The following is a 144,179-nucleotide window of genomic DNA, read 5'->3' on the forward strand; positions in this document are numbered from 1 at the left end:
GTCACCATCCATCTAGGAACCTCTGCAGTCCAACTAGGGACCGTGAAGGCTAGTGAAGATTGTATTTATTTGATTATATTGTATTTATTTCCATTTTTAGACCATGATAGCACTGCTGGTGAATGTTTACACGCACGTTCGCACACTACAGTCAATTCGGAAAGGCCAATTAGCCTGTCCTAATCTGCATGTCTTTAACATGAGGGAGGAAACCGGCCAAGGACGGGGAGAACATGCAAACTCCATGCATGGCCTGAATCGAACCAGGACCCTTGAGGTGCAAGCCCCTAACCCCTATTCACTATTCAGGTTTTGTGATCTTAAGGTGAGGGAGGAAAATTCTGCATGTCTTTAACGTGAGGGAGGAAACCCACCAAGCACGGGGAGAACATGCAAACTCCATGCATGGCGGGAATCGTTTTGTGATCTTAAGGAGCGTGGTGGATTGTAATGTGTCGGAAGTCTAAGCCACCTTGCAAACAGTTAATAGTCACAGATTGTTTATTTTATGAACTTCTGAGGGGCTTCACACTGGACGTACGTGCTGACTTGAGCGTATGGGCGTTTTAACATGAGACCAACCGCAGTGGTGGCTTGGGCTATGTGGGTCGTATAAATCGAATCTCAATTGCGCATTTCCACTTACTGCCTACTTATGGGTTGCTATTTGGACATTGGAAAGCGGCAGTCGTGTCTCTTTAAGGACCATGTGATCGGACATCGACATCAAGATGATGCGGTTATTTAAAAAAAAAAAAAAAACATTGTAGCTTTACAGTGAACCAGGCGTTGAGTTCCAGCGTCGGGAAAGGCATTTAAAACTAATTGTGCTGTAACATCCGGGTTCTTCCTCCTGCGGGGAAGGACAGCGTGGACTCTGCTGCGCTTCTACAGTCTTCAGCCCCGGCTCCGAGGTAAGACAAGAGCTACTGCTGGTGTTTAAAGGTACAACGGGTTGCATTTAACTCCTACAGATTAAGATTTATACTTATTTTAGCCAGGATGATAAAAGAGATGATGTGTACATATGTATCTGTTTTGCCTTTGATGTTGTTCTGAGCACGTAGACTTGTTTTCCTCGTTTGCTGAATTATTTTGAGGTTTCACGCGGGGTAGAGCGGAAGACGCCTGAAAACATTGCACACACATTTATACACACACACACACACACACACACCAACGCAGTAATGGCTCAGTATGTAGGATCCTGGATGCAAACTTTAATGGCGCGTTTGTCTTGCTTTCAAACAAAAGTGTGTTCATATTTATTTTTCTCTATAATTTAAAATAAGTCGCAATGATATTTGAAGCATAACCAGTTGCAACCAGTTGTGACATATTTACCATGTGTCATGGTGTGTATGAGAACGTGTGAATGTGACAGCTGACGCAGCGCTGGAAAAGCCTCGGCAGTCCACTCCGTATCACTCCCAGACAAATTTCAGCATGATTGTGGTTTCCCTGTTTGTAATGGCCTTGTAAATGTTTCCATTCGCGCTTAAACACATGCCACATGGTACAGGTTTACACCCTCACATAAGGCTTGTGTGTGTGTGTGTGTGTGTGCACACGGCGCGTACAGGGTGGGAGGGGGGCTTGTGGTTAAATAAAAAAAACAACAACAACATCCACACACAATCGAAGCTTCACAGGGATGGAACAGGTTTTGTTCAGTGTTTGTCTTTGACCCTGAGCGCCTGGTAAACTTGTACTGATGCGTAAGTGTATTTCCCTTGCGTCACAGCTCCACCGTGACGTCATAACTGGTCAGACGTCACGTCGTAGCTGGACGCCTGAGTGTTGATCTACATACGGGTAGGTATGGCCCTTCAATTCCATTCTGTTTATTCTGTGAGATTAGCCCAGTAGAGATGTCCGAGTTTAAAGTTTAATATCTTGCAACACTGGGATAGCTTTCAACCAGTGGTGGCAGGTCAATAAGGGGCGCTGGGGCGCCGCCCCCTTACAGTTAGGCAGAGAGGAATGCTACTTTAACATGTAATTATTAAACATAAGAAATATGTCTTTTAATAATGAAATAAAGTAATACATAGACAAACGAGTGTTTATGTAGGCGCGTAATTTTTTTAAAAGCATGTGATTTGAGGCTGAGCTCTAATTGGAATTTATCAAATCATCCTTGGGGCGTAGCACTGTGTGCCCCCAACCCTCACATTTTTGTTCCTAGCGAATTAATATTGTTTTTAAATATTTGGGCTCATGTGATTGGACCATTCCCAACGACTCTCTTCAAAACGAATGTATTGAATAGTGATTGACTGGAGTGGAAGCCAGCTAAATATGAGAGAAAATTCTGTAATTTCTTTGCTAAAATACTCCTTCACAAGGCGATCGGATGAAGAAAGAAAAAAAGTTAAAGAGCTTGGACCAGATCGACCTGATCTTCTAATTAAGCAGCAGTCAAGTGATTGCGACCGAGCTTACACTCAGTGCTTTTCTTTTGATGCCATTATCACCAGGTTGCCTTGCTTCCATTTGTACCGCCACCTGTTGCGGAAGGTTGTTGACTCTAATTGAAAATGAGTCATATCCTGTGCAGGACTAGTGGCTTGTTACCCTGGATTTGGGTTGGTAAATAGTGGCTTTTTAGAGTAATGATATGATATGCAGTTGAGAGGGAGAGAGAGAGACAATCAACTTAAATTATGCACAATTGTCTTGAATGTCCTTGTGTGCTTGGGGTTTAAGGTTTCCCTTCACTAAATATAAGGGTTCTAGCCCAAAACCTGCTCCAGCATGGTAATGGCCTTTGTGTATTAAGTGAGATTCATAAAGACATGCACTGTAAATCCATATTTGCTCACTCTAATTATTTTTTTTTAATATACAGCTTGCACATAAAACTTTGAATACATCAACATGAAAGTATTAGTACACCTGACAGTTATTTTATCCTGTTATCCTTAAAAGTTTTGTTAGGCTTATGAATATTTTTTATTTACACTGATAAATAGATTGTGTTTTTTAAGTATATATATTTTTTTTCTACATGACATAAAATTGTCAAATGAAAATAAGAGAACAACGCTTTTGTTTTCCATGCACCTTATCTTGTTGGGTCTGGGGGTATCATCTCACTGCAGGGAACAAGCACACACTTATACAAGTTACAGGACACACATACAAACTCCGCCCACACAGACCAGAGCAAGGCTGAAACTTTGAACCCTCAAGGTGGAAGGCAACAGCACTAACCACTAAGCCATACTATTTCCAGGTGGCCTCCCATCCAAGTGTTACCCTAGCTCAACACTCTGTACAAATGTTTTTGTACTTTTTTAATGTAGTCATATATATATATATATATATATATATATATATATATATATATATATATATATAATATTAGAATAGCTGAAAATATGCACAAGCCTGGTTAGCACATGAATGGCATGGTGGCTCAGTGATTAGTACTGTTGCCTTCCAGCTTTAGGGTTGGAGGTGTGAATCTTGCTCTGGTCTGTGTGGGTGGAGATTCTGTAACTTTCATAAGTGTGTACTTGTGCCTTGCAATAAGTTGCATGAACCAACATAGGATAAGATGTATGGAAGATAAAAGTGTGGATGAGTGTTAAATTTCATTTAACATTTTTATATCATTTAGACATGCATTTTCTGCTTAAAAACACACAATCTGACTTTGTGATTGTGTGAATTAAAAAAGTTTTAACCTAACATAAATTGTGAGGGTAATACCACATAATAACTCAGTGTCAGATGTAGTAATACATTTCATGTTAATGCATGAAAAAAGTTTTGTGTGCAAGCTGTTTCCTGTGTGACTTGTACAGGATTCTGACCTTAACCCTGCTGAACACCTTGGAAGTGAATTGTAGTTCAGACTATGCACTAGGCCTTGTTGCCCAACATCATTGCCTGACATCATAATGTTCTTGTGACTGATTAAGCAAATCCCCACAATCATGCTCCAATCACATTACACTAGTCAAAAAAACTCCATATTAATCCTCATAGTTTTGAAAAGGGATGTTCAGCACACACATAGGGGTGTGATTGTCAGGTGGTCACATACAGTACATAGCTTACATTACTACATCACATTTTATTGGGATTAAGGCAGTCTTGTCCATCATAGGTCATAGGTTTCTTTCTTGCTTGCCACTTTGCGAAGTTATTCAGGAAATTATCACAGCCCAGCTCTCTAACAGGCTCTGACTCAATAGTCAGCAGCCTCTTTGGGATTTTAGAACAGAGTTGTTAATTTTTTTATTTGAACAATGGGAAATTAACTTTGGCTTCTCTTTACACTTTTGATTGCTTACTTACTGTTGGGATTTAGTTATATTTGGTAAATTCCCTTGCTTTGTGCCAGGATTCACTGTGATTTCTTTTGCCAAATGAATTTGTATTTCTTATTATTTAATCATATATGGTGCAAAGAATATTGTTAGTTAAGTGATTAAATCCTCTTCTGCCAAGTGGGAGCCCCGGGTTTGGTTCCTGGTCAGTGCACTAAACTCAGCCACTGATGTTGTGGCATATATTTGTCATTTACCATTATTTACTGAATATAAGCACGCATAACAAGGCATTGCTGGTTTTCCATTAATTTAAATATTTATTTTAATGCTAAGCACAGTGCAGTATATACTGTATGTGTTACTGTATGAGTGATATTTATTAACACTTTAATTAACATGATTCTAAACAAATGCCTTGAAGTTTAATAGATTGCAGCCGAGCTGTTTGCATTAACTTTTAATTGTTGAATTAATGCTTAGAGTGTTGCATTAACACCCAGCAGTGTTTATACCAGTCCAATTAGACTCAGAAAAACTCTAAAAGTGTTAAATAAACACAATAAATTTTTTATTACTTTTTGCAGTTTTACATCTTATTCCGTCCCATTTCTGGTGTTTGTGCATGTTCTTCACATGCTTGGTGGATTTCCTCAGGTTTCCTTCCACAATCAGATGACATGCAGATAAGGCTGATTGGCTTCTCAATTTGCCTGTAGTGTGTATATTTGTGTGTGCTCTGCAGTGGATTGGCACCTTGTCCAGGATATAACCCACCTCATGCAAGTCTTCTGGGATTTTGACTTCCCATAATCCTTTACAGCCTTAGCAGTATAGAAAATAAATAAATTAATAAAATTGTTTATTTTTATTTATGTAATTGAAAATGAGTGGCTTGTGACCATGGATTTGGGTGGTGCAGGAAGATATTAATAATGACATAGACTGAGACAAAATTGCTAGATAAAGGCTATGGGCTACTAAATAGTATCACCAAGTTGCCACAGTTGGACCCTAACCTTAACCCTTACCCACAAAGTTGCCTTACCCTAACCCTCAACTGCTGGATAAGGGCGTGTGCCAAATGCCATAAATGTAATGTATAAGCTCTTGTGGTAGGTGGGGCCTGTCAAAGTGAAAACAAATCAATGAGGTTGAGAGAATTACGAGACAGGATTCTGGGGAAGGATACAAAACGATTTCTGCAGCACGCAATGTGCCCAGGAAAACAGTATCCTCCATCATTCTCAAATGGAAGAGATTTGGAACAAACAACAGTCTTCCCCGATCTGTCCACCCAGCTGAGCTGAGTAATTTGAAATAAGGGGACAATCCCACTGGGAGTTTGCCAAAAGCCCCTAAAGGATTTTTAGACCATGAGGAACAAAATCTTGTCTGATGACACAAAGATTGAACAAATCGAATCAAGAAATCAGGCCCTGCACATCACCTGATTAAAACCATCTCTACAGACAGCATGGTGACAGCATCATGCTGTGGGGATGTTTTTATGCAACTGGGACTAGGAGTCTAGTCAGAGTAGGATCTTAATCTGAGGTGATGGTTTAGATTTCAACAAGATGATGATAGAACAAGCATAGCGATTCAAAAAAACAAAAAACAACAACAACTCAAGAGTGGCTTCAGAACAAATCAGAACTCAGCCAGAATCTGGACCTGAACCCAATAATCTTTCAGGTCTGGAAAGACCTGAAAATAGCTGTGGACTGATGGTGCCCTATCAACTCGGTTAAGCTTGAATGAATCTGCCAAGAAGAGTGGGAGTAATGTTTAAAAGAAAGGTGCGCCCTACCTATAGCATCATTCCCATTGCTGCCGAAGGTGCTCTAATGGAAGATTTTAATCTTTTCTTTTCTTTATAAATTAACAAAATACTCCAAACAAAATGTGGAAAACTTGAAAGGGTCTAAAAACTTCCCCCTCGTACTGTATGTACGTCCTCGTTAATCCATTGAGCTTGTGCACCTTCTCCCATTTATTAATTTGTTCTCTCTCAACCTCTCTCTTACTCATTTAACTGCTCAATCACTTTTAATCACTGAAACACTCATTCATTCATTTAGTCATAGTCCTGGAGCCCTTCCCAGGAGACTTTAGGCATGAGACTGGGTGTCCATCTCAGGGCGCACACACACACACACACACACACACACACACACACACTGGATGTGCCAGTATTGTACAGTATTGCCCCATAGTTTGCACACAGACTCAAGGCAGAAAATTAAACCGTCGAGGAACTTGATCCTGGAGGAAATTAAATTCATTTTTCAGCTCAGTTTTATTTATTAATTAATTATTAATTAATTATTATTATTTATTTTTTTTACAGTTTTAACAATTACAATAGTTACAAGGTAACATTGGCATAGAAAAGCTCCCCAAAATAATATCAGAAAGACATCTTGTGAAAAACCAAATTTAAAATACTGTGGTTATGTTCACAAGAGTTTTAATACAAAATAGGCTTCTGTGATATAATGCTATTATTAATGCCTACAGAATACTACACTGACACAATATCAGCAGTCTCTTCTGACTCATCATGAGTCACCCACAAATATGAAACCCAGAGTGGCAGAAAGTTTAGCATGCTCTGGTATTTGAGCACTCAGAGAATAGATGCAATGTTATAAATTATTAGTCAAAAATAAGGCTAAAGAGCATAATTTTTCTTCCCCCCTTGGCAGATAAGCCAAGTGACATGTGAATCTGGAATGACTTTCCATTTAATAATTTGTTACAAAGTCCCTCCATTTTGAGAGGCTCAGAATTAATAGAACAAATTAATATTATCATAAATATTGGTGTTATTTTCACTGGGTTTAATTTTAAACTTAACCGCCTGAAGTCTGGAAACCATGGACATCACCAAATGCTGAGTTCCCTATCTTAAGATGCTTTGCCACACCTTTACTGCAGCCATCATTTGCTCAATGTTTCTGGGTTTTCTTACAGTTCAGTAATTGAAAATAATTCTGAGCTAGGTTAAGGGCCAGTTGACTAACTCATCTATTTAAATTTTTTTATTTCTTTGTCTTGGGTTGCTTTCATGGTGCATTGAGATTAGACTTATTGTGATATATATATATATCTGCCTCTGAGAAGTTGTGCACACATCTTTGCCCAAACATAAATTTATTTAGCTCTGGATGTTTTCTTCCTGTACTCCTAACAAGCACATTTGCAGTTCTCAGTTCTCACTCTCCGAAAGAGGGTGTATGATGTTGAATGTTTATTTCTTCTAGAAAATTATGTTTTATTATATTGGTTTGCACTTTTTACATTTTGCTCAAATATCCACACTTTTATTTAAAGCTACTTTACAAAATTATATAAATTCCACAATTTCTTTAAAAATAAAATCATTTTAATTATTTATGATTTATGTAGGAAACAGTGTGTCACAAAACATGACTTTAGCTGGAATTCACAGACTGGGTCACATTTAGAAATGTATGTCTAATCAGCAGGCCAGAGGGGATAGTGGCAAGGAAAAAACTCCCTAAGATTATATAAGGAAGAAACATTTTTTGGAACTAGGCCCAAAAGAGAACCAATCCTTATCTTGAACCTATAAACCAGGAAATTAATTATATTTTTAAGATAAAGTGTGTTTTGGTGAAATCATCAGCTGTTCAGTAGTGGAGACTTGAGGGCAAACCTGTTGATGACAATTGCAGTGATTATGCTGGTGTGGCAGTTTAAACCAATTGCAGTTCAAAGCCATCTCCATGGTTTCCAAGTGTATCTTTAGGCTGTCTATACGAGGCCATCCTTGGTAGCTGCAACTGGTTTCCAAGTGATGAAAACACAAACCAGATGAAGAGCATCAGGATGAATCAGAAGTGGGTCAGGATTACTGCTGCTTAATGAGTAGCCTGTGTAGCTAAACAGAGAGAAAAGCAAAGAGACAGAGAGAACGAGAGAGAAAAAGAGAGATTAAGTATTTTATTGACATGCAACCGCAGACAACATCTAAACCTTTACCAAAACTGTTCAAGCTCACGAACCCTCCAGATTTGCCTAAGAAAAACAATTCACAAAATTCATGACTAAACAAGTGTTTACAACCTGTGCCATTTACTGTAGGCAGTTCAGGGTACCAAGAAATAGCCTGCACCTTTAATCAAAACTAGTGTAGCGGATCATTAAAAAAACAAAACAAAAAAAAAAAACAGGCTCACTTGGGCATTGTGGTGTGAAACTTTTTCAGTGCTTTATAATGATTTATACATATTTCCACACTTTTTTTTACAATCAATTCCTAATTTTTATTTTTTATTTTGTACTGCTGCTCTACGACAATTGCCATTGTGAAAAACCTTATACTCAACAGAGCAAATCAATGCAATAGTTTGCAGAGAGCACAGTATTCATAGTCATTTATAGTCCAGTAGTATGCAAATGAAGATTCAAGAAGGATTCGTGAAAAATTGTTGTTTGTATTCCATGCAAAAATGGGGTGGTTTAAAAAGTTTAAAAAGTAGTTTTGTTACACGTCCACAAATGGCAGCACATGACTGCACACACAATCACAGGAAGCGCCAAACTTCATAAGTCAGTGTGCCAAAAGACATTGTCCTGTGCACACGATAGCTGTGCAACTGAATAAAAAATGAAATTCTGTGTAAAACTAGGCAAATCTGCCACAGAGGCTTATGACGATTGGGGAAATTTACGGCAATGCTGCAACGAGTCGTCCAAGGTGTTTTGAGTGGCACACATGCTTTAAGAGTAGCACTGGAAGATGGTGAGAAATTAGGAAAACTTTCAATGAGCCCAACCCCTAAAAATGCTAAAACGATTTGGCAATTATGATCGTCATTCCATAACCACCCTACTTGCCAGATAATAATAAAATATTAATAAGTAAGTAAAAAGTAATAAAGCACTTTCTTGTAAACAGAGCTAATCTCAAAACTTTTTCATACCACGTTGTAAAAAAAAAGGGTACCAGGCCAAAGTTCAAATTGTCCACATGTTTAATGTAGTTACTAAATATTGTAATGTAATATTGTTGTTGGTCTTTTGGCTGCTCCTGGTTAGGGGTTACCACAGCAGACCATCCGATCCGCACGTACAAGCTTGGCACAAGTTTTACGCCAAATACCCTCCCATTTTAGCTGGGCTGCTCCCAGTGACTGGGGTTTGGGCACTGGCTTGGAATTAAACCCAGGCCTTCAGTATTTGCAGGCGAAACACCTACCACTGAGCTACCAGTGCCCTCATTATATATAATATTACAATATATATATATATATATATATACAGTATATATAAAATACTATAGCAATTTATATACACTACCGTTCAAAAGTATGGGGTCACTTGCAAATTTCTTTGTTTTTGTTTAGTAATTCATTTTCTACATTCTACAATTAAAACTATAAAATAACACATATGGAATTAGGCAATTACATAACAACAACAAAAACAGCAGTTAGTTGTTATTTTAAGACACAGGGGTCAGCCTTTCTGTAATAGTTCTTGCAAGAACAGTATTGTCAAGTGCATTTTCAAAATCCGTCAAGCACCATAATGAAACTGGCTCTCATAAAGACCATCCCAGGAGGGCGAGACCAAAACCTACCTCTGCCGACGAGAAGTTCATTTAGAGTTATCAGCCTGAAAAATGACCAATTAACAGCACCTCAGATTAGAGGCGTTATGAAGTCTTTACAGAGCATAAGTAGCAGAAACATCTCACCATTAACTGTTCAAAGGAGATTAATGCATTTTTGGACACCTTTAATTCCTAACATAAAAATAAAATTCAGACCTCAGGTCAAATAAAATTTTATTGATGGGAACTAATTCAGTACCCTTGGTCTATATAGTTAAGGTATCTGGCGGCATAATATTTTTGTACTATTTCATCCATCCATTTAAGAACCTCTGTACACATTCACACACTACAGGCAGTTTGGAATTGCCAATTAGCCTAATCTGCTATCTGTCCTTGGACTGTGGGAGGAAACCGGAGACCCCGGAGGAAACCCACCAAGCACCGGGAGAAAATGCACACAGACCTAACGCAGGAATCAAACCAAGAATCTGGAGGTGCAAGGCGACAGTGCTAACCACTAAGCCACTGTGCCACCTTTTGTACTATTATGTGTAAAAAAAATAAATCTGAAGTTGTTTTCAGAAAATCTATTATTTTATGATATGTATAAAAGATAATTTAAAAAATATGGACATTTTTAGGATCTGTATTCATGCCATGAAGGTTTTTTTTAATTATTTTATTAGGCGTATTTAGAACCTGGTGTAGTAGTGGATGTTTCCACGTATTGATCCACCCCTTCTCCAGAATAACTAGCTAAACTTAGCTGATATGTTGTGCATTATTTACAAATAGTTATAGCTTGGAAACAACAGCTGGCGCAGCTCCTGATTGGATGCTGAGAGTGTCAGGCTGCGCGTGCCTCCGCTGTCATTGGTGCGGCTGAAGTTGAGAGCAGCTTGCTCGTGCCGAAGCAGGAAGAGGACAGCGGGCAGCCAGCTAGCGTCCATATCACACACACACGCACACACACACACATCAGCACTCTGCCTAAACACAAACCACAACACAAAAAACACATCTCCTTCGACATTCCGCTGGATTGTGTCTTTAACTGTGAGTATGGCGCTTTTATGTCTAAGAACTCGACTTGAAACGATAGACATTTTTTTATTTCGTGAACTGCACGCGACCCTGCTCGGGACGAATCGGTTTTCTGTTCGGTGAGCAGGGCGGATTGGGGCTGCGTGCTGGGGTTATTGTGCGATTTCCGAAAGCTGCGTTCGGTTTTTAAGGCGTGTTTCTATGCTTATGCTCGTTTTTGCACCGAGGTGTTATTTTGTTTCTCCTCCTGATGGAGGCTGACGTCAAGCGAGCTGTGTCCGCGCGCGACGCAGCAAAAAAAAAAAAAAGAAAAAGAAACGAAACGTCGTCCTCCTTCGGTTTGGCAGTTAACTTTAGTTTTTAAAGATTTCATCACACGGTGTTTAGGAGGCTCATGCAGGCGTCGGTCGCGTCTATAGCAAAGACAACCCCGCGTTAATATGCGCGTTTGTTATTTAACATTTTTGTCGCTCCGAAGTTCACGAGCGTGCAGTTTAGTCGGAAGCTCGCGCGGGCGGTGCGCGTGCGGTCGGCCTCATTAACGGAAAGCACGAGCTTGCACGGGTCAGGTGCAATAGCGCTGCTCTTACTCAGCTAACGATGTCTGGGTTAACTACGTACTGCACTGTGATTTTGTTTCAACTAAATGAAAAGAAAAGGCTTTTTTAGTCAGTGCGCGAGGAAGTCAGACACTTGAGAATTTACACTTCATTTGACTCTTTTTGCCGACATTTTTTTAACAGCCCACAATCTGGAGGAGTTTAAATGCAGTGTCAAATCTCATTTACATTTATTCTGTATGCGCATTTCTTTCACCCTGAATTGCAGCAAGCCTTTTTTATAATGCATTCTTCTTCTTTTTCTTGGCACAACACAACAGTCCATATTTGCCCGATGGGGCAGTTAGGGTTAATGTATTTGGTTGTCAAGTTGTTTAAAAATTAACTGTAGCTTTTTGCTAGATTTTTATCTATATTTATATAAATAAAAGAAAGTTTTTTTCTGTTTGTTGGTCAGAACTCGCTCTTTAAATAATATCTTTACGATTCATACATTGGAGGACCAGAAACCAGCCTCAGAAAATTTCTTCTGTATGTCTGTTCATTCAGATTTTGTCTACCGTAATGCAAAACTGGCTGGGCAGAATTTAATGAAACTTCCTTCGGTATCTACCTAAAGTTAAACCTGCACCATAAATTTAATCAGAATGTTGAGTAGAAGTGAAGTTATGAGCAGTTATGTGTAAGAATACGTTACAGCATCTAGTCCTTTTTTTGGACGAATACACACTAACTCAACAGAGCCAATCAATGCGTTTACCATGTATACACAGACTATGTATACCGTGTATACAAGCCAGCAAAATCCATAATATACACACACGACAGCGTGACTCATCATTACTCATCATTACTTCGAAAACACTATGAAAATTGAACCTTGCACCAAAATTTCAATCGTAATGTTGAGTAGAAGGGAAGTTAAGAATTGCACCAGGAAGAAACCAGTGCCATCATCCAGCATAAAACCAGTGCCAAGTTGTGTGCGGATCGAACAGTCTGTTGTGGCGATCCCTTAATAGGAGCAGCCAACAACAAGATCAAATGATTCAATTTTTGGTTTATTCAATAGAACAATTTGAGCCCTATACTGTTTTGGCAAGGCAAAACACATTTTTAAAAAACATATAAAAATCATCTTTATTCTTTAAGCCTGTGCTAACATCCAAAAGGCAGTTAAATGGGGATACAATGGAAGAAAGAGAATTCTTGCTGAAGGGACAGAAGCGCTGAAATGTAAATGTACAAACTTCAGATTAACAGCTCAGAACTGTAACCACTGAGCACCCCTGCCAAAGCAACGTCATATTCCCCCAACTGGCATTTAACTTCTAACTGATAGTTGGTAATAATAGTAGGTTACGTCGGTTTCTCAAAGTACATTTAGAAGACATAGTGTTATGCGGCACCATCATAACTCGTTTAGAAACTGATATAACTTGTCTAGTATTGATTTGTGATGCATCATGGAGTGTTCAAAAAATACTTCAGTCTAATGCATCCGAAACAGTTTTCTCTGTCAGCCATGTTAGTAACAGTGAAAGGATAAGCAGAAGAGTGGGAAAGGAGAAGAGTGGGAGCAAAGCAAATTTTATGGCATGAAAGAGACTAGCAAGATTGAGTGTACTTTTAAGAAAAGGTAATAAACTGTTTGTTTTCTTGCCTGTCATATTGCTTGTGACCAGGGTCGTACATTTAAGCGTAAAAGTTTTTAATATCATTACACCGAAAGGGTATTACAGTTTAATTACAGTGTCAGTCAAAAGTCTGGACACAGTGTTTTTTGTTTTGTGATTTACTCTAGAACATTATGAACTATGAAATAACTGTATTGCATTATGTAATTATGTAATAATTTTTCCAAAAAATTCAGGAACCAGGTAAAAAAATATAAGTAATGTCTATAATTTAGTAATATTTGAAATAGAGCTGCATGATTTGATAAAAGAAATCACATTGTGATTTAAACAGCAACGTTTAACTATTAAATATACAATTTTGCATTCATATGTATTTGGACATAGCAAAAAGTTGAACAATCAATCTCATGTTTGCCAATATTTATTTATTAAATTAACTCAATTATTTTTAAACGTAAGCTAATTCATAAATTATTGACAAACTCTTGCACTTGTGATTATTTGTGCAGCACTAAGCTAGAACCACATTTAATGTCATCATGTTCTATGTTGTTTCAGCAGATGTTTATCAGTCTTTCACATTGTTTTGGATATTTTTTGGCATGCTCTTTTGTACAACCTTGCTTTAATTTATTGATATTTGATCATTCATTTAAAATCCAATCATCATTGCCTTGAGGACGGTATTTTGCCTTGATCATTCAAATATTGTAGATATGTATGGACTCTACAGTATGTACCCTAAAAAAGTACACTATGTCTAAGTTTCCAGGTAAAAGATTCAGATTAAAGGTACAATGGAGAAAGGTACCACCATATTGACAAGAAAAGGTAGCAGGTAACAGTTTTATCATCCTCCAAAATATTGTTTGTCTGTTTTAGACTGTGCCTTTGAAATTATATTATTATGATTATTATTATTGAAGATCTAGAGACAATAAATTATAACCATAACATCCAGATGTTGTATAAAATGTCTGTAAAGAATGTAAAAAACAGAAACTGATGTTCATTTAATGTTTTCCTACTGAATTTTTTCACCTGTTATTTGACATGACTCAAACGTTAAAGCAAGTGCATTCTGAGTCTGCAGTTATCTTTATTAGCAAGCTCAAAGGGTTGCCTCGCCGTAGACATGTTCTAGTTAATTTATTTTAATGGACCGCATCAAGGTGTCTAATGACCTACAACAGCCACCACATGTTTATTTGGAGCTCGTTATGCTGCAGATTAATGGCGGCGCTGGTTCTAAGAGTCAGTGAGATCAGAAAACAGTCCTTGCAAAGCCCGAAACAGAAGTTCTCGCTTTCACTGTGTTGTTGGTCTTATAATTTCTAAATAAGGCATTGAAACGTTTGTTCTGAAATGTATGTAAGTGAAAGAACAGATTTCAGTAACACTGTAGGAGTGTGATTTTGCTAAGCTTGGTGTCATTAATTTTCCTCTTAATCATGGTCTAATGATTAGCAGTCAAAAGGCTTACAACATCATAGAATGTGGTACAATAGTTTATGTCTATTTTTGGTTTGATACATCATTTTTGATTTTATTAAATGTGATATTGTAGTATTAAATTGTGATAAATTGCAGACTTTGACTACTACTGGTAGATAAGATGTTTTGGGGAAGTAAATCAATAGCAGTCCTGAGCAGAATTATCTGAAAACCCCCAAAATGTGTTCAATAAGCTTTTTTGTTCATGTCATACAAAGTGACAATCTGTCTGCTGCATTCATATCGTTGCTAAGTGAATCGATCTGGCTTTTTTGTTTAATGCAGTGCTCCTTTGAGTCTGAATGAATACAGTGTGCCCTGTGCAGGAATTGTGCTGCTGTCAGAAATGTGTGTAGAAAACATGCACATTAAAGCATCTATTATTTATTATTATGAAAAATTTAGGTACAATTATCAACATTTAGATACAGTACGATCAGATTGGATTAGAAGCTTTCCAGGGGTAATATGTGTTAACACCACTGGAACGTTTAACTAATGATACTTCCGTGTTCCAGGTATTATAATTACCGCTAATTACACTATGTCCACACGTAGCCAGGTATTTTTAAAAACTGAGATTTTTCTACTTCGTTTTTTAAAAATAATTCTCTCCACACGGCCTACGTTTTAAAAATATCTTTGTCCACATGAAAACGGCAAATGCCCTGTTATGTGCTGTTAGGATCAGATGCAGAAGCCTAGACAAAATGCCATCACCGGTTGCTCTTAGTAGAAGTCCGACCGGGTCTCGTCCAATACCGCAGTCGTTGTCTGCGTGTTCTGTGTCGTCAGAATTTGGTATGTCGCAGCAGTGAGCTTTGTAGTACATTCAGACACCTCTGTTTGTTAACATAATGTGTGGGAAACTGCCCGTGTATGTACACGCAAGTCCAGTAAGCAACGTTAACACAGTCACTGGTTTACTGTACTTAAGTCCACCATTGCACAAATCTCCTCATAAACAAAGCTGACGTCAAATCAAGGAGACTAGCACACAGACAATTGCATCATCGGCACACATGGTGAGCTTACAACAAGCCGAAATCTGTTTCCCCTGTCCTCACAACACCACTGAAATCAAAGTTTTTAAAAATCTTTATTTCGGATGGAGTCTTCCAAAAGCTTCGCTTTCAATGACCAAAACCAATAGTGTTATGTGATATAACACCCAACATAGAGCACTAGCTTTTCATTTAACTCTATTTGGAAGTTAACCCCGGAACCCAGAAGTTAACAGAGATGATATTTTAAAGCGGAATAGTGGAAATATAAAGAGAAACTTGGAATATTTACAGGACTGTCCACCACCTTCATGGTTTACATTTCCTCACATTTAAAACCACTTTCACCCCTGTTTATTACACTAAACGTCAGTCCCCAGCTCCACCGGTAGCAGTTAATAAGTTCCACCAGTTGAGGATGTATATGTGTTGGCGGAGCAAAAATAACTGGCTAAATAAAGAAACAAACCATAGTCTGTTGATAATAAATAGTGTTTGCAGAGCTGTTGTATAAAAGCAAAATCACACTCGAGGTCATGCCTTACTGCTGGATATAACATGGCTGAGATACGGTCATAGGCACAATGGCGCACTATAGCACTCTCTCTCTCTCTAATTATACAGGTATTATACAGTTAGCTTGAGAAATCGCCAGTAGTCCAAGGGTGCCACCATTATTCTTTTGAATAGGGAACCCCATATGAAATGCTTTGAATACAGTGTAGCCTTGGGTTGTATAAAAAGCACGGTTACGCCTGAATAGTTACAAAACATACAAATGTATAGCGGGGTAAGCGAATTAAATGTCTAAATCTAGTATTCAACAGTTCTCTTTAGCAGTAGTGTTTAGCAGTTTTGTGCAAATAATGTTATGAAAGGTTAAAATGCTGGATTATTTCTGTAAGTTAATGATAGACTGTATAATGGCTCGTGAATCATTCGCAGGATAGTATATTCAGTATCAGCCTTTCCGAAGTAGAAAAAAGCTGTGATTCAGAAGCAGATGACTGAAAACCTATGCTTACAAAATAAAAACAAGATGCGAAGGAAAAAAAAAAACTAGTTTTTAAACACAGTTTAATATTTGATTTTTAAGTAGCTTTCAATCAGAAGTTATTGCTATTTCATAATAGTTATTGTTTTATTATTGATTTCGTTTTATGATTTAATTTTAAACACATTATTTCTATTGCGTACATTTACATACATACATTTATTTCTGTATTACATTTTCAGATATTTTACATGATGTAAGTCTTATACTTGGTAAACAAACTGTGTAAACGAGATGAGACTGTCCGTTCCCAGCATAGTCAAATGAGAACATTATGATATTCACTGTGGCACAATAGTTCCTGTTATCTTGTTCAGAACTAGAGGTGTGTGCACTACTGTTGTTTTTTTCCACTCGCGCCCACTTTCACAAACAGCAAACATTCTTGACCATTTACAAGCTCACGGTTTTCTTGCTTTTACCTGCCTACAGTTTATAATAAATTTAGTTGGAGTTGTTTCTCAAAATCAATACATATCTGTCGTTTAAAGAACAGTGACCCTGCTGAGGTAAAAGCAGTTACTGAGAATTGGGAAACACAATACATATATTATACAGAGGCACTTAAGGAACCCACCAACAACCACGTTACATTTCATTTTTCCATTGCCTGCTTGTGTGACTGTTTGTCACACCTCTAGTGTAAACACATATCTGGTGTTAAATAAAGCCAAGAAATAGCTACAGAACCCTTAATTCGATAATCTATTTCTAAAGCAATTTTATTTCTTTGACCCTTTTAGATTTTCTTGGAAAGCATGTGATGAGCCCAGCTCAGAAACAGGTCTTCCTCAGCCAGAACGGTGGCAAGTGCTGTAACCATGTAGATGGTTGTCCCCATGGTAAAACCATGGGTAGAGCTCGGCCTGAGCATTGTTTGAAGAAGGCCAAGGAATTAAAGCATACAGCTAAGAGAGACAAGCAAAAGAGACAACAACAACACATGGAAGACTGGCTCCATGATGAATGTAAGACAGGAGCCAAGTTAAAAAAAGGCAGGACTATGAAGGTTGTGTCTAAAAAGGGCAATGCAACAGTGTCCAAGAAATTGACTGAGGAGAGGAATAGGAAGCTATACCCACTACGACGAAGACGTAACAAATCAAAAGATGAGGCCTTAAGTTGCCAAGTCCTGCTTACCCGTCTTGAGGGGAATGATTTTGAACCGGACATCGAATTGCATGAGGAAGAACCAAATGCAATTTCCAAAAGGCGTCGGCGAAAAAAGAGAAACAAACTCAACCAAAAGCTAGTGAACACCAATGAATCAATACAAATACCACCTAAAACTAAATATGAAGCAAGTACAAATACAGTTCTAGCTCAGGAGCCTCGTAAACGCCGGCTTGCCTCTCTTAATGCCGAGGCTGTCAACAGCCTGCTGCTGGAGAAAACAGATGTACCACTAAGCAGCAAGCTCCCTAAGAAACAGCACCATGAGACCACACCTGTTTTTAATGAAACAGATGATGCAAAGATCTGCTCCCTGTCACAAACTGCTGCTCAAGCCCGCAAGACTGAAATGTGCCAAAACCACAAGAAGGCAAGGAAGAGAAAGTCAGAAGAAAAAGACAGCAATGATCTGAATCTGTACACTCCTACTCCTAAACGGCTCGCCGGACTCAACGCTGCAGCTCTGATGAAGCTCACAAGCTCCACTACAGGAAGTAAGCAGCGAGTAAAAACAGACAGTAAAAGTATTGGTTCTGCAGGGAAGCAAACTGCATGCTGTAAATCCCACGTGCAACAGCCGAAAAAGCAAGGACTCAAAAAGGCGTTACCTCAGGGTGGTGGTGCAGCTCGTAAGATCAAGGGCAGTGAGTCTAAACTGAAGTGGGACGGACCTGCTGACTGTCACTGCTTAGCCAAATCAGGGTATCATTCTCATGGCGTGATGGGATATCCTATTAAAGTGGTAAAAGAAGAGCAGGTGGAAACTGAGCTTGGGCCTTGCTACTGCTGTTCCGCAGAAGGATCAGTAGAATACTGTCACAGGTTGGCGCTTTATCTGAGCCAGAAGGCCTGCAGTGAGACAGACAAGCATCCTGTGACTTCAGTAAAGCATGAATGCCTGGTAGCCTCGTCTTCACTGGCCCACCCAGCCCTTACCCTTAGTGCCCACCCGTGCCCGTGTGCTGACACCTGCTACCCTAGTTACTTTGTTCACTTTGCAAATCATGGGCCTCGTTCAGTTTGCCTAAGTTCGCAGCCACTACCATGTGCACACAGCTCCATGTGTCCCAGCAGGGTCCCTGCGTCAAAGCTGCTGTCCAACTCTGTCTCCCACGCCTCAGGAATCTCACACCCTGCCTTCTGTAGTTCAGTCCGCTCTCCTTGCTGCAGTGAAGGCTGCAGGGTTGGCGGTTACACTTTCAGCACTATGCAGCCTGTCACCAGCAGGGCGTGCTCTTATGCCACAGGCTGCACCAACTGTAACCATCAAATTAAAACAGGTAATACATAATAAGGGAACTGTTTAAAATCATGTCTATATCATTATTTTGGCATGGTCCCTTTGGGGCATGCAAATAGAAAGTAAAGTCCTCAGTAACAATGAGGTTTTTCAACTTTTTTGTCATCTGTTGCTTTTGATTTCGAAGAGAGTAATGTTTGATTGGCATGCTCCATTGCATGTAAAAATGCTCCACCATTCATTAAAATTCTCTACCGAAGGTGAAGTTGAATACAGAATGTGTTTTAGCCATTCGTTCCAATGTTGTGTTGAAATTTTTTTAAAGTTATTCACTGTTGTCATTTCACATAAAAAAAACAGACAATCTAGTGCTAAAAATGCAAAAGCAAAGTTTACAGAAAAGCCTTTTACTGCATTGCATATTAATACATTTTCTGCTGGATGCCAGAAATTTCTATTGAAAGTAGTCATAGTCTTTTTAAGTTATTGTAGATAATTTGTCACTCATACCAAACACTATGCTATATTTTTGCTTGTGCAGAGGGCTACTCTTCACCTCAAGTGGATCAAAGTTCCTCTCTGCCTGTTTCACCAGCCCTGCCCCTTTCTAGCTGCCCATTGCCTAGGCTAAGCCGATCCCCTACGGTTCTCCCACGTCTTCTGAACACACTTGCAGACAACAGACAGACAGAGGTCAAGCTCAGAGGACCAAAAGAATGCCCTCAAAAAACTAAACCACCCAATGGCTCTATTGGAGCAGGACCCACAAAACTGTCCCAGAAACAGCCAGTTCCCAGTGCCAAACACCAGAAAAAACTACACCGCCACCGGACAACGAACGGCTGGCGCCCTTTTGGAGAACCCATAGAGAAAGAAGTCTTTATTGCGGTGAGTTTTTTTCCCCTAGTTGTTAATGTGGTTTGCCCTAAAGAGCATTCCTAAAGAAAATGCGTTGTTCTGCAGGGGGAGGACATGACAGCACTGCGTCAGTGTTATGAAGGAGTAATGCGAGACGGAGAGGTGATTCGGATCAGAGATACAGTGCTGTTGCGCTCCGGACCACGCAAAAAATCCTTACCATACGTGGCTAAGATATCAGCTTTGTGGGACGACCCTAAGACAGGTGAGGAACTGTTTACAGTGATTATCAACGCACTTTAAACTTTAATATTTGTATTGAGTTTGTGGGAATAGGTGGAGAAAAGTGTCAGGTGTGTTGTGGGATAAAAGAGTATCAGCGAGAATGAAAGGAAAGGTGTAGAGGACAGGTGAGACCAGTGATGCTCTATGGCTTAGAGACAGTGGCACTGAAGAAAAGAGCTAGAGGTAGCAGAGTTGAAAATGTTGAGGTTCTCTTTGGGTGGATCGATCAAGAATGAGTTTATCAGAGGGACAACCCACGTTAGATGTTTTGGAGATAAAGTCAGAGAGGCCAGATTGAGGTAGTTTGGACATTTTTAGAGGAGGGATTGTGAATTTATTGGTAGAAGGATGCTGAGGTTGGAACTGCCAGGCAGGAGGTCTAGAGGAAGACCAAAGAGGAGATTTATGGATGCAGTGAGAGAGGACATGAAGTTAGTTGGTGTGAGAGAAGAGGATGCAGAGGATAGAGTTAGATGGAGGCAGATGATTCGCTGTGACGCCCCCTGAAAGGGAACAGCCGAAAAATAAAGAGGATTTGTATTGAGTTTGTAGGGTAATTCTGCTGCTATTGGCTTAAAGTAGGCTTGCTTATTTTAAAGGACATAAAAACGTACACCTAATTCCTGATGAAATGTTTCTTGCATACATGTAGTTTTGTGCTTATAGAGGATTACTTAAAAAGGGGACCGTACTGAAAGAATTGCTAGTTATTAGCAATTTTCAGCTTAAGTGAAAAAAAGAGTGCTCTGCTTGACTCATGTACACTCTCATACAATGGTAGAAGGCTATTTATTTAAGATTTATTTAATGCACATGGATTACTTTTTATGTTTCTACGTTTACATGTGTGTGTTTACTTGTGTGCTTATGTTTAAACTGACTGTTAATGCCACTAAATATTAGTTTTGTAAATGGCATGTCAATATATGAAACGGTATTCATAATGTTTAAAGGTGAGTTCCACAATATGAGACATACCAGAATCAAATTTGTTCATTAAAGAATCTCTGTCTTAGAATTTTTTTCTTTTTTTTTTTTAGTTTTGCTTGGCTTTTAATGTTAAGACTGTGACACTCCAAATGTATTTAAGGTCTTTAAGTTGTTAAAGAATGTGCTGCGATTGACCTTTGCTTGTTTGCCTTATCTTTCAGGAGAGCTGATGATGAGCCTGTTCTGGTACTATCGACCAGAACACACACAGGGAGGCAGAGATCCCAGCATGCACTGTGAGGTGAGACATTAACTCATCCCAGACAGCTCTGATGGGCAGTTTACTAATGTTTCCTTTTTTACTTCAGCGTAGACACATACTTCAGCCAGGCTTATTCAACAGTCAGTGTTGTACTGCAGAAAGCTTCTATTTAGTTGTTTTAAAAAGAAAAAATATTTAAAAAATGTGAAATTGTGAAACGTTAACAAGGTTTATTAAAAGCTATTATGACTTACCTCTCATCTTTTGACAGTTTATAAGAAACAAATGTTAAAATAAAAGCAAAAAAAAAAAAAAAAGATAAATACAAAATAAAAATATACTATATAATATTATAATATTACTTGGATAAAGGAATTCTTTATGGCTTTACACATTAAATTTCAGTTTTCAACAGTCCCAGTCATGATTAAAAAGACGTCTTCACAAGAGTATTTTATAATATCGTAATACGAGGGGGTAGTCAAGTCAAGCCGAACTTGTGATGAAGTTGAATGAAGGTGTAATATCTGATTGACATTTACAGGAGAATTCAAGCACAATATGGTGATGAGACTATAAATGTTTTAAAGAAGCCCGTATGTCTGTGAATGATGATCCCGGCTGAGGTGGCTCGGAGCTCGCTGCAGTCATTCTCACGAACAATCCGCGAACGCTTCATCCATGAAACTCAACCGATACCTTGTCGCCAGCTCGTGGAAGAGATTGCACATCTGTCTGTGGGAACTGTACAGACACTCATTCACGAACAACACTTGCATATTACAGGAACTCGGCTGGGAGTTACTGTCACATCCCTTGTACAGTCCTGTCCTCAGTCCAAGCCATCTCCAAATGTTTGGGACATTAAAAGCAGTTCCTGCAAGGCCATTCTTTCAAATGTGAAGCATCCAGGCAGTCTGATCGTGGCTGCTCTATACCATACTGACAGAACCTTTTAACTTGATGGTATCCAAGCACTATTAAATCGCTGAGAGTGTGCATTAGTGTAGCAGGGGATTATATAGTGAAATAAAGGTTTTTTTTACTCTCATAACTTTGTTCTGTTGCACAATCAAAAGGCCTTGACTTGACTTGACACCCCCCCCCCCTTTATATAATTTAATATTATACTGCAGTGAATCCTTATGCTTCATTTCATCTAATACTTTATTGAAAATTTAAGGAAAAGGTTCAAGGTAAGCACGTAAAATCATCTGCAAAAAGGTTTTTAACAGCGTTCCATGCCTTCACCACAGTTTAACATTTGGCCCGGCTGTTTTTTTGGATCATTTCCAGAATGAAATTTTCGCCTCTCGGCACCAAGATGAAAACAGCGTGGCCTGTATCGAGGACAGATGCTATGTTTTACCTTTAGCACAGTACTGTAGGTAAGATATTTCACTATTTTAATGGTAAGATCTTAAATAAATGTACTCAATAAGGACATTATTAACGGCTCTCCTCCTCCTAAAAATATATGAGTGTTAAACTCTTAATCAACTGTCTTTCGTGTAGATTTTGTGCCTTGGTAAAGCGCCGCTCAGAGGGTGTGCCCAACAGCGTCTCCGTGGTGCCTCAGCCCTCTGACAGTGCTGTCCCCACTCACCGAATTGTGCCCGAAGACGTTGATCCCGAGCTGGTTTACCTATGCCGCCATGTCTACGACTTCCGCTACGGCCGCATACTGAAGAACCTGCAGTAAGGGTGCGAGGCTGCGTGCATCGCACACACACTCCTGCACCTCACTAATGATGGAAAGCCTTCATACTAAAAAGATCCCTGTGCAACCTACTGCTCTCTTTGTTTTGAAAATCCTGATTTATTGTTTAAAAAAAAAAAAAAAGATCTGTTTTTTATGTTATTTGCTCAGGAGGGTCGACCGCACAGAGGTCTGGGGTTGTTGAACAAGATGCTTTTTTTAAACTGTCTTCACATTCCCAGAGTGGCAGCATTCGAAGCGAGTGCTACAGAAGAATAGAAATGATGGCTTTACTGAGTTCTTAATCAGATTTTTAAATTCTCAGTAGAAATTAGGTTTTATTTACCCTTCCATTTAAAGTTGGAAGGGAATTTATATTTCTCTTTGGTGATTTGTCTTCTACACTGGACTGTATTACTGGCAGAGGGAAATCAGATAAAGCTGCCGTTTCAGATTCAGAGTGTAATCAGATAGAGTTGCTTCAATAGGCATGTCTGTCCACCAGTAATTGCTGCAGGAGTAGATGCTTGTCTTTTTCGTTTCTCTCATGTTTTGCTTTATCGTGTAGAGGTCAGTTTGTAATAGTGTTCTTCTTGTTTCTTGCTTTACATTACTCAGTTGGCAGCTAGTTTTGACCGAAACCTCTAAGACTTTAACTCCTATAGTAAAACCAAAGGTCAGCTCAGTGCTAATCTCTGTTCTCACTCACTAAGCTCTGAGGAACTGTGCCATATTATTCCACAGATAGGAGAAGCTAACACATGTTTTTCCAAGCAAAGACATCTTATCATGTATTAACCTGCATGTGTCCATTTTATCATGCTTCTAGTCACAATAGTTGAATTGCACTAATCTCTTCCTTATTTTGTTTTTTTGTTGTTGTTTCTTTGCTGTAATTCAAATTTACATTGAGATTGCTGATTTTATCAACATGCCAGCGTTTTGGTCAGCAAGGAAGTGCACAGGAAGGATGTCTGAGAGCTAAATCTATCAACAAGAAAGTCATAATATTTTGCCACTTGTCTCTTAAGATGGACATCTATAATTTTTAAGTGCATTCGTGATCTACAGGTCTAAGTCTAAGAGCGCTTTTACACCCGTGAATAATTTGCCATGTCACAATTAAAGTGAAACTGATACTGTTGGTTTCATTTGCACTTAGTTTTGGTTTGTTTTCACACTACACCTAATTAAACAAACCAATTAGCATGGGCTTGCGCAATATTGCTGTATCTATGATCATGAATTTCCCTTTTAAAATTTAACCCATGGTCTAAAAAAAGATAAGAAATATGCATTTTCTTCATTTTTAGAAAATGGCGGGGGGCATAATAATATTACTTGGAAATTACAGCAAAAAAAAAAAAAGCTCAGGTGGACAGCAGATTTTTAAAAGTAATTCTGCAGTAATGCACAGTTATTATTATTATTATTATTATTATTAATAATAATAATAATAATAATCATCATAATAATAACAATAGTCATATTTTTTACAGTGTTAATGGAGCAACACATTTTTACAGTTCAATGTGTAGAGCAGGAAAGAATACAAACCAGTGTATTTAATAACTCTCTATTAAACACTTTGTTGTGGGCCTTTTTAGGTAAAAAAAAAAAAAAAAAAAGATATATTTCCTATTCTTTCCTAAAAAAGCTTTTTATGAGTTTTAAATCAAAACATTTTAGTGGTATCCCTAATAAATGTAGTAAACTGATGTCAAATTTATACTTGTATAATATAAATGATGGAAAAAGGACAAATCATTCCAGATTCACTTGTTGGCTGATTCATCTTCCATTTTATTGGGCAAAAAAGTCATTCTAGTGTTATGTTTTCTGCTCATGCCCAGGGCTAGAGCACACTAACCTTTTGCCACTCTGGGGTAATTACCATCTTGTTTGACATTTTATGCTTTACATTAACGAGTCAGGAGTGAGTGTGGCAATAATCCAGTTTTATGTCCACAGACAGGAACAAAAGAAAAATATGTGGACTGAAACATACTGTCTTGCTGCACCTCACACTCACTCTCTCACTCACTGACTGACTGACTGATTGCCCTAACCCCAACCTGAAACTACATTACCCACAATGCAGTGCGTCTATATATTAACCTTTTACTATCTAACACTAGCGTGTGTCTGTGTTTATGTAGATCTCCTATGCAAAATGCGTAACAGCTGGCAGGTCTGGTAATATAACATAATAAATCACTGGATATCAAGTCACTGTAATATCGTGTAATGATGGGAATTTCGTTATATTCCGCTTTGAAATGCAGAGGAAACATTCACACACCGAGTGAGTAGTTAGCGCTAAATACATTTTCAAACTTGTTGTGCAAGCCTTTATTTTTTCTTTTTATTTGTCAGTGCAAACACCTAGAACATATTTTTGTAGTGCTACAGCTCTGTCCTTTGGCTCAGTTTGCACTTTAGACTAAATGCTATCCGTGTAGCCTTTATCGTCATCTAAACCTGATGACTGTGTGAAACATCTTAATTGTGTTGGTTGAATCAGGGCCTATGTGCTTAGAGATAAAATTTAATATTCTATAAAATCAGTAGTGACCTCTAAGCTTTTGAACAAAATAAGTAATAATTAGCACTTTTTATATTAGCTGGCGCTAGTAGATTTCAGTGTTTGAGATGCTTAAGATTAGGAATGCTTTTTATTTTGCATTTTTAATGCTTAACTCATAAACCATGGCCATGCTCGTATATATGAATTGTTGACATGTTGAACTGTTGTACCGTGGGATCAGAATTTATCTTTTTTAGTAAGGTAGTTTAGATGGCTTTCCAGCATTATATATATATATATATATATATATATAAATGTATGTTTAATGTGTGAAGAACCCAGAAGCTGTTTTATTCCATTGTATAATTGGCACGGATTTTGCTGCAGTTAAGCCTTGATCAGCAAGTCTACTTTAAAACTAAAATAGATATAATAATAATAATGGTGTTTAAAATGAAATGACATCCTTTTTAAACTCCATATTCATTAAAGAAAAAAAAATCTGTATTTAAATTTGTCCTGCAAACATGAGACATTTTATTTAGGCTATTTCTAAAAGTAGAATATGCAATATATTTTGGGAACTATTTTCGAGGAATCAATTTAAACATGATTAAAAAATGTGGATTATAAATTGAAAATAATAACAACCAAATAAGCATAAGCTATGGACAGTGTTTCTTTTTTTTCTTTTTTTTTCCTTTTTTTTTTTTTTGGTTAGATTGGAATCCAAAGGTATGGATTACTCGAGAGCCATTCGTGTAGAAGAAATTAATTGTACATATCCTTAATTATTGAAGAATGACCCGATCATGTTTTGAATAAGAGATAAAACATTGCACAATACATTTTTATTACTTATAAGTAATTCTATTTAAAGAAGTTATTTAATATTGAGTATAGAAATGATATAGATCTCTATATTTCAAGTAATCAAGTCATTTTAGTTTTAAAGTGTTTTGAATTGCTGTTGCAATACGTCTAAGTGAATGCCATACTTTTTCTTTTTTCTTTTTGTTTGTCTTTTATAAATTATGAAGTAGTTCGGTGAAATGATTAAAAACTAAAACTGTTTTATTTATGGTGTACTGGCATCAAGGTTAAAGACCAAAGCACACTCTTAAACTGGTGCCCCTTTATGTGTATATTGCATCTATGTGGGGTTACCCTGTACAATACTGCAGAAGGACTTTCTGTCAGAAAACCAATCAGTCAGGTACTTGAATGATCAGTTTTGTAGTTTCTTATAATATTAGTTTTACATGTGGCCTTTGCCCATTTACTATGAGTTGTCTTGGTTTTATTCACAGGATAGGGCCAAATATCACTTAATAACGGTTGTATACATGGCAGGAAAAGTAAATAAACTTGAGAATGCTGTACTCTGAATATATTTCTGAACATAAACAGCAGGTGACAACAGTGTCACTTCATTGTTCGTTTGGTCATTGTGAGATAGAGGCTGCTGTTTTTTGTGTTTCTCTATTTGTTTTTATTTGTCTTTTTTTTTATTTCACTTTGAGGTCTCCTGATCTTTAGATAACCAACATGTGCCAGGATGACCTCGTGAGCTCAAAGGCTCCTCATGGAAGGCTCTACAGCAAGTTTTTCATCACAGTGGTCAGCTTACCTGATTATTAAAGAAACCTGGACTTCTTAAAATTATAAATAGATTTAAAGCCTAATTAAAAGCCAATTTTCATAAGGAAACTAGAAGAGAGAGGCAGGGTTTTGTCTCTAAAATGGCTGTTTCTGTTTTCTACAAGGTATTTTGGTTGACCACTTTGTTGCAATAAAATTTGCTAATATGCTTTTCATGGATTAATAATTCTTCTTTAATCACAGTGACCAAAAAAACAAGATTTTTTTTTTCTTCCCAATCTCTGACCAATATTAAACTCAATGTTTGTTTCTGTGATGCTAGTTTAATGCTTACTTGCTAACATATATTTTGATAGAATAGAACAGTGCTTAAACAGAGGTTATTTTTGAATGGGGCTGGGGGGATGTGTTTTTATCAGTGTCGCTAGGTCATGCACTTTTTTAATGACAACAAGAATCCCTGCTGATTATTGTCAAATGAAAGAGTATTTATAAAAATCTTTTGTTAAAACCTGTTTAAAGTGTTTTATTGCTTCTTTTAACAGCACACAAGACACATTGTATAGTCAAACTCAGGGGTCTTTATATCTTGCCTGTTAGAATAAAAGTAGCAGAATCTAAGGGCTTATTATGACCGTATTCATTTTTAGTAAATTTTGGAGAGGAGCTAAAAACAATACAAAGATAAGACTTTAGAGGACATTGTATAGTGTTTCTGCAGCATACCATACATAAAAGACAAGACACAAATAGACATAAAAAGTAAGACAAAGATAATAACAAGTAAGAATTAAATAAAGATTGAATGAGTTGCAGTCAAATGAATGCTAAAAATACTGAAAATATTAAAATTTTATGTATACATGTTAAGCATCCTCTAAAATTTTATAGTATTAAAAGTATATTGCATTGTCCGTAGATGTAGTTACAGTTGCATTATTGTGTCCAGGGCAGATAATACATAAATATACTATAATACATAGATCAAAAGATGGATCAAAGTGCAGAATTGCACAGTTTGGTGGCTGCTTGGGGAAAAAGACCTGCAAGAACCTTCTTTCCTGAAGAGAAGCGGAGTCAATCTCCCTTTCAGTGTACTCATTTATCCCTGTTGTGTTTTATGGACTAACTGGAAGCGGTTCTTAATGATTACTGACACCTTTGCCAGCATGACAATGTCTGTCACTATCTCCACAGTGTCCACTGTGCCCTCAGGACTGAATCAGCCTTTTAAATGATCTTGTTCAGTCTCTTAATGTCCTACACTGAAATGCTGCCGAAGCACACGACAGCATAAAAGATGGCATTGGACACCTCAGGCTCATAGAAAGTTCTTACCAGTCGGGCCTTTACACCAAACGACGTCAGCCTTTTTTTTTGAGGAGGTTGAGTTGGCTCCGGGTCTTTTTGTACAACTTGTCCATTTTTGCTTACCATCCAAACTAAAGACACCTAAAGACACCCAGGTACTTGTAAATGTTAACTACCTTAATGTTCTCATCCGGGATGGTGACACAATGTAAAATAAAATTTCATTATGTTTAACTGAACTGAAATAGACGAGACAGTCACTTTGTCACTTTGCACCTCCAGGGTCCGGGTTCGATTCCCACCTCTGTGTGCATGGAGTTTGCATGTTCTCCCCGTGCTTGGTGGGTTTCCTCCAGGTACTCCGCTTTCCTCACACAGTCCAAAGACATGCAGCTAATTGTGTGTGTGTCCTGTGATGTTTTGCCACCCTGTCCAGTAACACATCTGGTATATACAGTACACTGTCGGTCCGAAGGTTGGTGGACACCTGATCATAACACTTGTGTGCTTGTGAACATTCCACTCAAGCTTTAGTCCCTATTATTACAGTATGTAATTCCACCAGGTGTTGGAGCATGGCTGTGGGGATTTTCTCATTCAGCCACGGGAGATCATGTTGGATGAGGAGATCTGTAGAGCGGGTGGCTTTACAAATCATCCAGCACAAAGGTGTTCAGTGGGATTTAAGTCAGGGCTCTGTGCAGGCCACTCAATCACATTCACAAACCATGTGTTCATGGAGCTCGCTTTTTGCTAAAGGTTGTTGTCATGCTGGAACAGGTTAATCCATCTTAGTTCCAGTAAAGGGAAATTCCAACTCTGTGGCAACAGTTTAGAGAAGAAGCACATATGAGTGTAATAATCGGGGGTGGAGAAAATTGTTTTGGAAAAAAATTGACCTGAATGTTCACAACATATTTATTTTTTTCATTTAAATAAAAAAAACAACAACATACTATTCCAACATTAACTAGTGTTTTTCTACCATCTATATGCAATGTAATTCAACAAGTGTTTAGTTTTAACCAGTAGGGGTCACCAGTAGTCTTGAAATATTTCAAAGTAAGTACTGTATTGGTTCAGTCCTTGGCCTATCTTTATTTCTTTATTTAATCCATCGCAGGGCTCACACACTCTCTAACGCCAGTTACCCTAACCTGCATGTCTTTGGATTGTGGGAGGAAACTAGAGCATCTGAAAGGGAACCCACCAAGCACAAGGAGAACATGCAAGCTCCATGCACACAGACCCAAGCGGGAATCGAACCTGAAACCTGCAAGCCGGCAGTGCTAACTACTAAGCCACCGTGACACCTGGTGCAAATAATGATGTGATAATATTGTGGTGAGCTTATTGGCGTATGTGCTCGCTGTTGTTTAATGTCCTTGGCATGGTTTCTCACAAGGCGCTCTTTTGCACTTCTGCTGGTTTTATGACTGTGAACTGTGTAACTTGTGTGTCTGAAAGAACACTCCGAACCATGTCACAACAAATGTCCTTGTGTGTTGCCCTGTAGTGAGATTCAGCTTTGAGCTCTGATCCTCTTAAAGATATTAATGGTGTGGAGCTTTAAAGAGAGGCCAGTGTTGACTGTCTTAAAGTAGGAGGAGGTCCTGAGACAGGACATGTGAGATATGTGTGTGTAAAGATATATATATATATATATATATATATATATGTATATATGTATATGTATATGTATATATATAACACACACACACACACACACATGTGTATATATATATATATATAATTTATTTATGTGTGTGTGTGTGTGTTTTCTAATTGTTGTAATCTTTACTTTGTGTGAAACTTGTTTACGCTATAATAGCCGTGTCTGAGATCTTGTGGATCTTTGGCTGTCCAGTGCATAAAGTTGGACAAGCATAAGAGCTGCCTTTCTCCAGTCTTTCAGTCTACAGTTATTATGCCATTGTGAATATGGTAATGTCCTGTTGGGTTGAGAGTGGATGGGAAAAAATTACCTAAAATTATGCTTATGCGAATGGACAGTAGCAGTCAAAAATTTTCTACATTCTGGAACGATACTGTTTTTTTTTTTTTCAAACAGGTCAGCTGATTTGGAATAGTTCTTGCAAGAACAGTATTGGCAAGTGCATTTGCAAAACCCATCAAGACCCATAATGTAACTGGCTCCGATAAAGACCATCCTAGGAAAGCGAGACCAAAACCTACCTCTGCTGCAGAGGAGAAGTTCATTTAGAGTCACCAGCCTCAAAAATTACAAATTAACAGCACCTCAGATTAGGGACATTATGAAAGCTTTATAAAGCATAAATAGCAGACACATCTCACCATTAACTGCTCAAAGAAGATTAGTACAGATTTCGGACGCCTTCAGCATTGTTTTACAATGTAGAAAGAAATAAAAATCAGGAAAGACCACTAAATTATAAGGTGTGTCCAAACTTTTGACTTTTGACGTAGTGTAATATTTCAAAACCTTAATCAGTCAAAGTGGAGGTAACTGATCAAAATGATATTCGAGTGAAATTTAAGTAAAAATCTGTTATTTTACAGAAAAATATGTTCTTTTACATGTAATTTGGTTTCTATTTGAATGACTATTTTAAGTTTTTAAGATTAAGGTAAGAGGAGGGGGTTAGTCATCTCCATTAATGGCTTTACAGTACCATGGTCAGGTTTACAGTAGGTTTGGAGCCTATCCTGTTAATACTGGATGTGAAGTGAAAGCATTGCATACACAAACATTCCCTTGTAGGAGTAATTTCAGTGTACCAATGTTTTAGTTTATTAGGAGGAACCAGAGTTCATGGATTTTATATCATTTGAAGTGTTAACTAATAAATGGGCTCTTCTTAAGCACCATACATATTTTTTTTCCTCAGTGTCTTTGTAACATCAATATCATTATTTTAACACATCATTTGTGTAATGAGTTTGTTTTGTTATAATTGATGAGATTGCTAACATACGGGTGTCTTTTTCATCACCAAGCCCTCAAAGTCCACCACACGCACATGCACGTAGACCACTCGTGTTTGCTCTTGAGGTGACTTACCAGAGCCAGTAATCTGGGCATAGTGACATCACTCATCTCAAATTGTGTGTGTCCGAGGATTAAGTAAGTCACATGGAGGAGGAGTGTGCAATTGTGTGTACTGTTATGCAGTTTTACTGCAGGGCTGTTTACAAAATCCTTATGCCCACATGTACACACACTGAGTTCTTGAACTCACTCGCTCACTGAGTAGACACTCACATGATGGAAGGCACAGCTGCAGCAATGGCAGACGCAGATATGGATGAACTGCTGGAGCGATCTGGAGCAGCTGAGGATGCAGAAGCTCAGCTGAGAGAACTGTACCATAATAGTCCTCTCTTAGTACCTGAAGCAGACTTCATAGTAGGTCAGTACCAAGTTCTGTCAATCCATTACATTTGGTTTAATTGTATGAAAGCACAATACTTTTTACTGCGAGTAATATGTTTCAGATTTCGTGCGCTTTCATTTAATGTTAAATTACTGCGTTTTTATGCAGAACACTCTTTATTTTAAAAATGTTTTTTTCCCATAGATATAAAGGGTATAATCGGTCAAGGCTGTGGGTTACAGGTTGGGGGTTCGAACCCCAGCACCACCAAGTTGCCACTGTTGAGCCCCTGAGCAAAACCCTTAACCCTATCTGCTCCAGAAGCGCAGGGATATGTGAAAAATTATTTCACTGAGCTGTGTGACAAATAATTTAATATTATATTATTATTATTATTATAATGACATGCAATGCAGCTGATAGCTGTGTATATTCATGCTCCATACAGGAATGCAGTCGCACTAATTCCCTTTTGATGCTATGGGATTAAGCACTATTTCAGTCCCGGTCTCCATATGGGTGTTCTCAAAATAACAAGCGCCTACCGTTGGATTAATGCTAAGATAAAGAAAGCAGAAGATGCAAATAATGATCTCTATGGTTCTAATACCGTATTATGGTAGACATCTGTGAAGACACATTCAGAGCAAATACAAATATAAAGTATTATATTCTCCTGAATAAAAAAGAAAGAGAAACTAAAGTAATTTGTAATTGATGTCCCTCTAAGGCTGTTAAATTTTGTGAATAATTTAAAAAATATGCAGCCATCATCCATAAATAACATTATGCAAACACAGCAGTAACCTGGTGACAGGTTCATGAGCACCTAAGACTTCCTCCATGCCCACAGAAAAGGCAGCAGAACACCAGACTCCCCAGAACGAGTTCTCCAACCCCCCCAGATCCCAATCTGATCAAGCACCCATGGGATGCGCCAGACAAACAAGTTTGAACCATGTCAAGTTTGAATCCCACCTTGCAACCCACAGCATCCAACGGATTAGTCCAGGTTTTAATGTTATGATAAAAACAGTCACCTGCACTTTCAAGTATTTGCTATATCCATGCACTGCCAGAGAGACTATATTCCTAACACTAACTACAATTTTATTTTCACTTTCAATCTTGTAAAATCTCTAGTGCTGTACAAAATTGGTTAAGTGCTATACAACGGCCTTAGTCGTGTTTGAAAAAATTTTTAGAGGAACAAAATATTATAAAACAATGATACTGGCAGGAAACTGTCTGGTAAGTAATTCGGAGCATCCTGGAGAACCTGCCACAGTATTTCCGGACACGTTTGTCGTCACACTTTCTCCGATTACTGCATGTAAATATAGACAGCCTGCTTCATTTAAATAGTACCCTTGTACCTTTTAAAGAAAAGACACACAGCAGAATTCAGGAGATCCACAGCTTATTCAGGGTCCAGGGAATGCTTTAAATCCTGTATGGTCTTTGTTTTGGTAACTATTGGGAATTCTCGAGTCATTTTATGTCAGAATGACTATATTTACAATTAAATCCAATCAGCTTTTTTTTGTTCCTCCAATTTTCCTCCATAACTTAGATGTGTTTCATAATCTGACCTTTACACTGCTTACATAAGAACAGAAATGTCCTGTTCTGTGTGTGGTGACAGATGAGCACAACTCAGCACACAGTAACATGGATGTGACAGACAGGCTCATGTACCTGGAGCAGCGCCTCCAGATGCAGGAGGATGAGGTGCAGCTGCTGAAGATAGCTCTGGCTGATGTCCTCAAGAGACTCAACATTTCAGAGGCACAAACTGTTGCTCTCACCAAAAGAGGATCTGTTAACGGTATCAGACTACACATGCACATGCTGTTTAAACTCATCAGCACGCTGTACAGCAACTCATCTTTAAACAATCTGGAAGCAAATCATTAAACAAAAAAGATTTATCATGACCTAAAATAAATAAATATAAAAAGAATAATAGTTTAAACCATTTTGAAGAAGGAATCAATACAAACGTTGCTTTCTTTTCTTTTACCAGAGATGCAACCCAGTGGAGAAAATAAACCATTATAGGGTGTTTTTCTCATGTTTTTTTAAAATCCTACAATAAACAGTATCACTTTGTCCTGAAGACGTCAGAAAACCTAAAGTTACTACTGATAGCTACAAAGCATTTTGAAAAATGCATCACAGAAAACTTCTAACACTATAAACAATTACATAAAAATCATGCAAAGTCTTTTTATATATTTATATAATATATTTAATATATTAAAGTGAGCACATTAATATAAACTTGTAATTGTCTTGTCAGAAGAACTTCATCAACATATTATGAGATTGTGAGATATTATAAGATTTAAGAATTCAATATTATATTATATTATATTATATTATATTATATTATATTATATTATATTATATTAAATGTTTCAAACAAATCCTTTTAACCTCCTAAATCTTAGAGTTCAGCTCTACAAAACAGACTTCTGTTTGTTTTAAGGAGGGGTCTTAAAAACAATAAATTCTGTATTGCACTAAAGGAAGGCGCAGCACATGGTTCCTGATTGAATTTACAGATATTGCACTTATATCTTATAGGATCTTATAACTTATAGGATCATACTGAACACCTAATACAAATGTTTACAGGAATAAATAATACACTTCACTGTTTTGTCTAGCATCAAGGCCTGCATCCTTGCCCCTGCCACTGAGAACAACCAGCAGTGCAGCCAACCCCCTGAAAAAGATCACCAGCTCCACACTGCCCTCTTCTACATCTTCAAAGAATTACAGCCCTTTGCCAGTCAGCAAAAAGTACATGCCATTGCATTGAAGTCACTGTACATACAGTATATCTGAGTGTTTAAATTTTATTCCCTCTTTTTAATTGATTAAAATATGTAATTATTTTCTCTCTGTCCGGTTTAGAAGTCCAGCAAGCAGTACAAAAAGCAGTTTAGGTCTTCCTGCAAGCCGACGTGCTATTCTGTCAACAGGCACCACCACAACCCCCTGTAAGAAACTTCAAGAGAGGTCAGGCAGTTAATTATCAAATTCTGCATTGACTTGATATTCTGTATACTGAACATTTTAATTAAGAACTTTTTGTTCCTCAAGCAGCAAATCAAAAGAAACCGTCACAAGTGTTTTAGGTGAGAAAGAAATTTGATCCATATTAGTATTATGTTTACTTTACTACCAGTATGCTCTGTTCTTCATATAAAATGTGGCTATATATTAAAGGATTTTATTTAAATATTCATGGTATTACTGATTAACTTCGGATTAGGCAGCACGGTGGCTAAGTGGTTAGCACTGTTGCCTTGTATATCCAGGTTTGATTCCCACATTGGCTCTGTGTGCTTGGAGTCTGCATGTTGTCCCTGTGCTTGGTGGGTTTCCTTCGGATTTTCCGGTTTCCTCCCACAGTCCAAAAAATTTTATTAAGCTTTTGACTAGATGTCCTGCCACAGTCATACAAATGGGAGTATATACAATCCACGGTCCCTAGTTGTACTACAAAGGTACAATAGATGGAAGAAACTTTAGATTACCTGGGAAAATAAAATCATTTATAAATTGTGAGTTTATATTGTAAAAAACTTTTTTTTTTTCACAGAAAAAATTGTTTAAATTAATTTACATTTTGGCACTTCCATATTTTCTGCAAAGGTCTTCAGCAAAGAGCAAAATAAATTCACATCGGTTGTTAGAAATACGTCTACTTTCTCAAGGAACTGTATTGTATGTGGTGGTACATTCAAAATATTTCTGTGGAGGTTTGATCTTTATCCTTCTTCTTCAGGAACACGGCGTGTGACTCACTGCAAAGGTAGACCTCATGCCACCCTTACCCCTATCATATTTATAAATCCCATTTTCAGTGAGAGTGACATACAGTATATCATAAAATTAACATATTGTGAACATATTGGGATAACTATTTTTATGAATCTTGTTGTCTCTTTATTTTATACCCCTTTTCCCCCACTTTTTCTCTTCCTCCACCACATTTCTACTCCTTTCTGTTTTCTGATCCCCCCTGGTATGCACCCTTCACTTAGTGACTATGCAGATCTATCTGAGCCACCCAGCAAAAAGGACTGGGCAAACTGAGAATGCAGTTGTTACAGCTGTGCAACCGAGTGTGTGCCCATCTGAGAATGGACTACATCCAGATAAAGCGGCCTCGAACAAAAGGAAAATAGGAGCTGGGAGGAAGCCTCCCTGCACACTTCCCCTGCACAGGAGCAGATGTCAGAGCCCCTTTTCCCCTGCTGACACCCCTATCTATAAGAGTCCCATCAAGTCCCCTAGCCAGTATTTTCAGATATGTTACTAAACACACAGTGGTAGTAGAACCTTGACAAGTTAGAGTGTAAAAGCTGTTCATTTGTAACAGCTGTAAGTGACATGTTAATTCTTAAAAATTATTGCTATTTCTCAAATGGGTGACATTTTGCTGTTAATTTATTTGGCTTTGTAATGTGTATATTGTGACTTTATGTGACCTGATTTGTCAGTGACATAAGTAAAGTTATAAGTATTTATTTAAAAACAAATTCATGTTCTTGTCATGTTCTTGTGTAGCACCAACGTGTTCTTTACACGTATCTGCAAATAAAAGGAATAATAATATTTAAAATTTTTATGAACGGGAGTTTGCATGCTTAAAGTGTTATTCAGATATATTGTGTTTGAACTGGGCCGTTGATAACTCAAGTTAGCATGCCAAGCATGTAAGTAAAAGGCAGGAAGGACGTAATGATAAAGGACGTAATGATAAAGGACTAATTTTTACATATTACGAGAATATATACCTATATACCTTACCTATAATGCCATAACATCTGAGTTTTATAGTTTATGTTTAAATAATGGGCTGTGGTTTAATAATCAGTAAAGGAATTTGTTGCACATGGAATTGTTCAGGCTTTATGGGTAGTTTGGGTCCATAGTAATATTGTCCTGGACAGTGCACTGTTTAATTTGACAGGAAGTAAGTACACCGGGCAATTAATGGTTACCACTTGGGCCTCACACCATCCAGGTCAAGAGTTTCATTCCCAGCTTTGAGTGTGTGTATGGAGTCTCCCCGTGCTTGGTGGGTTTCCTCCAGCTACTCCATTTTTTTCCCCACAGTCCATAATTATGCAAATTAAGTTAACTGGCATTTACAAATTGCCTGTAGTGTTTGAGTAAGTGTTTGTGTATGCTTGTGTCCTGCAATGGACCAGCATCTCATTCAGGTTATGCCCTGTCTTGCGCCCTAAGTCCCCAGGGATAGGCTCCAGACTTCCTGTGACACTGTACGTGATAAGAGGTATAAAGAATGGGTGAGAATGGGTGAGAGAGTGTGCCACTAGAGAGTATTATTTTTATGTTCTTTAATGCCTAAAAATATAACCTGATTGAATGATGAATCCTAGCTTATTTAGGATATGACCAAACCAGTCATCCATGTCTCTTCCCAGTGGGCATGCACATTACCCCTTAGGTCATCCAAAGGTCTAGGTTATCTTCAAGAAAATAGGTTCTTCCTTAATAAAGATGTGCAAAGTTGCTCTCTAATTCTATGGTCCTTGAGACATCCTGCAGTCCTATTTTGGCCCACTGGTATAGCTAGCAGATGTCTACTAGCTACTTTCAGAGCTAGTCTACTAGCTACTCTCAGAAAATCTACTTTCAGATTTTTTTGCATTGCTGTAGACCAGTTTAAAGCTGTCTGACCATTCTGTCTTATAAGCAATGTGTTTTAGCTCAAAGAACTGTTTGTCACTGTTTTTCACACTATTCTGTGTGACTGTTGCCTGTGAAAATCCCTGAAGAGCAGCAGTTTCTGAAGTAATCATTCCAGGCCGTCTGGTAGCAGCAACCTCACCATTTTACCCATTTGAATAATTCTATTACTCTCTCATTTATCGTCTATACTGCCTTATCCTGTTTACAGGGTTGCAGAGGGCCTGAAGCCTATCCCAGGAGTGTTAGGGCATAAGGCCGGGCACATCCTTGACAGGATGCCAATCCATCGTTCACATACTCACACTCTCTTTCACATACTACAGGCAATTTGGGAATGGCAATTAGCCTAATCTGCAAATCTTTGGGCTGAACACTGACCTGACATGGGAATCAAACCTGAACCCTGGAGATGCAAGGCGCACCGGCATTGTTAACCACTAAGCCACTATGCCTCCTTACTGCCATAACTGCTGATTAAAAATAAGTGCAAGATTATCATGCCTGTTACATTAATGTGTTTCTAAAGATTCTGTTCACCTCATTGCCCGGAGCTAGTCAACCTAAACCAAGCAGACAGCCATGACTAAACTTTTTGAGAATGACACAAATATTCATAATTATATTTGTATTATATTTATATTCCAATTTTATAAGTGACAAAGGCTTTTATTGACAATTACCTTAAGTTTATGCAAAGAGTCAATATTATAAGTACTGACCCTTTATTTTCAAGACCTCTGCAATTCGCCACATCCCGACTTATGGCAGCCCATACTTGCATAATCAGTGCTTGGAGTTTATGGGTTTTTGTTCGTTCATTTTGGCCATGGATACAAAATTTTGATGTTTTGTTCTTCAAGAAACTTAATTATAGCTTTTGCCTCATGGCAAGGTGCTCCATTATGCTGGGAAAGCATTATTTGTCTCTAAATTGTTCTTGGGTGGTTGGTTAAAGTTTGCTCTTGGGGGATGTTTTTGTACCATTTTTTCTGTGGCTGGATGTGTATTTAGGCAAATTTGTTAGTGAGCCTATTTTCCTTGGCTGGGAAGCTCCCAAACACACAAATAGTCTCAAGATGCTTTACTTTTGGCATGACACAGGACTGATGGTAGCGTACACCTTCATACATTTCAAGAAGGGCTGTGAAGAATCCACTTCTCTCCTGGAAAAGTCTCCTGGGGTAAAGATGAATCCCCTGTTTGGGACATCTAGGGAAAAAAGCTTGTCCGGAGAAGAAAAGGTGAGCGCTATAATCAGGCTTGTGTGTACATTATTCAAACATAAACTATAATTTTAATAAAACATTGGTAAATTAATAGTATTTTAACAAAGTCTGTGAAGGGTTTAAAGTCTTATTAGTCGAATAAATTAACACTGTAAAGATGATGGTACTCAGTTGTGCATTCCATGACTAAAAAAAAAAGAGAATAATTTTCAGATAAATTACAAATTGATTTGAACTAATATTCCTGCTGATTAATTGATTCGACTGAATGATTCAGTATTCACTTGTTTGTTCCAAAGGAATCGATTCCTCAGCGAATGCCCCATCACTGGGAAACTGCACAAGAGCAAAGTGATCTCTCTCTCTCTCTCTCTTGGTTCTGGAGAATGGAAAGATGGCATCTCCGAGCCCGGTGTCTCTCCACACACTGACTCGCTCCACGGAGACAGCAGAGGCGATCGATGTGAAATGGAAGTGAGGGAGAGCTCGGAGCCGCGCAGACGTCCAGAAGCAACCGGGAGTGCGTCTCGCGCTGTGGACGCGACACCAAGCGAATCGTTGTTCGCGTTTTTCAACTCGTCGCGACGGCTTCCAGCATCCGCACGTCTCCGGCGTTCTGCCACACAGCCGGCGTGCTAGAAGGATAATAGACTTCAAACAGGGGCGTGTGGGGCGACTCCAGGAAGATAAGAGAGGCCGGGGACGATTTTGCGCAGTCCTCCACACGGAGGGGAGAGGAGAACGATGAGGTAAGCGATAATCACGCGCTCGTCCTAACACGGCGCCGGTATGTTACAGCACACAATGAAGGGCACGAGCGCTGCTGCATCAAATCCCTTAAAAAAAAAAATCGGATTTACACTTGAGTATTACACGTGTTATAGACATCTGTTTCCCAGGTCTGACTTTCAGGTCATATGGTCACTTCGACTAGTTAAAACATCATTGAAAAATCACGTAGGTGTGTGTGTGTGTGTGTGTGTGTACCTGATTTAAGGCCTTTAAGGTGGGGCATCACACATCCCTGACTACACATTCTTTTAAAGCCCAGGTTTGATTACTCTTGTTACATACAGTGTACTAGAATTCAGTTTTAAAGGTTATGCGAAGCATCAAAGCGCGTTTTGTGTAACAAAAACCACCACTGTGTGTACATGGAACCAAATGGGCTGCACAGAAAGGAGCCGTTGTCATAGAAACCCGAGCGCACGTGCGGCTCTCATTGATGAAAAGACGGTGGCCGAACAGGAACCGAGCGCGAGCTGCATCAGGACCATCGCTCCATGCGTGTCAGGGCATCACGTGACCATTGTGCCTAATGGCTAATTCTCAGCTCTCTCATGAACTGACTTTTCAAGGATCCAAGGAGACTGTCCTTAGAGCAAGGACTTTTTTTAATGGAAGTTTTTATTTTCAAAAGACAGGAGGCACACGCACCACCCAAAAACTAGGAAATTTTTATATACAGTTAGTAATTGCTTTGACAGTGTTTATATCATTAAACCTCAGACTGACATATGCATCCTGTCTGTTTTGACCTATAATAAAATTTCCATAAGACTACTACATAAAAAAATATTACTAGCAGGATATACAAATCTGGCCTATAATAAAATTTATAAAAGAAGTTGCTTGTAAATGTTTATGCAGTTGTCATATTACATGCATGTAAATATCTGCATTATCTTGTTTTGTACAACATCCTTTAAGTGTATTTGTCAGTGAAACTCTAAATCTGTGCAGCTCTTATTTCCAATGATGCATCCTGTGAAACCTGAAGTTTTTAATTAGGATCTGATTACACATCAGATATCACAAAAGTTTAATAAAAGATAGCAGAATACATCAATGACTCTATGTGCTCCAGATTACAGTGATTGTAAGGAACCAAGTATATAATTTACTTCTAATATCACCATTTCCATTTCAGTTAGATTTGTTGTGTTTTGTTATTAAAGGTCCACTGGAAGTCACCAATTAAACATATACATGAGCTAAGAAGCTCAAACCATCAAGATCAGGGGCTAAACACTAAACATCTCCATCTTTTTTGATTTCTTAAATATCACATCTCGCATCACATCCAAAGACATGGCTGAGCTGATTAATAAAAATCCCTTCAAGTATAAATGTTTTAAGGCTTGTTATTAAAAGACAGAGGATTAAAGATATGTCTGTATTTAGACTGTAAGTTCCTCCACCATGAAGCAGGCCATGTGATAGACATATATGCTCTTTGCATGCCTTATAGCACTCTACCTCACAGTGAAGGGTTATAGTACCAAAACAGACCACACAATTTGTATGAAGCAAGATGAATTTAAAAGGAATCCCCTCGTGTGGCAGACACTGTAATGCTGCCCAATCAAATTCAAGCAGTCACTTACAGTACATGGTACCAGTCCTCTTGTATCTCTTGAAAATTTTGAGACTAAACCCCAAATACCCCAAACAGCTCTAATGTGCTAGAGATGCAAGACCTTTCTCACGTAAAACCAAAAAAAAGCCTGTCTGGATGGATTAACTTCTTAGACATGTATAAACACTATTTATCTCCTTTACTGCATGACAGGCTGTACCAATGAGGAATCTTGTGGAATCATACCCCAAAGGATCAGAGCTGCCCCAGGGGCACAAGGGAAACTTACACAGTGTTGGGCTTATGGCTCTTGTTAAAAGGTTTACAATTTAAACATGAGTATGGTGGTCATCTACAAATACCTTTCTAGTTGGTCCAAAAGTGGGTGCATGGCATTCTGGCCTTCGTTACCCTGGCAGTGAAGAGAGATGAAATAAAAGAGTAGTTCCTTATGTAACTCTTGGATTCCCAATCATTTTGAACCAATTTTTTTAAAAATCAAATTATATGGTCACTTTGTGACTCTTAAAGGTTTCTGCATGCATGCATGCATGCACAAGAAGGTATTCTGGTGATTCTCACTTTCCCTGGTGTTCATAATTAACTAGCATTTTGATTCACTGTATTCTACTTTAAAATTTATTTATTAAAAAAAAAATAATAATTCTTGTGCTACTAAACTCATTTTTGGTCTCATGAGAACAGTGGAGTTATTTGCTTATTCAAAACATATACATAAACTTCATATATATATATAAATATGTGTAATTACAGTACATTCATTCAGTAATCTTTCAAACATTATGTTTAGTCTGTGCATTTTGAATAACTCACCTTATTTATAAAGCTAAGAAGGCAATGTATCTGTGGATGACCTAGTTAAAACACTTATTTAAATGAATGTCTCTCTCTTTATATGGTTATAAATACAGCATACAAGCAGGAGAGATACAAATTGCTTAGTCAGATTTCATTTTTTTTAATGTGTATTGTGACATAGGTGAGCCTGGAGGTGTAGAGTGAGCACTGAGCATGCTGCCCCAATGATTCTACCACCGTTCTTCACCTTTACATGTAGTCTTTTTGAGGCTTGCACAAGGATCTCATTTGTTAATGTCATCCCATCATCCCTTATTTTAGTGGATGATCGCTTCACTCTAAATGCCATGAAAGCATGAATGGGCATACTGTAAAAGGTTACTTTAAAAAATGCTTAAACTTAAAGCTTTCCAAATAGGTTACATAAAAACATAATATAGTGATTATATTTACAAGGTACTAAACACTTACCTTATGATTCTAGTGTACTGGTACATTTAACAAAATCTTACAGCACAGGCATCATGTGCATTTTATTGACCTCATTGTAACCCAGTGGGGCTCACTTTCTGTTTTAACTTTGCTGTAGAGCAGACAGACTAAGCAGTTACAGACCTATTTTAATTCCTCTTAGAGTCGCTATCCACCAATTCAGGTACTGTAAAATCTGTCAGATATTTTATGGGTCAAACGTGTAAATCTAACACAGGTGTGAAGGACTGTTAGAAATCACAGACTTGTGCTTTTAATGTTGGTTTCTAAACAGAAGATATTATTTTTAGATCTGAAAACACGGAGTAGTGCCAAGTAGTAAACAAAACTGATTATTATTAAGGGGAGAAAATTAGAAATGGGCAAGGTTTATTTTATGAAGGGACAAAAATATCATTATGGTAGGGTTTCAGTTAATACAGATACTATACTGGGAACACTGGGCATGCGGCAGGAACACACTCTGGATAGGATAAATTTTTATTGCAGACCACAAAGCATTTTATCATCTCATATCTATCTATCTATCTATCTATCTATCTATCTATCTATCTATCTATCTATCTGTCTATCTATCTATCTATCTATCTGTCTGTCTGTCTGTCTGTCTGTCTGTCTGTCTGTCTATGTTTGTTTGTCTATCTTATCTTCAGTGAGATAGATATAAATGCTTTCATTACTCTTAGGGGAACATTGTGAAGTCAAAGTATTACCTGTTGTCACATGTTAATGACATAGCACAAAATTACACATGGTTTGCTTTTATAGTACACATAAACACACCAAGTACAGTACATTTCAGAGCTAAAATATAATTGAAAACAAATATCCACATGTACTATAGATCCAGTCCAGACGATATTGATCCTGGGCAGTGTATGGAGCTTCCTGATGGTGCATGCTCTGATGGGCCACATATGTGTTTGAAATATATTAGCATGGCTGTGCATCTGTTTAAATGCCTTTACAAGTGAAGGAACCCACTCACTGATGTCTTCTGAGTAAATACAGAGTGTGGTATTAGCTTCACAGTGCAATTATTCTCTCAAGTGTAAAACATCCATCTGTTTCTGAAGGAAGTAATTGGCAGTCTGTTAGTTTTGTTAGATGGATAGTGAAGGACTACAGACCATTTGGTACCTCAGGTTTGTCACAGATATACACAAGCAGATGCATTAAGTGGAATTTAGTCCAAGGAGAAATCTGCTTTAGGGTAAACTTAAATAGAGCAGATTTGGCCTTTGAGAGAATTAAATCAAATCATTTATTTGTATTTATGGTAACATTTGGGGCATGCTTTTAAACTCAATTACTCCTTTGCACTGGAGAGATTCATTTATTAATCTTTAATACCTGCTTGATTGTCCATGATGGATCTGGAACGAGTCTCACAAACATTGGGCAAGAAGTCAACCTGGAGTAAAAGAAAGCTTAAATTATTATTTCTTCGATTTTTATTTATATTTATTTTGCCTTTGGTATAAAGTACTGTAGTATAATTACCCAATAATTTCCTAATTTTCCATAATGTTCATTATGTTTGTAAGTTTTCCTTTATGTCTTTGTAGGCGCTAAGTGTCCCTATAATGATGAATCATTGAAGTTAATTTTAGGGCGGATCTACACAGAGAGAGACAAAAAAAGAGGGAGAGAAGAATGAACAGAAGCTCTTTAACCCTCTCTAATCTGGTTAATTACCTCTTTATCCATGTTTTACTTCTGTCGCCTGTTGGTCATCTATATGGTAGTGTGTAGGAGAAAGGGAGTGGTAGTGCTCAAGAGAGAAGGAAAGTCATCATTCCGCATAGCAACCATAGTACTACTATGGTAAGCGAGTGAGAGAGAAAGGGTGAAATGTTGTCACACACTCATTCATTTTAAAGGAATGAAAAGAGCTGATTTAAATGAACGTCATAACACATACTGTAATAGCACCTTCTGATTAATTTTATTCGCAGCCTCTTTTTTTAACAAACACACTTCACTTCACACAGTTCACGCAGATTATATAGATATTAAAATGATATAATGCTGCAGTATCTTATTTAGCACCTGGTACACACAGACCTATTACCAACTAATGATAAAATGTAGTTATTATTTAAGCAATTTATACCACTCCATGACCACATTGCATGCTTTCTTAAAGTGGCTTCATAAAATGCATGCCTCTTTTATATATTCTGCTTACAGTGCAGGTTTTTAACATTCGCGTGCAATTATAGGTGTGATCTGCATAGCACTGTTTTAATTAGATGCTCATTATACCATTGTGTTAGTTGAAATTGGCCAAATTAGAACTATGCTATGCAGCAGTTTGATCACAGTGTGTATTTGGCATGTGCATGTTCAAGCATAGTGTATTCATACTGCTTTTTGAACATAGTCTCTGACGGCATTGGTAATCCACTTCCCCTAATGGAAGACCACGCCCACAAATGGCTGTAAAAAGGCTAAGAAAACTGATCCGCCTTGAAGCCAGCTGTAAATCTCCATCCGTCCAACCTCTCTCTCTTGTCTCTCTGCTTAAATCAGACTTTCACTCTCAGCCAATTCTCCTTCTTGCTCTGTGTCTATGAAATTAATCCTTTTATGCATAAATTGTGTTTGTTCAACCCACCTTCATTCACATAAGTATTTTTTTCCATTGTTTTTTTAAACTACGTTAGCCTGTATACCCCCCCTCCCCCCACCCTTTCTCTGTGGTCATGCTCTTCAGCATGGGTGGTTTTGCCCATGTGTCTAACAGAAAGTCATGGCCCCTGCGGTGTACTAATGGGTGTGCAGTTTACAGTTGACTTTTGGCTGAGCTCCACTTAAAGGGACGTGTTTCCCTTTAAGGATTAAAATGCAGTCTGCAGCCATGCAGGAACCTGCCGAAGGGGATGATGATGATGGGGGAAGGGCTGCATGCTACAGTATCTCTGCATAGGCAACCTCTGTGCATTCTTTATATACAGTATATATATATATATTCAAACATTTTTGTTATCTATTATATCTCTTATATAGATGCAACCAAGTAAGAGTGATGTGTTTTGACACCAATAAACATTATATAGATTCTGTATGAATTTTAACCACATCCCAACTTACCGCTTGCTAATAATTGTGCTAATTATTAGATTTTTACAACATTTTCCGTGTGGACTTCATTAACAGTTCAGTTAAGAATTATCAAAAGAGATAAACAAATATAATCTGCATTATAAGCAAAGGTTATTTCTGTATTCTTACAATCTTACATTAGAGACGTTGGTATTTAAGAAGGCTTACGTTATGCGAGTGTTGCTTTAAAGGTTTTTTATTTAGATGCTGGAAATAATAGCAGATTTAACAAAGACACCTGAAATCGTTTAGTTTTTCTGATTTATTGGACCATGCTGAATAATTCATGCACCACTGAGAGAAGGAAACATTTAAGACAGCAAAGGTACAGGATTTGAAACACTGGGACTCTAGTCTGTGCTGAACACTGCAATCATGGAAAACAAAATGACTTATTTTCATAAAATGTAGATGTTTGTAACTTTTAAAGAACGTATAAAAATGCCTTGCATGCATTTTCCCTTGTGGAAAATTTTAGTAGTTGAGAATGCATGGTGATTTTAATAAACATAACATCATTATAAATCTTAAAGTCATGTGCTAGTTGCACCCAAGCATCACTGTACTGTACTGTATATTTGACCAAATCAGAATAATGACTGGGGGTCATGTCTCTGAGACAGCGATGGTGGTTTACAGAAGTCTTGTCTGATGTGATGTGATGTGATGTCAAATCACAACCTCTGATTAGGGACCTAAAAACAAGTATTTTCTACAAGAATGTATGATATAATTAAATGCATTATTGTTAGCATTGTGTGAATTTTCCTGTGGCATAGAGGATAGACGTTTAGCAAGTCCGAAAAAAATGGGACAAAAATATTCCAAGGAAAAAAAAATTGAGGCACAAAGGAAGATAGGAAAAAATAAAGAAGCTAGCTGTAATCTTACATCGGGGGTTTTAAGCTTCTTTTTTTATCACACTTGTAAGGAGGGAGGGATGGAGAGATGGAGGGTTGTGGGAGGGAACTAATCCAGTGGTGAAGCGAGAAGCAGTCTGAGGGTGATGCCTCATAAGGTATATCACTGTCCTTGTACAAGAAGGAAAGAGCTCTTATTTCTGTCTTTCTTTCTATCTGTTTTTAATATACTACTATCTTGGACTAATGTGCTTCTCTGGTGTGATATTCCATCATGAGTGATGCACCGTAAATGAGATTACTCATCGTGTCTTTCTTACTAAGAGCATCTTAGCATTTCATTATTTCATTAAATTTTTTCAAAGCAAATCCCCTCCAGGATCATTGTTCAGCTGAGTGTCTGCGATGTGAATGTGTGTGATGGAAGGTGAGGCGCGAGCCAGCAGCTTGCTCTGCCCTTTGTGTAACTCCAGCTCGGATAAGATGCTCTTGCTTTTTCTGTCTTCGAACCGTTACCAAATGCTTCATTAAGTGGAGGAGAAGCCTAGCTCATAGTAACCGAGAGCACCCCGTTTGTCTCTGCTATGACCCAAAACAATGGATATTAACCTGCAGTCACATCGCCTCTACTTCTCCAAGATCTACTGTGACTCCAGCGCTCAGGTTATTGAGTATACGCTCAGGTATGTTTGTCCTCTCTCCAGCTGTCCGTTGCGGCTGCTCTGGGTTATTGAGAGGAATTCTAATTGAGTAGTTGTGATTGTGGAAGTGCTGTTCGTGAGTTAACAACTGTGATTCTTTTGTACTTTTTTGCTGCTTTGTTGGTGTTTTCTCAGGATGCATTGTGGGGTTATATTGTTACAATGGATGTGACTAAAGAAGTGTGATTAAATATCTTCAGCTCTTTCACTGGCCTCAAAAAATGGAAGATTTAGGCTGACAGTTGAATGAAAACTACATGTACAGAGCCAGTAAAATGTAGTTACAGTAGGTGGAAATATAGTCAAAACAGAGTTTGTGCAGATATTATTGATATCTAAAAGTGACTCTCTCATAGAGAATATGGCAAATCTTTTGCTTATTTTTTCATTTGAAGCTATTTTTTAAGCAAATAGCCTGTAGAGAGCAAGAAAGGCAAATATTTTAATATTCCTGCAAAATTATCAAAGCAATTCCACACTAATCCATATATCTTTGCTAATCTATACTTCTTTGCATCACTCAGCCTTCACAATTAACTTAAAATTGTCTCATAACCAGCCAACCTAAATCCACATCCATTCGTCATTCCAAATTCATCTAAACCTCTAATCTTCTTCTTATCCCACATCTTTTGCATAGCTGATTTAAAGATGTTCAATACACTAATCAGAGTTTATTGCTCCTATGATTGTGACCTTCCTCCTGAGCTGTAGAAGAACCAACAGCTGCCACTGGATTTTGAGTTTGACACTGTTAGTGTTGCTTGAAGGCTCAAACATATTGTGTTTGGCCGGTGTATGTATTTGTGTGTGTGGTGTGGGTTTGAGGGGGAAAAAAGTATGCACACAGTGTCTGTTTGCCTTGGACGTAGAGTTAGTGATTGTTCATACAGCATGAGGATTGTATTTCTGGCTCGGATTCTGAATCCGTGTCCCTGGCCGGGAGCAGAGATATTGTTTTAGCACATTCTTTCAATCTAATCCACTGAATATGTGATGAAAGTCATGCAGTTAATTTTGGTAGTTGATGAAGGCTGTGGCATTTTGTGGTGCATAAAGAAAAGCATGATGTTTCATGCTGGTTTAGGAGTGGCCAAAAGTCATAAAGGTATTGAGTTGTGACTACATTCGTGGTCTTGTACACCATTGAATGTTTTTGACATAAATAAATAAAGATCAGCTTGACGTGAGTTAGAAGAGGACAGCTTTATTATCAGGCTGCAGAAATGTCTGTGTACTGTATGATCAACAAAAAAAAAGGTTATTAATTCAGCTGGGAAAGGACAAAGGGGAAAAAAAGCAGAACGGGTAAAGTGAGAGGTGAAGGTCAGATGGGAAGAGGTGAAACATTAATGAAGGCAAAAACAATGAATAAAAAAGGGAGATCAGTACATAAAAAATAAAATCCATAATTAAAAATAAAGAAGATGAATGTGTGTGTGTGGTCTATAAGAGAGAGCAAGGGATGCTACAGAAACCTTTGTACTGCAGGATTCTAAAAACCATGGAGACGTGGTGCTTCCCAGCATCCCATAATACAATTACCCAAGGCTCCATGGCAACCACGCCACATGAGAACAAGCAATGTATCTTGTCTCCCCAAACAGCGAACGGTAAAGGGACCAACCGTGATCATTTCTGACATGTGTTCATTTACGTGCGCTTTCATGGATTTTTGCACGGGCGTAGGAGACTGTAGGCTTTATAATTCCATCCTGAGGCACATATACAAAAAATAAATCAAATAAACTATGACAAGCTTAACTATTCCTTATGCCGCAGGTGCGCAAGAAGGAATAAAACCGGAAAATAAATACATAAAACATAATTGAGTAAAAGCTTACACGCTTTAGGGTGTTTATGCCATATGGTACTTGATTAGCTGTTGCTTTGGGCCTCACATGGAACACGGAAAACTGTGGTCTAAAAGAAAAAGGCTCTCATTCCATCTTTTTATAGTTTCATTTAATCATGTTGATTTGCAAAAGCGTTTATCTAAAATAGATTCGTGTCTGTCAAAACGAATACATTATTCAGATGAGATTTTTTTAAAACAGTCTGTCTCTAAGGTTTTGCACTGGATTGTCTTCGCTCTTGAATCGCTTTTAAATGGCCAACATAGTTATTTTATTATCATAGCAACCATTCACAAATATTATAAATCAATGATTTTGTGTATTAATTGATTGCTGCTAATGACAAAGGCGGCGTGGTGAGTTAGTGGTCAGCAATGTCGCCTTGCACCTCCAGGGTCCAGGTTCGATGCCTGCCCCAGGTCAGTGTGCATGGAGTTTACATGTTCTCCCCATGCTTGGTGGGTTTTCTCCCACAGTTTAAAGACATGCAGTTTAGGATAACTGGTGTTCCCAAATCGCCAGTAGTGTGTAAATGACAATCGGGACAAGCTGGTTCCTTAAATAACTGCCACAGAAACGATGGATATATCTCTAGGGTGTATTCGTCTCCAGCTGGCACATGGACGGACCAAAATAAAAATATTTTAAATACTGATGACCAAATAGGTTTAAAGATCAAATTTGTCTTGGCGTTAAGTGTTGAAGAAGGCTTAGTATAATGTCATCTCTATGATTTGCACTTGTTATAACCCAGCAAGCAAGGCTCTCAGATTTTCTGCTTTCCATTTAAAGCCTCTTTTTAAAGGATGACTGTTAATCCAAGGAAAAGAGGCTTAATGCAGTTTATACATGGGAATTAGGTTACAATGTTGTTATACTGTACATCCATGAATGTTGAAAATATGCATCCTGTTTGTCTATTCAGGGGAGCAAACGCCATCATTCCAGTCTTTCTTTGTGTACCCTGGCCTTGTATAGTAACACAAAGGAGCATGCATGGCTATTCATTCTTATTTCCCATACTGTATAATCCGTGGGATAATTACTGAGCCTTTGAAGATGTTTTGCAGTGGGAAAGTCAAATCTTCTTATTGAAGTCAGCGATTGTAACACGTCCAGCTAGTGTAGGCTGTGAGCAGAATTTAGACACCAGCAGTGATGCCTTTAGTGGACCTAGTGTAAGTGATGCAAATCGTACATTATTTTAGTGACTGGCTGTGTTTATTTTGTGATACAGTGTGTGATGAAATACCTACACTGTCTAAGCTTACATATGCACATATGCATGGTCATTTCAGTGAAGGGAAGTACTGTACTATCTTTGAATGACTTTGTTAAACTTAACTGGACTTTAAAATACTGCCAGTATCCCAAATGATTATTACAGTCACTCATTAGGAATTAAACAATTAATTTTTGTTTTTGAATTAACAATTAAGAATTCGCAGTAATAGATGGGTTTATTCAGCGTCCATCTCAATACATTGCAACCCAATACACAATGTAATAGACATTTAGATTTAAAGCACTTAACAAGATTACATATCACTGCACTGCTAAATTCTTCTGTTTAATTTGTTAAATCAGCACAGCTATACAGTTAATTGTCACATTTAGAGTTTAGAATATTTATGATATTTGCAGACGACCTTATCCAGTGCGACTTACATTTTATCTCATTATACATCTGAGCAGTTCTGAGCGGGTCTTGCTCAAGGGCCCAACACTAACAACCTGACGGCCGGTGGGGTTTGAACCTGGGACTTTCCGATCAGTGGTCCAATGACTTAAAGGGGTCATACAGGCCTACATGCACTTTTTTAAGCTGTTTGGACTGAACTGTGTGTTAGGAGAGTGCGTACACAACCACTCTACGATGATAAAGAGCCGACCAGTGGTTTTCTTTTCATTTATTACAATAACATGCCCTTTCTGAAATCAGGCCAATCGCAAATGCCTGTCGATGTGACGTCACACCGCAAGAGGCCGCTCCTACACTAGTTGATTGACACTAGAAGAAGAAGCTGTCGGCCATTGTTTTTTGCCGCTGGAGCAAAATGGCGCCTAAGCGAGTGTTGTGTACAGTTGTTGGGTGTAATAGCGAACACAGCAGTCGTCATTCACTACCTAGGGTTAGTGACCTAGGGTACCTACCTAGGGTTAGGTATCTGAGCCACTGAGGACGCAGTGGCTGAATTTAGTTTTTAAAGCTAACGTCCCCGCCGATTTACCTAAATGCACTCATGTTTGCGATTATCATTTTTCACCAGACTGCTTTATAAACGCGGGTCAATATAAAGCAGGTTTTACTACGAAGCTGCTCCTAAAATCGGATCTGTACTAACGCTTCGTGTTCCTGCTTCATCTTCACCAGGCTCGGTGAGTGTGATTTATTTTACTATGAATCTTTGCAGATCGCCTTTTCTAATAATCACGATAAATGCGGAGTGTAAGTTAACTTACACTCTCATAGAACATGGTTATGGCTTCTTCTCTATGTACATCCGTCTCTATATAATCCCTAATCGCCCGTTTATAATAAACAATGCATTGAGGTGATTGTCTAGTTGCAAACTGTGTACGTAGTCGGAAAACTATATTATGCTTACCTTTGTAACGTTAGATGGTTTATAACGATGTCTGTCGAAGATTAAGAAGTCATGTAAACACATCAGTAAACACATCGCACTGCGTTGTGGGCAATGCTTTGTGGGTAATGCAGTCCAAAGCATTGCCCGCACTGGACGACACTCCCGTGGCTATACCCCACGTGTGTTGTGAAGACACGCCCCACAGAACTGGGGGGGCGGGCTCAGGAGAGATCATAAGCATTTAAAGGAACATGCACTGAAATAGGTTGCTGAGAACAGAGCTAGTTTTTACTTTTTAAATGTAGTGTTTTTTTTTACACAACCATTGAGAATTTTTAATTAAATATATTACAAACTTTTCATTAGGACCCTAAAGATCATATTAACATTTAATGAAAAATGTGTCTGGATGACCCCTTTAACCACCCCTTTAGGACACGAGCCCAATCCATCGCACGGCACACACACTACGGGCAATTTGGGAACGCCAATTAGCCTAATCTGCATATCTTTGGACTGTGGGAGGAAACTTTGTACCCGGAGGAAACCCACCAAGCACAGGGAGAACATGCAAACTCCATGCACACAGAGACGTGAATCGAACCTGGCCGGGAATCGAACGTGTACCCTGGAGGTGCAAGGCGACAATGCTAATCACTACACACATTTAATTCAGTAAGCTTTCACAGCTTTCACAGCAAGCTCAAGCACACCACCCTGTTGTGGACGATCGCCCTAAGACAGCACTCTCTATCAACATCTGCACCTTTTCCCCATTGGTTCATGCATTAAATTAGATTTAGTTTTTATGCCTAAATGATTCATAAGTCACTGTGTGGTTTAACAAACAAACAAACAAACATAAAGTACTATGCAAGTCAATTTCAATCTAGCACCTGTGTCTGACCAGTTTTAGAGGAATGTTTTTTTGTTTATTATCCAGACAGTGATCTATGAATTATTCAAGCATAAAACCATCTTACATGAAGACATGAACCAGTGAAACACAGGAGCAGATGACAGATGATCAGGCTGGTGATTAGTATACTGGTGGTGCTGAATGCTGAGTGGTTGGAACAGACGAGAGGGGAAATGTGGTTGCTGCTAAGGTTGTTACATAAACAAGCAATTTTTAAATTGTATCTTTAGGGACTTCGCAGCATGTCTTAGTAAAACATTTGTTCCAGGTCCTTTAATTTAATCGACATCATTCAAATTAATGTGAAAAAATTAGGAGTGGCTCAAGGGGTGGCACTTATGCACAGTACTGTTCATGAAATAAGAGTCATGTGAAATAAGTCTAATGTTTTAATTTTATGTATGGAGGCAGTTATAAACAATTTTAGAAGATAAAAGATTTTATTTATCATTTCAATTGAGTCCATCCCATTCCATTTTAGCCTCGAAATAATATCACAGAAATTTGAAATATAATTGCTATTGTATTTCTGCTGTTGAGACTTTCAAGCACAGAAAGCTTTTTCTGCCACTAAACCTCAAATGAGCAGGCCAAAAAACGCCTGTCTCAGGATTCTATAATTCCGACTGTGGTTCCTCATACTATAAGACTGTTTTCTTTAATAAGATCTATTGCCACCTTTGTCATAGAAACTCACACATATTAACTGCGTTCTTTATACAACATCTAATAATTAGTGTCTAGATATGATAATAAATTAGCAAAGTTATACAACTATATCTTATCTCTATATGGAAATACAACTAATATCTTGCATTTAGACATGCTGGATTTTTCACTCCTCTTCCAAACACAGTGTTTTTGCATCTGTAGCTGAATAGACCCTTTCTGGAAGTGATATTTCTAGCAAATCAGAAGGCAGGGACCAGAAAACAGGGACCTTTTCAGATATTTCCCATTTGTTTTTATGGTTTCTTATCTGCATTTCTGATGGAAAAATGATGTATGAGGTCTCATTACAGAAAAAATCTTATTGGCTTGTTTAAGCCCCAGGGATTAGAGAGAGAAAAAAAACTGCAAGGGAGTTGCACAAACCACAAGGGTACCTGGACACTGGAGACCTGTCTGATTAAAAAAGAAAAAAAACGAAAAAGTGAATTTTTCATAATAGGTCCCTTTTAAGCTAACTGATGTCTGATCTAATAAAAAAAAGACGTTATTATATAATGATATGAAAACATTTATACCAAATCTCTAGCTGTGATAGCATTGTGAAGATGATAGCATCAAGTCATCATAATAATGATAACTTTGTAGTGCCGGCTTCATTATATCTTTGAAGAAACTTGCGGTATTAGATTTAAGTAGCTGGTTTCAGGCGCCCTTGGACACATTTTCCTTGTCATCATCTCAGAGCATCGTGTCTTGATAAAAATAGCCAGTGGGTTACATGGATGCTCTATCACAACTGCATGAGTCATTATTCGGTAAAGTAGTGAATTGAATAATGCCTGCCTGTCTTATTATAAATCATGGCATAGCATGATGATAAGAGGGAAGATGTGACACACTGGCACACCAGTCTGATCACGTTAAATACATTTTTCCTAAGCACTATTAAGATGAAACCATAAAAGAATTAGTCAAATTCTGTAAAATCTAGTGTTACAGTAAGTGTTGCCCAGTTGGGGGGGCTTATAACAAAGCTTCTTCTGCTAAACCCAGATCAGTGGGTTAATGATGCTAAAGCCTGTGCGTCAGACAATGCGAGCGACCATGTAGTGCTCAGTGAGCTGTAATGTTGACTGAGAAAGATACACAGATGCTTCCAAAGCATTTCATTCAACACAGGCATAAATTCTGAATACACACACAAAGCCAGCCTCTATTACCAATGTCACAATGTATAGTTATTGTAATAGTGTATTATACTCTTGGGAATAACATGTGGGTATGTGGCAGTGGTAGCTCAGAGGACTAAGGCACTGAGTTAAGGATCGAAAGGTCGGTGGTTTGATCCCCAGCTCCACCAGGTTGCCATTGTGGGCCCTTGAGCAAGGCCCTTAACCCTGCCTTCTCCAGGGATGAAAGAATTTCACTGGGCAATAATGTATATGTGACAAATAAAGGCTTAAATTAACATTAGATCAAGGCCTTACTTGATTTGTGATTTTATTAGTCTTGTTATATTTAGTTCAGAAAGATTCAAAATATATGCCCCAATAAAATTTGTCTATAAGAGATAGTCACTGAAAACACCATAGGGGGACAAAGAGAAAGACATGAGAGACAGTAAAGATTTCAAATGATGTTGCCAGGTCCTCCTTTTTCAGGAAATTTGTGGCGTCTTATGAATTAAATCTATAAATTTGCCTCTTTAACTTACAGGACCCACTGACAGATTCACAGACTCCTATTCTCTCTTGCGAATCTACTAGTTTCCGTGTAGTCATGGATTAATTCAGTACCATGCATTAAGGATAAACATGCAAACCAATACCATGATCATCATAAAAACATAATCACATGGAAACTAAAAATAAAAATGACAGGTAGACAATCAATAAAATTCTTAATGTCCTCTTTGGCCATGCACTACTTTCATCCCTGTTTTTAGAGAGTCGGTGACGTGTTAAAACTTTTATCAATTGTTTTATTCAGATATCCATGATTTATGACAATATTTGTGATGGCCTGGGGAAGTCCTTCATGTGGTAAACTGTTTTCTGCTATGCAAAGTTTTAGAAACTACAGACTTTCCCTTTATATTAAATTTGCTTCTGTTTTCTCAACCAGAGATAAGGCTGTAGCATTGATAATACTATCAAAAGGAACAAAATTTTAAATTATATTACACAATTTAGGAACAGCGACATGTAACGGGTAATACAAACCAATACAGGACTTTGGAGAAAGATACTTAGGGAAACTTGTCGTTGTTGTTCTCGGTGCTAAAATGTATTGTATGATGTTCCCATCTGGTCCTGGTTTGCCTTTTTGTTGTTGAAATTATAAGTCTGGAATTGCCCTTTGGGTTGTTTGTGTTTTCTTGAATCAAATTTAGCATATATATATATATATATATATAGATAGATAGATAGATAGATAGATAGATAGATAGATAGATAGATAGATAGATCTATCTATCTATCTATCTATCTATCTATCTATCTATCCGTCCATCCATCCATCCATCCATCCGTCCATCCCTCTAGGAACCTCTGTAGTCCAACTACAGACCATAAAGGCCAATGGAAATCATTGTATTTATTCCCATTTTTACAACTGTGGTAGGACCTCCAGTCAGCATTCACACACTACGGCTAAATAGCCGCCAATTAACCTAATCTGCTCTGGACTGCGTGAGAAAACCAGAGTACATGGAGTGGAACCCACCAAGTACGAGGAGAACATGCAAACTCCATGCACACAGACCTCGAGTCGGTAATCAAAACCAGACCCTAGTGGTGCAAGGCGACAGTGCTAACCACTAATCCACTTGTGCGGCCAAAATCTTGCATTTGTATCCAACTAATCATCTTCATCTTTGTAGATTGACGTCTTTATATCCAGCATGCAGGGCACAAGGCGTAGACAGTGGTTCAAACTATTCAACATGCAGTCCGGGGAAAGGGGGAGGTCTAGAGGGAAGAGGTGATAATGGGAAGATGAGATGTGTGCACTGACACTAAATTATCTATGAGAGGTACGGGGATGTGGCTGTGCCAGCGTGAGATCTTTAGGGGGGACGAACCATCTGCCCTACACAGCCTAAGGCCACACATACAAACTGTACAAACTTAAAAAACACTCATCACTCAGCACAGACAGCCTGCCTGCTGGCACACACGCACACACACACACACACACTGCAAAACTGGGACATCCTGTGCAATTTTGTAGTAAGGGTATTGCAGACTTCTTTAAGAAAGTATTTTTACATGGCCTCATGTGAAATTCATATAATCAGATTTGATCTTAAAATTCAGGTATTTTTTCTAATTTTACATATTATGAACAAATCATTTATAAACACTGAACTGATTTTAAAATGCTCTTACACATTTGAAAGCTGAAAAGGATATCTTCATATGTTTGGGCTCAATGGTAAAGACAAGACCGGCAGGATTTGGTGTAAATGTGGAGTTTTTACAAATATGAAAGATATTTAATGTAGGGCCATAAATACTGGAAATACAGTCCTCTATAATTCTTTTTTTATGTTAAGGTTTTTTCTCCGTTTTGTATGTAGGTTGCCGCCAGAAAATCTTTCCATGGTTCCACGGTTTGCTCTCTCTCTCTCTCTCTCTCTGGCTCTCATCACATCCCTTTAGTTGCCAAAAACTACTTTTAATATTGGTCAACGCAAACCAATTTAGAAATCTAAATTAAAAAGCTCACAAGCCTGTTTAGAGAAGGCGATCTGCTACTGTAGAGTGAGTGCATTAGTCTCTAAGTCTCACATGTGGTTATTTATAACCAGGCTGTCTGGTGAGTGTACAGTTCCCAGTCATTTTTTTTTCTTCCCAAAAGGAACAGGATTGTGTTTCAGTCAAATTATACCAAGAAACTATATTTTTAACTGAACTGCAGAAAAAGATGAATGACTTCAGCAGAATACTTTCAGCATCTAGTAGATGGAGTCAAAATACAATTCTTCCCTTTTTAAAAGCACTGCTACATGCACGGCATCTATATACAGAACAAAGACGTATACAGTATGTAGGCAAACTGATACATTACAATAAAAAAATCAAGCTGAACAAACATGGATTGTTTATTGCACTAGCCGAAGTTTCTCAAAGCTCCTTTTCCTCTTCCTCTCATTCACATCTCATCAGGCAGATGAAGTTTCTGTTTCTTTTCCTCATTTCAGTGTGGAACTCATATCACTGCTTCACTATTCCACATTCCTCTCTCCTTCTTGCATTCTCTTTTTTAATCTAGTTCTGTCTCATGCTTTCTCTCCTCCTTCTATTACACAAGCAACAGCCTTGCCAGAAAGTTTCACTCTCACTTTCAACAACTTTAGCCATTAAAACCCCGCTTACACCTTGCTGTCTCTGAGTGTTAAATCATGATCGTATTTCATGCATGGACTAAAGTGGAATGCAACGGTTAATGCACGCTTTACAGCAGATGTAAATTTAAGCTCTTCGACTCTCCACTTCAAGAGGGCTGAGTCACATTTAACCAGATATTACATAAGTGTATGGTAAAAACTTATTAGGATACAGTTCTTATGTAAAATTGTCCATTTGTGTTAATTTAATTATGTAATTATAGTTCATCATTTAGAGAACGGATCAGCACCCATGTAGGTTTTCCTTGCATTAAATAGCAAATTTACATGCATTAAATATTCATAATGTCTTTTGGTTATTAGTAAGTGCCATGTACTTGTACATCACCATAAATATGGTAAAACATTTTACTGATAGAAGTAATTAAAACTGTTTGGTTTGAAGATCTCTGTAACATATGGACATTTTTGGATTATTAAAAGATGCCAGTTTCCTGTGTATGTTTTTAATAAATGTCACCTAATATAAAAGATGAGAATAGGATAATAATGACATTTAACCTTAACAGCAATAATAATTGTATTATAATTAAGACTGTCAATATTAACGCGTTAATGCACATGATTAATCGAGAAATTTGAACGGATTACAATTTTCTTTTAACGCAAATTAGTCATATGACCAAGTTTGACCCTAATGGATTCTCATAATTGCAGCGCAATTACCCGACTGTGTGTGATAAAGGCATTAATTACAATCTTTATTCAGTTTTGCACAGTATGATTCCTTTGCTATTACAATTGGTTGACTGTGGGAACGACAAACCGTAAAGCTGAATCAGTGTGTTCCTTCAATGCCGATGTCTCTGTCGTCAAACTGGCACTATAATGTACATGCACAAGCCCAGTCATTGCATGGGTGTGTAAAACATGTCTTTTTTTTTTCTTTGACTCTCTATTATCAGACATAAGAAATGCATAAGACATATCTCTTCTATTCCACCCGTTAGTGAATAGGGTTAAGTATGGAATAGCCATTGGGAGGGCAAACCAGGAGTATGAACATATGTATGTATATATATAAATGACTGTTAACATCATTACACCATTTCTTCCGCTGAATTTTGCACTGGTTGCTATGATTTTTTGAAAGTGAATAAAATTTTTCTTTAAGGCAGCTATATGTTTATAGACTACCTACCAATTATGCCTACTTTGTTTTTTATTTATGTGCTTTAGTGAGCAGAGTATTTGCCAGGCCCGTGCCTCTGTGATGGTCTACGATGACACCAGTAAGAAGTGGGTGCCCATCAAACCAGGCCAACAAGGCTTTAGCCGCATCAACATCTACCACAACACTGCCAACAACACCTTCCGTGTGGTGGGAGTCAAACTGCAGGATCAGCAGGCGAGTGAACTCTTTCAGATGCTTTTATTTCTGTGTATGCTGCTTTTAAGGACAAGCTTTAGTGCTTTAGAGAAATTTTGTAGAAGAAGTGTGTTAAAAGGATGCTCAGTATGAGTCCCTGATGACCACAACACTATAGTCTTTTGATTATAATAGTCGTAGTAGTAGAAGTAGTAGTACAGTATTACCAGGTTTTGGGAAAATGGAGAACTTTATGGGACTTCTGTGGGCTCAGTAATCCATGTAGTATAGCCAGATTCATGATCATTCATCACCTTATTGTTGACTTTTCACTTCCTTTCTTTTTCAGGTTGTCATTAACTACTCTATTGTAAAGGGGCTGAAGTATAATCAGGCCACACCTACATTTCATCAGTGGCGTGATGCCAGGCAGGTGTATGGACTCAACTTTGCCAGTAAGGAGGAGGCCACCACATTCTCCAACGCCATGCTGTTCGCCCTTAATGTACTCAGCACCCAGGATGGAGGTGAGCCTACGCACAAGACAATACACAGGATTACTTCACATGTTCTTTGAACTGTTGGTTCTGGAACTGCATTGTTTTTAGCCCATCAATAGTGTTTAATATCATCACTGTGTACCAAGGACACTAACTAGATTGCATTAATAGTCAGTGGTAGCTCAACTAGTTCAGGAAGTGTTTAGATCAGCAGGTTATAGCTCAGAATGCATACGCAAAAGGTCATTTCAGTGCTTAAAGATGTACAGGTGGAATACTTTCAAAATATGAAACTGCACAACTTAATGCAAAGCATGCATCAGATACAGTATATTATGATTGTGCACTTTTTTCTGAATTCAACTTGATAAAAAAAAATAAAAAAACAATCCACACAGGGTACTAAGGTTAAACTTGAGTCTCTTTAGTGCCTTGAATCATTTGAGTCTATTGAATTTTACGATTTATTTGCATCCATCTGAGTTAGACAGTAAACATTTTGAGTAAAAGTGTAAAAATATTTTTATGACATAATGAAAAGATTCATTGCCTCAAGAGTTGTAAATGTAGATTTGCAATTGCAAATACCACATAATACCACATAATACCAGTACTAAAAGCTTAAACTGGAGCTAACTCACGCACTCACTTTTTTTTTTTTTTTTCCTGATTTTTCTCCCTACTTTAGTAGTGTCTAATTCCTCCCAGTCACTAGGGGGCTCCCACATTAAGCTTCTACCACCATTCAGTTGGGAGGGCTGTAGACTATTACGTGTTTCCTCCGACCCACGCTTATGTGAGCTCACAGACGCCCCTGATTGGTTTGTAGAGCCGTATTAATGTGGGAGCACTAGTACCCCTCATCCTCCCCTCTGAGAGAGCTCAGCCAATCAACTCTGTCTAGACCTCTGGCTGTAAGAGGTTACAGCATCACTCAGGGATTGAACCAGCGATCTCCAGATGATAGGGCGAGCAATTTACCACTGCGCCACTCGGAGGCCACTCACTTTCTGTACCTGTCTATCTACGGGGGCTTGGAGCCTATCCCAGGAGGCTTAGGGCACAAGGCAGGGTACACCCTGGACAGGGTGCCAATCCATCAGAGGGCACACACACTAACTCACAAACTACAGGCAATTAGCCAAATCTGCATGTCTTAGGACTGTGGGAGGAAACCCACCAAGCACAGGGAGAACATTCCAACTTCAGGAACACAGACGGGAATCAAACCTGGACCCTGGAGGTGCAAGGCAACAGTGATAACCACTGCACCACCGTGCAATGTCAAAGGTTGTTAGAAGCAACTGAACAAAATACATACCTCAATGCATGTTGTGATTTATTTACTTATTCATACATTCTTTCATAATTATACAAAATAGTTAATTGCAAATTAGGCATATCCACAATGCATCCACATGCATTAAATTCCACTAGAGCTCTTATATAACGACACTGGCCTTACATACTCATCTTTATTCATCTTTATCTTTTGACTTTGAGGAAAATGCAAAAAGGACAGAAATGTAAGTAAGAAAAAAATAAGAGAAACAACATTTTCATATGTTTTGACAGGGTTATAGGTATAATTGGATATGTCTGCAGTGGCTAGCGGAGAATTAAGCCTGGCTGTAAAGAAATCCTGTACTGATGGCCACTGAGAATTGGGATGTTTTAATCAGGACGAAACAGGACAATAGCAAATAATCCCCACGTGATCATTCCTGTTGCCTGAAGAAGTGTTTGATATCTGTATCAGTGTGTTCATGCACAATGTATTTGCAACCGATGAGATTTTATCTTGAAAAGGGCTTTAGACGATTTGGCGGGGTTTCAAAATAACACACAATAACCATTAGCAGCAGACGCTGGTCTTATCACATTTTACACGACACATAGTAATCTGCGCCTGTACCAGATTTCTGATCACCTCAAGCATTTCTACTGTGCAGCAATGTGGACAGGGAGCCTGCAGGACCATGTGGAGCTTAGTAGGCCCTCTAAAGGTGTTAACTGAGCATTACATCACAGGTGGCGTCGACAGACTTGTTTTACAGGAAGCGCTCAAACAATGAAGTTAAATGTAATCAGCAGGGACGTGGCACAAGCTTTTAATGTGGCTGGGGTCACTCAGGGTATGTGGTGGCCTGGGACAGTTCTTCACTTGGAAATGATTTTGGATGTTTTCTGCAGTTGTATAAGTATTTGAAATTCCTTTAAAATCCCTTTTGCAGTGGTGTAGTGGTTAGTACTGTCGCCTTGCACCTCCAGGATCTGGGTTTGATTCCCAGGCTTGATTCCTGGGATAGCATGTTCTCCCTGTGCTTGGTGGGTTTAATCCCACAGTCCAAAGATATGCAGATAAGGCTAATTGGTATGAGTGTGTGTATGCCCTGCGATGGATTTGTACACACACGCTATATATGGGCCACACATGGGGCTTACACCTGATTTCAGCATTTAATTCATCTGCCACTTTTGAATAGTACATTGGAAAGCATAAAAGATGCAGGAAGTGTGTATAAGGAGGTAATTTAGAGTTATGGCTGCCAAGTTAATAGCTGTGAAGGATTTTCCCAGTACAGTGCTAATCTTAATTAAACCAAGTGGCTGTATTTCATTCCCTTGGGTTCAGTATTCTAGTGAAACTCTCTGGTTTTACCTTCTCTTCTTGAGATAAAATGACAAGAAATAAAAAGTCTGCAGCAGAAAGAGAATAAAATGCTTCCTCTGTGAGAATAATAAATGCAGTAGCGTGTATTAAGGTCTGGGAAGATATATGCACATTACAAGCAGCTTGGTTTTTATGTGCAGTATATTCTCTAGGTTACTTTAATGTGTCTTATTATCCAGAATGGAAAGTGCCTGAAAATTCAAGGGGAATAAGCCAATGTTCATTTCATACATCCAAGGCTGAGTTTGGCGACTACAGACAAGCTCTTCACACCATTTGAACAGCTAGACGGCACAAAGCTTAGTGGTTAGCACTGTTGCTTTGCTCATCCAGGGTCCGGGGTTTGATTCCCACCTAGAAGCAGTGTGGATAGAGTTTGGATATTCTCCCTGTGTTTGGTGGGTTTCTGCCCACAGTCCAAAGATATGCAGATTAGGATAACAAGTGTTCCCAAATTGCCCATAGTGTGTGAATGTGTGTGTGTGTGCCCTACAATGTATTAGCCTCCCATTCAGGGTGTGCCCCGCCACATGCCCTACATCTCCTGGAATAGGTTAAAGGCCTTCCACGACCCCGTGTAAAGGATAAAGCTTTAAACTCAATGAGTGAGAGTAACAAAGAAGCTATTACATTTCAAATTTCAGCAAATTTTTACATGCGTTTTGCATTATGTAGCCAATTACATGACATGAGCCCAAATGAAATGCCTCTTACTGTATATGGATTTGCTCTTTGTTTATGCTGCAGTTGAACATATAGTCAAACTAAGGTAAACTTTAAAGAGTTCTTTTAGACCTTCAAAATTAACTTTTTAGTCATATTTAGTAACTCATAAAAAAAAAATGGAAAAAATACATTCCCTGCTTCCTGCAATTTCAGTTTCCCCTACTGGCTCAAACAAGCCAATTTCAGTTTCCCCTACTGTGACCTCATACAAGAAGGAAAAACTCATCATGGCACAGCAGTAACTCATTTACATAAACAATGGAAGGGGGAGTGTAAGGGGGAGTTTGTAGGATAGAAGTGCATTATCTGAGGGCTATTTCAGGTGGAGCTTTAACAGACACATTTTAAGGGACCTCTTAATGAATTATATAAATAGTAAAAATGGGACATTTAAAATATTTACAACATTGGTCTGGAGAACCTAGAGGAATTTCAGTAGTCCAGTAACCTGAGCTCAGGATCTAACCCAGGACTTTGGAGCCAGGAGCTGTGTGGAGATATGAGATATATGTTATCTGCTGCACTGTTGTACGTAATATTCATATTAGTATTTATTAGTAAACAAATTAGTATTTTAAACCATCCAAAATGAGAATGAATGGATGAAACAGTAATTGTTTCATACATCCATGCAAGAGGATTTAGGACACATTCCTTGTTAATCAGCATGGTCTTTCCTCGTTACCTTTTTTTTTTTTTTTTTTTCGATATTACACCGTTTGCTTATACATAAAAACATGCATGTCAATATACATCTCTGTATTACAGCACTCTTGTAGGCCTATATAAAGAACTGCTAGGAAAATGGACCACTGCAATACCAGTGTTCAGTCTAATACTAATGTTTTGTTTTAGTTATATGATGTAAATGCCTTTAACATCTTATTGTCAGGCTACCAAAAATATTTTATTTTACCACAAATTAACTGTAAATATTTACACTGCTAAGACCACTGTCCCATTTACAGTCACCACACACACCTCCAGGCACATAGCTGCAGTGCCCTCTGTTGGTCAGGAGGTGCATGTGGGGTGGTGCTGCACCTGTACAGGGAGCTTTACAGAAACATGAGCCGGTCAGGGCTCGCTAGTCGGCTGATACACTGCAGGTGTGGGGTTACCCTGTAGAGAAACAGGAGACAAGCAGGAAGGAGTGTAGAGGAGACAGACAAGAGGAGAAGGAAAGAGAAGGAGAAGGAGAAGGGATGAAGCGCCCGAGTGCACTATGATCAGCAGCGGGTTAGTCTGTGGGTGTTTGTGTATATGCCAAGGCCGGCTTTTCTTCTTCAAGATGTCCTGTAGGTACTGCTTGCTCTCTGTCTCCCTTCTGTCTTTATCTTTCTAATCAGGATTTGTAAAGGGTTTAGATCACTCTAAACCTCTAAAGCCATTGAATAAACTGCTAAACTGCTCTAAATAATATTATATGTAAAAAAAAAAAAAAGATTACTAGGGAAGTTTTAGAAGGGTAGTTTAAGAAAGGATAACATTACCAAACAGAAATAGAGATAAAAATTAAAATGATCAATTATTTATGCACTTGTTTGAATTACATTTTTCAAATGGATTAAAATCAAATTGGAAACAAAAATATCCACCATGTGTAGACTATATTGGTCAGTGCATACAGATCATATGCTACATAATCAGCAGGAACTCCATAAGTCCATAAGTTCAAACAGTGTTACAGGTTAATGTTAACTTTTGATGTTGAGTTTAAATGTAAATGTTTTTGTAAACAAATGTAAACGTAATGTAAACATTCTTATGACAAAGGCTTTATATACAACACTGAAAAAAAGATAAGAGTTGATTACTTTATCTAGAGCTTGTTTTTGTTTCAATTTTATTTTTCAGTTTTAGTGTTATTTATATAGCAATTTTAACAATGGTTATTGTCACACATAACCACCCTAATATATTACAAATATTTACAGGTATATGCAAGTAGATGCCTAATTGCTGTGCTAATTTGCATTATATTTCATAGATGATTGCATTTTTTGTTACATGTTATGTATCTTATATAATGTCATGTGTTTGTCACTGTTTAATAGTCAAAATCAAATAAAAAAAACTGTTCCAAATTTTTTAAGGCTGACATTTGATCCTGAGGAATGACTGGCATTACCAATTTTAATGCATCAATTACAGACAATATAACCTGTTCACAGCTGTCAGTTACGTAAAAGCCACCATTGCACATCCATTACAGATATTTTTATTTTTACCGAAAGTTCTTTATACTTCTGTACATTTTGAACCAAGTTGCTGGCAGCAGGTGCAGCGATTATGTAGCAGTAATGAGGTGTATTTCTATCTATGCCTCTACTGTTAGTCTTTATGGAATCTTTATATACATTAGTTATAATAAATCAACCATACTAATATTCCAATTTTATCATTACAATTAAAAGAGAATAGTTGTTAATATTTGAATACATACATACATACATTTCTAATGTTCAGATGGCAATCCACCTTGTATTTGTGTTAATGTTTTTTTTTTTTATGTCCCAGACATGCAGACATGAAACAGACTGGAGCTTTAATCTCCGTACGAATTTCTCCCAAGCCTAGATCATTATCGCAAAACACAGTGTGACAGCCAGAGGGCACTGCACCATCTGCACGACCCTGAAATAAAATACTAATCTCATTTGTTTGTTAGGATACAGAACATAGCCATGAGCATGAAAAACAAAAGCAAATAATCATATGACTAATCACATACTGTATGTACTTACATCCAGTCTTGCATTCATTCCAGGACATTCAGGATCTGCTACAGTAGTGGATTCTGTAGTGGATCTACCGTACAATGTGGCCCAAAAGTCTGGATTCTTAGCCATGTTTGTTTACCTGTGAAGTAAGGTTATGAAAAAGTGGCAATGGCAGATATATTGGTCTCACAGATACAATATTTTTTTCAGTATAAATGCATTGTCTGAAAGCACATTGCGGTACGTAGGAATCATCTGGTATTCTACTACTAAAAGATCAATGCGATGTCTATACATGAAATCTATTCACATATCATTTTGGAAAATGTACATTTGCTGAGGTACCAGTGTCCACATAAGGTTTAAAAAGAGGTAGAGGGGTTGCTTTGATTAGATATTGCAGTATAAAGTGAATTATAATCACTTTTTAACATCTTTGCCACATTAAAAATATATTATAAAATAAAATTGATATGATATAAAATTATTTTAGCAATATTACAACGTTTTACTGCCATAACCACGGTGGCTTAGTGGTTAGCAATGTTGCTTTGCATCTTCAGGGTCCCAGGTTTGATTCCCAGCCAGGTTCGAATCCCACCTCTGTGTGCATGGAGTTAGCATGTTCTCCCCGTGCTTGTGCGGTTTCCTCCGGGTACTCTGGTTTCCTCCCACAATCCAAAGACATGCATTAGGCTAATTGCTGTTCCCAAATTGCCCGTAGTGTGTGTGTGCCCTGCAATGGATTGGCACCCTGTCTAGGGTGTACCCTGTCTCGTGTCCTAAGTTAGACTTACGAGTGAGTAAATATACTGCCATAACAACATCAAAATCCTAGGCCAAAGGTCAGGCGGAAATGACGAATATTAGCTAACCCCTAAAGAGTCAAAACGTATTCTTTATTTAACCTTTAAAACCCAAGAGGTGCAGATCTGTGCCGGCAACATGAAAAAAAAGTGCTTATATGGGAGCCTTGCATTAAGTTTCAGACATCACATCTGTGTATCTGGGTTTTGTTTTTGGATATGTCGGGTAGAACGAAAGTTATCTTTCTTTTTAAAAAAGGTGTACATTTTACCACTACCGGAATATAGGAATGACATTGCTATTTCTTTGCTGATGTGTTCCATTTTTTTTTTCCTTTAGTCATGTTTGTATATTTGGTTAAAATGTAATAAAGTTCAGTTCATCATATTGCCTAGATTGTGCTGATAAAAAGGATATGTCACTCTACACTGCACAATCCTGAGCCCTATGTATATTAGTAAAAAGCTGTTTTTTTTTGCTGAGTTTTAAGTGCTAAAGCATATTACATAATGACTTTTATAAATTCAACATCTATGATGAAATTAAAAGCAAGTTATCCTATTTGCCATATTTAATCTAACTTTTAATCATCTGGTTCTCAACCTTCTGTTCTCAGGTCCAGCAGTTCAGCGCCCGGTACAGAACGGCCCCACAGCCGAAGAGCTTGAGGTGCAGAGAAGGTAAGCGTCTGCTTATAACTGCAGCATAATGATGTGAAACGCACAATGAAATGTAGGAGTCGTTGGTTATGCAAAGTAATAGACATCGTTCTCCTGCATGATTGTTTAACATGCGGATGAGTCAGTCAGTCTTAATGAAAAGCACCAGAATAGAAATTGTGGGGGTGACAGATCTAGAAGAACATACATAAAAGCTGCTTCTTGAAGTCCAACGATGAAAGAATGAAAGTGTGGCATTTCTTTGCAGTTAACAGGGTCTGGTGTTGTGTGTGTCTTTTTAACAACTATCCTTTGGAACATATAGTGCTGGCAAAAAATCAAACATGTATCTTTTGATGAATGTAGCAGAAAAACAGTTGTCTGTAGATGAAAAGTCATAAAGGGACACTCCTGCAAAAGGCTATTGACCTGCGATAATGTTATTATTACTTAATCTCATAAGACGACTGTGTATAAACCTTTTTCTTATTAAAAAGGTTCCCTCTATCACCCTAAAGTTTCATATTGTTTATCACACAAGAGGAAGCTTTAATGGTTCTGTGTAAAAGTCTATAACTTGGCAAACTCTTTTTTTAAGCATTTGGAATAATACAGTAATAACACAAAATTGGTTTCTTAGGGTGGTGGTCTTCCTTTTTCAAGGGATCAGCATGTTTGCATTATGCAAAGGGACTTTATTTACAGAAACCACAATCACTGGTATTCTTTATTGGTTTCCTGCTGCTCTTATTATAACAGCCACTTTAAATGACCTACAGAAATGCGATATTTCTTCTGATGCAATATTTTCTGTCTCATGACCTCCTAATGAACAGATTATACAAAGACTGGATTTCAATAAGCAAATATTTAAGAGCTTGGATAGGAGAATTACTGCAGTGATTAATATGTTTGAATTTTTTTATCCTTAACTGTTGCACTAAGTAGCTTCCCATTTATTAAACTGCCATGTAGTAAGACATATCCCTTGGCGGTGAATACAAAGATGTGTTGGAGAAGGGCCAAATTATGGCCTATGTTAAGGTGAGGAAACACCTAAGAAGATTGCTGTTAGTAACTAGAATTGGGTCAAAAACTGTTCAATGCATTATTTAAACATTGAAGGAAATTGCTAAAGCATGTACTTTGTGAAAGGAATGTGGTGAGAAAAATATCATTAATGAATCATGAAATAAAGTTGCCTCATGTCCTAAGTCTCATGGGAAAGGCTCTGGGCCTCTCACGACCTATACAGGATAAAGTGGTATAGAAGATGAGTGAGTGAGTCTGAGTGAAGTTGCATTGTGAAGTTGCAGATATCACAGCTAGGTTTAATAGTGAAAGTAAGAGATTCTCTCTCTCACACACACACACACACACACACAATAAAAGTGGCATGACAGGGATTAAATGGTTTTGTGGCTATTAGAAAATAATTTTTTATTAAGGGTAATAAAGAAAATTGTTGTTTGCTAGCAAACAAAAAGATCTGGTCCTTAAAGCAATAGAAGAAGGTCGTGTGGTCTGATGTGTCCAGGCTAACTGTATTCCAGAGCAATGGTTGCATAGGGGGAAGAATGGAAGCGCATAAACCCATCATGCATTCAAGCATGACGTTATGATCTGTGGTTGCTTCAGCTGGTCAGGTTTAGGATCATCAATATTAAATTGGCAGTAGAATGAAGACCCAAATGTACGGAATTATCAGATTATCACATCAATGCATCTTTTATTGACTAATGGTTTGACCATGGACTCAAATTGTGAAAGAGTGGGTTTTGGAGCATGAGCAATCCTTTTCACACATAAATGAGCCACCACAGAGTCCTGACCTCATTGAAAGAACCTGGAGAGGACTTAACAGAGTGGTTCGTCTCCACACAAGATCTGGACCAAAAATGAATGTTGTGACGTTGTGTAAGGTTGGTCTGTAAAACTGCGGAGATGACTATCTGAACAGTTCTGAGGGTACCAGCATGTCATGTGTAGTTGGCAGCACAGTGTCTCAGGCAGTAGCATTGGCACCTTACAATTTCAGGGTCTCAGGTTTGATCCTACACTAAGTGTCTCAAGTTTTTATCCAAAGCTAACGGTTATTTTTGTTGGGCATTTTGCATGTTCTCCTTACGGGATTCATCTTATGGGTTTCAGTTCTTTGGCTCTTTTCCTCCCTTCCTCCAAAAAATATTTAGATATACATTAATGGTTACACTAAATTGGCCATAAATATGAATGGACAGTATGTGCATGATGTACAGTGAATTGTCAGCCCATCCAGGGTGTTTCTTTAACATCGGTGTTTCCAACATCCACCATGAATCCATGAATCGGACTAGGATAAAGCACTTACTGAAGATGAGAAATTTTAATAATTCAAAACAGACACACTTGCCAACCTGTAGTAAATGCATTTGTGTACATATGAGATTAAATTACTCCTGATCCTCATGTGAAGGTAATTCTGAACAGGCCCAAACTCATTGCTCATTGCTGAGTGAGGAATGGTGAGGTCTTATTGCATGACACTAATTGCATGGTATTGAGCTGATTGTAATGCAGATTATACACTGCTCTCTGACTCTATAAATTGCATGTGTGCTCTGCAGGCAGATGGAGATGCAACAGCAGCAGCAACAGCAAATGCAGGCACATATCGAGAGAGAGCGACGTTCGTCCAACTCAGGTAGGAAATGAGGAACTGAAAAATAGACTGAGCATATCTGCCATGTATGAATAGAATTCTGCTACCTGCCTTTTTTGCCCTCCTTATGGTGTAACCCTTTTTAACATTTCTATTATTCTATTATTCCCTTTTTTATCAGGCTCCCCATTTCAGGGACATCCCGCTGTGCTCTCAGTGGCACCTCCAAGTATAGTGCCACCCGTCATGTCAGTTGGAGGGCCATGCCCGCCTCCACCTCCTCCCCCTGCCCCTCCTGGTCCCCCGCCACCAACAGTGGGAGCCCCTCCTCCCCCTCCACCCCCATTACCTCTGGGTGGAGGTGGGTATGGAGGTCATCATCAACATGAGGATGCGCACGGACCCACCGGCCTCGCCGCCATGATCGCCGGGGCCAAACTGCGCCGAGTGCAGAGGGTCAGTTTGATCTTTGACTATGAATGAAATAAAAACAAACTTTTATTTTATTCTGTATTACCACTGCTACAATAAAACTCGTTTCAGCATGTACATGCTCAATTTGTTAATAGTTTAGTAACACTGGGGACTGGAGCTGATGTCAGGCAGATGATCTCCTGAAACCTACTGTATATGCATGTAGCACGGTGAAGGTACTCTGTACATGAAAGTGATGCTCTATAAATCATTACCTTCCTGTCTGATTACAGTCTGATGAGAGTTCAGGAGCCAAAAACGATGCCAATCGGACAAGTGGAGGTGGTGGGGGCCTGATGGAAGAGATGAATGCCCTGCTGGCACGAAGGTCAGAACCAATTTAATTCCTAAAAACACAAGGGTTTTTGGTTTTGGAAAGTAGTGTTGGAACAATTTCTTTTGCACTTTTAAATTTATAGACGGAAAGCGGCGGAAAGCGGAGACTGCCAAAATGTAAGTACTCAGGTGCATTTTTTTTTCTTGTGATATTTTTAAATATTTTAGTTCCTACTGTTGCTGGAAAGAAACATTTGAGACAACTGTGCTTTATTACAGGATGATGCAAATTCCTCTCCAATGTCTAGAGGACAAAATGCAGGTATGTGTTTTGTAATTTTTTTTTTCTTTTAACACCATGGAGAGCAGATGAAAATGATCCATTTGGCCAAATCTGATAAATTATGTATATATCGCCTGTTCAGTAAATAAAATATAAACTGTGTCAACATATCCTCTATAGCATATCCCATTCTAATTCATTATCCTATAACACAATGTCAAAAGGTCTTGATGAAATAATTAACTTAATTGAATAATGCTAACGATAAATTCACATTATTTTAAATAATACATGCAAGAGAGACTGCTGCTGTCAATTAACCTGTAATTTTTTTTGTTGCTATGGTTTATTTAACCTGCAGATGGTGCAAAGAAGCCATGGGATCGAGCCAACTCCGCAGAGAGATCATCGCTGGTATCAAGGTGAGAGGCTCATAGATCATGAAATATCACCAGCACTTTAAAAGCTGTTAAAGATATTGCTGATGCTGCCAGTACAAATCTGTTTGTAAATCAGGATCTACTGAATAAATAACTTACAGCTATAAATACATTATTTAAATTTAATTGAATTGTCTAAATAAATCTGCTAATTAGAGATGGTTATGAAAATGCTGTCACTGTCATCCTTACAAAGCATACTTTATATCAGTTTGATGTAATTGTCACATAATGAAAAGTGTTTTAGATGTTTTAGATTTTTACCTGCCGTGATATTAATCACTGCAATAACAATTACTTAATTTAATGTATGACATTGCAGGACTAAAATTAGTTGGTGTATTTAGTCCCTGAATCTTTTAAGTTATATGAATTTAATAATTCATATTATTCAGTAAATTCTAAGCAATATACAGTAAGTACAGTTAAATAATTTGAAGATTATCTAATTATGATAATTTGGAATATAAGCCTGGACCCAACAATTAAACTTTATGACCATAAGTTTGCGCGTGTGTGTGTGTGTGTGTTTGTTTAATCTGTTTAGAGTTCGACCCGTGGGCAGTAGCACTGACACAGACGCCTTAGACTTGGATAGAATGAAACAAGTAAGTAGAGTCTGTGTATACTAAGCTACTGTATATATAGCTGTATATGTTAACTGTTATTACTATTGTTTACTATGCTTTGTTTTCTTTCCTTTCTGGACATTTCTCTAACTTTTAGGAAATCTTGGAAGAAGTTGTTCGTGAATTGCACAAGGTGAAAGATGAAATCATTGATGGTATGTTCAGATATTGCATGCAAAAAATAAATTCATGTCAAAATGAGACCTTACTTATTCTAAATGAAACATAACTTAATGACTTACTTATGTCTTTTTTTATTTTCTCTTCCAGCCATTAGACATGAACTTAGTAGAATTAGCATGACATAATCTCCCAGCTTTGTGTGAGCCCTCTTTTATGAGCCCTGACCCCTAGCAGGAACTGCTGTAGCTGAAGAGGGGAGGACACCCAGCAACGTTACCGCCATATTAAAGCAAATACATCAGTTTGCTCTAATATGTAGTCTACATTGTGGTACCCCTCAGATATAAAAACAGATGAAAGACACTTGCACTGACCTCTCTGTTTTCTGGTTTAAATTTATATTTGGCAATGACCTTTTTACGTCTTTAATGTCTTTATAGGAAACTGTTCTAGATTTTATTTTGCCCTATTTTTGGATTGCTTTTATTATTATTATCATTATTATTATTATTATCATTATTATTATTATCATTGTTGTTGTTATTATTATTATTAGTAGCAGTATTGATTTAGGTGGTAGTAGGTATAAATAATAATAATAATAATAATAATAATAATAATAATAATAATATGAACATTGCCTGTGTCCACATGTTAGCCTTTTATATTGATCCACTTTAATTTTTCCTTGTCTGTCTTAAAAATATTTGTTTCTCACCATGATTTTGTAAAAATATTTTTTAAACTCATTTTGACGACACATGTTGTATCACTGACAGTAAGGTGGAACGTGAACCTGGGGGACAGAAGACAAGTTTTCTTTTTGGATATTGCGATCTTACAAGAAAAAAAAAAAAAAAACAATACACCAGAGTATTTGTGATCATGTTGTTAATAAAATGTTTATTGGCTAAAAGGGTACAGTGAGATGTTGCTTGTTTTTACGTGAATTCTTTTTTTGACTTTGTGATTTCAAGTACAAGAAATAAAATAGTGAAATTTCTTGCATTATTTAGGTTTTATAATTAACTCGAGGTTTAACCGCCTGACGCCTGCATTCTACCATTACTTGCGAATGGAGTGAGCGGTCAAGCGGACAGTTGGTGAAGAAGGGCTGTGACACGCTCACAGAATTACATAAAAGTGACACTGCCTACTGTTACATTCATGAAGCATGTCTGTGACTGAACTACCTGTACAAACACTGGCCAAACTAAATTTCTGTTTTATAAAGACAATGTGTAGAGGAATACACTTTAAGCGCGCCCTCTGGAGGCCATAATCCCATTAGCACTATTTTACTTTTATCATTTATGGTAAATCAATAGATTTTTTTCAAATGTGACACTGATGGGAAAAAAACACAACCCATCTGTGTTGTTTTTCTGAGGTTTTATTTTAGTTGACTGCACTTTATAAATGAGAATGATACAATAAATAATACATAAAAATAATTTTAAAATATATGCATTTATAGGTTATATGTATTTATACAACGAAGCGTGGAGTATATATTATTTTTCTAACTCAAGACAAATTGCTGGCAGTAAGCATTTTTTTTTTCAAATCTCGCGAGATCTGGAGTTGGAGTGGAGAAGCGACGTGATCTCGTAGAGGCGAAGTAGAGTTATTGGTATTATTGAAGCGAAGAGGGAGGGCAGATATCGTTCCTCTGAGGGGGTGTGTTTGTGGGGCAACGAACGCTGCGTGCGCGCGTGTGCGTATGTGTTCATGTATATGTGTGTATGGAAGCAAGCAAGCTGGCGGAATTCAACATGGCATCCGGCGAAACGCTGTATATCGAGACGGACGGCTCGGAGATGCCGGCTGAAATTGTGGAACTTCACGAAATAGAAGTGGAGACCATTCCGGTGGAGACGATCGAGACCACAGTGGTCGGCGGCGACGATGATGATGACGAACAGCCCATGATCGCGCTGCAACCGCTCGTAACTGACGACCCGAATCAAGTCCACCATCAGGAGGTGATCCTGGTGCAGACCCGGGAGGAGGTGGTCGGTGGAGACGAGTCCGATCTGCGGACAGACGACGGGTTTGAGGACCAGATCCTCATCCCGGTGCCTGCTCCCGGCTCTGAGGAGGAGTACATCGGACAGACTCTGGTCACGGTAGCCGGGAAGAGTTCCGTGGGTCGAGTGAAGAAGGGGGGAAGCGGTGGAAAGAAAGCGGGTAAAAAGGCTTACCTGAGCGCTAGTGAAGCCACTGGGAGAAAATGGGAGCAAAAACAGGTGCAGATAAAGACTCTGGAAGGCGAATTCTCCGTGACGATGTGGGCGTCGGGTAAGTTTCTCTCTCACTCCATGCAAAATGTGCAAGTTTCTCTGCTTGCTGGTGTGTGTGTTGTAGATACCAAGGGCGTTGTCTGTTTGCAGACTGTCTGTTTTAATCGACTGTTCCGATAGAGCAATGGCGGGAGATTATTTTTTAGTCTTCTGTCCGCAAACAAGCAAAGAGTTCGACTCGTGTTTTTGTTTTGAAGGGAAGCCATGTTTTTAAGTCTTACTGGGCGCCGCCATGTTCCCCGAGTCCAGTATGGCGGCCCGAAAAAATGGCGATGGCGCGGCCGAACGAAGATGGCGGCGTTTGCTGGCGCGAGCGCGCTGCTCGTGCAGGGTGTAGGCCGCTAGTTTGTTAAGCTAGCGTGTTAGCAAGGAGTTTATTATGGGCTACAAATGCATACGTATATTTATTTAAAAACTTCAAGGGTATTGTATAGTTCTGCTGTAATACAATTATAAAAATACGGTAACAGGATTGTCTCTGAGTCATTTTGCGTTTCCGGCAACTAGCACTGCCTTAGCTAGCTGCCTAACTGAGATATGTTTCGCCTTATATAGCTGGCTAACTAAATTAGCAACAGCAGCTGTCGGCTTGTACAGATACCCTACATGGTTTGCTATTTGGGCTTGTTAAAACACCTTTATTCCACTCCTAAACGATATCAATTCGCATTACATTAAGCATTTCGGTACCCTTTAATATATGATACCAGAGACAATAGTCATGTTTACTTTAAGGGATGGGTTTCCTTCGGGATCAGTTAGTTTCTCGGCAACTGAGACCATGAGCGGTGCGTTAAAGTGAAAAGTCTCCTCTGTGACATCAGACAGATGGCAGAATTCATCCAGTTTGCCCTGAAGCTAACGCCAACAGTTTTGTCCTGTTTTACCAGTTTGTGTACAGTTCATGCAAATAGTGTTTTATGAAGCAATCCTGCTGATTTAAATTCATTCCATTGATTATTAAATTCACTTCAGTTTTATTTCTATAACGCTTTTAACAATAGTCATTGTCGCAAAGCAGCTTTACAGAATGTACATAAATAATGGAAATGAGTTTGAAAAGTGTGAGGGAAATATGTATAAATGACAATTACCAGTTTGTCCATGATGATGACAAAGAAAAACTCCCAAAGATGACAATAGGAAGAATCTTTAGAGGCAGCAGACTCAACAGAGAACCCATCTTCATTTGTGTGATATCGGATAAGAGGGACTGATCTGCAGTCATAATGTGTGTTAGAAGGCCAGAAGTTCAGTTTAACATGAGATGTGTTTAAATTATGTGTCCACTTTTGAGGCTCAGGTACAAAACTGTTTGTGGGAATTTCAGTCCTGAACTACTGAGAAAATGCAGTCACAAGTCATCAACATCTGTCTGCATCAGCTGATTCCAAGACAGTTTTCATGGTCTACTGTGCACTACTGTTCACCGCACGCATCCCAAGCACCACACAGGCGTCTGTGAGATGATTTCCCCAACTAGATGCGAAGCACCAGGATGGTGCGTTATTAAACTTTATGCACAACGCTATAAAGTGTGTATAACCAGTTCAAAGAGAGAACCCCAGTTTGTCACTGCCTGGTTCACTTTATTAGAAATTCATGCGGTTTTCTAATCCACCATGTTGTAGCAGTGCATAGAAACATTCAGATACAGGTCAAATGCTTCAGTTTATATCCATATCAAACATCTGAGTGGAGAACAAGAGTGATCCTTTTGACTTTTACCCTGACATGAATGCTGATGCTAGATAGGCTGGTTTGAGTATTTCAGTAACTGCTGATCCCCTGGGGTTTTCACACACGCAGACGCCTTTAGCATTTATACAGAATGGTACTAAAACAAAAACATCCTGTGTGGGAGGAGTGTGCAGGCTGAAATGCATTGTCGATGAGTAAGGTCAGAGGAGAATGACCAGACAGGCCTGTGTTAACAGGAAGTCAATAGTTACTCAATCACTTTGTACAAATGAGGTGAGAAGAAAAGCATCTTATAATGCACAAAACATTAAACCTTACATAACAAAAGGGGAGCACACCATGTTCCTCTCCTGTCAGCCAACAACAAAAATCTGGGGTACGTGTACAGTAAGTGTACCAACATCATTGCCACTGTCATAGTGACAGAGATTAAACTTGTCCTTCATTTTTATGTTTGATGTGAGTATTAATTAAAGCTCGTAACCTGTATGTGTTTGGCTGATAAGATTATAAAATGAATGTATAGGTGGACAATAAGCGTGTATTGCATGTGTACAGGGGTAGCTTTTGGTTAAGGCATTGGACTACGGTTCGGAAGATCCCAGGTTCAAACCACACAACCACCACGTTGCCACTGTTGGGCCCTTGAGCAAGGCCCAGATGTATAATAAGATAAAAAAAAAAAACGTCAGTCGCTCTGGATAAGAGCGTCTGCCAAATGCCTAAATGTAAATGCACAGAAAAACAACATCCTCTCTTTGCATTCAGTTATGAATCACGATTCATTTGTATGCTGATTTATGTTTTGCCACGCTGAATCTTTTTTCTGTTTGTTATATTACATTTATAATAGAAATGCAACATTGGATATAACTGATTCCATACTTTGTGCACGAGCTTTAGAGTGGTGCAACAGAATTTTTTTTATGCCGTTACATTATTAAAAGTTGCTCTCTGATTGGCCTTGTTCTTCAAACTTTGGATGCAAATTAGTCTCAAAACCCAACAATCCTGATTAGTGTTGAAACATGTTTTAGGTTTATCTTATAAGGAATTGGCTATATTTAATTACTCATGTTCAATTCAGTTTGATTCTTTTTAATAACTCTAAGGTATAAAACATTCGAGTTATGACAACTTTTTATAAAGATTTAAGGTCTAAAAATTATTTAAATCATCATGATACTTACAGAATAGCAATATTAATCAAGACTGCACCTAGGTGTCATGATAACGCATCGGGTGGTGCAATGTGCTTCTTTACTCAGAATACACAGTATAGTCAAATTCCTGCGCTTTCTAATTTACTGCGGCGTTACACTATAGACATCTGTATTTACAATATGTTCATTCTTTACCACATGCATTATGTCACTTCCCTGGTATTTGTCACTTCTCATTGTTTGCACTGATCACACTATACACTTTCAGTCTACTTCACACTACATGCTCAGATTTGGTTCTTGTTGATTGTTCTTATGCAAGAAAAACTCCTGTGCATCTCGCAAAAAAAAAGTTAACCCAATGCACAATCATCTGTATTTGCTCAGCACTACAAAGTTCAACAGTTTTCCGATACTACAAGGTGACAAACAATTCAATAGTCTAAATTTCACATCTTTATTTAAATACGTTAATCCCCGATGGTGTGTCTAGAGACAAGTCAAATTGCACATGCAAATGTGATTTGAATGGTTAGATTGAATGACCCTGGATGTTTTGGCTGTCTGTGAATCTTACTCGGTAGATGTGTCCACGTATTTGCCTTGAAACAGTCAATGTGTACAAAAAGCACAGCATAGTAGTGTAGTTGTTTTAACCAGTGCGCTTGCTAAATGTCCGATTATGGCAGGTGGTATTTGTTAGAGTAGTATTTTTTATCATCGTAGTACGAGTTTGTATTCATATTAAAGTGAAAACTGTATTATGTTGTGACAACTATAATCATTGTCTGTATTAAGAAAACAAGCCATAACTAGTTACACTGACGTTGCACACTTAGTCCAATATTGTGTTAAAATGATGCTGTAAAATGCCAGTTTAATAATTTCTAATGTGTGTCTTCCCCCCCAGATGATAAAAAGGACATTGACCATGAAACAGTCGTAGAGGAGCAGATCATTGGAGAGAACTCGCCTCCAGATTACTCTGAATACATGACTGGGAAAAAGCTTCCTCCTGGTGGAATCCCAGGCATTGACCTCTCTGACCCTAAACAGCTAGCAGAATTTGCCAGGTGAGGTGCGCACACAGACATATGCATTTAAGCAACTGGTGACTTGGCTTATCTACCGTGCATGGCTTCTTCATTTGGAGTTTTCTTGAGTTGAGACCTGTAGTAAATTTCTTTGAGGGGGTGAAAACATTTGAATATGATAGATTTGGTTTAGGGTGTTCCTTTCTTTGTGCATAGGTCACTAAGGGCATTTTCACATTGGGCATGTTTGATTTGTACCGTGCCCAGTAACAATCTCTCCCCTACTTCGTTTATGAGACGCCATTAAACAAGACAAGTTTTTCTTCGCTCTGTTTCTAATATTATTGATATTTCGGGGGCGCCGCTCCCGCATGGTTTCCTAAATTATCAGCTACTGCAGTGTAGGTAAATAAGATTTGCACATGCTACGCACACACACAGATTGTGAAGGTGACAGACTGCACTGATGACGTTGCGTCTCAAAAGCAATTTGTTTTCGCGTTTCCGGATTAAAGTGTATCAAATTTTGCAGTCAAATGTTCTCAGAAACCCTAAGTTATATGGTATGGATTGTTGTGGATTATGTAGTCCTGCACGATTATAGTCGCATAAAATAAATCAAAACCTCTATATGGACTGGTGCTATTAGCCAAACACAGAAAGCTTCAATTTACTACAGGTAATATACAGGTAGTCATTAATTTATGAGTTTGTCAATAATTTAAGTATTTGTATAAAAAAAATATATATATATCACTTTTAAGATGCATAATATATATACATCAACAATGATGCATATAGCAGTTTAAACTCCATTGCCAAATAATCGGACACATGGATTAAACTCTTTCCCCCGGATTGTCTTCCAATAAAGATTTTCTCTGTTTTGGTCAGTTTGAAAAAAAAAAATTGCTTCAGTCTTTACAAACAGATTGTAGTTTAAGGTTTGGTTAAATAGCTTATCTCTGCAATTAAGATTTTCAATCCCATTTTTGTGATATGGGAGACCTCTAAATAAGACCTCTTATTCTGCGTTTGTTAAACGATGTGCAAAGAATAGGACCCCTGCCTGGCATATTCAGTTGTTAGATACAACTCATAAACTAAGTAACGAGCCTGTACCCGACTGTTCTTGATAAGCGGGAGAAAGGAAATTGCTGTGTAAGATGATGGTACTCAAAGAACAGGATTGAAAATCACTGACTTGGACGGTAAAGGTCTGTCCTAGTAAATATGACATCATGAGGTCAAGTGTGATGTCAGTCAACCAGGCGATCATATGTGCATATTCGTATTTTTACACACAGACCATTATTTTCTTAATCTTCTCAAGCTTGGGTACATGTGGATATTTTCACTCCAGACTCTTGGTCTACATGAAACCCTAGTGGAGGAAAAGTCTGCTTGAGTAAACTGATTATGAGGAGCTTTCATCTCGCTTAGTGTTGATCATATCCGCATAATAACTGACTTTAGTACTCACAGGATACAATCAGTTCAGTGACTGAGATGAAGTCTAAAATAAAAATATACAAGACACATGTAAAGATTTAATGCCTTGCCTGGAGATTTGGCACACATGCACAGCATTCTGCAAAGAGTGTGTTTAGTGTTTAGGAGTGCAGAAGCCACTTATGTGCTAAAAGTGATAAGTGCGTCAATATTCAATTTTGTTTGTCCAATGCAATTTTAGTTGATCTCTATTTTAGAGGGGGTTTATTTTATTTTATTTTTTTAAGAGTTTCATAGCTACATTTTAGTGAAAAATTGTAAACTGGTCTGTCATTTACCATCCAACCATGAGCTAAATAATGGCTCATCTTGCACGCATTCATATCGCTCGCTGTGCAATACATCAACACAACAATAATGAGAGTTTTTCACACCATTGCATGTTCTAAATGAAATTACGGCATTAAGATTCAGCCATGAAGCCGTAATATCTAAATCTTTTTCTTTGACAGACCTCTCGGGAAAATTATGAAATAAAGAATTTTTGTTGATTCTGCTTCGTGCAACATTATCTCTACTTCACTGATGATGAATTTTATTTATTTATTTATTTATCTATATTTATTTTTGGGACCGTTTTTTAGGTAACTTTTTTTCAAGTTCCATTAACAACACGCAGTACAGTGAGCAAACTACTAGGTTTTTTAGCATGTATGATTTAGTGATTTATACTTTGATAAATCAGACCTGAACATTTCAGCTTGGTGCATTTCGATGTAAATAAATAAAGAAAATACATAAATGATTTGCTGTAGTATGCAGAGTAAGCCATCATGCTCACTATAATAAATTTCCAAGTATGTTGTGTTCATTATGGTTCTAATCACTGCACTGTCTGTTATTTTCTATTACGTGGGGAAAGTGGCCATTTCTGCTATTGAACGCTCTGACAAATTAGTGCTCAGCGCCTCAGCACATTGACTGGAAAATGCGCTGTGATTTGAAATTAATCACTGTTAAATGCACTCTGGTTAGGGTTTTTGAAAGGATTTGTCACCAACTAGAAATCCTGTTAGCAGCTAATTACAGATCATAGCCGTGTGTAGAACTCTTAGGAAATCAAGACTAAAGAAATTAGTACGAAAGATTTTTCCTTCAGCTTGAGAGCTTTGTGAGATTAATGGTTTGAAACATAAATTACAGCCCCAGAGTGAAAATCGTTTAAATGTATTTATATAGATTTATTGTAGTATGTTTTAAAAAAAAAAATTCAATTTATTATTATTATTATTTTGAACAATGTGTGTGTTATTTAAAGCCAGATTTCATATGTCTGCGTTTAAACTGAAGTCTTTTCTTACAGTCACAATAGCGGCTCTTTGGGTCGCGCCTCAGTACGGTAAGTTCCGGACCTGTGACCTGTCAATCATACTGGTGTGGGAGCTTGTGTAATTCTGCATGGGTTAATAAGGGGATAAACTCTTTCACAGGGGACACAAGTCACACCGCTGTTTTGGGCATGGTCACTGGTCACTGGTGTGTGCACAAGAGACGATGCATACAAAAGAGAGAAGTGTTGTGTTTATGAACAATAAATATTTTACTTCAGTTTAGCTCATCAGCATGCTTGTTCTTGTCGTCTTATCAGAATGAAGCCACGAAAAGTCAAAGAGGACGATGCACCGAGAACGATAGCCTGCCCACACAAAGTAAGTGTGTTTTGTAAGGTTTTCTCATCCTTCAGCATTATATACAGCTCCCATAACCAGCAGAAATATATGATCAACTTCACTGTTCACATGTTCGCCTGTGTCACGCATTCTCGATTCTTGCATCACACTCCTGTATAATGGCCTGTAGATGGCCGCAAGGGAAATTACAGCTTTATATTAATTAATTAATCAATCAATCTTGTTAATATTGCACTTTATAGGCTCTTAGCAGCCAGCTTTTATTCGGTCGTGTTAATTAAAATGAGAGTAAACTTGTGTCTGTTGCTTTTAGGGATGCACTAAAATGTTCAGGGATAACTCCGCAATGAGGAAACACCTACACACCCACGGGCCCCGGGTACACGTGTGTGCCGAGTGCGGAAAAGCCTTTGTTGAGAGTTCGAAACTAAAACGCCACCAACTTGTTCACACCGGAGAAAAACCTTTCCAGGTTAGTCAAACTAAAAGCTGAATTTTTTTTTTTTTTTAAACAACCTGAATGGCTGTAAACTAGGACTATTCTTTTTTTTTTTTTTTTACTTAACTGTAAAAAAACATCAACTTTGTTTTAAAATAACTGTTATACGTGCAGTTAGAATAGGATGTTTAATGGGGGGTAAAAGTAGCTATCAGAAACTATTTATTTAGAAGTCTATGATATTCGGTGACAGCGTTTATTATGTGGATTAAACTTTTATATCTTTTAAACATCAACCAGTCGGCGTCATGCATATTCACAGTTTCAGTTATGATGCTCGTGATAAGAGAAAGTGCAGTAAGAATGAAAGTATGAAAAGGAGATCAGGATTTATAAGGTGTAATTTTTCTCACTTTATTACTTTCGCATATTTACTATTTTCAAAAGCTAGTGGAAATGTCAAAGCTATTTTATGGCATCATGTTATCAATAAGGCAAGAATGGTTTATGGTATATTGCATCTTAAATGGGTAAGAAACAGATTTGTCATCACTGCTTCTTCAATACTGGATCATGTCAGTTATACGATTGTGTAACCGGTTTCCTTGTACAGATCATACATTTTATATAATTAAATTTTTGTACATTTTCTCATTACGCTAAAATTAATTCCTAGTTGTGCTATTGCTGATACCTGACAGGTTCCTAAATCGTTTCCTAGAGTCACACAGAGGATGTGAGCCTGTATGCGGTACGGTGGTGATCGCTACACTACACTCTAGATATTAGGATTTCATGGAAGGATGTTGAGTGGTGGTGTAGTATGAGCTCTTTAAATATTATTAAGTTCATGCAGGCCAAACGAAATGTGACAAGAAGTCATATTCACACTTATAAACGCTTGGCCAGCTCAGGCTTAAACTGTAACACCAAGTGCTTTTCCTCCATTTAACACATGAACTGGTTTGAACAGGAACCAGTAGACCATGAGGTTACAATCCTAAGTTAATTTTTTTTTTTTTTTAACCAACTGTGATAACTCGATTACTGCATGCTGAACTGTTCATGCAGGAGCTTTTACTATTATTTAGTCCAAGATAGAAATAATAGGGAGAAGTGCTTGGATGAACTTAGTTCCTTTAATCACATTGATTTAATCTGTTTGGTTAACCAGCTTATACTGCCTGCAATGAAGTTACTGATGAAAAACACTCATTGATTGAATGTTTTTCAATTTTCTGTGTCCCAGTTCAGACTGATTTAATTGCACACACAGAGGCTGGGTAATGAAGTTTTTTACAGGCGTGTCTTGGGACTTCAGTCCTTTCTGGATCTGTTATGTCCTATAATTTTTTTTTATGTTATGGGCTTTATGTTGCTATTTGTGGGAAGATTACATTCTAATAAGAACCAGTAGGAGTATCTCCGGATAATATCCTGCCTGAATAGACATCGAGGTTACAATTGCATTATTCTTATAAAAAATATGCTTTATTCAAAAATCACCTGTGTAGCTTGGATAGCTTGTGGACATGTGACCTTTTGTAATGCAATTCGCATGACCATAACAAGCTGTTAAATGTCACATTCTTTATATGATGTGGAACTTTTGGTGACACTGCCATCTTCTGTGGCCTACGAAGAGTCGCATCACTAATCCTGTGTGAATCAATCGTAATCATTTCCAATGTCCTGCAGCAACTTTGTTTAACAGCAGCGTCTGTTTACTTCTTATGGCCTGTTAGACTGATCGAATTAAGAAGCTTCACTGTCGGTGTTTGCAATGACCTAGAGAGCTGAATAAAACTAAATAAATTAAGTCAAACAAATATATCTTTATTAAGATATTATTGACTCCTTGAGATATGACTGTTTGTTATTGTACTGATAAAGTTTTCTGCTGTTGAAACGTCTGACGTTGTTTGCAGTGGAAAAAGAAGCACACAAGATGAGATCAGGTCATACAATACCATATGTATTGCAATCATTCACTACCGGAGTAAAGCAATTACAGAGTATGAATGTTGATGCCACGGAATATGTGTTAGAGACCTGAATTCTGTGTTTATCTCTCTCTTTCTTTCTCTCTCTCCTAGTGCACTTTTGAGGGCTGCGGGAAACGCTTTTCCCTGGACTTTAACCTCCGCACACATGTACGAATTCACACCGGAGACCGCCCATACGTCTGTCCTTTTGATGGCTGCAATAAAAAGTTTGCTCAGTCTACCAACCTCAAGTCGCACATCCTTACACATGCGAAAGCCAAAAACAACCAATGAGCAGCTCTGGTCTGCATTTCTTTTTTTTTTTCCCCCTTTTTTCTTTTTTTTTCTTTTTACACCTGAATCCAGCCTCGACGTGACAGCATCTTAAAACACTGGAGGTCTGAACTGTGCTCTTCTGTAGTTCTCCTAAGGAGTGCGGAAATGTTGCCCTAAAGGACTCAGGGTTTAATTATGGTATATTGTAAAAGACACAAAGTGAAACATTGGGAACCCCTGTATTCTTGGATCAGCCCGCTAAGAGTGTGGCCCTTACTGAGGAGCAGAGCACGGCCGTGTCCGGCCCAGTCACCCATCCCACATTGTGATGGCTTATTGCAGCCAGCAGAATGATGGAACTCATGGACACTTATCTGTAGACATCGCTTTTTACCACAGTTAAGGAACAAGAACATTGCTTCATTTTTCTTTTCACTATTACATCGATTTCACCAGTCTGCATAGATATAGCTTTTAATTTTGTATTTCTCCAAGTGTGCATATTGTACACTTATTTTTGGAATGTACTTAGTAATGCAACCTTGTGATCATTCTTTATCCCTGAGAACTTATGGTTTTGCTTAGGGCGTGTTCTTGAAAGGGTTGATTTATAGTTACTGTAAGACAATACTTCAAAAGTATTTTATGTAAAAAGTTATCTTTTTTTTGTTTGTTTTGTTGCATTTTTCTCTTTGGTTGTAACCTAACCATTGAATAACCTTGTATACGTGTATTGTAAGGCCGTATGAAGATCACATAGAAATGGACAGCGGTGTGATTTCAAGTGTTTACTGCTTTAAAGCATTCAGTCATCGGTTGCTTTCTCTTTTGTTACGTTGTCTCACATGGAAAAAGAATCATTAACTCACTTTTAAACCCAGAAAGTGAACCACTTCTCACGATAAACCACAATGTGAGTTTGTTTTTTCTTTGTTTGTAATGTATTGTAAAGCCCTAAATCATGAAATATTCTTTGTTCATAATTACATTGTCATGTATTTCAGTCTCCAATTAAAAACACAAATGCCTCAGTGTTTTTTTTATTTTTTATTCTGTGCTTCATTACATGCTTGAATGATATACCGTATAAATAATGTATGTTAATTCAGATATATTGGTTTGTGTGTGTGTGAGCGAGAGAATATATATATATATATATGATCTTGTGTTTTCCTGTTGGCCTGGAACATGTGCTGACCTCTTGTGGTCATGATATAAAGAGGTGAGTCATGCCCTTCGATTATGACTTCCTCATTGTTCTTAAATTCTTTTCCTCAATGTGACTGCAATAAGAGGAAGCATGTTCCATGGGGAGCTGAGCTGTTTCAGTGCCATTGCTTAACATTGCAGCACAATTCTGCTTATTTATTATAATATGCGGTACTATAATTAAGTTCATAAGGACGTTGATGTCTGGATTTCGACATCAAGTCCATGCAGCTCCCATGATAAAAGCCTGGCTCGTATTAATGCACTGTTCATGGACCTGACTTACTATGATGATTTATTTACTGCTTACATAAAATAGCTCTTGATACTGAGTGGGTGGTGTGCTGGTGCAGTGGGCAGCATCGCTGGATTAAGGTTTGTCTGGAGTTTCACATGTTCTCCCCACGGTTATTTGGATTTCCTTTGGGTTATTTGATTTCCTTCTACTGTTCAAAAATATACAGATAGGACAAATTATTGGTGCGAATTGAGTTGTGAATTGTGCCCGGCAACTTACATCCTATCCAGGTGAATTCTCCTGCCTTGCACCCGGTGTTCCCAGGACGGCCTCAGGATCCATCACAACTCTAACAACGATAAAGCCGCTACTAAGGAGGTAATACTGAGACTCCACTAAAGTTTTGTTCACTTATTTAAAATTTTTTGCATCGCTTTTCTTGGCACTGATGCTATTAATCACACTGATTTTAAAGGGAGGGGAAGCTCATACAATATTAGCGGTTTCAAATTACTTGCCTTATTGAACTGGAGGATCATTCAGTTATTAAAATGCAGATTTCTATTATCAGACTGTCAGCATTACTGGAAAAAAATATATAATATTTACTCTCAAAAAAAGCATTTGAGGGATTAGATAATTGCCATAATATTCATTCGCTGTCTATGCCGCTTTATCCCATATACAGGGTCACAGGAAGCCTGGAGCCTATCGCAGGAGGGCATGAGGCTGGGCACACCCTGGACAGGGTGCCAATCTATTGCCAGGCACACACACACACACTTATTTACGCACTACAGGCAATTTGGGAAAGCTAATTTTCCTAATCTGCAAACCTTTGTACTTTGGGAGGAAACCCACCAAGCAAACATGTAAACTTCATGCACACAGACCCGAGGCAGGAATTGAACCCGGACCCTGAAGGTGCAAGGCCACAGTGCTAACCACTACACCACTGTGCCACCTCCGTAATATTCAGTGTGTATTCAAATATTTAATTTAATCTTTAAACATTTGGTGTCAATCCCAGAATACTGGATGGAGCACAAATTTATCGCAAGGTACCATCCACACGCACACACACACACACACACACACACACACACACAAACACAGTACATTCTCACATTTATTCACACCTAGGTGCAGTTCAGCATCGCCAATTCCCCTACTGGCATATTTTAGGGAAGGTGAAAGGAAACCAGAGAAAAACAAAGTCCTTTGCAGGTTTTTTTCTTTTTTCTTTCAGCCAGGAAACATGTTGATTGTAAATTTGTTTCATGATGTCTGCTATTGGTTAAGTCTATTTCTGAACTTTCTACACACAGAACACATTTAATGAAAAACGTAACATTATTTATCCACCTCTCAAACAGGCTAATAACTTTTAAACGAAAAAACTTTTAAAACAGTAAACATAACATAGCAAAACAGCAGAAGTCTAACAAACGTTTAAAAATCGCGAAAACACCAATTTTTTTTCCCATTGTCCCTAATATCCATGATTATCTTGATATATTTCATTTTATGTGCAGTACCAGTGAAAAGTTTGGACACAAGTTTTGATTTATTTTTCTCCATTCTAGAACAATACTGGATTTTTTTTAAACTACAGAATAACACAACACTTAATTAGGTAATTAAGTTACAGCAACAAGAGTAAGTTGTTATTTTAAGACATGAAGGTCGGCCGCTCTGGAATAGTTCTTGCAAGAACAGTTTTGTCAAGTCTGTTTGCAAAACCCATCATGCACCATGACGAAACCCAGGAAATCAAGAGCAAAACGTCTCTCTGCTGGAGAGGAGAAGTTCATTGAGTCACCAGCCTCAGAAATCACCACTTAGATTAGAGTTGTTATGAAGGCTTTACAGAGCATAAGTAGCAGACACATCTCAATATCAACTGTTCAAGGGAGATTAATGCAGATTTTGGACGCAGTGTAGAAAAAAATAAAAATCAGGAACCATCATGGAATTAGAAGGTGTCCAAACTTTTGACTGGTCCTGTACAAAGCGTTGATTCCAAAAATAAGGAAAGAGACACCTTCAATAAAGTTCCACTACCTAAGTTACATATATTTGCTGTTAACTAAATAGGTACATATATTATATCGATTGATATATCGATCTCTCTCAGACATGGACGATAATAGGACCATGCTGTCAATAGACGGTTGTATGTTTCGTCACGGCTTTAGAGACATAGCAGCTGGCAATATCCCCATTGGTTAACATTTGATGGTAAACACGGGTAGCTTGGAAGATAATCTAAAATTGATTTATTTGTACTTTTTATATTCACTCTGTTTGTGCACTAAAACAAAACGATGTATACTTTATTGTCCGCGCTCAATGGACTGAAGAGATTAAATCTGGTGCATTACGTTACATTGTCAATAGAGGATCTTTATTATTAAACTGCCTTTTATTCTGTAACCAGGCCTGATTGGAAAAATCGGGATAGTTAAATGATATAAGAAGAAATGTCCGTGATAAATCCATTAACCAGTGTTTGTGGTGTACCGACCATATTGATTCTCATCTTGTTTTGTTTTTCCGCTGTTTCGCCCGAAGGTAAGAAAGCACCGATATCTTCGGGATAACTGACTGGAATGATTAATACTGGTGGAAATGTATTTATTTATGCACCTAATATTCCGCACACATAGCTCTTTGACGGCTGTCAGGTCTGTGGGTATGAATTTCGAATTTGACAGTAAATCCTTCATGTGAAATCTACTGCAACACAAATTTCCTATTGTCTCTGAAGGAGCTGCCAACAGCGGATGCCTTGTCTGGAGAGAACGGAAGCATGTTTGTGTGTCATGCATGTGTGCGGAATCTACAATTTAGCACTGAGACGAGTCGACTGCTCGTGTGTTTGTCTAGGTTTGCGATCATGAACGGTAGTGAGGAGCAAATGTTGTACAAATTGTTATGCAGTTGAAGTCAGACAGGCCTCCTGCCGTGAGTAAGCACCTGAAACAGGGGTGTTTATTAAGCATTTCCCCTCCAGCCAAATCATGGGCCTGCTTCATCATGTTCCTGGGCATAGACCACTGCAATTTGTCACTGTAATGAAATGGAAAAGTGGACTTCAACTGAGCTTTGTTTTGCTTTCATACAGTAATAGCAGATATGTTGTTTTATTTTGTTTCTTCATCATAGCTGTATTATTTATTCATCAAATATAAATATTTGATTTAGTCGCACTCGTGCAAATCTCCGCACAGATGTATTGCATGTATGTGTTTGTGCGTATTTGCATGTGTACGCGTATCCGTATTTGTACATCCATGCACGCGCATCTGTTGGTGTTGGTGTGATAACAGCAGGTGATGTGATTACAGAACATCCAGACATGAGGAATCCTGCGTGTCTTTGCAGCAAGCAAAGCCTGCGTTTCACATATAGTTATGCAGAAATATGTTGCCAAGGTAACAAAGTCATGAAGGGCTGCGTGCAGATCCCCTTGAATTCCATGGAGGTGGTGAGAGTGGAGAAAAAAAAATCTCATGAAAAAAAATGTGCCCGTGATTGATTAATGCACTGATAAGAGGATGATTATGTCCTTTAGCTGTTAAAAATCGACTGAGGAGAGGTGCTTTACTGAGCGTTTACTTTAGTGTGATTACTGGGTATATTCCTAACGTCAAGCAATCAGAAAAGCCAAGTGCATGTTAAGCATCATGAATTCCAAATGTCAGGGTTAAATGTCCAAGCAGCTCGTTTGGTTAGTGATACAGTGTGGCTTGAACCATAATTAAATGTTACGTAAAATATCCCTATGTAATGCACATTATTGATTGAACAATTTGCCATTATCTTGAAAAGTAATATCAAAATGCTGTTTATGAGAAAGGAAATGCATCGCACTGATGTAGCACACGGTAATAACATCAGAGCTGAATTCGTATATGGTATTTTTGAGAACGGTGCAGCTCAATAGTTTTCTACAATTTATATGTTGTGTAATATTAATAGTCCTCATCAATTCTCAGTTGCTGTATTGCACAAATTGAATGACGTTTCATTTATTTATTTCTTTTTGCTAACCAGTCTAGCATTTACACAGGGCTTTGCAGCATTTGAACAGTTTCACCTGAGTTCTATGCCAGGCCATGCTGGTCTAGTCTTGAGTGTTCTTTAGGCTTTACCATTTCAATTACTCCACTGTATTCTAGACAGCACTTTCCCAGAAGGAGTAATCACATTCAATATTAACAAGGATGTTCATTCAGAGCACATTTTCCTGCATTAATAATGCATACGCTTGAAATTGTCTTCGCATATATTATAATTCTGTTTATAATCCCTCTCCACAGGTATGCACGGTCCAGCCAGTGGACACATCAAAACCATTCATTTTTCTGCCCTCGTTGTAGACATAATCATTAATTGGGAAATCAATTATGGAAGTAAGACAAAGTCGATGCTCGTTTTATGTGACGGAATAAAACCATATCTTTGGTGTGTTTGCAAACAATTTCAGCTTCTACATACCCTACGCGCTTGAGAAAAAGGTTACATCTATGACTCCTATGAAATGATACTATTAAATAAACCCTGGAACAGTGCATTTCTTTTCTTTTCAAAAGAAAAGAATTCACCTTCTATACCGCTTATTCAATCCAATTTGAACTCGAGCACAGGGTTGCATGTCTTTGGACTGAGGGAAGAAACCGGAGTACCCAGAGGGAACCGGGGAGAACATCATGCACACAGACTCGAGGCAAAAATCGAACCCAGACACTCGAGGGGCGACGCCACAGTGCTAACCACTACGCCACCGTGCCTCATATATAATGCACTAGTAAAGAGACCTTTTTATTATCTGGTATTTTAAAAATATAGTACCACGGTAATAGCGTGGTACAGGCGTAGGACGTGCATACGTCAGCGTCAGCGACGATTAGCTGAGTGTATCTGTTTAAGAGGTGAATTTTGCCTTTCTCTGTCTTAGGAAGCTTCAGCCAAGGAAGACAGCAAGCCTTTAGTCATGAGTATCTTAAGTAGTTGACTCTTCTCCTATATGAGGGTAATTAAACAGAAACTCTCATTACCTTGGCCTCGGTAGATCAGTGCTAAAGTGGCGGTGCACCATATGGCAAGAGTAGTAATTACTGACCCTTTACGAACAGGATGGGCTCTGTTTATCTGCAGCTGACTGAAGGATACCTCAAGAGCTAAGGAGCTCCTTGTCGGATTTCGAGTGAGGCTCTCGCCCCTGATACTCATGTTTAATTTATGTGCCCTTATGGGACTGGTTTGGGGCTGTCACACAGCATGGTAAAGTTTGCAGCATTTTAATACTGATAATGAGCAGAAGGAACAATGACCTGCCCCCTTCATGTGCATGAATTAATCAATGCTTAATTGACATCATAACTTCCAGCGTGTCATGTTAATACCCTAATCTGTTCAACACCATAGTCCATGGTTGCATTTGTCCATCCAAAGGCATAAGTTATATTTATTCTGTCAAAAATATTACCTGCCATGGTTGTCTCCAATGGCACATCCAGCTAAATAGGAGGACCAACATCTCGCTACGGCTGAGGCGAATTCCTGCCAATTGAAACCCATTTGTCTTTTAACAGTCAATTAAAATGATGTTTTGTAATCGGTGCTATGGTGGATGCAAGCTCAGTTGCCCGTTTGAAATTTAAGGGCTGCTTGTATAAGCATGAGAGCTAGTGGGAAAGGGAGGGGAGCAGAGTCTCCTGGGACTAGAATGGCCTCTTTCATAGCCTTCTTGCCATTCCTTTGAACAAACAGAAGACCTCAGAGAGCCTATGCTTGCGAGAGATCCCCTCTCCTACTCAGTGCTGCCGTGGGAGCTGAAGATTAACACTTCTAAAAATAATTACCGCACAACCTTCACTGCTGCAGGCTTATTCAGCCATGAAATATATTACCTCTACCTAGCCAGAAAGAACATGAGCACATCTCACTATATTGGAGATAATATCAGAATGAGATAGTATTAACAATGCAGCTTTCTGATCACATCTCCGCGATGTGTCAACACCCCGCCTTCTAGTCTGTAACCTCAAGATCTCGATAATGAATCTCACGTGACGCAGTTCAGTAACATATATACTGTACATACATTATACTATACATCATTCAATAAGGTCTGTTGTTTATGTATGAATTTTTAATGCACTGCAAAATATTGTACCAGTTGATGAATTATGGAATGAAAGAGAAGTAAGTCTAATGTCTCTTTAAAAAAAAAGAGAACAATAAAAAAGTAAATCAATACAAAAATGTTATATTAAAATAATGAATAAATCCATCTTTATTAACAGAATGAATGCAAAGAAATCGTAATTGAATTTGCCTATATTCAAGGTTTTTTTTTTTACCTGCTAAGGTATAATTTTTTGCAGCGTACAGACTGGAAATGCAGATATTTTTCCCTCAAGTGGGCTACTTTTGTGCATTGTGCATATAAATTATGCTTGGGCTGTTAAACAAAATCTCTGCTGATGTGCCATGATTTGAATGGATTTTAAGATCATTTGCTTATTTATGAATTGAAAACTGCTCTCCATACCCCATTACCCAATTACCCAAATTACAAACAGTTTTATTAGGATTTACACACACACACACACACACACACACACTCCCCACCGACCTGTGCAACCGTACTACTGTGCAGTTAAGAGACACAAGTCATGGCACCTGCTTGCTATTAGATAAGATGATGCTTTCTGGAGAGTGTACAGTACATTTCTGTATCACTGTTCATGGATTTAAGTTGTCATCTCATGCACTGTGTGTGCTTTTATTGCTTTAGGACAGTTATCGGGCAGAAATCATTAAAAGAATCTCATAACACTGATAAGAGAGCATACTCACGAACACTAATGATTACAGAGTAAGTTTAAATAGTGTATTTCAGTTCTCTAATTGTACTGCGTGATATTTCTAACTCGTGATCACATCTCAGATAAGTTATTCCGGCCTTGTTACAGTATCAGAGAAAAAACAATGGGGCTTTTCACATTTTATTTTACACAACATAACATGTTTATACAGGATGTACTGTATGGATTACTCCATATAACAAAGTAATATACATGTCAACTGCATTATTTAGTATATGCAGAAAATGTTTGGTTTTTTTTGGTCCTTAAAAAAAAACAATGATCAGTCTGTTGCTTTTTTCCCGACTACGTACTGTAAGAGTGCCATGTCCAAAACAGAAACCAAATAGTTTTAAAAGATTAGAGTTTTTTTGTCTGACCTATAATAATAAAACGGTCTGTAAGTCTACCAAAACTGGTGTGATATGGTTGTAAAAAAACAAAAAAAAAAACGAATTATAGTGTGCTTTCTAGAACCCATTCCGACCTGGACAGTGAGTCTTTCCCATGAATTTTGGCCGAAACTTCCAGCTGGGGAAGATCTCCACCGCTCATGGACAAACTGCGTTTGGAGCGAAGGCTGCCAGTCTGCTGTGGGAGACTCCCGTAACTGGTCTGCTTACAGGAGTCTACATTTAACGAGTGTCTCCGACTCACTCTTATACACCCTACTGGTACAGTCATGTAGCGTGAGGACTCGAGCTGCACCCTTCTGGATACTGGCATCACTGTGGTGGAATAGGCCCGTATTTGGGCAGATTTGGGGCGTGCCTTGGCTGAGTTGTTTTTGTTGGTGTTGTCGAGCTCGACACTGATCTGTGTGTCTGGTTTTGGGGGTCCTGCGGGCTTGTGTGAGGCGGCATGCATGGGACGCTGGGAGTTGGGAGAGGCAGGATGCCAGCTGTGACTGGCGGCAGAGGTAGTAACAGTGCAGTCAGGAAGGGCTGGTTTCGAGGTCCACGGCCCAGATGTAGTTCCTACGGTGGGCACTGACTCCACTTGTGGAGAAACCTTCCGACACGCATCCATCTCCACGCCCAGAACCTGCTTGGACATAGACTTAATGATTCCACAGACCTGCAGCTGCTCGCTCCTGGAAGGGGAACGGATTTCCCCCAGCTCCACCCCCTTGTCCTCTCCTTCCTGGTTGCACACTCGATAACGCACAATAAGGAAGATGATAAAAGACAAGACTGAGGCTACGATGATACCTCCAATGATCACAACAATGGTACCGCCAAGGAACTGCGATTGCATGAAGTGGCACCGGAGGTACTGAGGCTCTGTTGAAAAGTGAACACATCCCACTACACGGGTAGCTGTGAGAGTGGTCATCGCGTCATCATAAATTGCCAGCACACAGAGGTCATACGATGTCCCAGCTGCCAAGTTGTTCACCAGGATGCTTTTACTGGTTGGGGGGATCATTCTGTATGGACACATAGTTTAGAACATCAGCAAAATCTGAAACTCACGACTTTGTATTTAAAACACACTGTGTTCAACTGAAGGGCAAAAAAGTAAAACAATTATAGTTATAATAATAAAATTGTCAATTTTACTTCTGCAGACTGTTTAAAATAAAGCTGCTGAGCTATCCATTAATCCTCCTTACTTCCACATTCAAAGAGTCTGAACACCATTTATATAGATAAGAATCATGGTTTGCGTTTTCAAGCTATTTCGAGTGGAAGTGGGAGCACTTCTACATTTTTTACCTTGATTTAATTTCGAATCAACTTTTTTTTTTTTAAATCAGATTAGTTCTTGAAACCACCAACTAGTAGTATATGTAGCTTCCTAAATACTGTAAATCCTACAATTCTTCCAGAATGTCATTGCACTAAAATGAAGAAGGAACATTGCATATAATTATTCATTTCATAATTATAACCCTTGTACAAAGTGACCTGTCATATCAAATCAGGTATTAAGTCACACAGGTTAGTTTTGCGTGAGGGTGTGAGGTACAGTAGGTGAAATGTATAAAATCTTAAATCAATTAATAAATAATCTTAACTTTGTGATCCTTTAACACAATTGCTAATCATTTAATCCTTAACTTTGATTTAAAGCACTTTATACCATTTAGCTGGTCACCCACATGCATGTTTTTCACTATGGTGGCACAGTTATCTTTAGGGGTAGCAGGGAAATTCTGGTGACAAATAAAATTACAGTAAGGGTTCTCTCTTTCTTACTATGTCACAGACGTTTCATTTAAACATTCTAAAGTTAGGATGTCAAACTTTTTTCCGAGGTCCTCCCCCTAAGAAAACTCCCACTGGCCATATCTCAGCAACCAGACATGATACAGTAATAATAAAATAGTGCTTATTGAAGCAAGAATCTGAAAATATGCATAACTCAAATCACCCAAAATGCAACTTAATACCTGATTGGATGGTACATGAAATTTATATGTTGATGAAATATACATATTTATTGTCTTACCTGTATACTAGCGAGTCATCATATGTGCCATTGTATTGGATCTGGAACATCCGAATCCCTGGAATATTCCGTTGTAAGTTGAATTTCACCAGAGCAGAGGAGGATGTAATTTCAGAAATCACCACCCGTTTTTCCTGCCCAGCTTTTGTGTTGCCAATGGCGGTGGCACCATCTCCACCTGATTTGGTGGACGTAGCAATATCTGAGGAGCCAGGATCTGGTTCCTGTACTAAACTTGTGTCGTTAGTGAAATGTGGCAGTTTGATGATAAATAGTTGAACAGTCTGCTGTGCTTCTCCAGAAGGGTTGGATGCCACACATGTAAACGATCCAGAGTCCTTCACTGTGCTGATGAGGATATCTAGCGTCCCGTCGGTGTGCACCAATGTTCGGGATGAGTTAGATACTAGTCTGCCATCAGGGGCAATCCAGTGAATAACAGGATCTGGATCTCCCCGTGCTTTACAGCGCAGAGTAACATGTTGGCCTTCTAGTGCCCGAGTCTCCTGAGAATGACGTGTGATGAGAGGAGGCTCACACAGGAACTCTTCTTCTGACACTGTCCAAAAGTAGCGCCCCGAGAGGTGCTGCGGAGCAGCGCAAGTCTCCAGGTCATCTTCACGCCGTAGTCTCCTCAACCACAGCAACTCACAGTTGCAGCGTAACGGGTTACCCCCAAAACTTAATGCAAATAATGATGGGCCCAAAACACCTGACGTGGCCAAAACACCTGCACGCTGGAAGACTGGATCCGGTGGGAGCTTCTGCAGCTTGTTGGAAGTAACATCCAGACGTTTAAGTTTCATGAGGCCTGAAAATGTGCCCTCAGGTATATACTCTATCATATTGTGGTCCAGACCTAATGTATGAAGGCTAGTCATGTGCTGGATGGCCACCCATGGGGCACTCTCTAGATTGTTGTAGGAGAGATCAAGCTCTTCAAGGGCAAGGAGGTCGTTAAAGGCTCCTATGTGAATATACGTAAGCTGGTTGTTGTTGAGAATAAGATGATGAAGTTTGGACATGCCGCTAAAGGTGTCATTTGTGATTCGTGTCAGACGGTTGCTGTCCAAGTGTAGGGCACGCAGGTTCTCCAGATCATTGAAAGCATGGGGAGTGATAGAGCCTATTGTGTTCCTAGAGAGTGTCAAGTCTACAAGCTTGGTCATGTTGGCAAAGTCCCTCCGTTTGACAGTTGTGATAAAATTGTCCCCAAGTCGCAGTTCTACTGTGTGTCTGTCAATGTCTGGGGGAACAAAAAGCAGCCCCTTTTTGTCACATAAGGTGGCTAAGTTGGGAGGCAGTACTTGACAAATGCAACGTTTGGGACAAATTTGGATCTTCTGGGCTTTTACTGCCATGATCATGACCATCAAGTAAACAAATAAGGTCTCCATCTGGGTCAGCTGTTATAATACCACCCCTGTGAAGAAGAAAGATGAATCAGAACTGTCTCAGTTTGTAATTCAGGTCATAACAACATAACAACACCCGCACCTCTCAGGTGCAAACATATCTTTTAAATGTTCATTTTTTTTACAGTGTTCAAACTGTTATCCACAATAACGTTTTGTTATATATAAATATCAAAAAAGTGCCATAAATAAGAAGGAGTAAATACACAAGGCTGGGCCTGGGACAGATCAACAAAAACCCCTGCTGTACTAGTTCAGGATTTTGGCATGATAATGCTTAGCCTTTCATTTTTGAATATAAATGATGAAAGATTCCACTGGCCATCTAGTTACTCATTTAAATGAGGCTGATGCCTCTTAAGATCATCTGGAGACAAAGAGAAAGGATCAGCACATATGCCACATCAGGAGGTAGATGTGGTTCTGTTCATATTGATTTTCCATAGTGCTTCAATGCTGCTCAAGTTTCTGAGTATACACATGTGAGGAGGGATATAGTATATATATATTCAATGACTCTTGACAGGGATATAACCTTGACAAAGGATCAAAATTTTAATACAATCTAAAAATGATGAATGGTGAAATTATGAATCTTATTATGAATCTGCTTATTATTTTCTCAGGTAAGACTTTTCATACTCTAGTTCTCGCATGTTCTGTAAAATAAACAGAGTGCATTATATTTTAGTAGATTTAATAATTTGGTCAGTATTGATGTATGAATATTCTTTTATGCAGCATATATTCAGCATATCAACTGTAACTTTGACATGTGCCATCAAGGGAAACAGGCCTTTAACTCCAGTCACAACTTAACACTAACTGTCATGTTGAAAAGCTAACTGTCATATATCATAGTTACAGACATGAGGGACTTATCAGATCACAATCTTGGTATCTGTGTGTAAAATCAGCCATAAATCCAAGCTATTTTGACGTATACGATATGAAATCCTAACGGCCTCAACTGAAATGACTAGAACAGAAAAAGATATTGCATGATAAAATTTCCTCTACATCTAATCCTGTCTCTTTAAATTTAGAAATGTTCTGCTCCCGAGCAGGCTAAAGAGCTTCTCTTTTGTGTTCCTCTGAATATTTGTGACATTTTGCCACATTATTTGACCTAAAGGTTGTTCATATGAATTGAGATGTGATGTAATTGTTCAATGAACTGATTATAACACTCTTTTAGCATGTCAAATGCTCTTCACATCATGCCACTTTATTAACTAACTGCCGCTGGTACTGCAGGCCAACCAGCTGGCTGCTTTAGCTGGCAGAGCTTCTGTCTGCTTGCTGGGATGAAGTGGAGCCGCTATTACCCCCCACTGAAACACTGCATCGACTTGCTCAGAGTCGGGATTTTTATTTTTTTTTTTATTCAAGAGAAAAACATCAAATGTGAAAAGAACAGCATAAATGCATGTTGGGATATAAAGAAGAATTGAACATAAGATATTTTTATAAAGGAAGAATATATAAGGAATGGAGAGAAGGGGGGAAATATTTTCCAAATATACATCACCCTTTACAGATTATCACATGCTGTCAGATTGCAGACGAAACCTGATACATGCAAACCCTGCTTCTAAAAATACACATAAATTCATGGCTATTATATCTTACTTTCTGGCCCTCCTTTTAGACAGCTTCTGCCCTGCACCATGTTGTGTGTGTAATCAGGGTCATCTGGGATCGGGTTTAAGACTGCAGTAGTCAGATGCTTTCGATTGTTAAGCTGCAAAAGACTGTTTCCTGCAGGTCTCTTTATTATGTAGGTATGTTTAACATAAAATATCAAGGATCCAGCTGGCAATTCTGAATGTAAGAATATCTCTCTGTATTGACCTACTACACTCACCTCTATGCTAGCAGATAAAACAGAAACGATTTCAAACGAAACCTGCAGACGTACAAGACACCAGACCTTTCAGTGACAGGAACATGTCGGCCCAGCTTCATGCTTAAAAGGCATTTTCATAATAATGCTAATGGAGCAGTGGTGACTGCTTGCACATTATCACTGTCACTAAAATCAGGTCAGTAAAATCATTCGACCATGCATTTTTCTCTCCTTGTTTGTTTTACTGATTTTTTTTCCCCTGAACATGTGCAGCCAGATTAATTATGATTCAGTCCCTTTTACAATTAAGGACAGGTAATCCAGACATATACACCCTGTATACTGGGATGATCCACATGCAGATGACATCACCATTATCAGGTTGGTCTAGTGCAATCTTTATTGAGATATGACTGCTTTTGTCACTCATGTTACTGAAATCAATGAAATATCTTGCACTCAGCTTTATGAGTGAGCTTTCATGCACGTCTCTCTCTCACTCTCTCTCTCTCTCACACACACATCCATGTTCTGTCGGACAACGTCTTACTGCACAGCCTGCATTATTTTTTCCTTAGTTTATAAAAGCATTGATGGTTAAAAATATTGGTTCAAGGTATATTCATATATGCATGCTTAGAGCTTTAATTATGCATTGAACAGTGACGACTATACATATGTAGTGGCCAAGTTAGTCTGTTAGGATGGATAAATCTCTTCATTACCTAGGTAATCAATTGGATTAATATGTAACTTATGAAAATATGAAAACGAAGGTTTAATGATGCCACATTGCTCTGAGACGGTAATAAGATGCTCAGCTTGCCATCTCAACACCAAGGTTAGGCATGCATAATTGGTAACCACACAGACTATGCATTGAACATTAGGCTACAAGAGGGATATTTGTCGGTAGGGAACGACTTTGCAATGCAATCCGAGTATACAGTCGAGATTCCAAATGGTGTATGGAATTCTGTGACCTTGCCATGTACTATCTACACGAACAGGTTCAGTCTCCATAAGATCATATTTCGACAATTAATAAACAATTTTTTTTAAAAAGCAATAAAACTTTCATTTTAATATTAGCACAATGGCGGGATCGCGAAGAAGGAAAGCACCAGGGTGCAACGCCTTGTGAAAGAATTACCTTGTGTAGATCTGAGGCTTGCTTCGTGCGGCACACCGCCCCTCTTCCCACCAAAGCCCGCTTTTTTTCCCCCCGTTACAGCAGCATGATCGCCCAGTTTGCTCCTTTAGCGTTGGAATAGATGACTAAATAAAACAACACGGATGAGATCCCATCTCTGCAGGAGAAACAGACGTCCGGATACGAGGATCCCGTGTGCACGAGACGCTCACTTGCGGATGCTCCTTCGCGTCTGTGTCTCCGCGCGTGCCCGCATCACGCGCCGCTCTAACGGAGAAAACGTCTCGGTGGCCAAACACACAGCGCGACTGGGCTTGAACTGGGATCGCATCTCAGCAGGCCAGGCCAGATGTTTTCAGCAGCTCTTGGCTCACCCGCCCCAAATATGGCCTCCGGTGGTGTCAGTGTGGAGCGGCGGAGCAGGCAGGTGTCACATCCGCTCGCTTCCCCGCGCGCCGCCGCGCTTTGACATGATGACAGCGCAACGCGCACCGCAGCTGGACGTGCGGGGCTTCAGACTAGAGATCTCCGGGAAGAAGAAGAAGAAGAAGAAGGGGGGAAAAATCGCGATCAAGATGTTTAATTGCAAGTGTAGCTAATCCACAGTATTGCTTAGCAGGTTTACAGAAGGGCATGTCATCAATCCCGTCTCTTCTACACTAATTAAGCATATTGAGCTGAATCAACTGCAGTAAGAACAGATTAATGTCACTTATCAAGGCCTTAATCCATGCATCATGTTGATTATCAAAAAAAAAGGCCTGAAATTCTATAGGTCTAAGTGGTGGAGCTACTCGAAGCAAAGCTATATTAAATTTCAGCCCCCCAAAAATAAATTATTAATGTGTGTTCTGAGTGATCATTAATTCCCAGATTAAAACATGCACTGATAAGCATTGGTTAGTGTTCCTGCGACCCAAGCTGTCCCTCTTGTCAAACTGTGCATAACATATGTACAACACTTCAAAACCAGTTGTGTCCAAGATCTGCGTTGTGTCGGCCATCACCGTTCACACTCACACCATAAAATAGGTCACTGAATCATTTTGGAAGACATTTCCCAGCCAGTCTGATGCCAATACAGTGCTCCAGGCCAGTATTGACTTTGATACAGATACTCCTTATCAGGTTGGTGCATCCCTAGAAACGTACACATTCTGTTTATTGGTTGATGTAAATTTATTCCCAGAGCTACAGTATGCATTGGAGTAGAGTTTTGTACTACACAAAGATTAGGCCAAATTAAATCTTAAATAACTTCCAGTTCACAACACTGTAAAACACATAAGGCAAAGAATGCTTAAATTATGAAGACAAAGCCCACTAAGCCATACCTATTCCCCACAATTACACACCAGGGATAGATCATGTTGTGAAGAACAGTATAGTCCTAAAAGTAATGAAGCTGCTCTGCCAAATCTGTAAAGCTGATTATAATTAAAACATAAGCTTTAATGTCTTTTAGGTTTTTATTGAACTTCATGGGCTGTTTATAATCTTGCTGTTTATTTCTTTTGGTAACTGAGGAACTGAGCATAGGTAAGGGAATCAGCTCTTTCTCCACTCCTGCTTTTTTCTTCCAAATACATGCCCATATCATCTCTTGGTGAGTCTGCAATACTGCGACTCCACAATGGCTCCAAGATGCCTAGCAGCTCACGGACATGTGCTGAGATTGCCTGCAAAAGAGACATCAAAATGAGTGATCTTCAGGATGAAATGCTTGAATTTCTTATAACTTGTCTACTGGATTTAAAAGTTTTTTGAGTCTTTTAGGCTCTTAGGTATAGCTGCTGTGTCTCCATTCAACGCTGAGCAGAAATATATATAAGTTCTCAACTTACTGACTCCATTTATGCGGAAAGAGTAAAAGAAAAGGGTTTAAATGAGTGATTCTGTTACACATAAGGGGAACTCTGAGAACTTGGGATAATTCTTGGCAGCCTCTGATTTGTGCTAGATAGTCAGTACCCCCGGGCAGGAGATGATGAATAGTAGGGAGGAGACAGGGAGGGGGTAAGTGTTAAAATTTCATTATGAGTACAGAGAGAAGTGAATTTATAGGAAATTAACTTAGAAACAGGGTGGAGAGTTATGTGTGATATTTTTTTCCCCTAAACTTTTGCTATTTTTATAACTGCATTTTTTAAGTAATGCCAATTGCATCCTACAGAAACAAAGACGGGAACTTTTTTTATGTTAGAATCTTAAAAACAATGTATTTCAAGCTATATGGAATGTATTTCTTGTGGTAGATAATGTATTCTTACCTTCATATGTTCAAAGTCAGTGATTCCTAATCGTGGCAAATAATGGCAGTTCACATAAATCAGCTTTTTGCCTGTGATGAAATTCTCAGTAAAACATGCCTGTGAGCAGTTCAAAATACAATTAAAACACAAGTTAAAGCCATGATTTTATGTACGTTATTGCTTTAATTATTCAGATAAAATATAAGATTAATTTTCAAAGCAATACGAAAACATGTGTGCTCATCTGTGGCCTACATCTGTATTTATGTTTGTCTTGGTGTCTGTTTTCCAGTGTTGTTAAGAAAAGAGCACACACTGCTGATGTTTATGAAAAGAAGACTGTTTTCTTGTCCACGTGATGCTGGCAAAGCATAACTGGACAGTGATGACAAAGCGTTATGAAAGAAAAGCTGCCCAGACTTTTTAACAAGAGGGGGGAAACACTGGCATTTTCAAAGTCCCATTGCTTATGCAAGATTTGCTCGAATTTGTAGGCTACATTAAGCACAAATGGCCTCTCATGGATTTATCTTTTACTTCTATAAAGTCTAATGAAAATATAGAATTTGAAATGTTTGGTTCTTCTTCTTCTTCTTCTACTTGTTTAATGAGGGTTGAAATCCAGTAGGTTACTTTACCGCCAACCGTAGGTCTCATTGTTCTTCATCTTTCCGGCCTCTTAAAGCCTTTTTTTCACAACAGCAACATCTAATGCTTCCTTTCCTGATCTTGTCTTGACTTGTTCTGTGTCTTGCACTTTGGCACACTTTTTCAGCTCAACACGTGTCCTCTCAGTACCATTCAGCATCTTTAGTTCTGTAAGTTGCATCGCCGCCACCTATTGATCTCAATCTCCTCAGCTTCCCTGTCCTTTAAAGCTGACTTTCCAGTCCAGTCTTCCTCAAAAACAACTTTAAATGCTTCCTACCCTAATCAGTGACTCCCTATTCTAAAAGATTTTTAATATTGCTTTCTACTCTTCCTAGTTAAACAACCTATGTTTTTTTTTTTCATATGACCCAGGCCCAGGTTGGAGCTCTGCTCGAAATAAACTCATAAATTCCTTTATATTTTCAGGAGCATTAATATCTATGTCACAGTGCTAATATACATGCATCTATATTTTTACCGTGTATTGGGGAAATCCGAGTGATTCTATCCAATTGGCCACGTCCTGGCAACTCCACTGGAGGAACGCCATTTTTAAGTTTGTCCTGTTGCCATGGCAACACTTCATCTAATGGAAAGTAGTTTCAATGCAAGTTACATACACACACACAGTAAAAGAGAGAGAGAGAGAGAGAGAGAGAGAGAGAGAGAGAGAGAGAGCTTGGTAAAAGAAAATACTGTAATGAATAAATAAAGACATAACTTTGGGAATTGTGGAATGCAAAAATAATTGTAAAGTCAGATGATGAAATGGGAGAGTGTGCATGTTTTAATAGAGCATTGTGTTCTTACCGGCAGTAACATGGCCCTGCTGCCTCCTACACTCTGCAGCTCTTAATTTAATTTCACTGTGTTGTGGCTTCATGTTGCGCTCGTGCTTAATTGCGTTCATGCATCAAGTCCGCCAGCCGCTGGTCCGATTCATCTATTTGACATGTGTTTTTATTATATTATCTTTTCCCCCAGCTTATTATTGATTTTAACAATCAGGAACATGTGTTACTTTATATTTCGTCTAGATCATATGTTTTACAACATTCTTGGTCGATATAATGATTAGACAGGGAAGTGTGATTATGACTAGGATCAATCAACCAGCTCAGACTCTCAGTGCACTATTTAATTCATTATGTATTACCGAAAACTCACAGTGGGTGGAAATTGGGCATTAAAAATTGGTATTAAAGTCTATATTTCTAATAAAAATTTATTGAAACAAATTGAGGTGGCACAGTGGCTTAGTGGTTAGCACTCTCCCAAATTGCCGGTAGTGTGTGAATGAGTGTGAGCCCTGCGATGGATTAGCAGCCTGTTCAGGTTATACCCTGCCTTGTGTTTCGTGGGATAAGCTTCAGGCTGCCCGTGACCCTGTATACAGGATTAAGCGGTATAGACGATAAATGAGTGAGTAAAACAAATTGTATATGTACTTACTATACTAACAAAGCAAATCTTTTTTTTTAACATAGCACAGCTTCCTCTGATGCAATGCAAAGTCTTTCAAAGGAAGTCATTTGGAGTATTGCTGAGAACCTCCTAAATCTCCATGCCAGCAAGTCCGCCAGGGTGCGAAGCTTTATCCTGTATACCTCCTCCTTTGCGTTGCCCACAAAAATTACATGAAGTGAGATCTAGACGTATTAAAGGCCAGTGTCCTGGAAAATGCTGGCCTAATGACGTGCTCACAGAGTAAAATGAGGAGACTCCAGTGATACTACAAGTTCAATAGCCATTAAATATTGCCTAGTTATTTTGACCTACCCTGTATTACTGAAATTACGTTTAAAATATACTATATGGACAGAAGTGTTTGGCTAAAACTGTTTTAGCCCCTTATCCTCAATAAAGGGCGATCTTAATGCTTCAGCATACCAAGACTACTTGGACAATGCTATGCTTCCAACTTTGTGGCAACAGTTTGTGGAAGATTTTGGTGGCAGGTTTGGCCAAATGGTACTTTTGTCCATATAGTGTAACATGCACAATTATTATTATCTCTAATAGTACTATTAGTAATAAATATGTTATGTATGTATATTGTAATATACATACCATGTAAGGGAAAAGATCCCCATTTTCTTCAGAAACAGCCTTTGCAATATTAATCCTTATACATTTATGGCATTTGGGAGACGCTCTTATTCAGGGACTTGCTTTAGGGGCCCAGCGGTGGCAGGCTGTTGCTGCTGGGGTTTAAACCTGGGACCTTCTGATCAGTAGTCCAACACCTTAACCAATGACTGCTCCTGCCCTGTAAACCTTTAAATCTTATCGATTACCTTAAGTTCTTCATTAGGGTATTTTTTTAGCACACACTGATGCTGTTACATGTCTTGTTATTTTATAAAGCCAGTTTAGTAGATTTAGGTCTGGGGACTGAGGAGGCCAGGAGTTTCCATCCTTTTTGTCAGCTGAACCTAAATTATTTATCTAAAGCTTCCCTTCAGGTCTAGTAGCCTAACGTTAAGTGAAATTATTGTAATAAGCCTGCTTTTTTTATCAGGGTTCTTTTTACCTTGTGAAATATATGATCGTTAGTTTTAGTAATACAAATATCTAGTTGAATGTGACATTCTCATTAAAAGACTTAATGAACATAATAAACACTCTGTATCACCTATCCCAACATACAGACTGTTAACTATTTAGGGAATGAAGCATTGAGCAATGCCCTTAACCCTCGGCTGCACAGTTGCATTCGGTTTTAGTTGTAAACTGCTTATGATAAATGAGTAAATGTAAAATTAATTCATAATTAATCATAAAGTTCACGTCATGTTCTGTGTCTCTCTCTTATTCAGTAATGCATGCAGAGTCATACTGAGAAACTGCTTATGGGCTTTGAACATTTTTATTTGTATAAGTAGTCTACTTCTAGTATGTTTTGTTTTTGAGTCCACTTGAACTGACTATGTATGCTCTAACTGTATAAATATGTGATCACACTTCAGTAAATTTAGAGATTTATACAGCCTGTGTGATATCATCCTCTTCGGGTGCTCACACTTGGACAGAAAAGACAGATGGTTTCGAAAACATCTACTGCAGACCTTTTGCATAGAGGGTGATCCCAATAATGTCAGCGATGATACTGTACTTGTATAATTGTAACCTGTTTTTGAATGAGTCAGGCAAGCCACAACTCTTATAAGGACAATATACAGCTTTCAAAATTCCACAGTTATTTACATTTACATTTACATTTAGTCATTTGGCAGACGCTCTTATCCAGAGCGACTAACATTTTTTATCTCATTACACATCTGAGCAGTTGAGGGTTAAGGGCCTTGCTCAATTGCTCAATTATTTCATAATTCATAATTCAAATATATATTTTTAATAATAAACTTGTATTTTTCAAGCCATTAATGATTCAGTGACAAGGTGCATTATCCTGCTGAAGGAATGCATTGTCCGTGAAGGGGTGTACTTGGTCAGCAACAAATTTTAGACAGGTGTTAATTGATTAAGACCAGGCCACCTTCTTTGACTGCCCCCTGGTCCAGTTCTGATGCTCACACACCCATTGTAGAAAATGGTCAGCATATTCACCCTGAACTGTCTGCAGCTATGCAGACCCATAAACAACTAAATGTGATGTATTGTGTGTTCTGACATCTTTCTAGTGGATAAAACATAACTTTTTCAGCAATTTGAGCTAGAGCAAGAGCTCTTCTGGGCCAGCCTTCACTCCCCATTTGCATCAGTGAACCTTGGCTGCCCATGATCCTGTCACCATTTAACTAGTTTTGCTTCTTTGGATCACTTTTGGTAGGTCCTGAGCACTGCAGACTGGGAACATCCCACAAGAGCTGCAGTTTTGGAGTTGACTTTACCCAGTTATCTAGGCATCACAATTTGGCTCTTTGTCAAAGTCACTCACAGGCTTAAACTTCAGGGAGAAAATGAAAAATGATTTATATATATATATATATATATATATATATATATATATATATATATATATATATATATATCAAATTTTGATATATATATGGATATACCATATATATATAAATTTGGACACAAGTTTGGATTTCTTTTCTACATTCTAGAACTATAAACTATGACATACCACATATGGTATTAAATAACTAAGTAACAACAGGCAGTTGTTATTTTAAGACAGGAAGGTCAACTGTTCTCGAATAGTTCTTGCAAGAACAGTATTGTCAAGTATTGTCAAGACCATCCCAGGAAAGCAAGACCAAAACTTACCTCTACTGCGGAGGAGAAGTTCATTTAGAGTTACCAGCCGCAAAAATCACTAATAACAGCATTAGAGCCATTATGAAGGCTTTACACAACAACAAAACAAAAGTAGCAGACACAGGCTTAAGGTTAACTGTTTAAAGGGGATTATTGCATAATTTGAATGTCTTCAGCATTTTATACAGTCAAGCCCGAAATGATCCATACCCCAGGCAAAATTTTTTTTTTTTGAAAGTTTTTTCCTGATTAGAAATGACACAGGCATCTCCCAGAACATAATAAGACAATGTACAAGAGCTGTCATTGTGGGGGAAAAAATATTACTCATCTTTTATTTATATCATACTAGCTCTATATCATTATACTGTATATACTGTGTGTGTGTGTGTGTATATATATATATATATATATAAAATGTGTGTGCATAATGGTATGTATAGCAACAGTCAAAATCACAAGTTAGATGGAAAGCACTTTTTACTTTTCCACAACTCCTCGATTTGTCACTTTTTTATACCACAATCCTTTTTGCATCTGATTGTAGTAGTAATTGTAGTAAGAACTTCATTTCCCAGAATTCCACTAGCTTTTTCGCGTCGCCATTTTATGTAGGCTTGTTCGTTCTTTATCTTTAGCTTATCTAAAAATCTGTCAATAACAGAAAGTATACAAAAATAATATCAATAAATAATATTAGGGTAATGTTTAAAGTAGCTTTGAGAATGTGTTGAATAAGGGGGCGGGGTCAGGCGGGTTAACGCGGTCAGCTGTAGGTGTCAATCAAAAGCTCGCGGCAAGCTGGGTGAACTCGCTCGGTGTTTCGTGTCTGTGGCGCTAAAATTATCCACGAAACACACGCAGTCAGCTAGTTCTGTTCAACAGCGGAGTGTATAGTATACGGTAATAAACAAGTGCAGCTTGTAATTATGACTTATATCTAGCCATGTCACAGTAGTGTTTGGCAATGTTTACAGTAAACAAACTGCAGGTACCAGATAACCACACATCTTATAAACAATAATCCTGATCAGTAAGCTCGACACCTTCTTGGTGAATCTCAGTCATTATAGTTTGGATCTGGTTTATATACAAGTTTAAAGTGAAAATGCTGCGCGAGCCGGGAGATGTGAGACACCATGCCAGGGACATGACCAGCCTGAGCTGCCACCTGCTGCACCTCTGTCTCTCACACACTGAGCATTACACACAGGTAAGTGCACTTCAAACACTGTGGAGTCCTTACTTCTTCTTGGACATCTTCACATGCATGCTGCGCACAGGGTAACCCCACCAAGCTGTAAGAGAAATGTTCAACACTATTGAACAAACACTGCATTCTGAACATACACTAAGAAACACATTCAGCGGGAATTTCATATTCCCCTCTATGATCATAGTGTTTTAAATGAAAACGAAACAACGTGGTTGAAGAAGTACTGTGCAGAAGTCTTATTTGCATGTGCAAAAGGCACATGCAAATAAATGCTGCAGAGCAATGATGTCTTCAAAAGAAAAGGAATAAATAAATACAATAAACCAAGTAAGGCATTATAATAGTCTAAGAGGAGAAGGTCGCCCATAAAACAACCCCTTTATTGCGCTTCCTGACTGCTCATGTGGTAACACATCCTATACCCTGTATCCAGATGTATCCAGCTTGTGTCTGTTGGAACCCTTTTGTTTAATCAGGGGGTTTTACGCCGGATTTAAAATTATTATCACACACTGTTCAGCTGGGTATACACATAATAACAATTAATAAAGTAATTCTGTGGATCTGTGGAGTTTTTTTAAACAGTTACAAATGTGTTAAAGGAAGTTGATGTGTCTCCTGGTATGATTAAATTTTCCCTTTATTCTGAATCAGAGTTGTTCCCCTTATGAAAAACCCACTTCAGGGTCATGGAATATCTCAAGTAACCTGAAGCATGGGAAGAGAACAATAGTTCCAGAGCTAATTTAAGCTTTTTGAGAAATAATAAAAGTTACGCTTTACATGACATGTCACAACTGACAAAGCAGTGTCTATTTTGTGGCAGATAAACTATAAAACAATCAAATAAATAACAATTAAATGAACATGAGATTACATATAGTAGTGTATTGCTACAGCCATATACAGTATGTCACATGATTGTACATAAGCACCAAATGTTTACAACATTTGTAACATTTTATCTGTCATGTCCAAAAAGACATTGTTATTCTGTTTATTTTAATCATCTTGGTGGCTATTTGCACACATACAAATGTTTCCCCACATTTGTCAAGTACAGCTTGACAAACTCACCTGTTTACTTCTTTTATATTGGACATTTATAATAGTAAGTTACAAGCTGACATGGACGATGTTTAGCCCTAATTTAAGCTGCTAAAATCTATTATCCTTTGGGAAAATGTCTTTCCCATTAACATGATGTCTGAAACTAATTTGTTACACTAGATGTGTGAGGTTGTTTCTGTGTCTGATCCCATAATTTGATGTATTTCATATGTATATTTAAAAAAAAAAAAAAAACAGCCTTGCGCTTACTTACTGCCATTTATGTGGGTGTGGCCTTCTGTTGCTTTATAAACAGCACTAGACCCTGTGTGCTTAACTTCTGTTTTTGATTTTTAAAAGCTTCCCTAGAAAGAGAGTTTGTTTGGAATTCAGCGAGCATGGCTCGTGTGCTGCATTTGCTCCTTCTGTGGCTCTTGGTGAGAGTTTCAAAGTCCCAGGGTTATGTGGGCAGTGGACTGCATCTTGGGGAAAGCATTGAAAGAATTTTGCCCTCTGCTAATCATCGTGCCAATGCCAGCCACATGTTCTATGGAATCATGTTTGATGCTGGGAGCACTGGAACGAGGATTCATATCTACGCCTTCATGCAAAAGCAGACGGGTGAGGGGGTTTATCAGTTTTCTTTCAACATTAGCTGAATTATAAGGACATATTTTTATATTGCATATTTTTTGTGTAAATGTTAAGTTTAACTTTTGTTGTGTTTCTGTTTGCTTTCTAGATAAACTCCCCATTTTGGATAATGAAATTTTCCAGTCTGTAAAGCCTGGTTTATCTGCCTATGCTGACATGCCAGAAAAAGTGAGTAAAGCCCTCATGTGGTGACTTTTTCTATACATTTTTACCCATGGCGCCAAAAAAAACGTAAATGAGGATGGGCTGGATTACTTTGGTCTAGATTATTTTGCTTATTCCAGAGCAAATTTGCCAAAATTTACAATGCTTAGTTTTTTTAAAATAAAACATATCTTTGCAGTGTGTAGTTTGATTTAATGTTATAGAACGTTTAAGAAATACATTAGTTCCTCTTCTCACCTACATATGAGCTGCAGTAACCAGTATCCATTTATTATTAGTCTTAGATAATGTGGAGTATTCTTTATAAAGTACTTATGAATGAGTTGGCACTATAGAAACAATAATGTATTTAAACAAGTGCATTAATGTCAACGTTCATGTTACAGCCGGAACTAACTGTACGTTATGAGAAAATAACACATTCTGACAAATCAAATTTGATCATTCAACTACAATGTGATTTAAAGCACTTTAAAAGACAGTTTCCCCAAAATAATAATAAAAAAAAAAGAGAGATTTTTTTTTTCAATTCAATTCCAATTTCACTGAAAGACAACAAACTGATAAACACTGTTTAAACCAGGGCTGTCCAAATTTTTTCCTGCACTAACACAGCTGAGAACTAATGTGTTAATTGCCAGGCTTACTGGGTTTGTTTAACTGTTACTGAATTCCAAATAAGTTGGACACTGGCCCACCAGGACTGGATTAGAACAGCCCTGGTCTAAAGATTGGGCTACATATAGGATGAACTACATATTGTTCTCAATTAATTTAGCAGGTAATAATAAAATATAATAAATAAGTAAATAAATATCACCATAAAAACTATGTCTATGTCTATTTGTCAACTATGTCCATTTGATTATTATTATTATTATTATTATTTTAGCCCATAACTGGGTTTGGAGCTGCATTTGTTTTGAATCTATAGGAATCTTTCACGTAGAAGATGCTCATTTTGGTAAAAGCCAAAGTTCTTGTGATTTTTTAAAGCCAGCAGCATGACTGCAGACTGCATGCTAAGCTACATGACAGAGCCCGAGGTGCTCTTCACTTCATGTAGTAAAATTTGTTCTTCATGACAGCTTTAGAAAATGTAAAAAATTACCATTACACTGTTTTCCAAAAAAATGAAATAAAAACATGTACTAAGAAATCTCTAACCTTTTATTAGGCTATTTGTAAATGTAGTGTTAGTGAGTTATAAGACGCCAGTTTGTGAAGATTAGTAAGCTTGTATTCCTCACTTCTAATAATGTATGGGTGTGTTGTTGCCAGTCTATAAGTGATTGTTTGTGGTTGTAGTGTTTATTTTGGTTTTAAGGATGTTAGCAAATGTGAGTCACTCTTTCTTATCCTCCCATGAGCAACAGCTGTCATGCATATGACTTTGAGAGAATGACTGGAAAATCATTTTTCATTCTTTGGAAAATTCTGTTTATAAAAATTCATCTGCCTGTTGTAAAAAAAAAAAAAGAAAAAAGAAAACAATGGACAAGTCAGGTGTGTGTGTGTGTGTTCATGTGCTTGTATAGGCTGGAGACTCTGTGAGGCAGTTGCTGGAGGTTGCCAAGAGCAGAGTACCTCATGCGGAGTGGGAACGCACCCCAGTGATGCTGAAGGCAACAGCAGGACTGAGGATGCTGCCACTTGCCAAAGCTCAGGCACTTCTACAGGAGGTAAATGTGATCTTAGCTGTTTATTTGACTTTGATTAAAAAGGGACTGAAAACATTTTGCTTTTTTAATCTTGCCCTGTGTCCCTCCATCAGGTTCAAGATGTGTTTGATGACTCGCCATTCTTTGTGCCTGCTGATAGTGTAAGCATAATGAATGGAACCAGTGAAGGTATGTTGACTTTAGCCCAAACGGATAAGCTTTAGGTGTGTGTTGAAGATGACTGATTAAAAAAGTTTTGTCAGCAGAACAAACTTTGGCAAAGCTACCGTCCAGTTACAATGTAAAAGCAGGTTGCACTTATGGAGGAATCATAAACATCACCTGTGATGTCATGGAAATGTCTGAAGCGTGGATTACCTGAATTATGGTGTAGTTATGACTAGACAGCAGTTTGACATTTTCTCTTAGTGTTATTGAACGATGTCTGGTTGCATAATACTGCTGTTATGTGATCTGGACTATTAAGCTGTGGCTTCTGTGGCCAGTTTGAGAAATGTGTCTTACATATGATTATACACAGATAACATTTAGTTTTATAAGATGTATAAAGCAAATCACGTAAACAAGTTCTCTATTATAACAAGGTTGAAAAATAATAATAGACCGTCCATTATTATTTTTCTTTTTCTTTTTCATCTTTTAGGATTACATAAGATTAGATTACAAATAAATATGAAGCATCCTTCCCCTTTTTTTGCAGGTGTTTTGGCATGGGTGACTGTAAACTTTTTGACAGGTAAGTTTTTTTTTGTTTTTATGTCTAGACTCCAAAACAACGTTATTACGTTACAAGCATTCTAAAATTTTTACACAATCAAGGCCTAAGAACCATGAAATTTTTTAATTTCCTGCTGATATTGTATGGAAACAAAAATAAGATGAAGATTTAGAATACTTTATATGTGAGAAATAATACATTTCACACTTTTTTTTTTACCAAAAAAACGCCTGAAATGCCTGAAAGACAAGTTAGTTCCTCTTATCACTTAGGTTATAGCAATAATAAATGAGTCATTTTTGCACCCATGTCTTCTTTTGTCTCTGTCGCTGTTTCTATTCACCATTACACAGCAGTGTTACAGCAGTTACAAAGAACACACTTGATGCTGCTTCCATAGCTGTTACATCTCTTAGAAATACTTCACAATATCATATATATTATGTTTTTAGGTATTAATATGTATTATATTATATATTATAATTGTTATATATTATGTTTTTTTTTTTAAACAACACTGTTGTAATAAGTATATATTCTTTTTGTCATAGATCATGTAGAGCATATGCCATGTGTATGAGCTGTTACCATAGAAACAGTAATGTTTTGGAACAAAAGGGTATTAATGTAACCTGTTGTTCTTGCTACAGCCTCTCCCATGTTGTAATATAAAATCAATCCACACCTTGTGACAATCAAATGTGAGAATTCACAGCATTAATATACTATGAAAAAAAACACCTATCTGCATTTACTTTTTTTTTTTTTTTTTACATTAACTCATGACATTCAGATTCAGTTAAGCATATCAAGCCCTTGAATGAGAACTGATTATCTAGATATTGGTTGATTGCAATTGCTAGCATGATTGCTTTTGCCAAGAAAAAGTTTGCACATTAAATATGACTTGTTAAAATAATAAAAGGTTCCTGATCCACTGCATTCATGACCAGAAAAAAGCATCTACTGAATGTGAGTGAGAATAGAAGAGAGTAAATTATTAAGTCATATATGAATTAATTTTACAGTCTGAACTATAAAATAAAATAGCTTCAAATTACAGGGAGGTTAACTCGAAACAAGTAGTTTCTGTGTTTAACATTCAAATCTTTGTCTTGTTTTTACCTCCATAATATTATGCCTTATTGTTAAGGTGGCAGTCATGAAATTACAACAACATGAAAAACATTTTTTTAACTGTACTTTTAGGTCAGCTTTTTCCCAGCACAAGGAAATCAGTAGGTATTTTGGATTTGGGTGGAGGATCAACACAAATCACATTTCTTCCAAAAGTGAGTGTCTTTTGTGTATAGTAGCTTGTTCATAAGGCAGGTAATTTCTGTCCTCTAATTTGATTGGTCCTGTGACATTCCAATCGTCCTTATAACTAGTATATAACCACACTGGAGCATTTCGCTATTTGTATCACTCTGCTTATTTGTGTTCGCCACATAAAATTCCACTTTCTAGTTTAAACAGTTACTACAGTAACATGGTGACATCATCAGCAAACATGCGAACAATGATTTCATGAATATAACATTTGATATAAAATATGAAAGATTCTCAGATGAAAATGAAAAACAAAATAAGGGACACCAATTTCAATGGGATTGACCAAAACGATGTGAGCTAGAAAAATGTGGTTTCTTTGGAATATATTCCTTCGGGAGCAAAAATAATTTGCCATATTGTGTCTGAAATGTCAGTAAAAAGCAATCATAAAAGCAATATCACATTAGCAAGAGTGAGGTTATACTGCATATCAGCACAGTACTTGCTCTTGTTCTACTTGCTCTATATTATGTATAACTGCATTCTTTCTCATGTGATATTGTTTAAACTTCCACCCCTTTAAGTAAACATTAGATCTTTTTTATTTATTTACAGAAAACGAAGAGATTTCCTGCTGATTACACAGCAAGAATCAGTATGTTTAATACAACATATCAATTATACACGCACAGGTAACTTCATTAAAAGTTGTCTTGTAGTTTGGAAATGTTGTATAATAAGAATGTGGTTTTAAAGTGCACTTGACTTCCCTTTGTAGTTATTCAGGGAATGGAATCAAAGCTGCTCAGCTTGCTGCTATCGGTGCTTTGGGCTCAAAAGGTGAATCTGTGAAATATTATGTTTTGGCCTATTCACTGTTGTCATACCAATAGATGAGATAATATGAGGCATTAGGCATTGTCCACTGGGTCCTATTTTCATGTTTGCAATATTGTTCCAGCTCCAGAAGAGAGGGTTTTTCCGAGCTCCTGCTTGCCTAAGAATTATAAAGGAAAAATTAGCTTTGGAGGGTTAATATACAAAGTCAGCGGAAAGCCAGGAGGTAAAAAAAATAAAATCTGTAATTTTTTTTTTTTTACTTTAAAATGAATTAGACTAAGAAAGCGTTTTAAGGAATGCAGTAATGCAGTATGCGTTGCACTATTGTTCACTCCTTAGGTTTTACTGGCTACAAGAGCTGTTACAAAGAAATGCTAAAGGTTGTGAAAGGTGTCATACAGGAGCCAGATGACATGGAAGACAGCTGGATCTATGCCTTCTCCTACTACTTTGACCATGCTGTTGAGGCTGGCCTTGTTGGTAAGGAAAAAAAACCTAGTTGCACAGTGTTATAGCGCATTCTCCATTAAAGGGGACTACAGAGTCAATATCCTAGGCAAATGGTGCATTAATATCTCATGGGGAATAGGGAATGGGGCAGAGGTTACTGACATGACTTAGGTAGTAGTTATTGATGGGAATGAAGCAGAAGTTACTGAGTTGACTTAAGTAGTGGTTACTGAGGTAAATGGGGCAGGGCTAACTCAGGTGTTTGGGCCGCCGTAGCTGAGGTGAATAAAGCAGTGGTTACTAAGGTAAATGGAGCAGTGGTAACTAAGGTGACTGTGGCAGCTGAGTTGAGTGTAGCGGTAGTTACTGAGCTGAATAGGGCACAGTAACTGAGGTGAATTGGGGCAGTGCTAACTGACGTGAATGGGGCAGCTGTAACTGAGGTGAACAGTGCAGTAGTAGCTCAGGTACATGGACCAGGGGTTACTAAGGGTGATTGAAGCAGTAGTAATTGTGGTTAATGGAGCAGGAGTACCTGAGATGGATGGGGCAGATTAGATGAATAGTCAGTCAGCATGAAGTTGAGAATTTTCAGTCTTACCAGAATGCCAGTACTGGATGCATGTAAAAGCCTCTAACATTTATAGCTTTTTGCTTGAACGTAAATGTAAAACAGTGCTAGTAAAGCCTACCCAATTTACAGGAAAGGCAAAATACAAATCACTGCTAAATTATACGTACTGTAGAAATTGGTATTGGATGTAATTTCTCATTAATATTAGCCTATTTAAAATAGTTACATGTCTTACTTGTATGGTACTTTGCAGTCTAACACTAATCTGACACTAACAGCTCTGCTGTCATGCTTTCTTCCATCTGTTACAGATGAAGTCCATGGCGGGGCTGTACGGGTTCGGGATTTCAGGAAGAGAGCTAAGGAGGGTGAGGGCCTTGGGGGGTCTCTGTTTACACACATTTTACTGCTGTTAGGGATTTCAAAATTGGTAAATGGAATGTTTTGATAATCAACTTGAATAGCTAAATTAATAGAAAATTGATGGAGACTGAAGTGTACAAATGAGGGGGGAATTAGGTCACCAAAACAAATCTGTATGTAGATAGTGTTTTAAATTATTTAGTTAAATGCTATACAAATAATTTCTGAGCAAATCCCATGATTAGTGTAATCCCATGATCAGGGAAGTAGTCTTTTTAACAAATTAATGAGAAGTGAAATAGCTGTAGTTATGCAGTATCAAAACTGTCTGTTACAGCCATTTGTAGCAAAAGTTATACATTTTCCTAAACATTCCTAAAGCAACTGCTTGAATTTTAATGGTTTTTGTGTGTTTTATAGTGTGCAACACTGTGTCCATTTATAATCCTGACTATCCCTTCCTGTGTATGGATCTTACATACATAACCTGTCTTCTGAAGTCTGGTTATGGCTTTGAGGACGAAACTGTTCTGGAGGTAAAGTTTTAGCAGCAACACACTTCCGATGCTTAGACTGATTTTTGCATTTACTTATGCACTATAATCAGAAAATACAGGTTTTAAGTATATTTAGAAGTATTGATGAAACCTTTAATAGCTCAAAATACATTTTTACATTTTTAATATATTTCTGCTGTTAATTTAGTTAATACTAAAATTTACAGAGTTCCCACTTCCTGGCAGGAAAAGTAAATGGCTTGCAAATTCAGTTTTTGCCAATTCAATAAATTCCAGGATGCAATATAGTAACATGATAGACATTGACAGGTAGCTAATACCCAGGCCTTTGGTAATTTTAGGAGCAAAGATGTCAAAGGATAGAACTGGTCAGGCTTGAAGCAAAAGGGATATAGTAGTTTAAGCATAGGTTGTTTCTATTACTGTACCTGTGTTCATGTTAATTTTTATTGGCTTACATGAGACTTACATTTTTTTTTTTCTTTTAATAGTTGACCAAAAAGCTGCAAAATGTGGAGGCCAGTTGGGCTTTGGGAGCCACTCTCAGTTACTTTGAACACTTTAGCATTGTCTAAGAAAAAGCCAAGAATCAGTGATTGTTTTCAATAGTTCTGTCCTTTTCTTTATCACATCTAGTAAAGAAAAATTACTTGACTGTTTTAGCAAAAACATTATGTTCCTTGCAATAAAAAAATTTATGAGTTATTAATTGATTGATTGATTGATTTTAAATATACTGTGAGTGCATTTTATAGGATCCAGATTTTTTTTTTTTATTATTCTCAGTAAAATTACTTTTTGAAGCTATGGATTCATAGATGAGAACAAAATCTTAATCTTTTTAGCAAAATAATTTAACTTTATAATTACTATTCTGTGATTTTACATGTCATTACAAAATGTTTTCTTTTACCTCAGGAAATTGTATTCCCATTAATTGAAAGTGGTCTTGAATTTATAGATCCTAAGCTTTATCTGGAATTATGGTACTTATTATATAAGTTGTCATTATAATTGTCTTTTTCATTATCAAACTAGCTGAAGTAGCTGAAATAGATATAAGGTTAAAGCTAAAAATAAGCTGATCACCTTTAATGTAATCAGTGATACAATAATTTCCAGTTAAATCCCATGTACATGTCTGTCTGTCTTTCTGTACAGCAGAACTCTGAAAAAGAGAAATTGAAAAAGTATATCGTTTGAAGATTAGGTTTTGTCTTAAAACGACTCCAACACGTTAAAATTCACTTACACTTCTTCAGCACTGTTTTTTCAGTTGTGAAAATATTAAGTAATCCTAGTAATAATCTTCAGTTTAGTTTCTCTAATTAATATCCACTTAAGCAGGTGTTTGTTTAAATTAAGCAAGTTGCTTATTAATAGCATATTGTAAAAGAAGATTATTAAATCCAGCACATAACTGTTCTTAACATGTAGGTTAAACCCACTGTGTAATTTCTCTAATCGGTACAATAAACTTTAATCAGCTAATTAACTTAAAACACCTGCAAAGGTTTCCTTAGCTTTTAAATGGTCTCTCAGTCTGGTTTAGCAAGCTGGCTATTCACAGAGTGCTGTATCCAAGCACATAACTGGAAAGTTGAATAGAAGGAAAAAAATGGTAGAAAAAGGTGCACAAGGATAACCGCAACCTTAAAAGGATTGTGAAATTATGCCCATCGAAGAAAGAGGTGACTGCAGCTGGAGTCAGTACTTTAAGAGCCACCACGCACAGACTTATCCAGGACATGTGCTACAACTGTTGCAGTCCTTGTGCCAAGCCACTCGAACAAGAGACATCATCAGAGGCGTCTTACCTTGACTAAGGACAAAAAAGGACTAGACATTGGGCCAATATTAGTCTGTGTGTAATGAATCTATATAATATGTGAATAAGTAATAAGTGAAACTCATGTGTTCATTACAAGTAATGTGAACTATTTTAACCTTTTTTTTGGTTGTTTTAATGATTACAGCTTACAGGTCCAGCATTTTAAAATGTTAGAATATGAGTAAATTACTATTCATTCATAGTATAAATACTGTCTCTCAGGCTAGTTCAGTAAACACTTAGGGAAGGATTTGTGTGCTGACCTGACCCAGAAAAAAATCACTCCAATGAGTGTAAGGCACAGAAGGTGCTATACTGTCGGATATTCATAAAATATTGGAAGGTTAAAGTGTGGTAGTAAAAAGTGCCCAAGCAACAGTAATGGCTGCATTACTAAAAGAAAAAAAAAAAAAAAAAAAAGTCAAACAAAGCCAGTTCAAGAGCTTCACGAGTAGTGGATTGTGTGTGTATTCAGTGCATCAAGAGCCACCACACAAACACATCTCCAGGAAATGTGCTACAACTGTTGCATTCCTACTGTCAAGCCACTCCTGCACGAGAGACAATTATATTTATAGCATTTGGCAAATGCCCTTATTCACAGCGACTTATATTTTCATTTCATTATACATCTGAACAGTTTTGAGTTAAGAAATTTCCTTAAGGGCCCAACAGGGGCAACTTGGTGGTGCTAGTGTTTGAACATGGGATCTTCCAATCAATATTCCAATGATTTAACCAGGCATTGTCAGACTCAGGGCATTCAGACAACGTCAGAAATGTCTGGATGAAAAACTATTGGATGATTGCTTGCCTGACCTGACTTTCTATGAATATTGTCAGGGGGATGGTGAGAAACACCCGAATCAATACACAGGTTTATCAAAACCACAGCAGCGCTGATCACCGCCATCCCATATCGCATTGATGTAGTAATTTGCGCTAAAGGAGCTACAACTAAGATTTTCCATGTGACATGTAATGAATTTATAATATGAGAGTTCCATTTTTAAAAATAAATTACAGGAAAAAATAACTTTAATAATTGTCTCATTTTTTAAGATGCACTTATGTCAATGCAAAGATTGTTGCAAGGCCATTTTTATTATTACCCAAATTGTATTACAACACTGAAGTATGCATGTAGGTTCTAGTCTGAGGTACTGATAATTGGCTAATACCAGAGTTGTAAATACTAAATGAACTTTACTTTGGCAGAGGTAAATCTTGTTCTCCTTTTCCTGCGGTGAGCCTCATGAGAGCTACTTTCATCATATCATTTGATGGTTTTTTACTTACATATAAAGTTACTGTTCTTTTAAGTTTATAGACACACACTCACAGCTGATGTTTTCTTTTGGAAGCAGTTTAATCAATATAGCCCTAAGACTGTAAGACTGAACTGTCTGAAAAACTAATGTCTGTGTTGCCACTGGGGAAAATCTTTCTTTTTATGGGCTGCAATGAAATGCTGTATTTTAGGAATTTAATTTAGGCATCTAATAGGAATATTACATTTTTCTTATACAATATTGAATTGTAAAATCTCTGTACTAACATCAGTGTGTTACCAAGCATGGGTACATAATATTCTGCACTGAAATCAGTTGGGGGGGGGTGACTCTAACATGCCATAGCCAACTCCTGGGCCAGCAATTCAACTCATATCAAGTTTAGCAGAGTTACAGCTAAACAAATACCTCAGCAAGTGATTGATTGTCTTGGGCAAAGTCGACTGGCTTTACATTTAATCCTGCGTACACTGTCTGGCCAAAAAGTCACCGTTTCAGAAGGGTCAAATTATTGGCAAAGAAAACATCTAACATTTGAAATTTACTGCAACTGGGTTAAGAACCTGTTAACACATTATCTAAACCTGGAAGGATGGCGCTGAACCATCCATCAACTTTGTGAAAGAAATGTGGTAAATACAAAAATAACATCATGAATGGTGGTCACTTGTACACTTTGGTGTTAAAACAACAACAAAACAAAAAAAACAGTGAAGACCGTAGCTATGTTTAGGTATAGTAAAAGTAAGTGCACCCCCTGACTGGAATAGGACCCTAATCCAGAGCCATGGGTGCATCAGAGAAAGAAGGGAACACACAAAGTTATACATCCATAATGCATTGTGAAAGAGCTCTTATGGGAGCATGAGGAATCATTTTCACACATGAACTGGCCATGGCATGTGTGCTATAATCAAAGCTAAAGGTGACTGAAGGAAATCTTACCATGTGTGACTTTCTTTTCTTGGCTCAAATCACAGTCTGCACTAATATGGGAGTTTATTATGTAAATTTTATCTTTCTTGTATATATTTTTATTTTGTGAAGTAACTGGTAGCTTTGACAGTTATTTGTCTGGAATAAATGCAGCTTATTAATTATCTTTTTTTACTTGACCTTTTTATGGAAATTATCAATCACAATTCTTGTGTTTCGTGAGAAATAATCAAATATTTTAGCGCCTACACATAAAACCTCCCCCATGCCTCAAGAATTTCACGCCTGAAGGCATTTGCACAACTAAATGCCACAAAAATGACTAGACAAAGCTACACACATAAGAACACAAAACATACCTGTTAATATGCAAGAGACTGACTAAAATAATTAGTTGCTATGAGGATCTCTTTGGTTGCTGACGTAAGGAATTTTCAGTGATGATCCCTGTCTTGTGTTACTTTGGTAACACATCTTTGTCCACACTGATTTATCTCTGTGCAACAACAGAGAAAACTACAAAAAAAGAACATGTGCTTTACCTCCTATAACAGCATCTGCATTTTAAGTGATTTGGGTTCAGAAAATTGTGCACAATGTTACACAAAATGTTCACACTATTTGTGCTTCTTAAGGTAATTAACACAGGTGACTAAAACGCAACTTTTTCTTTTAACTCGACCATGAAGCAAATGATTTTAAAAAATAATGTCAGGTACATGAATGCGGTTCGCAATAATTATTTTATTTACAAATATTACTAGAGCAATGCCACCACATCTTCCCCATAACCGTGAGCTCCAGCTGTCATGTGGACCAAGTCATGAGGTGGAGACAAAACCACTATGGGGTCTGCAGGACCTGCAGCACGAAAAGAAAAAGCTCATAGGTAAAACTTTTATTATGAGACTACTGGAAGGCAGTGTATATTCAGACGGACAGTGCGTACCTTGTGCCCTCAGCATTGCGTGATGAAGATTAACTGGCTCCACAGTCGTCATAGTTACCATGGAGTCAGTGCCAGGACCATCAGCCTCTAGCAAGCTGCTATGAGTCAGCGCCTCGCCTGTCAATCACAACCCAGAACTACATCTGATAAAGTAAAAAGATCTCCAGTCTGACAATTCTTTTCCTCTTCTGTAATTCACATGCACTCAAGCAAATTATCAGTGTGTAGCAAATATGTTTGGAAGATCTCCATAATAGCCCGGTGTAACTGCTGTGAAAGACTACAGATTCAATAGTCATTATATTACCCACTCATATCTCGTTACCTGTTTCTCTGCTTTCTGATGTGAGCGAGTTCTCACCATGTCTCTTCCTCATATGGACATTTCTGCTGCCGCTCTGAGAGAACATCTTCCCACATATGGAGCACTGATGGGGCTTCTCCCCTGATAATGCGAAAAGCAACGTTTTTAATCAAATTGGCATGTCAGCTGATTAGGCTAAGCTGGCATCACATGCAAACATATCTGTAAACAGAACATTGAACTTATATGAAAAAAATAGTAATACGATAGTGTGTAAAGGCCTGTCCTGACAAAAAATAAAATAAAATAAATTAAACAAATAAATAAAACCTATGAACTGCCTATAACTGTCTGTTTTTCTTTTGTTAAAATGTGTGCGAGTCAGCTGTCTAATAATAGAGCAGTGAGTTTGTTCTAATGAAAGAGGGAAGAAAACATGTTTAATGGTAATACTTTAAAGGTGCATTTTCTTTTATTTATATGGTTCATTTGTTTCTTACTAGTACAAATAAATTGAAAAACATGTACAAAACCAGAACTAAATGAACTTAAGCCATGGCCTCAGCATAAATGTATTATGGGGCTGAGCAAACACAGTTAAAACGTTTTACCAACAAAACTAATTTGTGTTTAAATAGAAAGAAAGCCAGTTTCAAGCTTTATTTCTGTTGCATTAACCTCAAAAGAACAAAAAAGTAAATCACAACAGCAACAAGTCTAGTCCTTCTTTGTAGTAAATTCTATGGGAGAAAAATGCCCTTTAAAAATACCTAATCCAGAAGAAAGCTAAGGAAGCTGTTGTAGAAACTATCCAGAAAACCAGACTTGTTTTTCAGGAAATAAATCTTCAATTTCCAGCAGAATATAATCTTCATCTGCTGGTTACAAAGATATTTCCACATAAATTCTACAAACATTTAACCACTTGGTCTTGAGATACTGTGCTAATAAAAATCTTAAATTAATGTGCTTAAAACCTAAATCAGAAAAAAGGCTTGTGAAGCAAAAACTTTATTTTTGCAATATAATAAGTCATAACAGGAACAGGAGCTGCAACATTTAATGCACCTATTAATAAGAACTCTAAAGAGTTATAAAGTATAATATGTTGTACTTTAATGAAAAAAAGAGAATCTGCTGTGGTGCAAAAGGAATAGAACTCTTGGGACATCTTGTTATTGGAAAACATTGTGTTACTTATTTTCCTATATTTCCATGCACCGGCATATTTTTTATTTGTTACTTGGTAACTAGAGCATAATCAAACACAGCAGAAGTACAGTATACTGTATAGTAATAAAAGTGCAAGTTTGAATGTGCACATGCATTTTAGGTGAATTCTAGTGAACCAAAAGATAAAAAAACTAGTGTAGAATAAAAGTAACACCAGAGCAAAAATAATCACTGGTCAACTAAATGTTACAAAACAGTGGGTATCCGTGTGTGTGTGTGTGTGTGTGTGTGTGTGTGTGTCTGCAAAACAATTTAATCTCACCAGAGTGCACCAGCATGTGTTTGCGAAGACTTGAGTACTCTGCAAAAGAACGCCCACAGTTGTCGACTTCACAAAGAAATGGTTTCTCACCTTACATACATAAGCGAGAAAGAAAAAAATCAAAGAAATTGTGTTAATGTATAAATGCAGAAGACCACATCAGCAAATTACATAAAACTTAAGAGATCGGGTATTATGTCTAGGTTAAAGTAAATTGTTTTCCAGGAGTACATAAAATTATTGCTTATCAAATTACATAATAAGCTTTCAGTGCTGGATAGAAACGCTTTTTAAGGTGTGTTTCTTGTACTTTATACATCCCTAGATTTCTTTTCCCTTATTTTAGTTCAGACAAACTATTTTCTCACATACTTACCAGTATGTGTGCGTTTGTGATTCTTTAGGTTACCGGCAGTGGTAAACTTCTTGCCGCAGTTCTTCTCATTACAGATGAATGGCTTCTCACCGTTGTGTGTTCTCATGTGGACCTGCAGTCTCTGTAGGACATAAAAGCTCTTCCCACAGCCCTCAGCGCCACAGCGGAAAGTGCGGTCATTCCTAAGCATACACATGCACAGTATTATACCCTCTCAGTGTTATTGGGTTAAAGCATTAATTAGCGGTAACAAAGCCCTGCATTGTTTGGAAAAGAACAATATGTATAACAACACACATTTCTTGCACAGCTTGCACAAAGAAGGTGGCCCAAAGTCTGTATCCATTGACATTTTGCCTATATATGAAATATGCTATTGTTTATAGTTTTTTTTTTATCAGAAGAGTCATCAGAAATCAGCAGTCAGTAATCAGAACCGGACCAGAACAGTTGTTGCACTAAAAGTGGAAATCATCTGGTTTGATCCCCGGGCGATGCTGTTACCTCTCACAGCCAGAGGGAGCTAAGATTGGCCAAGCTCTCAGAGGGGAGGGATGAGGGGTCCCTTTGCTCCCACATTAATCACGGCTCTACAGCCAATCAGGGGCGTCTGTTAGCTTGCACACTTGAGCAAGCAGTTCGAAAAGATGCGGTCGGCTGGCATCACACGGGTCAGAGAAAACATGTGATAGTCTTCGGCCCTCTCGGCTGAATGGTAGTAGTAGCCTTAATGTGGGAGCCCCCTAGTGACGGGGAGGAATTAGCCACGACTGAATCGGGAAAAAATCCAAAACAAAACCAATAAAACAAAATAAATAAATAAATAAAATTCGAAGGTCTTGTATTCAGTATGTATGCAAGTGCTTTGAAGATCTGTGAGCCACCCTGTACACTTCATTTTGCACATCCTGGGCCAAATCTGTAGCTTTCAATTCAGAATAAACCTACAATGTCAGAAACCAAAAGCCAATCTGGTTGAGTTATTGTTGTGACCTAGACATGCAGTTTAGACAATGCAGAACTCACAGCTGTAATGTTCTCTTACTCATAACCTTAGCTAGACAACTACAATGCAAAACTACAAAAGCAAGCCTAGTCGCTAACTGTGGTTAAGAAAAGCCTGTGTCAGTATACCTTTTGATACTTTTTAGTTCCTGAAACATCTTCCAGTGCCTACCTGTGTGTCTTCAGGTGGTATTTCAGATGAGCAGGATAGGTAAAAGTTCGTTGGCAGTTTTCATAAGGACACCTGAGAATCTTCTCTGTAGATGAACGACTGTTTCGTGGCGGTGGCTCCTTTTTTGGCCCATCTGACTGGCAGCTGAGAATATGTTCACCTGGGCAAGGACAACATACAGGGGTTTTGTTGAATGTAAATAAAATATATTTCAGGACAGTTCTACTATAAATACAAATGCAGACTAAAAAAAATCTTTGTGAATTAAATCGCTGTAATAAATTGTCTAAAAAAAGAGAATATTACTGTTGCAACTAGCCCTGGCTTCCTTTGCCAGCTCGGCCCGAGTGGCAGCAATCAGGCTGTCATGGGCAAGCTCTTGTACCCTCAGGTACCACGGGGCACTTCCGTCTGCACACTCCCCTGCCGAAATTTCCTCTTCGGCCTCGTCCACATCATCCTGCACAAACACCAGGGGCTCTGTCGAGGCTGCCAACCCTTCACACAAAGCAGGTGATGACAGAAAGGAGGAAAGTCATTCTCATAAATTTTATTCATTCTAATGTTATAACATTTATTAATGCCTAAAATATGATAAACACGGCAGCAAATAATTTGATCCTCCAGTTTGGGCCATGTGCTAAACCTGTACTGAACCCTTGGGACCCTAAAACTTCATACAAAGGGGATATTTTTTAAGCATGTCTTTTTAGCAGCACCATCCCTCCCACTCATGATAAATCTGTCTTATTACGTTGGGTGTTACCCAGCCATGAGAATTATTTCAATATGCTCTTATTTTGTCAAAGGATCATCTGATCGTAGCTCAGAGTATAAGTTTTAGGCAAATACAACCTGGCAAACAGGCACATGGGTACTAAGTAACTTGGAAATGTTTTGCAAAACAGGATCAAGAAACCAAATTGTGAAAACTGTATACAGATTCACAACAGGTAAAATTTAATGACACCTTTAGCGAGGTTGAGTAGGACATATGAGGTGCTGTCTGGTTGATGGAGCTCTTGCAGAATTGCAGGTGGAGTCGATGTTGGAGAGTGGGACTGGAGCTGGACTACCAGGGGGCTTCGTTCTGGTCCAAACTCTGACAGCGATGGGGAGGTTGCATGGCTAAGAGCACTCTCTAGATATACACAATCAAGAGACATGGTTTTATTAAGGTATTTAGCCATTTAACAAGTGATACATACATAATATGCAGACTTTAAAGAGAACCTTTTATGTATATTTTACTTTTTTATTCATTTTTAAAAATATGTTCATGGTTTAGACAAGCCAATTAGATTTTCCCCTAATGTGACCTCATATAAGAGGATATCCTCTCCCGGCCTGTCCAGCTCCACCGAGCTGGAGAGGGTGTGTGGCTCATTTACATAGACAAAGAAACAGCATGTTTGAAAGAGGAGTAAAACAGAAGAAGTTTGAATGCATTAATTCGAGTATTAACAGACATTTTGGGCACCCGTGTTAAAGAAACAGTAAAATGGAAACTTTAATACATCTAGAGCTACTGTTCATGGTACCATCCTCTAAATAATACAAACATCGATTATCACATACCTGGAAGGTCTAGCTGGCTGCAAATGGAATTATCTGAAGAAGGAAGGAGAGGTAGACACTGTGTTTTCGAATCAGATTCCTCCAAACCCTGACCCAAGGGTATGGAGGCGTTCTGCACAAACTCAACCAGCAGCTGCAAGACAACAGAATTAGGAGAAGAGGAGTGTCCAATAACAGAAAATTTAAAGCACTTTTTGTAAGTCGCTCTGGATAAGAGCGTCTGTCAAATGCCTAAATGTAATGTAAATGTTTTTTAAAAAATTCAAATCAAACTTTAATAAAATCATTTCACAAAATTGTTGACAAGCTTACATTTTCAATTACATAGTTATGTTGTTCAAGTTTGCAATTCAGAATATTCATATAAGAGAGTTTACTGACATGAACGCATGTAAAGTTAAGATTCAAAAGGTTTCTACCATATCTCTAAAAATATAGTTTTATACAAATGAATTTGTTGCATTTTAATTAAGGGGTAAGCTGATTAGGGTTTTCACAGAAAAACAGAAATTAGAATTAGCCGGTACCAATACTGACTGCTGATCACAGGCATTATTAAGATCTGCCTTTTAAAGTGCTTTATTTATTGTGTAGTATTGTTTGCTCATTTATAGCAGTAAAAAATATCTGTTCTAAACAGATAAAACAGTGCATAAATATAATGAAGATATATTAAAATATAAAATTAAGATCTTAGAAAGCATCCTAAACATATGCAACATAGTCCACACACTAAACTATTTCAAGTAGATTAAATTAAAACTCTGCACAAAATGTTTTTAAATAAAGACACATCTGTCACTTTGTATCTGGCGGGCCAACCATGTTTACTCATTGGTTAATGGCAAATGCAGGAAATTCCCCATAAATATCAGTTTCTGCATTTTTAAGAGCCAGTCTATAAGTCCTCTAATCATCCAGAATGTGTGCCGAAGTGCTGAATAGTCGCTCACTGTCAGCACACATGCACAGAGCGGTAAGGTAAACCTTGACTGCCTTGGCTGGAGCTGTAAACCGCTCTTTTCTATCTTCATTATTATTTTTGTGATAATGGTTTTATCCTTTTAACTCTCTACAGAATAAGGCTCGAGCTTTTTGAGGGCTTCTGCTATAGATGGTTGGGTGAGGGTAGACTTTGCAGTTAATTTTTCATACTCAAATTTTTCACGCTGCGTTGTTCTTAATCAGAGAATAAGGTTAATTGTGTTAAAACGTTTGGCAGCGGTTCTCAAACATGGTTTTGCTTTTTTTTAAAATTAGCATATTGCAAATCTGACATTTTGAGATGAGACTTGGTACCATTCCCAGACTGGAGACGACATGATGACGCGGCTGTTGACTCGTGTATTTTGCATCATCTCAATAATATTGGGTTTATGTGGCTGGCCAGTTGAGAGACAACCGATCTGTAAAGATTAAGTGATTATCGGTAGATTTTGATTTTAATTATATTTTCAAAAAATTCCATGGGTGTTTTTTGAGTGTTCTTTTAATTTCATTAGTAAATTCTCATCAGAGAATTTGGCACTGATAAATAACCATTGTACATCTTGTTTTCCAGATCTTGTATTTTACTACAAGTTATTAGCTGATAAAAGTCTTTACAATTTACAAAGTCTTTTTTTTTATGAAAAAGATAAATCTAGTCCATTTTTTTGCTCTTTTACTCGATGTCAGATCTCTGCTGAGCATGTGCATTGTATTAGGAGGTGCTCAATAGTCTCATCTGGGTTACACTGGTCTACTGGACATTTTAAATGGCTTTTAATGTCATGTAATGGCAGATTAAATACTTTTATCAGAAAGAAAAAGTGTTTTGTGCTTCAGTACCTCAGGTTTGGAATCAAGCTCATCAGAAAGCATGGATTCAGTCTTGTTTGTTCTGTGGTGACAAAGAGAGCAAATATAACCAAATCCAGTTGGAAATGGAGATTCAATTTATTATTATTACTTTTTTTTAGATTTATGAGAACTTACCAGCTAAAGTGGACACAAAGACGACTAGATCAGAAATAGCAGATTATGGTCATCACATCACTGCTATAAAAAGTTGCTCACAAATGTTCACATCACATCACAGCTATGTTCAGTCCCAAAACCTACAAGTGAGTCAAAGTAAAATAAAGTGGTTTATTGGTGTGATAAACCATCAAAACAAAACACAATAAAACTAGGATATTTGTGTGTGTGTTTGCAATTGTAACAACGGTGTAACTACAAAACCCTGATCTTAAGGGTGTGTATTTAATGTCATTTGTGTCACATCTTATTTTCTGGAAACGAAGACGATGACGACGACAACAACAACAAAATCAACAAAGTGACGGAGGAAATGTTTCTTCCTCCTTTGACATTTGGGACAAACAGAACATACAGCCAGCTAGCTTAAAGCAATAACAAATCCCACGTTTACTTACTAGTATGGTTAAATGACAAAATAATTAATCTAAACAAAAGTGTATTATACAGACAGACTTAAACAAAACCACAAATCCAAGGAACCCGCAGCTAGCTAGCTAAACTTTTGTCGGCATTTTCTACATTCTAACTTAACGAGCTGACTAGCCACCTATTTGTTAGCAAGGTTAGATTTTATTTCCACATCGCCTTTTTTTTCTTATCATTCATATTTTAAACTTTAATTTATTCATAAACAATTTTGGTTGAAAATGCGTTTATAGAAACCCACCTCCATCCGTCATGTTAAACCAGAAAACAACAACATCTCAAACAAAAAGCGGCGCAGAATGTACTTCCGGGTTGCCTTGCGAACAGTGATGTGTCGCTCAATACTGAGTCGGCTCATTGAGTCGACTCACATGTGAGTCGGATTTACTACAGCCCTGTGGTTTTCATTCATTCAAACGAGATTTGATTACCTTGTTTATGCAGGTACGATGTAAGCCAAGGACAAAGAAGTGAAGATGAAACCAGTGTACAACTCTGACTGGTCAAATTACAAAAATTACAAAAAAAAAGTACAAAAATCTTCAGCAGTAGGCTGTTGTAATGTTTGTTGAGGTTGAGGCCAATTTACTGTATATACAGTATACAAAGTTTTTTTTACTTATCCACAGCAATATTTGGCTTAGTGGTTGTCGCCCTATACCTTCAGGATCTGGGTTCAATTTCCCCCTCAGGTCAGTGTGCATGAGGTTTGCATGTTCTCCCCCTGCTTGGTTGGTTTCCTCCAGTAATTCTGGTTTCCTCCCATAGTCTAAAGACATGTAGAATAGGCTACGTGGCGTTCCCAAATTCCCGTGTGAATATGCATGTGTATTTGTGTGTGCCCTGGGATGGGCTGGCACCCCACCCACGGTGTTCCCTGCCTTGTGCCCTAATTCTCCGGTGCTAGGCATCAGGCCCCCCCACTACACTGTATACAGGATAAAGCAGTATAGATGATGAATGAGCGGGTGTTTCTCACTAGAATTTAATCAGAGTACATAAGCCTTTAATAAGAGGCTGTTATGTTAATGTTTGCAAAAGTTAAACAGGTTTTTTTCAGTTCCACAGCACTGAGCAGCACATGGTTTCTCTTGGTTCCCCCATGCTTGCTGAATTTCCTCCAGGTACTCAGTTTCGTACCACAGTCCAAAGACATGCCGATTAGGCTAATTGTTGTTCCCAAATTGTCCATAGTGTGTGAATGATTGTGTGGTGTGTATACAGTATATACCCTGTGATGGATTGACACCCTGTACAAGATGTTCCCAAAGTTACTCAAGGTTACCTGTGACCCACAGCACTGGTTTCTAATCATTATGCAACTGGCAGCCCGGTTGTTCGGTAAAGCTTAATTCTGGGCTCGATCAACCTGTTTTGTATTTATGCGCCAAGCAAAGCTACCCTGTTCTCATGAATTTTGCAGGAACTACTCATGTGGCTCCGTATGGTCCACCTTAGCCTCTCAGGTACAGTACACTTAAATCCACTTTCAGTATTTCTTACATTTGAAATTAGAGTCTTCAGAAATTTTCTTAGCAACAAAAGAAAGCAGCTGTATTAAGTCTTAAGCACCCTCTAGACACTTCTTATACGGTATATGGTGTATGAAAAATGAGAATGATTTTGTAAGAAGTATGATGGTCCTGTACAGTTAGTCACACCACTTTTGCCAATAGTGTATAAAACTAGCTCAACTGTATACCTGCACCTGTTATCCCTAAGAAAAAAGGGATGATTTCTATATGGAGCTGCATGTTGGATGTGAGACACAGGCTGCTTCTATGAAATTTATGACTAATAGGCTCTGTTCCTATATGACAGCATGCTGCAGAAATTATTAAGATAACCAAAGACTGAAAAAAAAAAAAAATGTAAATCACAACCAGTGGTTATAATATTGTCCAGCCAAACCTCTCACCCTAGACAATGGGTGCTATGTCATTGTCCAGAACCCATTGTTCCTGGGATAGGGCCTGAATAAACCACAACTAACACAAAGGAGATGGAAAACGAAAACGGCAGTTTTACAAGGTGATATACAGTGGGGCAAAAAAGTATTTAGTCAGCCACCAATTGTGCAAGTTCTCCCACTTAAAAAGATGAGAGAGGCCTGTAATTTTCATCACTAGTATACCTCAACTATGAAAGACAAAATAAGAAAAAAAAAAAAATCAAGGAAATCACATTATAGGATTTTTGAAGGATTTATTTGCAAATTATGGTGGAAAATAAGTATTTGGTCAATAACAAAATTTCATTTCTATACTTTGTTATAGACCCTTTGTTGGCATTGACAGAGGTCAAATGTTTTCTGTAAGTCTTCACAACGTTTTAACACACTCTTGCTGGTATTTTGGCCCATTCCTGTTGATGTTTTGGGGCTTGTCCCACAGGGTGAGATCTTGCGTGGAGCCCCAGATGGAGGGAGATTATCAGTGGTCTTGTATGTCTTCCATTTTCTAATAATTGCTCCCACAGTTGATTTCTTCACACCAGGCTGCTTACCTACTGCAGATTCCCAGCCTGGTGCAGGTCTACAATTTTGTTTCTGGTGTCCTTTTAAAGCTCTTTGGTTTTGGCCATAGTGGAGTTTGGAGTGTGACTGTTTGAGGTTGTGGACAGGTGTCTTTTATACTGATAACGAGTTCAAACGGATGCCATTAATACAGGTAACGAGTGGAGGAGTGGAGGAGATCTTGCTTGTTTGTTGGTGACCAAATACTTTTTTTTCACCATCATTTGCAAATAAAGTCTTAGCCTACAATATGATTTTCTGGATTTTTTTATTTTGTCTCTCATAGTTGAGGTATACATATGATGAAAATTAAAGGCCTCTCTCATCTTTTAAGTGGAAGAACTTGCACAATTGGTGGCTGACTAAATACTTTTTTGCCCCACTGTACTATTTACCTTTTATTTTATAATAATTTAGAGTACAGATGACCATGCTGATTCCATGCTTTTTCTACTAGTGCATTTAGCTTTCATTTGTCCCAGATGTATCTCATGTTGCATTTATTGTTTTGTGCCTTTAAATGTGCTTCAATTGTATTTTTTTGCGAAAAATGGCATAACATAACTTTATTCAGCCTCCGAATCAGACACTCTTTGTAATTTTTGCTCCTATGTAATGTAAAGGAGTATCAAAGCAATTACTTTTCCAACTTAAGTCTGTGTGAGCTTAAAAATGGCTTTTTTTTAGGGATTTAATTTAAACGCTCCATGTTTTATTCAGTTACATCCCAAGTATTAATGTTTACATTTAATTATGTAACACTGTATCATCAGTTTGGTTTATTGTTGGTACCGTCGTTAAGGTCCACCTGGAACCATGTGGTAACATGACCTGCTATGACTTGCTAGCTACTGTACATCATGGAGATTTTCTGATCTTGAAGGTTCTTGCAGGTTCATTATGTATGACATAATGATCAGTTGGTGCAGGAAGCTGAATTGATGAACCAGTTTTCAAAGCAACCAATAAAACATTTAAACCCAAATAAAGACAGTTATCAGTGCCTGCATATAACCTTATATATATTTAACTAGAACATTGTCTGTGTAACATTTTTAAATTACTACTTTTATTCATGGCAAGTTACAGATTTTTCACATTTCACCAAAATCTTCATTTTGAATGATCTTGTAAAAGTGCCCCAAAGCAGAAAAGTAACACTGATGTATTAGCACTGCAATTTCAATATGTTTTTCTCTTAAACTCCATTCTATTTCAGAACAAAAATCTGGGTTATTTGAGGGACATAACCCTATTATAATATACAGCCCCCTCGAAAAGTATTGGAACAGCAGGGTCCCTTCGTTTTCGCTACACACTGAAGACATTCGAGTTCAAAAGCTGACTATATGATAGGATAGATCAGAATGTTAGCTTTCATTTCCTGATATTTATAGCTAGGTGTATTCAATAACTTAAAACATAGTACCATATTACATTGGCAAACCACCCAGTTTGTAAGCGAGCAAAAGTAAAGGACAACTAGACAGAGACTGCCCCCTTACTGCATAATAATGTCCTCTGATTCGGCAGACAGAATGTTTCTGTAGACTCCCAAATTATTTGTTCTGCTCCCATTATGAGTTACATCATCAGTAAAGATTAGTTTGACCAGATTAGCCTGGTCTAAAAACCAGTCATGCAAGCCCAAGCCTCCACCCTGCTTGGCTGATGAGCTCATGTTTTAAACCCTGGGCAGATGTTGTTTTTCAGAACACTATGGTCTTTTCATCACTTTGGTAGAAGTTAATCTTGCAAATCTGTCTTTTTTTTCTGTAAATCCAATCTGGCATTCTGATTCTTGCTGCTGCTGAGTGTTTTATATTGTGCATTATGGTATGGTCTCTTCTACTCTCAAAGCCTTCAAAGTGTTCAATTCTTTAGATTGTGACACGATCACCACTACCCTGTGGAATTTTGTTGGTGGTTGGTGATTACTGACTGTTGATTATTATTTTTTTTTAAGTACATTAGTGGTTTTCTTACTTTTTCAAAACACTACAAATTGTTTTACTGTTAGTCCCCAACACTTATATGCAGTGGTTCTGATTGATTTTTTTTTTGGCTTCAAGTCATGAATGTCTTCGGTGTATAGCCAAATTCACATAATTTCAAACTGTTGTATGATACATTTGGGTTGTACTTTCACATATGCTACAGTGGAAGACTATGGAGAAGTAAATACGTGTATTGGTCTTACAGCAAAAATGGAATGTCCTTACTTATACAGTACATTGTTAAAAAAAATTGCAAACCGGATTAAAAAAAGGAAAACATGGCTGTCCATATATTACATAATAATCACTATCTTGGCAGTAAATATTTGCAAAGCTGAGTAACAATGGTAACCATTTAACAATGATAACCATTGCAAATACATGCAAGATATGAGAACAAAAAAAAAAGAATTGTGGGTATGATTTGTTATAAAGGAGGTTTTCTCTATAGCAGTTACCCACACATCTAAAATCTGTTACCTGTTCTACCTTTATGGTCTAGCTCTGACCCACTGATAATGACAGTTATATCTCTTAAGAAGATGGGAACAAAGTTAATAACGGACACATACATTTACAAAGGAAACTTCCATGATTTAAGGTTAAGAGGCACAGCTGATGCACAAGATGAAGAGAAACTAATGCACTGAAAGGCTTTAAAAAGAAAGACCAATAAATAGGCAAGAGCCACAAGAACAGTAACCACAGCTTACAAAACCTACACGACGGAGGGACAAGGAGATGCACTTATACACAACCTTTGTCTGAAAGCAATGGTAAATACCATAGTTAAAGGCGGGAGAATGCTGCTGTGGTTAGTGTGAAATTTACAGACTAGAATAAATGCTTTAAAAGTTTTGTAAAAGAAAATGTCACAGTTACAAACTAATGGTCAACTTTTAGCTGCCGCAAAGCAAAATCTTGTATATTACTTCTATTAAGTAATAGATATATGCATGTGCATGAATATGTCAGAACAGGAGAAAAAGCTACTTTGATAATGCTAGTGGCCTAGAAAATGTCCACCTGACTATAAAAAAATCTTTCCTCATACTAGGTGTGATTATAAGAATCAGCTAATCTTTTCCAATGATTTACAGTAAAACCTTGGATTGCGAGTAACTTGATCACAACTGGGCCAACAGTTTTTCTCTCTTGCGCTGTGGAATTGTGGGTAATCGTCTCCCCTGCTGGGTCTTAGTGCAACATTCGTGCACGCGTGTACTGTTCACTATAACACTGTGAATACGTGTGTGTGTGCGTAAAACATTTTATTTTGTGTTCGTATGTGTGTGTACAGCGCACATGTAAAGCAAAAGCAAGTCTCACAGACTCTCTCTCCCTCTCTACACAAAAACACGCACAGCGCCTGCAAACGGAAACACTTATCTGTCGGGATTTATTTTGACTTTTTTTCATTTCGGGATTTTATTATTTATTTTTACAGACACATACGCTCTTTTCAAAGATAAAGTGCAGGTTACTTCATTTTATTTTTACATTATATTTTTCTTTTAATTATTTTTATGTATTAATTTTTTTGGCCTGTGGAACTAATAATTTTAATTTCCATTATTTCTTATGGAATAATTCGATTTGGTTTACGAGTGTTTTGGAATACTATATTAATAATTTGACATGAATATTTTTGCATTGTGGAACGAATTATCAGTTTCCATTATTCCTTTTGGGTAAATTCACTTCGATATGTGACTGCTTTGGATTACAAGCACATCTCTGGAATTAATTATGCTCACAATCCAAGGTTTAACTTTAAGTACATTTCAGAGCCTTTTGTAATGATGCTGAGACAAAAAAAAAAGATGCATCACATGGATGCCTTTCATAAGATCCCTGCAAACTGAAGGATAAATAAAAGAAAACTGGTTGGCTGTTTATACACTTTTCTGTAAATTTGTGTAAATCAGTGCACAAACTATATATACTGTGTTTAAGAGAGAACCAATGCTTGAGAAACTTGTTTGCTAGATATTTAGCTAAAAAATATCTAATCTGAGCAACACCAGTTGCTTAAGTGCAACATTTTAGTTAATGCTTCATTTACCAAAAAAAAATATTTTTTTAAAGGAAAAAAAGCCAACAGTAATCATGCTTAAAGGTAATAACACGTGTTCAATTACCTTAATTCAAAGTGTTTGGGAGACCAAATTGTAGGTTAATACTAAAAGAACATTTTTTACTAATTTTAAACACATAGCACGTATTGCAGTTGACCAGTCAACCACAATGCCACACATGGACAATAGATGTTCTGGCAACTGTATATAGAGAACCAAGTGTTTGAAATTAAGGCAACAGGTTTTACAATTTAGGATTCAACTAACAGGCTCTTACACTTGCTTTAAATAAGTGATCTGGTCAAACCATTAAAAAGCAATAACGTTATGAATTTGTGAGCTCTCAATTTTTACCTCTAATACATATCTGTTCCTCTCTGATATTTATCCAAGAAGAGCAGTTAAGCATAGCCTATTATATGCTACTACATGTAAGTACATAGGTAACGTATGGGTAAAGAAGCACAGCAGAGAACTGTTGCAAACATTGCAAAAGTTACATCTGAAGAGTTACAGAGGCACAGAAGTGTTTCAGATCTTATAAACATAAGTATGATTATTAATTCCCAAATTACTAAAAGTCTACAGAGCATTAACGTACCTGACTGCTTTGCCTGCTGATATGTCAAAAATTTTTCCCTTCTCCATAACCTAGTTTTTATATTACTGGTTAGTTCTGTTTTAAAACATGCTACTCAACAGTCCAGAAGCACATTCACAATGTTAATAATACTACTCAACCTCACAATCTAGCTGTATTACTGAGGCAAAAATGAAAGCTATCAGAAGTGCTCGGAAATACTATAATATTTATGAAGATTATTTTTCATTTGCGCAGACATCAGATATGTTTATCAAGGTTAGACATTTCAGTTTATCTTTTAACTTTCCTACTTCACTCATGGTTCTGTATAACTGGATTTCATTATAAGTGAACCAATGTACTCACTTATCTACAGTAATTCCTCCACCATGGTCACTGTGGAATATACCTAGGAAATACTTAGAATGAGATGGGAATACCCTTCGATAGCATGGCACTGCATTGCACATTCAAGAGCAAGTTTTATTAGCCAATCCAACTATCAGCATAATTTAGGATGACAACTCAGAAGAATACCCTCATAGACTACTAGCAGAACAGTGTGGAACACCACACAGTCAGCAACCAGAACTCAGGATTGACCCAGGAACTATGGAGCTGCAAGCTACCTGCGGGACCTGCTGTCCCATTTATTATATGCCCATAATAAAACATGGAAGTATTAAATAATGTTTACAGTTTTCCCCAAACTGCACAAGGTTACAGGACTTTCTCCAAGTTACTGATCCGAGCTTTTTGTACCAATAAAATCCAACTGAAAATAAAAATTCAACAGAGAGAATTAAAGCTAATCACTGAAATATGTCACTATGGGTAACATATTTTGAAAAGAGCTTCTTGAATTGCTGTTCACACACCCTTGGGGGCGGAAATAATCCGCAGGTGCACATGACTGGATAGTGCCGCTATGATTGACGTGAGCCTTACTCCCGACAGCTCCTGGCTACAGATGCCTGTTGCGATTAAACTTGTGATGCCTGGCTGACAGGGCAGAACCAGTCACGACCAAATGATTGGTGCATCTTTAAAAAAAAAAAAAAAATCAAGGACTGCTAACATTTGCACAAATGTTTCCAAAAGTTTCTTTTCTGTTTCAAGTGTCCTACTTCAATTGATCCATTTGTGTCTCTGATCCAGTATTTACAGTCTTCTCCTTCTCACTTTCTTCCTGCATACTCATCTGTAGTTTGCTCCAGATACACAAGTCTCCAGTCTGTAGGGCCTCCATAAAAAGGTTTGTGTGCTCACGGAGTTGATCTAGCTGAACCTGAGTGCGTCGATTTTGTCGTATCAACTCTTTAGTGCGTAGTGTGATGTCCAGAAGGCCCGATTTGCTTAGTATATTGTAGGTGTTGCAGAAACGCTTCCTCTTGTCATTGCTGTCAGAATCCCCGTCCTGGCAGGTGCCATCTTTAAAGAGGGCCTGCGGTTTGGTCTGTAATGTTTTTATGTGCATTTCTGTGAGTTCTGTCGCAGGCTCCAGTCTTTCAGCAGTGGGATTTTCCACACCAGGACAACTACCTGTGTTTGAATCAGTAACTGGAGTATGGAGCTGAGGTGACTCTGGATGATGACTTATTGGTGTAATGTGGTTCAAAGTGAAGGAGTCAGAAGATGAATTAGTTTGAAGATCTTGCTGCTTGTCTTCATCAGGAGCATCCCAAGAGCTGGAAGATGAACTGGAACTCTTCAGTGATTCTGTGACGGTGGAGCTGCTGCTACTAGGGCAGCTACTGCGTTGACTCTCCCCCGGGTGGGGAGCAATTTTGGGATAGGATTTCAGGATCGGGAGGTACTTCTTGTGCTTTCGACGCTTACTGGGTGGGCCTTTTGTCTCTGAAGCAGTTCTCTGCGAGATCACCGGTTGAAGAAAAACTACTTGGGGTTGCTGTACAACATCAACAGCTGGACGGAAGCTCCATGGCTTCACAGAGGGAGGATTATCACTGGGCTGTCAAGAAAGGAATACATATAAACAGTATTGAGATCTAAGCATGCTGGATGATCACAAGCTGGATATTAAACAGTGAATAAGTTATCTGAGTAAATGTACGCTTGCATCTTGCTGTCTAGTGCAGGACACACATCTAGTGTGCTCACTCAATTTCTCCTGCCACATAAATTTCTACACATCTGGGTGATTTGAGGTTCCTAATTTGGGATTTTTATCACACAGAAAATTTACATTTATATAGACTGTAATCTTGAATATATGGAATGTTTGTATATTTACCACATGCAAACTTAAACAATTGTACTGATGATTCCACAGTCAAAACATCCCTCATAATTAATAGTGGTTGTTTTTTTTTTTTACAGAAAAAAAATTGACTGAAGTAATACATCTTGTTTATCCTAATTGCATACTTACTTTAAATAAATAATCTTTATACTAGCTGCATATTTACCTCAGATAAATGATATTTTATGGTTCTGGCAGTTGTAAATGGGAAATGTTGTTTTTACCTGTTTGAGAAGAACATTATTCATGATGATCATGGGTGACATATTTTGGAACGATCCTCCAATGACAGCCACCCGAGACGCCTGTGACCTAGCACCTGACGCTGCTTGCATAGCCGGTCGTGTCGCATCCTCTATCTCTGTCTGGTCAAGTACACTCAGATGCTCAGAACTAGCATCTAGCACAAAAAAAGCAAACAAACAAGAAAGAAATTGATTGCTTGAACAGAAATGATATGAAAAAAAATTTTGTATTCAAAACACCAAATAGTCACGATTTTATAATGCAAACCTGAGAAGCCAGAATCCCTTTCAGAATCAGGTTTGGACTTCTCCATTTTCTTTATTTTTGATTTGCCCATGGTTGTTACAAGTCCGTCATCTTTCATCTTCATGCTCATACTGGATTCCCCTTTGGTCTGTTCACACCACGTTCACACGGCCACAAAAAAGGCTGAGAAAAGTCACACAGTAACTATTAGACATCAAAACATTTCATGATTTGGTTTAATAAGCACATTGCTATCAGTTTAAATTTGTTCACCCATAGCCTTGAACAAAATACTTCAATTTTAAACATGCAAGCTTTACAAGACAATTATTGTGGCACGTGTTGCAATCTTTATGACCAGATAAGAACCAGAATAGAAAGAACATTGCAAGCTGTTATCACTTACAATTGTATTAGGTGTCATAAATAAAGTACTAAATGTGCAAAGCTACAAGGCATGGTAGTCAGTAGCACCGGCACACATGGACAAAATTGTTGGTACCCTTCGGTCAATGAAAGAAATACTCACAATGGTCACAGAAATAACTCTAATATGACAAAAGTAATAATAAATAAAAATTCTATTAATGTTAACCAATGAAAGTCAGACATTGCTTTTCAACCATGCTTCAACTGAATTATTAAAAGAAATAAACTCAAGGAACAAGCCTAGACAAAAATGATGGAACCCCTAGAAAAGACTGAAAATAATCTGACCAAAGGGACATGTTAATTCAAGGTGCGTTCACTAATTAGCATGACAGGTGTCTACAATCTTGTAATCAGTCAGTGGGCCTATATATAGGGCTCCAGGTAGTCACTGTGTTGTTTGGTGACATGGTGTGTACCAAACTCAACATGGACCAGACAAAGCAAAGAAAAGAGTGGTCTCAGGAGATTCGAAAGAAAATTATAGACAAGCATGTTAAAGGTAAAGGGTATAAGACCGCCTCCAAGCAGCTAGATGTTCCTGTGACTACAGTTGCACATATTATTCAGAAATTTAAGAGCCATGGGACTGTTGCCAACCTGCCTGGACGTGGCCACAGGAGGAAAATTGATGAAAAATCAAAGAGACGGCTAATACGCATGGTAACAAAAGAGCCCAGAAAGACTTATAAAGAGATCCAAGGTGAACTCCATGCTCAATAAACATCAGTGTCAGATGGCACCATCCGTCGTTGATTGAGCCAAAGTGGACTACATGGGAGACGACCAAGGAGGACACCATTGTTGAAAACAAATTATAAAAAAAGACAGACTGGAATATGCAAACTAAATGTTGACAAGCCACAAAGAATCTGGGAGAATGTCCTATGGACAGATGAGACAAAAATGGAACTTTTTGCCAAGGCACATCAGCTCTATGTTCACAGACGAAAAAATAAAGCATATCAATAAAAGAATACTGTCCATATTGTGAAACATGGAGAAGGCTCGATTATCTTCTGGGGCTGCTTTGCTGCATCTGGGACAAGGTGTCTTGAATCTTTGCAGGCTACAAAAAATTCTCAAGATTATTAAGGGATTCTGGAGAGAAATGTGCTGGCCAGTGTCAGAAAGCTTGGTCTCAGTCAAGTATTTAACTCCTCTGGGAACTCCTTTAAGATTGTTGGAAAACCATTCAAGGTGACTACCTCATAAGGCTGACTGAAAGAATGCTAAGAGTGTGCAAAGCTGTCATCAAAGCAAAAAGGTGGTTACTTTGAAGAATCTATGACTATAAAAAATATTTATACATTTATATACAACATACATTTTTTTGTTGACTACATAATTTTATAGTTTTTCTTTTATAATTTCAATAAAATTCATTCATCCATCGGGATGCATGGTGATCCATGATGGGACCTGAGGGCGACATTTACACAATCAGGAGCAATTTGGGAACGGCAATTAGCCTAATCTGCATGTCTTTGGACTGTGGGTGGAAACTGGAGAATACGGAGAAAACCAGAATAACAGAAGACAGTCAGGAGAGTAAAACTAGATTTATTTCATTATATAATCCCCTGCTACACTAATGAACTTATCACAGTGTTTCACTAGTGCTGGATACAATCAAGGTAGAGTACAATCAAGTTCTCTCAGTACACCAGAACCATGATCAAGTCTGAAACGCTGGCCTCCCAGGAACTCCTTTAATAGCCCAAACATTTGGAAGTCTTTTTTTTAATGATGTCAAGACTGTACAGGGAATGTGCAAGTGGTGTTTGTGAATGATTGTGTGTGTGGTTCCCAAAGATAGAAGGATCTCTTCCACAAGCTGGTCACAATTTATCTGTCGATTTTTAAGGATTATGCGTTCCACTTGATAAATGTTCACAAGGACGAGTGCAGTATACTCTGAGCCACCTCGATATTCAGAGTCACGTGGGTCTCGTTAAAATACTTGCAACACTACGTATTTTATCACTGTGCTGTGCTTGAAGTCTTCTCTAAATATTAACCAGTTTCCCCCCTTAATTCACGAGGCATTTCATGTTAGCAGCTAGGTCTCTGGTTAGTTTAATATTTAGCTGGCTACGTTTGTTACACCATCATATAATAATAAAAAACGGAATTAATATGAATCTATTTATCACTTAGTTTGCAACTAAAAACATTATCTGGTTAACCAGGCTAGCTTAGCGTTAGCAAGCTAGCAACGTTATTTAGCACAGTCGGCTAGCTGGCTAAATTGTGCTATAGATTAGAGATAGATCTCTATGTTTGTCAACAGAGCAGAAATATATGCGTTAAAAAGTAAATGAGAAATGTCTGAAATAAATGACAAGACAGTGTGTGTATCCTACCTTTGCTCCGTGAGTCTTTTTGTACACACCTCAGCAACAATCCACGATACTGCACACGAGACAGAAGCTGTCTACGTACATGTACACACACACGTACACACACATACACACGCGCTCCTGCACATGACAAAATTTCAACGTCGGAAATCCAACACGTCCATAGTCATTTTCTTATTTTATAAGTTTTTGCATTTGCGGTAAACTATAATAATGTTGTTTAGTTTTGATTTTTTTTTTTTGTGTACAGAGAGGCGGGTGTGGTTAAACCGTCTACATGCACATACGTCACTAGCTATCCCCGCCCATTTAAACCTCGTTCTGCTTGCCTATTGGTCAGTGACTCTGGTATTCCGCTAAAAAACGTGACAGCTCAACGAGTTAAGTTCACAACGTTCTAACCTGCGCGAGACCTGGTACTGCGCATGCGCATAATAAGAACCCGACAGACAGTACGAATGAACTATGCGTTCATGTCAAACCGGGACTTTGCATTGCCTAGAATGACAGAGCACAGTTATAAGAGTAACAACCTTTTAACTTTATTTCTGTATAATCCCCTGCTACAATAATTTACTAATCCCAGTGTTTCAGTATTGCCTAAATACCATCAAGGTAGAAAGTTTTCTCAGTACACTGGAGCCATGATCTGTTGTCCCTGCTTCATGTCTGAAATGCTGGCCTTCCAGGAACTCAAACATTTGGAAATCTTTTTAAAGCGAAGTCAGGACTGTATGGGGGGTGTAGCAATAACTCGAAAGACAGTAAGAAAGATGAAAGAAATTTCTGTGTAATCTGTGGTTAGGGAATGCTACCTTATCAGTACTGTTCCACAACTTTAGTTAAGACGATACTGTGTGTGCTGTATTATGTTTAATGTCTACATTTACATTTGGCAGACGCCCTTATGCGGAGCAAATTACATTTTTATCTATTATACATCTGAATAGCTGAGGGTTAAGGGCTTTGCTCAAGGGTCCAATGGTGGCAATTTGGTGGTGAAGTTTTTGAACCTATGACCTATGATTGTCCACGGCAGCATTGTGGTGTAGTGGTTAGCACTGTGGCGTCACACCTCCAGGGTCAAGGGTTTGATTCCTGTCTCTGGTCTGTGTACGTATGTTCTCTAAGGCCATTTAATTTGACTTCTGATTGATGCAGGTCTTCGACCATTCAGCCTTGCAGCAGCATCACAATAAAAAAGCAGGCAGTTGACATGGTGCATACCTCTTCAAAACTGCCCACTCAGTTTCAATGGTCAGTTGCCAGCAAAGATTCCAGAAAGGTCACATGATTTGTGACATGATTGATAATTTTTCTGATTTTCTGTTTTTGATGTGAGGTTCTTGTTAGTCTTTCGGCTGCTCCTGTCAATATAAAAAAAAAGAAAAAGAAAAAAAGAAATTATTTGCTAAAGACCCTCCTCCACCTTGGAGTTCTGCCTAGTCCAGGAGTCACTTCTTTTTTGTGTGTGTGTGATTGTGGAGAACCACAGGATGTCACGGCTAAAAGCAATGCACAGACAATGCTCTGGCTGACAAGAGCACAAACACCAAACTCTTTTCTTCCACTAAACATGTCATAAAATAACCAGTATTTATTCCATCTTATGCTCGAAATGTCTGTTCATGTACCCAAGGCCAAAAAAAGAAAGCGAAAAACATAATCAAGGACATGAACATCAGCTTTAGTAAACAAGGCCATTAGCAAAAACTACAATAACATGAATTATATTTAATGATTATTTCTATTCTATTGTGTATTAATTGTCATAGAATTATATAATAACCAAAAAATTATATGATAACCAAAAAAATTCCACTTCATTCTCTGAGGCAGAAAAGAAACAGTAGATGAGATTTATTTACAGTAAAAAAAAAATCCCAAATTTTTATGTGTGCTAAACAATTTACATCAGACTTCTTTCTCAATGAATGACAGTTCAAGGCGGCACGGTGGTGTAGTGGTTAGCACTGTCGCCTTGCACCTCCGGGGTCCGGGTTCGATTCCTGGCCAGGCTCGATTCCTGGCTCTGTGTGCTTGATGGGTTTCCTCCCACAGTCCAAAGATATGCAGGTTAGGCTGATTGGTGTTTCCAAATTGCCTGTAGTGTGTGTGTGCCCTGCGATGGATTGGCACCCTAACCAGGGTGTACCCCACCTTGTGCCCTGAACCTCCAGGTACCTGTGACCCTGAATACAGGATAAAGCGGTATTGATGATGAGATTTATTCTTTTGTGCTTTTACTTCAGATCCAAAAAGCTGTGAGTGCTGCTATTTTTAGTTACTTTAATATTAGTTTACCAGAGTGGTTTGTTAAATTTAGCCAGACTTAAGGTTTATGTTTCTAATGGTAACATGTCTTGTACACCAAATCATGATAAATTGTCTGGCTAAATATTTGGGGGATATTCAGAATGAACCTGAGAATTTGTCTGAAACATTGTGAGACTAATTTAATCAGTATTACATCAGGGTAGTTGTAAATACAGCACTTTGAAAATGGGTGGGGAAGAAAATGAAGTAGCAACTGATTTTTGGTGTGGATGTGAGTGTTATAATATCATAGGTGTGAAACTGTTTAGTGAAATGAACACTATAAAGTTAAAACGTGACTGACATTGCATTAAAAATCTTCAAGCAAACTACTTTTTAAGAGCTAAAGAAGCCTAGATAAGTTCTTAGTTCGCTTAGCTGCTGATATGGTCAAAGTTGAGTTTTAAATTTTATATCACTATACTGGGTAACAATAAGGATGTCATTGTGAAACAGCACTCCTATATCCACACATAATAAACAGGTTCATACAACCCTTATTTAGTTTCTTTATTTTGTTTGTCACAAATGCATGGGGTAGAATGGGTGGGGTGTAGGGGGATAATAGGGGCTAAAGAAATTGTTATTCTGTTTCCCACTCATTTTTGGGAAATCCCATTTCCTGCCTTGAATAACAAATTTAAATTTTTCATTTAAAGTGACAGACACTGAAATGGCACATCTGGAAAAGGACTAAAACAAAAGGCATTTCAGGCATACCAGAATGCATAATTGTTAAAAAAAATAGTGCAATATGGCCCCTTTAAATAATTAATATATAATTACTATAATTTTATAATCTGATTGCAACTTGAAACACAATTTGGCTGCTCTGGGACGTTTGTAAATTAGGATTGTGGTGTAATATGTAAAATATAAGGCAAAAATAGACTCAAATGTACACCATACTGAAACCTTTATTTAAAACTTACACCCCATTTATTAAAGTAGTAATTAGA

The 144,179-nt window shown here is 37.9% G+C and overlaps 8 protein-coding genes across 14 annotated transcripts; 5 read left to right on the plus strand and 3 right to left on the minus strand.

Annotated features, from left to right (window-relative positions):
• Window positions 1-778: 778 nt before the first annotated feature.
• Window positions 779-27,751, plus strand: LOC128515156 (bromo adjacent homology domain-containing 1 protein). 2 transcript variants are annotated; one of them, XM_053489210.1, is made up of 7 exons: window positions 779-914; window positions 17,410-19,119; window positions 19,621-19,967; window positions 20,043-20,202; window positions 21,374-21,453; window positions 22,711-22,802; window positions 22,930-27,751. In XM_053489210.1, the coding sequence occupies exons 2-7, from the start codon at window positions 17,430-17,432 to the stop codon at window positions 23,114-23,116; spliced, it is 2,556 nt and encodes an 851-aa protein (XP_053345185.1). In that variant the 5' UTR covers window positions 779-914; window positions 17,410-17,429; the 3' UTR covers window positions 23,117-27,751. The 2 variants fall into 2 exon arrangements, with proteins under 2 accessions (XP_053345185.1, XP_053345184.1); XM_053489209.1 differs by lacking the exon at window positions 779-914 and adding an exon at window positions 10,805-10,926.
• A 3,960-nt stretch (window positions 27,752-31,711) lies between these two features.
• On the plus strand, window positions 31,712-36,448 carry LOC128515229 (echinoderm microtubule-associated protein-like 1). 3 transcript variants are annotated; one of them, XM_053489307.1, is made up of 7 exons: window positions 31,712-31,945; window positions 33,555-33,737; window positions 34,582-34,717; window positions 34,832-34,936; window positions 35,024-35,055; window positions 35,709-35,735; window positions 35,968-36,448. In XM_053489307.1, exons 1-7 carry the CDS (start codon window positions 31,798-31,800, stop codon window positions 36,243-36,245), a joined length of 909 nt encoding a protein of 302 aa, XP_053345282.1. In that variant the 5' UTR covers window positions 31,712-31,797; the 3' UTR covers window positions 36,246-36,448. The 3 variants fall into 3 exon arrangements, with proteins under 3 accessions (XP_053345282.1, XP_053345284.1, XP_053345283.1); XM_053489309.1 differs by having other exon boundaries at window positions 35,979-36,235; XM_053489308.1 differs by having other exon boundaries at window positions 31,860-31,945; window positions 33,527-33,737.
• A 2,788-nt stretch (window positions 36,449-39,236) lies between these two features.
• Window positions 39,237-72,399, plus strand: evlb (Enah/Vasp-like b). Of its 2 annotated transcripts, none has more exons than XM_053489144.1 (13): window positions 39,237-39,620; window positions 58,839-59,007; window positions 59,318-59,495; window positions 67,015-67,078; window positions 69,664-69,740; window positions 69,880-70,154; window positions 70,406-70,500; window positions 70,592-70,625; window positions 70,728-70,770; window positions 71,093-71,153; window positions 71,719-71,779; window positions 71,898-71,955; window positions 72,071-72,399. In XM_053489144.1, the coding sequence occupies exons 1-13, from the start codon at window positions 39,616-39,618 to the stop codon at window positions 72,106-72,108; spliced, it is 1,158 nt and encodes a 385-aa protein (XP_053345119.1). In that variant the 5' UTR covers window positions 39,237-39,615; the 3' UTR covers window positions 72,109-72,399. The 2 variants fall into 2 exon arrangements, with proteins under 2 accessions (XP_053345119.1, XP_053345117.1); XM_053489142.1 differs by lacking the exon at window positions 39,237-39,620 and adding an exon at window positions 46,701-47,192.
• Window positions 72,400-73,668: 1,269 nt separating this feature from the next.
• On the plus strand, window positions 73,669-84,999 carry yy1b (YY1 transcription factor b). Its single transcript, XM_053489145.1, has 5 exons — window positions 73,669-74,224; window positions 78,001-78,163; window positions 81,225-81,285; window positions 81,581-81,739; window positions 83,803-84,999. The coding sequence occupies exons 1-5, from the start codon at window positions 73,669-73,671 to the stop codon at window positions 83,983-83,985; spliced, it is 1,122 nt and encodes a 373-aa protein (XP_053345120.1). The 3' UTR covers window positions 83,986-84,999.
• Window positions 85,000-92,124: 7,125 nt separating this feature from the next.
• lrfn5b (leucine rich repeat and fibronectin type III domain containing 5b) lies at window positions 92,125-99,258 on the minus strand. The gene is made up of 3 exons (XM_053489548.1): window positions 99,164-99,258; window positions 94,747-96,169; window positions 92,125-93,721 (listed from the first exon to the last, which is right to left on the minus strand). Exons 2-3 carry the CDS (start codon window positions 96,141-96,143, stop codon window positions 92,749-92,751), a joined length of 2,370 nt encoding a protein of 789 aa, XP_053345523.1. The 5' UTR covers window positions 96,144-96,169; window positions 99,164-99,258; the 3' UTR covers window positions 92,125-92,748.
• Window positions 99,259-106,879: 7,621 nt separating this feature from the next.
• On the plus strand, window positions 106,880-116,508 carry entpd5b (ectonucleoside triphosphate diphosphohydrolase 5b). Its single transcript, XM_053489564.1, has 14 exons — window positions 106,880-107,506; window positions 108,920-109,180; window positions 109,302-109,381; window positions 110,917-111,060; window positions 111,153-111,228; window positions 111,761-111,796; window positions 112,988-113,070; window positions 113,669-113,745; window positions 113,832-113,893; window positions 114,015-114,116; window positions 114,233-114,373; window positions 115,229-115,285; window positions 115,701-115,816; window positions 116,290-116,508. The coding sequence occupies exons 2-14, from the start codon at window positions 108,958-108,960 to the stop codon at window positions 116,371-116,373; spliced, it is 1,281 nt and encodes a 426-aa protein (XP_053345539.1). The 5' UTR covers window positions 106,880-107,506; window positions 108,920-108,957; the 3' UTR covers window positions 116,374-116,508.
• A 4,073-nt stretch (window positions 116,509-120,581) lies between these two features.
• znf410 (zinc finger protein 410) lies at window positions 120,582-128,510 on the minus strand. Of its 3 annotated transcripts, none has more exons than XM_053489520.1 (12): window positions 128,426-128,510; window positions 127,714-127,835; window positions 127,567-127,618; window positions 125,737-125,869; window positions 125,129-125,299; window positions 124,465-124,656; window positions 124,159-124,318; window positions 122,982-123,163; window positions 122,606-122,695; window positions 121,132-121,251; window positions 120,807-120,923; window positions 120,582-120,718 (listed from the first exon to the last, which is right to left on the minus strand). In XM_053489520.1, the coding sequence occupies exons 3-12, from the start codon at window positions 127,597-127,599 to the stop codon at window positions 120,618-120,620; spliced, it is 1,299 nt and encodes a 432-aa protein (XP_053345495.1). In that variant the 5' UTR covers window positions 127,600-127,618; window positions 127,714-127,835; window positions 128,426-128,510; the 3' UTR covers window positions 120,582-120,617. The 3 variants fall into 3 exon arrangements, 1 of the variants encoding a protein (XP_053345495.1); XR_008356609.1 differs by having other exon boundaries at window positions 120,685-120,718; window positions 120,807-120,943; XR_008356608.1 differs by having other exon boundaries at window positions 120,685-120,718; window positions 120,807-120,949.
• A 3,236-nt stretch (window positions 128,511-131,746) lies between these two features.
• On the minus strand, window positions 131,747-141,169 carry cipcb (CLOCK-interacting pacemaker b). The gene is made up of 4 exons (XM_053489236.1): window positions 140,908-141,169; window positions 138,134-138,295; window positions 137,845-138,020; window positions 131,747-137,329 (listed from the first exon to the last, which is right to left on the minus strand). The coding sequence occupies exons 2-4, from the start codon at window positions 138,240-138,242 to the stop codon at window positions 136,481-136,483; spliced, it is 1,134 nt and encodes a 377-aa protein (XP_053345211.1). The 5' UTR covers window positions 138,243-138,295; window positions 140,908-141,169; the 3' UTR covers window positions 131,747-136,480.
• Window positions 141,170-144,179: the final 3,010 nt, after the last annotated feature.

The sequence above is a fragment of the Clarias gariepinus genome, chromosome 27, assembly GCF_024256425.1.
Source record: "Clarias gariepinus isolate MV-2021 ecotype Netherlands chromosome 27, CGAR_prim_01v2, whole genome shotgun sequence".
Classification (NCBI taxonomy): domain Eukaryota; kingdom Metazoa; phylum Chordata; class Actinopteri; order Siluriformes; family Clariidae; genus Clarias; species Clarias gariepinus.

What these genes read in the sequence shown, in the direction of transcription:
- LOC128515156 (XM_053489210.1), top strand. Translation starts at nt 17,430, where the DNA reads ATGAGCCCAGCTCAGAAACAGGTCTTCCTCAGCCAGAACGGTGGCAAG. An exon ending in AGAAAGAAGTCTTTATTGCG is followed by an intron (nt 19,968 to 20,042) that starts GTGAGTTTTTTT and finishes GTTGTTCTGCAG; the next exon opens with GGGGAGGACATGACAGCACT. An exon ending in CCTTTAGCACAGTACTGTAG is followed by an intron (nt 22,803 to 22,929) that starts GTAAGATATTTC and finishes TCTTTCGTGTAG; the next exon opens with ATTTTGTGCCTTGGTAAAGC.
- LOC128515229 (XM_053489307.1), top strand. Translation starts at nt 31,798, where the DNA reads ATGATGGAAGGCACAGCTGCAGCAATGGCAGACGCAGATATGGATGAA. An exon ending in CCTTTGCCAGTCAGCAAAAA is followed by an intron (nt 34,718 to 34,831) that starts GTACATGCCATT and finishes TGTCCGGTTTAG; the next exon opens with AAGTCCAGCAAGCAGTACAA. An exon ending in GCGTGTGACTCACTGCAAAG is followed by an intron (nt 35,736 to 35,967) that starts GTAGACCTCATG and finishes CCCTTCACTTAG; the next exon opens with TGACTATGCAGATCTATCTG.
- evlb (XM_053489142.1), top strand. Translation starts at nt 47,107, where the DNA reads ATGGATATTAACCTGCAGTCACATCGCCTCTACTTCTCCAAGATCTAC. An exon ending in AACTGCGCCGAGTGCAGAGG is followed by an intron (nt 70,155 to 70,405) that starts GTCAGTTTGATC and finishes GTCTGATTACAG; the next exon opens with TCTGATGAGAGTTCAGGAGC. An exon ending in AGATCATCGCTGGTATCAAG is followed by an intron (nt 71,154 to 71,718) that starts GTGAGAGGCTCA and finishes TAATCTGTTTAG; the next exon opens with AGTTCGACCCGTGGGCAGTA.
- yy1b (XM_053489145.1), top strand. Translation starts at nt 73,669, where the DNA reads ATGGAAGCAAGCAAGCTGGCGGAATTCAACATGGCATCCGGCGAAACG. An exon ending in CGTGACGATGTGGGCGTCGG is followed by an intron (nt 74,225 to 78,000) that starts GTAAGTTTCTCT and finishes CTTCCCCCCCAG; the next exon opens with ATGATAAAAAGGACATTGAC. An exon ending in CCGGAGAAAAACCTTTCCAG is followed by an intron (nt 81,740 to 83,802) that starts GTTAGTCAAACT and finishes TCTCTCTCCTAG; the next exon opens with TGCACTTTTGAGGGCTGCGG.
- lrfn5b (XM_053489548.1), bottom strand. Translation starts at nt 96,143, where the DNA reads ATGGAGACCTTATTTGTTTACTTGATGGTCATGATCATGGCAGTAAAA. An exon ending in GATGACTCGCTAGTATACAG is followed by an intron (nt 93,722 to 94,746) that starts GTAAGACAATAA and finishes GTGTCCATACAG; the next exon opens with AATGATCCCCCCAACCAGTA.
- entpd5b (XM_053489564.1), top strand. Translation starts at nt 108,958, where the DNA reads ATGGCTCGTGTGCTGCATTTGCTCCTTCTGTGGCTCTTGGTGAGAGTT. An exon ending in CTTCATGCAAAAGCAGACGG is followed by an intron (nt 109,181 to 109,301) that starts GTGAGGGGGTTT and finishes TTTGCTTTCTAG; the next exon opens with ATAAACTCCCCATTTTGGAT. An exon ending in AATGAATGGAACCAGTGAAG is followed by an intron (nt 111,229 to 111,760) that starts GTATGTTGACTT and finishes CTTTTTTTGCAG; the next exon opens with GTGTTTTGGCATGGGTGACT.
- znf410 (XM_053489520.1), bottom strand. Translation starts at nt 127,599, where the DNA reads ATGCTTTCTGATGAGCTTGATTCCAAACCTGAG. An exon ending in TCACAAACGCACACATACTG is followed by an intron (nt 122,696 to 122,981) that starts GTAAGTATGTGA and finishes TATGTATGTAAG; the next exon opens with GTGAGAAACCATTTCTTTGT. An exon ending in CGCAATGCTGAGGGCACAAG is followed by an intron (nt 120,719 to 120,806) that starts GTACGCACTGTC and finishes TTCGTGCTGCAG; the next exon opens with GTCCTGCAGACCCCATAGTG.
- cipcb (XM_053489236.1), bottom strand. Translation starts at nt 138,242, where the DNA reads ATGAGCATGAAGATGAAAGATGACGGACTTGTAACAACCATGGGCAAA. An exon ending in AAGGGATTCTGGCTTCTCAG is followed by an intron (nt 138,021 to 138,133) that starts GTTTGCATTATA and finishes TTTTTGTGCTAG; the next exon opens with ATGCTAGTTCTGAGCATCTG. An exon ending in ATAATGTTCTTCTCAAACAG is followed by an intron (nt 137,330 to 137,844) that starts GTAAAAACAACA and finishes CTTTCTTGACAG; the next exon opens with CCCAGTGATAATCCTCCCTC.